Raw genomic sequence first — 144179 nt, 5'->3', positions numbered from 1 at the left:
CCATTTCCCGCACCTCTACCCTCACCCCTTCCCCTCCCTCCCAGAACCGCGACAGGGTTCCCCTTGTCCTCACTTTCCACCCCACCAGCCTCCATATCCAAAGGATCATCCTCCGCCATTTCCGCCACCTCCAGCGTGATGCCACTACTAAACGCATCCTCCCCTCATTTCCGCTGTCAGCATTCCGAAGGGATCATTCCCTCCGCGACACCCTGGTCCACTCCTCCATTACCCCCACCACCTCGTCCCCGTCCCATGGCACCTTCCCCTGCAATCGCAGGAGGTGTAATACCTGCCCATTTACCTCCTCTCTCCTCACTATCCCAGGCCCCAAACACTCCTTTCAGGTGACGCAGCGATTTACTTGTACTTCTTTCAATGCAGTATACTGTATTCGCTGCTCACAATGTGATCTCCTCTACACTGGGGAGACCAAACGCAGACTGGGTGAGCGCTTAGAGGAACACCTCCGCTCAGTCTGCAAGCATGACCCCAAGCTTCCGGTTGCTTGCCATTTCAACACTCCCCCCTGCTCTCATGCTCATCTCTGTCCTGGGATTGCTGCAGTGTTCCAGTGAACATCAATGCAAGCTCGAGGAACAGCATCTCATTTACCGATTAGGCACACTACAGTCTGCCGGACTGAACATTAAGTTCAATAATTTCAGAGCATGACAGCCCCCCACTTTACTTTCATTTTTAGTTTTTTTTTATTTTTCCTTTTTTTGATATATTTTTTTCTGTGTTTATTTTCTTTTATTTCATCTTAGTTTGTTCAGTTTGCTTCGCCCCGGTTTTTTTTCATGTTTGTTCTTGCGGCTGTTCAATATTCAGTCCATTAACACCCTATTTGTACTAATGCTTTGTCTTTCAACACACCATTAACATATTGTTTGCCTTTGCTCCATGACCTTCTGGTCAGCTATTCTGTGACCTTGTCCTATCTACACCTCCTTTGTTATCTCTTGCCCCACCCCCACTTTACTTGCTTACAACCTTTCACATTTCTAATATTTGCCAGTTCTGGAGAAGGGTCACTGACCTGAAACGTTAACTCTGCTTCTCTCTCCACAGATGCTGCCAGACCTGCTGAGTATTTCCAGCATTTCTTGTTTTTATTTCAGATTTCCAGCATCCGCAGTATTTTGCTTTTATATTATTGTCTTGTTCCTCTATAAGTTTACAGTTCAGTGTTAGAAGAGATAAAGCATCGCAGAAGCCCTGATTTGAAGTATTAAAATGCAAAACAAATAATCTAACAGCGATCAAATACAGTTATGTATTTATTGAACATCTTTCTTCCAACTCCTTGAGTACGTAAAATTAAAGATCCCAACTCTCGGAGCCGAACTAAGTTTTTGTAGGTATCTTTCAAATACGCACAGTATTTCTCCTTTCTGTCAGAAATATCAGCCTGTCTCTTCTGAGACTTTCAGACAAAGTCTTGACTCCCTCATGATTTTTAAGCAGTCTTTTCATGAGATTATCCATTTTCTCTCTACAAAGAAAGACCTGCTCTTCTCTAGCACCTTCCACAACCTCAGGGCATCTCAAACCACTTTCTACCCAATGAAGGTCTTCGTGAATTGTCATCGCTGTTGTAAAGAAGGAAACACAGCGGCCATTGCCCACAGCAAGCTCCCACAAACAGCACTGTGATAATAACCAGATAAAACAGAAACAAATCGCATCAAACCATAGATTAAAACGAAAACAAATAGCCTACTCCAACAAAGCACCCAATAGGCGGTAAGGTGAACATTTGATTTAGGAGACTCAGTTAAAGACATAGCAAGTAAATAGTCTCAGTTACAGACATGGCAAAACAAAGTACAAAAGGTCTTATAAGTTGTCATGTAAAAAAAGAATAGGGTCAACAGTGGAAGGCTTAAGGGCAGTCCTCCGCTGATCGATTGTCCTTCCAGCTACGCTGAAGTTCCTCTCACTGCCGCTACTGCTCACCGGAATGCAAAGTATACTTCTAGCTAGCCTGGCCAATTTAGAGCATGCAACATTGTGTTCCTTCCATCAGCCCAACAGATCACGCTCGCTTGCCATCGCCAACACAGCAGGCCTCTGTGCTGTGTACTGCTGCACTTCATCATTTGTGTCCACTTCTTCATGAACATTGTCCCATTCAGCAAATTCGGTCAGTGCCTTTTTGGCAGCTGTAGGTTCATCGTCAACCACTTTTGTTTCCTTCACAGGGTCTTCTGCTTTAAAGTTGTTGATACGTCTGCGCACTTCAGAACGAGATTTTTCCCTGTCATGGCTGGACAACATTTGCAGCTGATTAAATTTAGGCCAGAGAAATGTTGCTATCTTGTGCAGTTCATTTACTTCCACTTTCTTCAGAAGTCACTCTCTGCGCCATTACTTGACAACTGCTTGCACTGGAGTATCTGAAGAAAGTGGCATACAGAGTCGTTTAAGTTTCTCAAACCACGGAATTACCAGGTTCAATGTAGGATACTCCCTCGAATTCCCTCTGAGCTTCATAAAATGGTCAGAGGAGATCAACCAAAAACTGCAAGACATCGTGGACAATGGTTTCCAGCCTGTAATTTTCCCCACGCTGTTCCAGTTTCTCGTGCAGCTCATGATAAATATCCTGAATTGAATTCAGTGTCAGATACAAAGTACTCTACCTCATTTCTCCCATTAGATTTACAGTTTTAGACAACTGTGCAGCAAGACCAGACAGTTTAACGTATGTCACCAAGGTTTTAGCATGATGTATAGTTTCTACCACATCCGGAGCTTCGGAAGCTGATTCCTTTGGATCAAGTGAATGTCGAAGGACTGTGTTATATACCTGGTCCTGACAATCCAGACGTTGATATGGTCCAAGAGCAAGCATTATGTTAGCGCTTTGATGGGTCACCCAGACTAATTTATGTAAATTCCTGGGTCTAATCAAAAGTATTCATGAGCAGCTTTAAAATCTCACGCCTGATGTTTTCGCCAGTTTTGGCTTCCTCCAGTGGGAACATAGCTGCTGTTAAAACTTTGGCATTAAGTTTAAAATCTGCTGTGATGTAATGATAAGTTATCGACATATAATGGATTTTACGGTAGTTGTCCGTCCACATGTTAGTTGTCATTCACATCCTTCAGTATGCCAGTAATCTGAGAAATTAGTTGTTTTGTCTTTTCTTCAGCCACATCACAACACCTTCTTGAAACTGCAATTGGATTTGGTAACACACTTGATGCTGAAACTCGATCGTATTTTATTTTATTTTTTATTTTATTTAGTGATGCAGCACTGAAACAGGCCCTGCGGCTCACCGAGTCTGTGCCAACCATCAACCACCGATTTATACTAACCCTACATTAATCCCATTACCCTCTCACATCCTCACCTTCCCTCAATTCCCCTACCACCTACCTACACTAGGGGCAATTTTATAATGGCCAGTTTACCTATCAACCTGCAAGTCTTTGGCTGTGGGAGGAAACCGGAGTACCCGGCGGAAACCCACGCGGTCACAGGGAGAACTTGCAAACCCCGCACACAGGCAGTACCCAGAATTGAACCCGGGTCCCTGGAGCTGTGAGGCTGCGGTGCTAACCACTGCGCCACTGTGCCGCCCCATTGTAACACCTTGTGCGAGCTCAACAAACCCATCACCAGAGACAGCGTGGAAAGGTCGAATATCCTTGCAACAGAGGCTCATGCATTTGTCTGTAAATCTGTGATTTCCTGTGAGTGGGTATGGTTTTTTTTGCTCATCTGAACAAAAGGAGTCATATTTTAGTAGAAGTTTGCAAGATTTGCATTGTAGAAATCCACTTGAACTTTTACTATCACGGAAAATCTTTCCAAACAGGAGATTTACCTATTCCACCTACAGGACTTTCCACTTGACAACATTCTCCAGTTGACAGCATTCGTTTTACATCCATAGTGCAGTCACTGTACTTACTACTTTTGGATGGATCGATTGGAAGGAAGCTGCAGCACGAGCGCGATGACGTCATAGAGACGCTCACTCGCTCACTGCGTAGACTCAGAGTTTCCCTCCTTGACTCCCAGCTCAGGTAGGCTTTTGACACTTAATACTGTGTGTGCATGTCCCGGACCCGGCCCGACCCGCACCCGAGCCCGAAAGCCGGACCCGGAAGAGCGACCCGACCCGAACCCGACACATGTCGTCAGGTCCCGTCGGTTTCGGGGTCGGGTAGCAGGCCTTTAACTCCCAATGCCTCTGCCATCAAATCATGTTTTAACCAGTTGCAGTCTGGAGTGAGTTTGATTTCCTGCACCAGAGAAGAAGCACTTTTATTAGGATTGTACCATAACCTTGATGAGAATATTGTTTGATTCTTTTTAGCAGATTAGCACTGCACACATTGAGCAGAATGGGCCAAAAATCTCTGGAGTTTAGAACATTGAAAGGTGGTCTCATTGAAACACATAACATTTTTCGAGGGCTTGATGGGGTAGATGCTGAGAGGCCGTTTCCCCTTGGCTGTAGAGTCTAGAAGGAGGGGCTATTGTCTCAGAATAAGGGGTCGGCCATTTACGGCTCAGATGAGGAGAACATTTTCACTCAGAAGAATGTGAATCTACAGAATTCTGTACCCTGGAGAGCTGTGGATGCTCAGTTATTAATTATATCCAAGACAGAGATTTATACATTTTTGATCACTCAGGGAATCGAGGGATATGGAGGGGGTGGGGGGGCTGGTGGGAAAGTGGAGTTGATGTAGATCAGCCATGGCATGGTCTTATTGAATGGTGGAGCAGGCTCGAGGGGCCGAATGGCCTACCCCAGCCCCTATTTCTTATGTCCTTGTGTTCACCAGCTGGAAATAGGGTTGCCAACCCCTCCAAGGCATTGGGTACAAGAGTTGGGACGTCATGTTACAGTTGTACATAACGTTGGTTAGGCCGCATTTGGAGTACTGTGTACAGTTCTGGTCGCCGCACTACAGGAAAAATTAGATTAGAAGATTAGAAGATTAGAACATTTCAGCGCAGTACAGGCCCTTCGGCCCTCGATGTTGCGCCGACCTGTGAAACCATCTGACCTACACTATTCCATTTTCATCCATATGTCTATCCAATGACCACTTAAATGCCCTTAAAGTTGGTGAGTCTACTACTGTTGCAGGCAGGGCGTTCCACGCCCCTACTACTCTCTGAGTAAAGAAACTACCTCTAACATCTGTCCTATATCTATCACCCCTCAACTTAAAGCTATGTCCCCTCGTGTTTGCCATCACCATCCGAGGAAAAAGACTCTCACTATCCACCCTATCTAACCCTCTGATTATCTTATATGTCTCTATTAAGTCACCTCTCCTCCTCCTTCTCTCTAACGAAAACAACCTCAAGTCCCTCAGCCTTTCCTCGTAAGACCTTCCCTCCATACCAGGCAACATCCTAGTAAATCTCCTCTGCACCCTTTCCAAAGCTTCCACATCCTTCCTATAATGCGGTGACCAGAACTGCACGCAATACTCCAGGTGCGGTCTCACCAGAGTTTTGTACAGCTGCAGCATGACCTCGTGGCTCCGAAACTCGATCCCCCTACTAATAAAAGCTAACACAACATATGCCTTCTTAACAGCCCTATTAACCTGGGTAGCAACTTTCAGGGATTTATGTACCTGGACACCAAGATCTCTCTGTTCATCTACACTACCAAGAATCTTCCCATTAGCCCAGTACTCTGCATTCCTGTTACTCCTTCCAAAGTGAATCACCTCACACTTTTCCGCATTAAAATCCATTTGCCATCTCTCAGCCCAGCTCTGCAGCCTATCTATGTCCCTCTGTACCCTACAACATCCTTCAGCACTATCCACAACTCCACCGACCTTAGTGTCATCCGCATATTTACTAACCCACACTTCTACACCCTCTTCCAGGTCATTTATAAAAATGACAAACAGCAGTGGCCCCAAAACAGATCCTTGCGGTACACCACTAGTAACTAAACTCCAGGATGAACATTTGCCATCAACCACCACCCTCTGTCTTCTTTCAGCTAGCCAATTTCTGATCCAAAGCTCTAAATCACCTTCAACCCCATACTTCCATATTTTCTGCAATAGCCTACCGTGGGGAACCTTATCAAACGCCTTACTGAAATCCATATACACCACATCCACTGCTTTACCCTCATCCACCTGTTTGGTCACCTTCTCGAAAAACTCAATAAGGTTTGTGAGGCACAACCTACCCTTCACAAAACCGTGCTGACTATCGCTAATGAACTTATTCTTTTCAAGATGATTATAAATCCTGTCTCTTATAACCTTTTCCAACATTTTACCCACAACCGAAGTAAGGCTCACAGGTCTATAATTACCAGGGCTGTCTCTACTCCCCTTCTTGAACAAGGGGACAACATTTGCTATCCTCCAGTCTTCCGGCACTATTCCTGTCGACAATGACGACATAAAGATCAAGGACAAAGGCTCTGCAATCTCCTCCCTGGCTTCCCAGAGAATCCTAGGATAAATCCCATCTGGCCCAGGGGACTTATCTATTTTCACACTTTCCAAAATTGCTAACACCTCCTCCTTGTGACCCTCAATCCCATCTAACCTCGTAGTCTGAATCTCAGTATTCTCCTCGACAACATTTTCTTTCTCTACTGTAAATACTGATGAAAAATATTCATTTAATGCTTCCCCTATCTCCTCTGATTCCACACACAACTTCCCACTACTATCCTTGATTGGCCCTAATATAACTCTAGTCATTCTTTTATTCCTGATATACCTATAGAAAGCCTTAGGGTTTTCCTTGATCCTATCTGCAAATGACTTCTCGTGTCCTCTCCTTGCTCTTCTTAGCTCTCCCTTTAGATCCTTCCTGGCTAGCTTGTAACTCTCAAGCGCCCTAACTGAGCCTTCACGTCTCATCCTAACATAAGCCTTCTTCTTCCTCTTGACAAGCGCTTCAACTTCTTTAGTAAACCACGGCTCCCTTGCTCGACAACTTCCTCCCTGCCTGACAGGTATATACTTATCAAGGACACGCAGTAGCTGCTCCTTGAATAAGCTCCACATTTCGATTGTGCCCATCCCCTGCAGTTTCCTTCCCCATAATACGCATCCTAAATCTTGCCTAATCGCATCATAATTTCCTTTCCCCCAGCTATAATTCTTGCCCTGTGGTATATACCTGTCCCTGCCCATCGCTAAGGTAAACCTAACCGAATTGTGATCACTATCACCAAAGATGTGATTAAGCTGGAGAGGGTGCAGAAAAGATTCACAAGGATGTTGCCTAGTTTGGAGGGCTTGAGTTATAAAGATGAGATTGGACAGGCTGGGTCTGTTTTCTCTGGAGCGAAGGAGGCTGAGAGGGGACATGATAGAGGTATATAAAATTATGAGAGGCATAGATAGGGTAGATAGCCAGAGTCTGTTTCCCATGGTAGGGGTGACTAAAACTAGAGGGCATAGATTTAAGGTGAGAGGGAGGTGGTTTAAAGGGGATCAAAGGGGTAAATTTTTCACACAAAGGATAGTGGGTATCTGGAATGAGCTGCCTGAGGAGGTGGTGGAGGCAGGAACAGTAGCAAAATTTAAAAGGCATCTGGACAGGTACTTGAATGAGCAAGACTTCGAGGGATATAAAATTAATGGGATTAGTATAGCTCGGCATTATGGTCGGCATGGACGCGGTGGGCCGAAGGGCCTGTTTCTATGCTGTATGACTCGATGACTCTATGACTAAGATTGGCCCTGGAGCCTCCAGGAGCTAACAATTAATCTCCAGAACACTGGGGCGAGCAGATTCGAGAGAAAAATCAGAGGGGACATTAAAAACAAATTGAGAGTATTCTTCAAATGGTTTTAATTTATTAGTTGTAAAAAAATATTGGAGATAGGAAATACAGTGGGGATGGGGGAGGGGTATTCTGTGAGGAAAGCTCCAGGAACACGTCTAGGCAGAATTAGCCACCCTAACTGGAAAGCCTCATCATTTCATTTTCTGGGCGGGGGTGGAATTTAAAACTAACTCGTAGACTTGTTGTGCTTAGGAAGGTGAGGGACGCTGCTGCTGTGGATTGGAAGGCTTTTGATTTCAGCGTGGAGCACCAGGGCCTCCCAAGTCAGATGTTTAACTTTCTCCCTATCCCGAGGCATTCCTCATTCGCAGCCTGCAGAGCAGAGCTGTGTTCAGACAGGACTCCCCTGTCAATCACGCTGCCGGCGAGTTACTGGAAAGTTTGCCCTCCCCCTCTCGGAGTGAGGGAGTGACGCTGCGGCTCTCCAAATCCCAAAAATCGTAATCGCACAACAACTTTCATTCATATAGCACCTTTCAGGTCGTACAAAATGCTCCGTGGAGGTTCACAGCAGCAACACGAAACAGAGTTTGACATCGGGGCCAAATAACTAGATGCTAGGTCAGGTGACCAAAAACTTAGTCCAAAGAAGTAGGTTTTTTTTAATGCTTTTGTGGGTGAGGGCAGGATGGTGGAATTGAGTTAGAAGATCAGAAATGATCTTGTTTAATGTATAAAGCAGGCTTGAAGGGGCAAGTGGCCAACTCCAGCTCCCATTTCTTACATTCTAATCTTCTTTAAGCAGAATTTAAAGTTAGGAAAGTAAGAATTGGAGAGGTTTAGGAAGGGAATTCCAGAGCTGAGGCCCTCGGCAGATAAATGCACAGCTGCCAATGGTGGAGTGATAGAAAACAAGAGGCCAGAATTGGAAGAGCTCAGGTTTTATCTATTGGTTCATGGGATGTGGGCATCACTGGCAAGGCCAGCATTTGTTGCCCATCCCTAATTGCCCTTGAACTGAGTGGCTTGCTGGGCCATTTCAGAGGGCATTTAAGAGTCAACCGCATTACTGTGGGTCTGGAATCACATGTTGGCCAGATCAGGTAAGGATGACAGATTTCCTTTCCTAAAGGACATTAGTGAACCAGATGGGTTTTTACAACACAGTCACCATTGGACTAGCTTTTAATTCCAGATTTAATCAATTGAATTCAAATTCCACCATCTGCCCATGGTGGGATTCGAACCCATGTCCCCAGAGAACTAAGCTGGGCCTCTGGATTACTAGCCCAGCGACATTATCACTATGCCACCATTGGGAGGGAGGATTGGAGCAGGCTACAGTGATAGACAAGGGGCAAGGCCATGGAGGGATGTCCGAATCTACCAGACTCCAGCTAAAAAAAGGTTTGGAGGCAATGGTAAGGCCCAAGGCTGAGATCAGTTACCACAGGACAGACCACAGATGGCACATAGCGGATTCCTCCCTGCTCTACATGTCTCATTACCAGATTAACTGATCATTATGCAGCATCAAATCTTTAACGCACCCCTTTGTGGGCCGACAGGTCCTCGGTTCAACGTCTCTCCTGAAGACAGGCACCTCTAGCAATGCGCTGGTAATGCCAGCTTAGGCCTTGAGTTCAACTCCTGGTGTGGCACTTGAACCTACCAACTTCGAGACACAGCTGCGAGGGCACTGCCAGCTTGGCCAAACTAGCATGGCGGTCACTGCAGTTCATTTAATGCCACGTTCGAAGGAGAGAAAGAAAAGAAAAAAAGTGTCATCACCGTTGTAATGTAGGCAAACACAGCAGCCTATTCACACACAGCAAGATCCCACATGAAAATATAAGAAATCGGAGCAGGAGTAGGCCATTCGGCCCCTTGACCCTGCTCCGCCATTTAATAAGGGAATATGGTGGTGTTGGTGTTGGTGTTGTCCAGGAGAACTCCCTTACTCTCCTTCCACGAGTGCCAGGGGATTCTTTTACATCCATCTGAGGCCGCAGTCGGGGCCTTGTTTGGCCTCTCGCCCAAAAGAAATCGTGCAGTTCTCCTTCAGTGCTGTACTGAAGTGCCAGTCTAAATTACAGGCTGAAGTCTCTGGAGCAGGGGTCTGGACTCACAAACCCTCTGACCCACGGTGAGAGAGTTACCCACTGAGCTGCAGCTGACGCTTCAGTTGCGCGTTGATGGGCCGTGCCCATTGGGGATTGTGTTGAGACTCCCTAAGCTAATGTAAGACAGACGAGCCAGTCGTCCCACCAACCTGGGCTAAACTTGGACGTCGATCTGAGAGGTGAAAGGATAGCAATTACGTAGAATTACATTGAATTTTTACGGCACAGATACAGGCCCTCCAGCCGGTGTTTATGCTCTACATGAGCCTCCCCCTGCCCTACTTCATCTCTCCCAAAAAGACTTGCATTTATATAGCGCCTTTCACAAACTCAGGAGTCAATGAAGCACTTTTAAAGCGTAAGTCACTGTTGTAACGAAGGGAAAAGTGGGTTTTACCCAGTTCTTCAATTCTCCATCATTATTTTCAAGAATTGATTTTTTTCCCTTGGATTTCATTTCGGAAGATGCCACTGTTATGCTACTTTCCTACCTGAACCCTTCTTGAGTCTCCGACGCAAAGTATCGCCCCTGCTGGTAGGATGGTCCAAAACCAAAGCAGCAGTGCTTTGCTGAAACTGTCCACTGGGTGGTGTGTGGGGTTGGTTCCCATATTCATCACCCAGCATTCAGCTCTGTTCATTTCAGTAAAAGTAAGTATTAAGTGGGGCGCAAAACAGGCGGCCGGTTTGATACCGTCGAGACGAATTTCTACCTCAAAAGACCGTCCATGGGAGTGGGTCGTCACTGTACGGACACCAGAGGCGGAAAGGTTAAGAAAAGGTTAAGAGTGATATTATTGTTGATTAAAGGGAGCCAGACTTAAGCCCATTTTAACACGATATATCAGTGTGAGGTTCAGATTTTACACAGGTTCGCTGAACATCAATGTGTTATTGAGGAAAGGGGCTCCTGTCACTTCTTTCCTGGGCGCGATGGAATCATAGAACGATACAGCACAGAAGACGGCCATTCGGCCCATCGTGCCTGTGCTGGTTCTTTGAAAGAGCTATCCAGTTAGTCCCACTCCCCCCTGCTCTTTCCCCATAGCCCTCCAGATCTACACTTTCGAAAATTACGATTGAATCTGCTTCCACCAGCCTTTCAGGCAGCGCATTCAAAAATCACAACAACTCATTGTGCAAAACAAAAACCTCATCACCCCTCTTTTGTCAATCACCTTCACTCTGTGTCCTCTGGCTAGCCATTAACCTGCCAGTGGAAACAGTTTCTCCTTATTTCCTCTGTTAAAACCCCTCATCATTCTGAACACTTCGATGAACTCTCTCTTTGACCTTCCCTGCTCTAGGGGGAAAGAACCCCAGCTTAGAGTCATGGAGTCATAGAGTCATTTACGACACAGAAGGAGGTCATTTGGCCCATCGAGTCCATGCAGGTTCTTCACAGAGCAATCCAGTCAGTCCCACTCCCCGCCTTGATCCCTGTAGTCCTGCAAGTCTATTTCTCTCAGGTGACCACCCAACTTCCTTTAGAAGTCATTGATCGTCTCCGCTTCCACCACCCTTGTGGGCACTGAGTTACTACCTGCTGCGTAAAAAGGTTCTTCCTCATATTCCCCCTGCATCTCTTACCCAAAACATTCAATATGTGTCCCCTGGTCCTTGTACCATTTGTTAATGGTAACAGTTTTTCCTTGTCTAACTTATTTAAGCCTGTCATAATCTTGTAGACTTCTATTAAATCTCCCCTCAATCTCCTTTGCTCCAAGGAGAACAAACCCAGCTTTTCCAACCTAACCTTGCAACTAAAATCCTCCATCCCTGGAACCATTCTGGTAACTCTCCTCTGCACCCTCTCGACGACCCTCACATCCTTCCTGGAGTATGGTGACCAGCACTGGATGCAATACTCCAGTTGGGGCCTAACCAGAGCTTTTCCAGTCTCTCCACATAACTCAAATTCCTGGTACCATTCTGGGAATCTCTGCACCCTCAGCAAGAGTTATTCATCTAAAGGGTCCATGGGGCTAGAATTCCCTCTTCAGAACCTAAGCAGAAGAGGAAACATCGTATATGGCCTGAAATGTCACATAATGTTATTCTCATCAAAATGAATGCAGGAAAAATTACATGCCGTTTTATGCCCACATTTACAATATGTGCTGATGCCCTGCCAAAAGCTTACACTTTGACACTGAAGAGCGAAATCCACTCCCATGTTCTCTCCCTGAAATAAAAGCAAAATACTGCAGATGCTGGAAATATGAAATAAAAACAGACAGTGCGGGAAATGCTCAGCAGGTCTGGCAGCATGTGCGGAGAGAGAAGCAAAGTAAATGTCCTCTTTCTCCACAGATGCTGCCAGACCTGCTGAGTATTTCCAGCACTGTCTGTTTTTATTGCTTTTTTTTTTCCTGGGTGGGTTAGTAATACAAGGGGGTCCTGCAGTTCTTGCTATCAGAGTAGGCTATCGATATAATGGAATCAGACCTCTTATTATGAGTTGTTAATCCGAGGGACCTGCGTCTCTTGTTTTCTCGGTGGGTTATTGACGCAGTGGTAGTGTGGGGAGTCGTGGACACAGGGGATGGGGGTGGTGGTGGTTGCTGTTAAGTCTCTTGTTTCAGGTTGTTTCCTGGGTGCTTTCAATTCTCCAGGCAGGACTGTGCCTCTCATTTCCTTGTCGGGACATTGATCCCGGGCATCTATGTTCCATTTTAAGATGGAAAAAATTACACAAGAGCTCATGTAGACAGGCAAACACAGAAGCTTAATGAGACGATTAAACTTCCTCACAGGGAGCAGGTGATCTGTCATCATGTTTCTCAGTCATGTAGTAACAGACCCAGTCAGAGCCCGATCAGATAAATTCCAACCACAAGCAAATAAGCCACAGAAAATCTCAGCATGACTTACACCCACAAGTCAAATAAAACATCATTGCATCCTACTTGGAGATTTCACTGAGATTATTGCGATCCTGTCTCCCAGGAAAAATGAGATTTCATGTAATCTTTTCAACATTTTGTTTCCCTGCATTATGCTTGGGGAACTTCCATGCTTAATAAGATGAGACATTAGCCCGACAGCTGTTCCAGTACGGCTACAACACTGGCAGCTACCCGACAGTGCAAAGTTGTCCAGGTATGTCCTGTGCACAAAAAGAAGATCAAGTCCATTCTAGCCAATTGCCGCCCCATAAGTTAACTCTCGATCATCAGCAAAGTGATGGAAGGTGTCGTCAACAGGGCTATCAAGCAGCACTTGCTCAGCAATAACCTGCTCACTGATGCTCAGTTTGGGTTCCAACAGGGCAACTTGGCTCTCGATCTCATCACTGCCTTGGTCCAAATATGAACAAAAGAGCTGAAATCGAGCAGCGACGTGAGAGTGACTGCCCCGCACATCATGGCAGCATTTGAACGAGTGTGGAATCAAGGAGCCCTACCAAAACGGGAGGTAATGGGAATCAGAGATGTCCACCACCTACAGGACACAAGTGAGCGTGATGGAAGACTCTCCACTTGCCTGGATGGGTGCAGCTCCAACAACATTCAAAAAGCACAACATCGAGCACAAAGCAGCCCGCTTGATTGGCACCCCATCCACCGCCTTCAACATTCACTCCCTCCACCACCAACGCACAGTGGCAGCAGTGTGTATTATCTACAAGATGCACTGCAGCAACGCACCAAGGATCCTTAGGCAGTACCTTCCAAACCCGTGACCTCTACCAACTAGAAGGACAAGGGCAGCAAATGCATGGGAACACCACCACCTGCAAGTTCTCCTCCAAGTCACACATCATCCTGACTTGGAACTATATCGCCGTTCCTTCACTGTCGCTGGGTCAAAATCCTGGAACTCCCTTCCTAACAGCACTGTGGGTGTACCTACCCCAAATGGACTGCAGCGGTTCAAGACGGCAGCTCACCACCACCTTCTCAAGGGCAATTGGGGATGGGCAACAAATGCTGGCCTTGCCAGTGAAAAGAGATAAAGGAGCTCTGAGCTGGCCTCGCCTGCTGTTCAAGCAGGTGTATTTTTAACCATTATTGCTGCCTGACTTTCCCTCTGGCCAGACCAGAGGCATTGTGGCCAATGACAAACTTCACTCTGTCCCTAACCTGTTTTTTTTTCCTTTTATATTACATGGCCAAATAGCCAGCTGCCACTCACCATCCAAGCTCCAAGCTGTGGACAAATAGTGACAGCAATAGCTCAGACCTTAGCATTGATCTGGACTGGTACCTGTCCTGGGTGTGTTTGATGGGGACAGTGTAGAGGGAGCTTTACTCTGTATCTAACCCCGTCTTTTTTCTTTAGCTTTACTCTGTATCTAACCCCGTCTTTTTTCTTTAGCTTTACTCTGTATCTAACCACGATTTTTTTTTAGAGGGAGCTTTACTCTGTATCTAACCTGTTTTTTCTTTTTCTAACCCTTTTTACCTTTATACCCCAGGCCCCGTTAATATATATTATGTCGAGGGGGCCTTTATTCCTCAGGCCCCCTTTATATACATTTTAAAAATAAATTTATTAAAATCGAATAAATAAACCAAAAACACAAATTAAAATGCCATTCTCGGCATCGACGATGCACTCCAGTCTCTGCGGTGCCCACCGGTCGTGCAAGGTCTCAAGCATACCGGCGGACACCGCATGCACCTCCAGGGACACCCGGGCGCGAACGTAACCATGGAGGAGGGGCAGGCAATCAGGGAGGACGGACTCCCCGACGGCCCGCAGCCTGGACCTGTGAATTGCCACCTTGGCCAGGCCCAGGACCAGGCCGACGAGGAGATCCTCCTCCTGGCCCACGCCCCTCCGCCCCGGGTGCCCAAAGATCAGGAGCGTGGGACTGAAGTGCAGCCAAAACTTGAGGAGCAGCCCCTCCAAATACTCAAAGAGGGGCTGCAAACTCGCACACTCCATATACACATGGAACACGGACACATCCAGGCCGCAGAAATTACAGGCGGCCTGGGAGTCCGTGCACCTACTTAAAAGTCGATTGCACGGGACTGCCCTGTGCAGTACCCTCCACCCCGGGTCCCTGATGTAAAGGGGGAGGACTCCCGCATAGAGAGACCTCCATCAGGGTTTCTCCTCGCCGCCAGATGGCAACGCGGACTGCCAGGACGTGCCTGGCCGGCTGATGAGGGCAAGGATGTGGAGAGTGTGCAGGAGCAGCCCGTACAGGAAACCCCTCTGCGCTGATTGGAATGACACGGAGGGCATTTCCAAGAGGCGGTTCGAGTTGTGCAGGAGTGGCTCCCGAGGAGGTTTTCGGGGCCTGAGTCCGATGAACGGTTCCGGCCGAGTGGGGGTCAGCTCGGCTGGGAGCGCTCCGCACTCCTGAACCCCCTCGCCACCCACAGTGAGGGGCTTCAGCTACTCCTCTGCCCGCCGGTCTGTCCCCGGAGTCAGCCGCCCAGACAGCCGAGGCACTCTCCTCTGCCGGCGGGGGAGTGCCCTGACTGGAGGCGACCATGTTCCAGACTCGGAATAGATCCCGGTAAAAGACCGGTATCTCCCTCAGAGAGGCTCGGCTAACAGTCTCTGCCAGGAGCTGAGTGTCACCTTGAAGGCAGTGACACTGGCTGAAAAACTATGTCGCCAGCGCACCATCTGGGAGGACGCTCGACGTACAGGTATCTCTGCAGGGTCCGAAGGCGGAGAGTCGCAGCCTGGGTGCGGAAGCACACCAGCGATTGGTCACCCTCCTCGATCAGGAGACTCAGAACTGCGGCACAGACCCAGTGTTTCCTCTTGCCCCAGAAGAAATCGCCGAGTTTCTTCTGGATCTTGGTGGCGAATGCAGGGGGCGGGGCCAAAGTGACCAACCGGTACCACAGCCGCGAGGCCGCCAGTTGGTTAATGACCTGCCCTCGGCCTCTGTAGAAAAGTACTTGGGGCAGTCCTGTCCAGTGTCCCAGCTGAGCGATTACTTTTGCCTCCAATTCCTGCCAATTTGCCGGCCAGGCTTCCTCAGGGGGGCTAAGGTGGACTCCCAGGTAGAGGAGGTGCATGGTGCTCCATGCTAAAGGTGTTAACTCCTCCGGTAGGGAGTCCACCCACCACTGACCCACCAGGAGACCGGAACATTTCTCCCAATTGATCCTCGCGGAGGACGCGGCAGAAAAGGTCTGCTGGCAGTCGCGCATCCTCCGCAAGTCAACGGGATCTGTGACCGCGAGGAGCACGTCATTGGCACAAGCCGAGAGGACAACCTGCATAGCTGGCTCACGCAGAGCCAATCCCGTCATACTCCTGCGAAGCAGGCACAGGAAGGGCTCCACGCAGATGGTATACAATTGACAAGACATGGAGCATCCCTGACACACTCCTCTCCCAAAGCGAAGGGGCGCCGTCAAGGACCTGTTAACTTTGACTAGACACTCTGTGGCGGCGTATAAAAGTCGGACCTGGGCCACAAAATGTGGCGCAAGTCCGAAAGCACACAGAGTCCCGAAAAGGTATTCGTGATCCACCCTGTCAACCCACTTCTCCTGATCGAGGGAGAGAAAGGTGACCGACAGACCAGTCCTCCAGGAAAGATGGATCAGGTCCCGGACCAGGTGGATGTTGTCCTGGATGGACCGGCCTGGGACCATGTAGGACTTGTCGGGGTGGATCATGTGGGTCAGCACGGAGCCCAGGCGGGTTGACATAGCCCGAGCAAAGATCTTATAATCCATGCTGAGAAGGGAGACCGGACGCCAGATTTTAAGCAGGTGGAGATCGCCCCTCTTCGGCAGCAGGATGCGCCACGAGAGGGGCTTCTCCCTGGTCGCCAGGCTTTCCCCCAGGACCCGTGCATAAACGTCCCCCAGGACGTCCCAGAACACCCTGAGGAACTCCACGGTCAGCCCATCCAGCCCCGGGGATTTACCCCTCGGAAGCTGGTGGAGGGCACTGGTCAGCTTCGCCAACGTGAGTGGAGCCTCCAATCCTTCGGCGCCCTCGGGGCTGACCTTCGGCAGGTCCTCCCACAAAACTCTGCGCGCATCCTCGCTGGATGTATCCGGAGAGAACAACGCACTGTTATGGGTACGGACCAGGAGGCCCATTCCCTCCGGATCCGTGATGGAGGATCCGTCGTCGGCCAGCAGCTCAACAAGCTGCTTACGGACCCCCCGCCATTTTTCCAGCGAGTAGAAGAAGGGTGAGGCGCGGTCCAAATCTTCCAGGATCTGGATCCGCGACCTCACGTACGCGCCTCGAAACCCTATGAGCTGCAGGTCCCTCAGCGCGCCCTTCTTCTCTTTGTACGCCTGCCACAGGGCCGGGTCCACGACGGCATGACTGAGGCGGGACTCCAAGTCAAGCAACTCCCTCTCTCGGTGCCCGATCTCGGCTTCCTGCCTCTTGGTCGACCCCTTCGCATACTCCTGACGGAAGACGCAGATGTGAGTCTTGCCCACATTCCACCATAGCCTCAAGGAGCCCCTCCTTCCTTCTCCAGTCGGTCCAGAATCGACGGAACAAGTCCTGGAATCGCTTGTCCTCCAGCAGCCGGTTGTTAAAGTGCCAGCACGTGGACCCCGCCCGCGTGCAGAGCAGAGTGAACACTGCCCACATCAGGTGGTGGTCCAAGCACGGCACCAGCCGCATGGAGGCCGCCGAGAAGTGGGAGGCGTATGCCTGTGAAACGTGGAGGCGGTCGATTCGGGGCCCTCCTCCTCCAGACCTCCACGTGAAGGCGCTGGAGTCGGGATGGAGATTCCGCCAGACGTCCACCAAGTTGAGGGAGCTGATCAGTCCTCTCAACTTCTCCACCAACGCTTGGCCGCGCTGGGGACTGGAGCGATCCCCCACCTCGAGGGTACAGTTAAAATCCCCCACCCCCCCCCTACCGAGGCTGATGCACTCTCCGTTATCGATGGAGCTCAAGAGAGCAGGCACTTCTTCAAAGAAGTGCACTTGCAACACGCCAGGCCTGGGCGCGTACACGTTCACAAAGTGGAGCGGCACACTACCCAGGCGAACGGCGAGGTGGAGCAAGTGGGCCAGCACGAGCTCCTTGACCCCCAAGATCTCCTGCTGAAAAGTCGGGGCCAAAAAGATAGCCACCCCACTTGAAATAGGGGTGAGTTGACTCATGTAGACCCCACTCTGCCACTCCAGGAGCCAGGTGGCTTCGTCTCCCGGAACGGGGTGGGTTTCCTGCAGAAGGCTCACCGCATATCTCTCTTCCCTGAGGACTGAGAGATTGTGAAATCTGCGGTGAGACTCTTTGCTGCCATTGATGTTGAGGCTGGCTATGGTTATCATCATGTCGAAGGTACTTAAAAACCGTCACCAACACCTCACTGTGAGGAGGGAGTGGAAGTGCCCCTGGCCTTCCACTCCCCCAGCAACCCATTGAGGAACGCATTAAACCGGTGCTTCTCAACCAGCTTCACGCCCATTCACTTCCCCGCTTTCTTGAGGGCGGCACGGACGGACTGGATGATCAGCGCCAGATTTGACCAACGGCCAAGGGCTAGCTGAACTTTATTGCGGCAGCCCCTGCAATCCGCGAGGAAATCCCAGAGTTCCGCCATGGGGATGAGGGGAGACTCGGTGGGAGGCACGAGGGACTCCACCACCTCACTGGCGACGGAATCAAGACCATCCTCTGTGCCCCACAGAGTCCCCTTCCTCCTCCGAGTTGTCATCGCCAGCGACTGACACACCCACCACACACTGTGGGGCAGACATTCCGGCCACGCCAGGTGGTCCCGCCTCCGTCGCGATCCCACCCCCAGGATCAATGGCAGAGGAGTCCTCTCTGGGCTCTAGAATGGAACTGGATCCTCTGGGCACTAGCAGCTCAGGACCCCCCTCCACCTCCGTCCCCAGACCAATGAGCGGTTCAGAGGAGATGGAAGTGCCCGACTCCGGACATCCAGCCGGAGCCGGGACCTGAGGTGGAGAGTGGAGACTATCTCCTGCTCCGCCAGCACCCACAGACCCAGCAGATGGGACAAAATTGTAAATTATAACCGGGTCGGGTGTCTCCTGGTTGGTGGTGGACTCCGGCTGGGAGGGCCAACCCTTTGATGCCTCGCCCTCCCCTCCACTCAGGGCACCCGACCCAATGGCAGTGGCAGAATGGGCGGCGTCCCCAGGCTCCCCCACCACAAGCAGGCCTCCACTAACTCCTCCAGGAGGGGCCTCATGTACAGGGGCCTCCCCCGCCCCTCCATCCTGAGGGGTAGGGAGCTCCTACCCAGACTTTGCAGCCTTGATGTTGGTGGTGGCAGGGGAAACCTCCAAAACAGGAGACAGCTCCCCTCCAACAGATGGGCCCTGCACCTCAGGGCCCTGTGTTACCTCTGTGGAGAAGTGCCTTCTCCTCTTTTTCCCAGTTGGGCGCAGAGGCTCAGAGACCTGCATGTCATCAGAGGCCTCCACCTCCGCACTCTCCTTTTTTTTAGTCACCCTGGGCCTGAGCCCAGCCCTGGGGCAAGTGGGCTCCCCGTGATCGGGCAGTGGGCTGACCTCAGGCTCGGGTTGTGTCATGGTGTCCAGGGGACGCGCCTCTTGATGTTTATTTTTCCTCCGCGCCTTCCTTCCACCCAGATGGGCACTCCCCTCCCATGCGGGGAAATGTGAAATTTTTCATTTTGGCAAGAAGAATAGAAAAACAGAATATCTTTAAATTGTGAGAAATTAATAAATGAGGGATTTGTCCAAGAAACACAGAGAGTTAGCATGCAGGTAGAGCAAGAAATTAGGAAAGCATGTTAGTCTTTATTGCAAGGGGGTTGGAATATAAGAGTAAAGAAGTCTTTCTGCAATTGTACGGGGCTTTGGTGACACCACACCTGGAGGACTGTGCACAGTTCTGATTTCCGTACCTAAGCAATGATAGACCTGCCTTTGAGGGGGTGCAACAAAAATTGATTCCTGGGATGAGGGGATTGTCCTATGAGGAGAGATTGAGTAGAATGGGGTTTTGAAGAATGAGAGGTGATCTCATTGAAACATATCAGATTTTGAGAGGGCTTGACAGGCTGAGAGGCTATTTTTGCCTGGCTGGAAAGTCTAGAATGAAGGGGCATAGTCTCAGGATAAGATGTCAAGCATTTGGGACTGATTTGAGGAGGAATTGCATCATTCAGATGGTTGTGAATCTTTGGGATTATCTGAACAAGTTGAAAACCAGACTCCCAGACGCTAAAAGAATCAAGGGATATGAGGAGCAGGCAGGAAAGTGGAGTTGAGGTCGGAAGTCAGCTATCATCTTACTAAATGGAGGAGCAGGCTTGAGCGGCTGTGTGGCCTACTCTTGCTTCTATTTCTTATGTCCTTATGTTCATGCTGAAAATAATAAGGAAGATTCATTCAAATTAAGCACACAATTCTCAACTGACCAGAAATTGCTCCCTGGAGTGATTTTAGCCCGTAGAAAAAGCTGAAGGCTCCAATGGAGGAATTTCCAGGCAAGGCCCACAGTCCACCATCTCCCTCCATTTTTGTACAGAAAGATATGCATTTATACGGTGCCGTTCATGATCTCAGGACACCCCAAAGTCGCTTGACCAGCACCTAAGTCCATTTGAAGTGTTGTCACTGCTGCAATGTAGGAAACGCAACAGCCAATTTGCGCACAGCAAGCTCCTGCGAACAGCAATAATGATCTGATAACCTGCTGTAAGTGGTGTTGGTTGAGGAGTAAACATTGGCCAGGACACTGAGGATAACTCCCCTGCTCTTCTTTGAAATAGTGGCCATGAGATCTTTTACCTCCACCTGAGTGGGCAGACGGGACCTCATGTTAACATTATATCTGGAAGACAGCACCTCGGACAGTACGGCACTCCCTCAGTACTGCACTGGGTGCGTCAGCCTAGATTTTGGTGGTCGAGACTCTGGTGCAGGATTCAAACTCAGAACCATTTGACACAGAGGCAAGAGTCACGGTTGACAGGATAAATAAAGATGAAAAGTGGCCATGACAAACTTGGCCAATGAGGCCGGTTTTTAATGGATGGTCTGAAAGGGAGAAAAAAAGGTGGCAGGGTGGAGGGTTTTCATGAGGGAATGCCAGGATGCGGTGCCCTGGCAGTTGACAAAGTGTTGGAACAATGGACGGAATCATGGAACAGAATGCCCAAAACCATGGCAAAAGTCCCAGAAAATCCTCTAATCCAGTAAGGAAAATGGCATTTGATTTACTCAGTCACTATAAGCCACAGGCAGATAAACGATACAGTGAAATAATTGCACAAGCCCAATGATGCAAGAAAACACACGTTAGTCAGATGTTCCACCCATAGCTCATTGCAAAACCTCAACAGCAAACTATTTCAATTATTTCTTTCAAAGGTCCCCATTTTAACCATCTGTCCTTTGACCGTAGTGACGGGATCACCGCAGATTCCTCAAGCAGAAGTGCCACACGTTTTGAACACTCTGCCCACAGCCAGGCAGTCTCGGGATGCCAAGAACTCACTGAGCTCTACCTGGTGGTCCCACGGGGAGGGTTCAGCTACTGAAGTCTTGTTCAGTGTCTGGCTGCAATTTGGAAGTGTCTTGTTGCACGTGCATCAAGAGGAAGTATCTGACTCCTGCCGGAGAAGTGGGGGAAGGGCCTGACTCTTGCTGGAGTAGTGCGGAGTGGGTCTGACTCCAGCTGGAATAGTGGGGGATGGGTCTGACTCCTGCTCGAGTAGTGGGGAAGGGTCTGACTCCTGCTGGAGTGGTGGGGAAAGTTTTTGACTGCTGCTGGAGTAGTGGGGGAGGGGTCTGACACCTGCTGGAGTAGTGGGGAGTGGGGTTGACTCCTGCTGTGGTTGTGGGGGAAGGGTCTGACTCCTGCTGGAGTTGACGGGAATGACTCTGACTCCTGCTGGAGCAGACATGGATGGTGTAACTCCTGCTGGAGTAATGGATGGAGGAGTCTGACTCCTGCTGGAGTAACAGGGAGTGTGACTGACTCCTGCTGGAGCAATGGAGATGAGTCTAATTCCTGCTGAGTGGATGGAGTACTGGTGGAGGGTCTGGCTCCTGCTGTAGTGGCGGGGGGAGTCTGAATCCGATTGGAGTAGCAGAAGAGAGTCTAATACCTGATACAGTGGCATGGAGAGAGTTTAATTCCTGCTGGAAAAGCGGGGGGAGGATTTGAGTCAGACAGGTTGGAATTCTCCACGAGTCTCCAGGTATTTGAAGGGCAATATTAAAGTCTGACGAAGAATTTATTTCCAAGCACACAATCCTGGGAACAAGCCTGAACAGCTTCCACATCTGTCCCTGGCCCATAGATTTAACAAACCCACACCCAGTGCTGAAAGGGATATAGGTGGAGTCTCAAGTGGATTTTTGCCAGAATACAGGTAGCAAGCAACTGGCGAAGTGTCAATGAAGTTCTTTAGAAATGTACTCATTTGTAGTCATGTCAGAACCGTAGCAGACAATTTACAAAGAACAAACTCCCACACTGGGATCATAATTACATAGTCTGTTCCAGTGTTGATCATTTTTATTTATTCAGTGGTGGGACGTGGGCATCACTGGTAAGGCCAGCATTTGTTGCTCACTCTAATTGCCTATGAACTGAGTGGCTTGCTAGGCCATTTCAGAGGGCAGTTAAGAGTCAACCATGTTGCTGTGGGTCTGGAGTCACTCGTAGGCCAGACCAGGTGAGGACAGCAGATTTCCTTCCCTGAAGGGCATTAGTGAACCAGTTGGGTTTTTACGAAAATCTGTGATATTTTCATGGCACCATTACTGAGACTAGCTTTCAATTCAAGATTTTTATAATGAATTGAATTTAAATCCCACCATCTGCCATGGTGGGATTTGAACCAGTGTCCACAAGGCATTAGTCTGGGCCTCTGGATTACTAGCCCAGTGACATTACCACTACACCACCATCTATCCTGCTGGATGAACACTGGACAGAACAAACTCCTCAGCTCTTCTTTGAAACAGTGACACGGCATCTTTTAAATCCACCTCAGAGATTAGACATTGGTGTAACATCTCATTTGAAAGATGGCACCTCTGACAATGCAGCACTCTCTGAGGGCTGCACTGAGAGCATCCGTTTCCTTTTCCTGGAGTAAGATTTGAACCCATGGCCTTCTGACCGGCAGGTGAGAGTGCGATCCATTGATGCATGGCTGACATGAGTGAATAACCAACTCTGGTAGGAGTGTATCCTTGGAGATTTCATCATATGACCTCCCAGCTCCAGCCACCCTGCTTCATTTACCTGATGCATCAATCTACCCAGCATTCAGACAATAATGGTGGCTGCAATACCCACAATCCACTGCTCCCCAGAAATTGCTCTATACATTGGGTGGTTTTGGTTGGTCAGAAGTGCCAGGGCAACACTGCATTTTGGCATGTAATGAATCTGACCAGAGTGAATTTTCTTCCTGGGTCACTCTCAGCAGTGTCTGGAAGTTCAATCTGTAATCCAGGGAGAAACTAGTACAAGCCAGAAGGATCGGCAACCCACAACCTCTGTGGGACGAGCTCTCAATGTCAATGACATGGCAAATGCGCCTATGATTAAAAATGGAGAATTTCTGATAGCAAAGGCAGAGAGATCAAAAAAAAGATTTGGAACATTAAGCAAACAGCCAGTGCAGTAGTATGTAATGTTCTGACATCAACTACAGCATCCTGTTGTGCAAGTTTAAGGATAAGAGTCAGTTGGTGACCTGGAGGTCAAAAATGGGCCAGGCATTACTAAAATGCATGAAGGTGACTCAAACCTAACCACTTACTCCAGATTTAGTGCGGACCCACACGGTACTCTGTTAATAATGGTACAGTGATACATTAACATAATCTGAAAACATAACACTAAACCAGAACATAAACACTACACTACACACAGCACAAACACTACACGAACCCATCCCATAAACACTACACTATCCCATCCCATAAACACTACACGAACCCATCCCATAAACACTACACTATCCCATCCCATAAACACTACACGAACCCATCCCATAAACACTACACTATCCCATCCCATAAACACTACACTATCCCATCCCATCAACACTACACTATCCCATAAACACTACACTATTCCACACCATAAACAGTACCCCATCCCATAAGCACTACACTAACCCATCCCATAAACACGACACTAAACCATCCCATAAACACTACACTAAACCATCCCATAAACCCTACAATATCCCATCCCATAAACACACTATCCCATCCCATAAACACTACACTAACCCATCCCGTAAACACTACACTATCCCATCCCATAAACACTACACTATCCCATCCCATAAACACTACACTAACCCATCCCATAAACACTACACTAACCCATCCCATAAACACTACACTAACCCATCCCATAAACACTCCACTATCCCATCCCATAAACACGACACTATCCCATAAACACTTCACCACATCATCCCATAAACACGACACTATCCCATAAACAAAACACAATCCCATCCCATAAACACTACACTACCCCATAAACACTACACTAACCCCTCCCATAAACATGACACTAACCCCTCCCATAAACATGACACTACCCCATCCCATAAACACTACACTAACCCCTCCCATAAACATGACACTACCCCATCCCATAAACACTACACTAACCCCTCCCATAAACATGACACTACCCCATCCCATAAACACTACACTAACCCCATCCCATAAACACTACACTAACCCCTCCCATAAACATTACACTACCCCCATCCCATACACAGTACACTAACCCATCCCATAAACACTTCACGAACCCATCCCATAAACACGACACTATCCCATAAACACTACACTACCCCATCCCATACAAACTACACTAACCCCTCCCATAAACATGACACTACCCCATCCCATAAGCACTACACTATCCCGTGCCATTAACACTACACGATCCCATGCCATAAACACTAACTATCCCATCCCATAAACACTACACTACCCCATAAACTCTAGACTATCCCATCTCATAAACACTACACTAATCCATCCCATAGACACTACACTAACCCATCCCATACACAGGACACTATCCCATCCCATAAATATTACACTAAGCCATCCCATAAACACTACACTAAACCATCCCATAAACACTACACTAATCCATCCCATAGACACTAAACTAACCCATCCCATAAACACTACACTAATCCATCCCATAAACACTACACTAATCCATCCCATAGACACTAAACTAACCCATCCCATAAACACTACACTAATCCATCCCATAAACACTACACTAATCCATCCCATAGACACTAAACTAACCCATCCCATAAACACTACACTACCCCATAAACACTACACTAACCCCTCCCATAAACACTACACTAATCCATCCCATAGACACTAAACTAACCCATCCCATAAACACTACACTAATCCATCCCATAAACACTACACTAATCCATCCCATAGACACTAAACTAACCCATCCCATAAACACTACACTAATCCATCCCATAAACACTACACTAATCCATCCCATAGACACTAAACTAACCCATCCCATAAACACTACACTAATCCATCCCATAAACACTACACTAATCCATCCCATAGACACTAAACTAACCCATCCCATAAACACTACACTAATCCATCCCATAAACACTACACTAATCCATCCCATAGACACTAAACTAACCCATCCCATAAACACTACACTAACCCCTCCCATAAACACTACACTAATCCATCCCATAGACACTAAACTAACCCATCCCATAAACACTACACTAATCCATCCCATAAACACTACACTAATCCATCCCATAGACACTAAACTAACCCATCCCATAAACACTACACTAATCCATCCCATAAACACTACACTAATCCATCCCATAGACACTAAACTAACCCATCCCATAAACACTACACTACCCCATAAACACTACACTAACCCCATCCCATAAACACTACACTAACCCCTCCCATAAACATGACACTACCCCATCCCATAAACACTACACTAACCCCTCCCATAAACATTACACTACCCCCATCCCATACACAGTACACTAACCCATCCCATAAACACTTCACGAACCCATCCCATAAACACGACACTATCACATAAACACAACACTAACTCATCCCATAAACACTACACTAAACCATCCCATAAACACTACACGAACCCATCCCATAAACACTACACTAAACCATCCCATAAACACTACACTAATCCATCCCATAGACACTAAACTAACCCATCCCATAAACACTACACTAATCCATCCCATAAACACGACACTATCCCATCCCAAAATATTACAGTAAGCCATCCCATACACACTACACTATTCCATCCGATTATCATTACACTATCCCCTCCCATAAACACTACACTATCCCATCCCATAAACACGACACTAAACCATCTCATAAACACTACACTAATCCATCCCATAGACACTAAACTAACCCATCCCATAAACACTACACTAAACCATCCCATAAACACTACACGAACCCATCCCATAGACATGACACTATCTCATCCCTTAAACACTACACTATCCCATCCCATAGACACTACACTATCCCATAAACACTACACCACACCATCCCATAAACATGACACTATTCCATCCCATAATCACGACACTATCCCATAAACACAACACTGTCCCAACCCATAAACACTGCACAATCCCATCCCATAAACACCACACTGTCCCATCCCATAAACACTGCACTATCCCATCCCATAAACACCACACTGTCCCATCCCATAAACACGACATAATCCCAACCCATAAACACTGCACAATCCCATCCCATAAACACCACACTGTCCCATCCCATAAACACTGCACTATCCCATCCCATAAGCACTACACTATCCCCTGCCATTAACACTATACGATCCCATGCCATAAACACTACACTAACCAATCCCATAAACACGACACTACCCCATAAACACTACACTATCCCAGCGCATAAGAACACTAATCCATCCCATAAACATTACACTATCCCATCCCATAAACGCTACACTACCCCATCCCATAAGCACTACACTATCACATCCCATAAACACTACACTAACCCATCCCATAAGCACTACACTATCCCCTGCCATTAACACTATACGATCCCATCCCATAAACACTACACTGTCCCCTGCCATTAACACTATACGATCCCATCCCATAAACACTACACTATCCCATCCCATAAACACTACACTAAGCCATCCCATAGACACTACACTAACCTATCCCATACACACGACACTATCCCATCCCAAAATATTACAGTAAGCCATCCCATACACACTACACTATTCCATCCGATTATCATTACACTATCCCCTCCCATAAACACGACACTCGCCTATCACATAAACACTACACAACCCCATCCCATAAACACTACACAACCCCATCCCATAAACACTACTCTAACCCATCCCATACACACTACACTATTCCATCCGATTATCATTACACTATCCCCTCCCATAAACACGACACTCGCCTATCACACAAACACTACACAACCCCATCCCATAAACACTACTCTAACCCATCCCATAGACACGACACTATCCCATAAACACTACACCACCCCATCCCATAAACATGACCCTATTCCATCCCATAAACACTACACTATCCCGTCCCATAAACACTACACTATCCCCTCCCATAAACACGACACTATCCCATCCCACAAACACTACACTCGCCTATCCCATAAACACTACACAACCCCATCCCATAAACACTACTCTAACCCATCCCATAGACACGACACTATCCCATAAACACTACACCACCCCATCCCATAAACATGACCCTATTCCATCCCATAAACACTACACCACCCCATCCCATAAACATGACCCTATTCCATCCCATAAACATTACACTAACCCCTCCCATAAACACTACACTATCACATCCCATAAACACTACACAAACCCTCCGCGATACCCTGGTCCAATCCTCATCACCCCCGACACTTCGTCCCCTTTCTATGGCACCTTTTCGTGCAATGACAGGAGGTGTAATACCTGCCCTTTTACCTCATCTCTCCTCACCATCCAAGGCCCTAAACACTCCTTCCAGGTGAAGCAGGGATTTACTTGTACTTCCTTCAATGTAGTATACTGTATTCGCTGCTCACAATGTGGTCTCCTCTACATTGCGGAGATCAAACGCAGATTGGGTGACCGCTTTGCAGAACACCTCCACTCAGTCCGAGAACATGATCCTGAGCTTCGGGACACTTGCCATTTCAACACATCTGCCCCGCCCCCCACTCTCATGCCAACGTTTCTGTCTTTGGCCTGCTCCAGTTTTCCAGTGAACATCAACGCAAGCTCGAGGAGCAGCACCTTATCTTTTGATGAGGCACTCTACAGCCTTGCAGACTGAACATTGAGTTCAATAACCTCAGAGCATGACTGGCCTTTTTTTTCATATTTTTGTATTTTATTTTTTAACAACATGCCTGTTTTTCATGTAGACTCATTATTCTGCTATTAACTCTCTCTCTGCACTAATGCTTTGTCTTTCACCACAAGCATTAACACACTGTTTGCCTTTGTCCCTGGACAGCTTTGTTATTTAATCTCTCCGCCCTCTACCCTATCAGACACCTTCCCCATTGTTCTCTCCCCCACCCCCTCCCCTTCACTTGCTTAAAACCTAATTCTTTTCTAACCGTTGCCAGTTCTGATGAAAGGTCACAGACCTGAAACGTTAACTCTATCTCTCTCCGCAGATGCTGCCTGATCTGCTGAGTATTTCCAGAACTTTCTCTCTATATCCGATTTGTCTAACTGCCTCTCTTCTTTCACCATCACTCTGCAAATTTCTTCTGTTCCCTTGTGAAAGTTATTACTAAATCTGCTTCCTAATTTCAGCCCGACTCCTTTAATTTCTTTTCACGCCCGACCTGACCCAAAATATGTTATTGAAACAGCAAAAAATTGTAGATGACAAAGGGAACAATACCACCATCTAATGGGAATGACTGTTAGTGCAATTGGGAAATCTACATCATTAGTACTGTGTCAGAGAGCTCCCAAACTCTACTAGGGTGCCTGAGGTAGACAAGATAAGTTAGCAAGTGTGAGGATGAGCCACCCACCATTACTCTTGCATTAGCAGACAGTTCAGGAACCCAGACATGGCGCTGTCAAAGAGCATGACCAACTTTTGTCTGTTTTAGATCCTCAGCTACTTACTTCTTCGTCTACAATATTGAGGAAGGAGGTACTTGTAGCATTTGTTACATTCAGGTCCCTGTACAATTTGAGTAGACATAGAAGGAAATTTCTAGCTTACGAACTTATGGAAATGACGCAGGAAGACTAGCTGGCCCATCAAGACTGCCCCACACCAAGACAGCTGAACACTTCTTCCCTCTCCCTAACTCGCATCTAAATCTACTAGGAGTGGAAAAAAAACATAAAATGTCTGGGCCAATATGGGGCAAAAAAACTCAATAAATTTCCTCTCCAATGCCTTGCTGCCCTGGCAGTCGAAAACCAATCCAGGAGATTACATGGACCATGTAATGGACCTGTAAAGAAACTTACCTTCTTTCTATATGACGCAATCTTTCTCACAGTCAGGAACTGATCGAGCTCCCTCTTGAAGCCGCTGAGAAAGTCAGTACCCACCACATCAGCTGACAATGTAGTCCAGAGGCTCTACACTCTCTGGGAAACGAACCACCTAACATCCTATCTATTCCTATGCGTACGTGGCATGATATACTTTTTTATTAGTTACGCTGATAGGTGTTTTCTCTCTGCAATGTTGCTTGTCTGCTACTGTGAAACAATCAGTTAGCAAATAATGGGGCAAAGGTTTGCTTTTGAAAATCAATCAACATTACTTCTACAGCCATTATAGCTTGTTTGAAATGATCTACATTTGATGGGAAAATATTGCATTAATAATACTACACTGTTTAATGTCTTCAAACTGGTGTTGACATGAACCAAAGTTTCTAGAGATAGCCAAATCTTTATTCACTCCAATGGAACAGAAAACCAGCCCTTTAGGATGGGAGGAATACTTCATTCAAGGAACACAAGCTATTAGGTTGACTAATATAGATTGTGATGGCAGATTAATATACCAGGGTGTTTTGATTCATTACTGTGGAAGATTTAGAATTTATACTTGGATGGCCAGTAGTAATTATTCAACCCACCCACCCCCCCCCCTCCACCACCCAATATATACGGGGAAAAAAGTGTGCATAATGTCTAGATTAGATACAGTAAATATTGGTTCTATGCATTTTCATTTTTAATATTTGCATTTGAAACATTGGATTATCAAAACTAAGATAATTTGAGTAATATAAAAGCAAAATACTGCAGATGCTGGAAATCTGAAATAAAAACAAGAAATGCTGGAAATACTCAGCAGGTCTGGCAGCATCTGTGGAGACAGAAGCAGAGTTAACGATTCAGGTCAGCGACCCTTCTTCAGAACTAGCAAATATTAGAAATGTCAAAGGTTATAAGCAAGTAAAGCGGGGGTGGGGCAAAAAGGTGTAAATAGGACAAGGTCACAGAATAGCTGACCAGAAGGTCGTGGAGCAAAGGTAAACAATATGTTTTCCCCTCCCTTCCTCTGTCAGCATTCCGAAGGGATCGTTCCCTCCGTGACACTCTGGTCCACTCTTCCATTACCCCCACTACCTCGTCCCCTTCCCATGGCACCTTCCCCTGCAATCACAGGAGGTGTAATACCTGCCCATTTACCTCCTCTCTCCTCACTATCCCAGGCCCCAAACACTCCTTTCAGGTCAGTCAGCGATTTACTTGTACTTCTTTCAATGTGGCATACTATATTCGCTGCTCACAATGTGGTCTCCTCTACATTGGGGAGACCAAACGCAGACTGGGTGACTGCTTTGCGGAACACCGTCGCTCAGACTGCAAGCAGGACCCCGAGCTTCCGGTTGCTTGCCATTTCAACACTCCCCCCTGCTCTCATGCTTACATCTCTGTCCTGGGATTGCTGCAGTGTTCCAGTGAACATCAAAGCAAGCTTGAGGAACAGCATCTCATTTACTGATTAGGCACACTACAGCCTGCCGGACTGAACATTAAGTTCAATAATTTCAGAGCTTGACGGACCCTCCATTTTACTTATATTTTTATTTATTTTTTTATTTTTTATTTTTTAAATTTTTTTTTCTGTGTTTATTTTATTTTATTTCATCTTAGTTTGTTCAGTTTTCTTACCCGTTGTTTTTTTTCATGTTTGTACTTGCAGCTGTTCAATTTTCAGTCCGTTAACACCCTATCTGTACTAATGCTTTGTCTTTCAACACAGTATTAACATATTGTTTGCCTTTGCTCCACGACCTTCTGGTCAGCTATTCTGTCCTATTTACACCTTCTCCTTTGTTATCTCTTGCCCTACCCCCGCTTTACTTGCTTATAACCTTTGACATTTCTAATATTTGCTAGTTCTGAAGAAGGGTCACTGACCTGAAACGTTAACTCTGCTTCTCTCTCCACAGATGCTGCCAGACCTGCTAAGATAATTTGAGTATACGTTAGTTTCTCATCCACTCAGTAATGAGAATTAAGAACGTTGGATCCTGTGTTTTGGCTTAACTGATAATTCCTAGTGGATTTTGTCCACAAGATCAATTGATGTGATCAAGGGCACTCGCTTTCAATCATAATGTCGCAGCTTCCCAGATGTACATCACACAACAGCTGCAACGTGACTTTCTACATAAACAATCCCATCATGGAATTCCATGGTAGGCTATTTTTCTTGTCCTCTTTCAATAACCTAATTCTTGAAAAGTTTTTTTTAAGTTAAGACAAATCATCAACATGCTTACAACCAGAGTGGGCTGGGCAGGGCACGACAGCTATTTTTCCAAGTCTGCACTTGCAATGTTAAAAGAAAACAAGTTCATAAATTATGTTTTAAGCATGTGTTATGTATAAAATGAGACATTCGTATTCCTTTAGAGGCTAATTTTAACTCACATGACCGTTACTCAAATTATCCAGTGAATTTCATACCATTTTGGCAGCCACTACATGAATGGAACTTACATTTAACTCCTGAATTTCCTTTGGGCAGGGAAGGCAGCCTCTAATTTGTGTTATTGAATTTCATACTCTAAAGTCATTTTAAATACTTAGAAATGTAATTCACAAACATTTCCAGACTAAAAACCAGTTCCCACATTTTAAATTTTTTAAAAAACATAACAGTGAAAAGGTCGGTTTAAAAATGTCACACTTAAGTTTTAATACATCATATGTATTTATATTGGGGTTTTCACATAAATGGACATGACAAGTAGCACCAAGACTGCCAAAGCTAAATAGTACAGTCCAGCCCGACCCGACCTGAGCCCGAATGCTGGACGCAGAATATAGACCCGGTCCGACCCGAACCCGACACATGTAGTTGGGTTTGGTCGGGTTCGGGTTGGGTAGCATGGCTATAATCCCTTCTATCATCCCTTCTCATCTGCCTGCCTCAATCGTTTATCCTCTCGACTCAAGGGTTGAATCCCATTCTGGGGCACAGCTCTGCTGCAACGAAAGCAAAATTATGCGGAAGCTGGAAATCTGAAATAGGAACAGGAAAAACTCCGCATCTGTGGAGAAAGAAACACAGAGTAAACGTTTCATGTCAATGACCTTTCATCAGAATTACTTTTGGAAGTGTAGTCACTGTTGTAATGTAGGAAACAAAGCAGCCAATCTGCGGGCAGCAAGATCCCACAAAGAACAATGCGATCATGACCAGATAACCTGGGGAGTGTGGATTGAAGCCGTAGCTTTTCCCGACTCAGAGGCAAGACTATGACCCGCTGAGCAACAGCGGATGCTGATCTCAAGATCTGATAAGAACTTGTCGATGTCCATTGGAATTTGCCCTGGAACAAAGCCCCCCGTTTTCAAGTATAATATTGGGCCCTGTCTTGTTCACCATTTTGGTGAGGGAGGCCAACTTCTACTTTGACTCCAGCCATTTTAAAGTACTATATGCGATAAAGACTGAGGTCACCCCATCGCCACATACTTTTCTAGTTGGTGGGCACTGATGCCAACTCTTGGCTTGCCATGCTTGCCAGGCTGAGATCAGCTATTGCCATGCAGGCAGAGAGTGGGAGTTGGGCTCTCCCGGACTTTTTTCCTTTCATTCACGGGATAAGTGCGTCGCTGGTAAGGCCAGCATTTATTGTCCATCCCCAATTGCCCCTTGAAAAGGGAGGTGGTGATCTGCTTTCTTGAACCGCTGCAGTCTGCGGGGTGTCTACCTGTCGCAGGTGCACCTGTCCATGACAGTATTGGTAGGAGTGACCATCGCAACAGTCCTTGTGGAGACGAAATCCCATCTTCGCACTGAGGATATCCACCATCATGTTGCGTGGCACTACCACCGTGCTAAATGGAACTCCCTCCCTAACAGCACTGTGGGTGTACCTGCACCAGAAGGACTGCAGCGGTTCAAGAAGGCTGCTCACCACCACCTTCTCAAGAGCAATTAGGGATGGGCAATAAATGCTGGCCTAGCCAGCGATGCCCACATCCCAAGAACGAATAAAAAAGATGTACTCCTACAGTACTGTCAAGAAGGGAGTTTCAGGATTTTGACCCAGCGACAGTGATGGAATGGCGATATAGTTCCAAGTCAGGATGGTGTGCGGCTTGGAGGGGAACTTGCAGGTGGTGGTGTTCCCATACATCTGCTGCACTTGTCCTTCTAGGTGGTAGAGGTTGCGGGTTTGGAAGGTGCTGTCGAAGGAGCCTTGCTGAGTTGCTGCAGTGCATCTTGTAGATGGTACACACTGCTGCCACTGTGCGTTGGTGGTGGAAGGAGTGAATGTTGGTGGATGGGGTGCCAGTCAAACGGGCTGCTTTGTCCTGGATGGTGTCAGGCTTCTTGAGCGTTGTTGGAGCTGCACCCATCCAGGCAAGTGAAGAGTATTCCATCACACGCCTGGCTTGTGCCTTGTAGATGGTGGACAGGCTTTAGGGAGTCAGGAGGTGAGTTACTCTCTGCAGAATTCCCAGCGTCTGACCTACTCTTATAGCTACAGTATTTGCATGGCTGACCCAGCCAGGTTTCTGGTAAACTCCAGGATGTTGATGGTGGGAATGCCGTTGAATGCCAAGAGGAGGTGTTTATAGATTCTCTCATGTTGGAAATGGTCATTGCCTGCAAATGTTATTTGCCACCTATCAGGCAAAGCCTAAATGTTGTCCAGGTCTTGCTGCATTTCCACATGGACTGCTTCAGTATCTGGGGAGTGGCGAATGAAACTGAACATTGTGCAATCATCAGTGAACATCCCCACTCTGACCTTATGATGGAAGGAAGGTCATTGTAAAAGCAACTGAAGATGGTTGGGCCTCGGATACTAGAACACTACCCTGAGGACTGCGTGGCTTGTTGCCATGGTATGCAGTACAACAACAACTTATATTTATGTAGCACCTTTAAAGTAATCAAACATCCCAAAACACTACAAAGGAATGTTAAAAAGCAAAATTAGACACCGGGCCTCATAAGGAGATGTTAGATCAGCTGGCTAAAAGCTTGGTCAAAGAGATAGATTTTAAGGAGTGTCTTAAAGGAGGAAAGTGAAGTAGAGAGGGAGAGAGGTTTCGGGAGGGAATTCCAGAGCTTGGAGCCTCAGCAACTGAAGGTTCGGCCACCAATGGTGGAGTGATTAAAATCGGGGATGCTCAAGAGGCCAGCATTAGATATCTCAGAGGGTTGTGGGGCTGGAGGAGATTACAGAGATAGGGAGGGGCGAGGTCATGGAGGGATTTGAAAACAAGGATGAGAATTTTAAGATCGAGGTTTGCTTGTCCGGGAGCCAATGTAGGTCAGCGGCACAGGGGTGATAGGTGAACGAGACTTGATGTGAGTAAAGACATGGACAGAGTATTTTGGATGACCTCATGAGAGCAGCCAGGAGTGCGTTGGAATAGTCAAGTCAAAGGTAACAAAGGCATGAAGGAGGGTTTCAGCAGCAGATGAGCTGAAGCAGGGGTAAAATCGGGTGATATTACAGAGGTGGGCCCAGTGATGGCACGAATATGTGGTCAGAAACTCAACTCGGGGTCAGATATGACACCAAGGTTGTGAACAGTCTGGTTTAGTCTCAGGCAGTTGCCTGGGAGAGGGATGGAGTTGATAGCTAGGGAATGGTGTTTGGAACGGGGACCGAAAACGATGGCTTCAGTCTTCCCAGTAATTAATTGGAGGAAATTTCTGCTCATCTAGTACTGGATGTCGGATAAGCATTCTAATAATTTATCAACAGTGGAGGAGTTGAGAGAGGTGGTGGTGAGGGAGAGCTGGATGTTGTCACTGTACATGTGAAAATTAACAGTGTGTTTTCAGATGATGTGGCTGAGGGGCAGCATGTAGATGAGAAATAGGAGGGTCCAAGGATAGATCATTGGGGGGCACCAAAGGTAACAGTGTGGGAGCAGGAAGAGAAGCCATTGCAAGTGATTCTCTGACTATGATTAGATAGATAAGCAGGAACCAGGTGAGAGCAGTCCCACCCAGCTGGACGACTGTGCAGAGGCTTTGGAGGAGGATGGTGTGGTCAACCGTGTCAAAGGCTGCAGGCAGGTCGAGAAGGACGAGGAGGGAAAGTTTACCTTTGTCACAGTCACATAGGATGTCATTTGTGACTTTGATAAGAGTTGTTTCAGTACGGTGACAGGGGCAGAAACCTGGTGGGAATACCACTAAGAAGTCATCGGAAGCAAACTGGCTGGGTGGGAACATCATGGGATTGGATGAAACGCCGGTTTTACACATGGTTTTACACCCTGCCCAATATTACTCATGCCCTGGCCAATATTTATGCCTCAATCAACATCATTAAAACAGATCATCTGTTCATTATCCCATTGCTGTTTGTGGGAGCTTGCTGTGCACAAATTGGTTGTCACATTTCCTGAATTACAACAGTAACGGCACTTCAAAAATCACTTCCATTGGCTCTAAAGGTCGTGAAAGGCGCTACAGAAATGTTCTTTCATTTTTACGTGATTTCAGTGGAGAGTAAAGTCAGGCGCGGGGGGTGATAAAACCAATGTTGCATTAATTTCCCGAGGGACGTTTTGAGCTAAAATTGCATCCATTGATTCTAAACGGAGTCTGGCAGCTAGAGTTTGTGTGTGACAGATGATCTGGGAGCAGTGAAGATGTGAGTACAATGTTAGGAGGGAATATCGGACACAGATTTTGCCTTTCGCCATTTAATCTCTCCTGCCTTTCACCCTGTCACAGGCCTTCCCTTTCGTTCTTTCCTCCCCTCTGCCCCTTCCCCTGCCTCTGTACTTGCTTAAAACCTGTTTCATCCCGAACTATTTCCGGTCCTGAAGAACCGAAATGCTGGGGGGTGGGGTTGGGAAATTTTCCAAGGCCCTTGGAGTGGGGGCGGTTTTCTAAACAGTGGAGTGAGAAAAGCCGGAGTAAAACTCCTTGTGTCAGTTCCCTGACATCTTCCTGCCTTTCCCCGAGGCGGCGTCTGTGCAGTGACGAAACCCCGGCTGGCAGCAGCAAAAAGACAATTAATCTTGTTAAGTCAGAAATTAACAGCATGTTTCCAGGGGGCAGTGCAACTTTGATAGGGTCGCACGGAGCCCACGGTGGAGAAACTGGGCTACTCCGAGGAGGCGGCTAGACACCGGCAGGTCGGAGCTGCACGAAAATAAGCTGCAATCTGACTGTTTAAAGGAGCAAACAGCAAGCCTGAGGGGCACCAGCAGGTCTTGGCCTGCCAGAGTAATAGCAGCTCCTGGAGACTGCTCTCACAGACAGTGCTCGGGGCGCTCAGCTGCCTGGTTCCTTCAGCCTTTTCTCCCTGCCGCTTCGCTCCGGCCTCCTCCGAGGCTCCCGCACGCTGACACTCCAGGCCGCCGAGGCGCTGATTGGCCCTCCGCCCTCTTCAACCCGCCCCGCCATCCCGAATCGGACAGTGAACCCGGGCGGCCCGGTAATTGTTCGCCTTCCAGAACATTGGCCCGGAAGGCTGGCTGCTCCGACGGCCGGTTTACAGACCCGCAAACGGGTTCCGATGGCCAAAAATATTCCATGCCCGGAAAATTCAGCCCGTTAACTCTGTTTCTCTCTTGACAGAAGCTGCCGGCCCTGTGGAGAATTTCCACTATTTTCACTTTTTATTTTAGATTTCCAGCACCCACATTATTTTCCTTCTCTCCCTTTCTCTGTAACCTCCTCCAGCCCCACAACCTTCTGAAGATTATCTCATGATCATCTCGAACATCCCCGATTTTAATCACTCCACCACTGGGGACTGTGCCTTCGGTTGCCTGGGCCCCAAACGCTGGAATTCCCTCGCTAAAACTCTCCGCCTCGCTTTCCTCCTTTAAAATGCTCCTTAAAAATCAGCCTCTTTGGCTGAGCTTTTGGTTATCTGCCCTAATATCTCCTTATGTGGCTTGGTGTTATATTTTATTTCATAACACTCCTATGGAGCGTCTTGGCGTGTTTACATTAAAGGTGTTATATATATCTAAGTTGTTGTTGTATGGATTTAAGGCAATTGGCAAAAAAAGAGGAGAGATGAGAAAAATTTTTTCTACCAGGTGGGTTATGGTGATCGGGAATGCACTGCCTGAAAGGGCAGTGGAAGCAGATTCCATTTCTGGAAAACTATTTGGATAAATATTTGATAAGGAAAATTTGCAGGGCTGTGAGGAAAGAGCGGGGAGGGAGTGGGACTAATTGGACAGCTCTTTCAAAGAGCTGGCACAGGCACGATGGGCCGAATGGAGATCCTCTGTGCTGTAAGGTTCTGTGATTCCGGCCACAGCAGAGACCAATAAGTGTAACTGCCCAAACAGGTTTCCCGCCGCCTGCACAGGAATCCCAGCGATCCCAACTCACAGATAACATCCCCAAAATAATTCCAGGAAAATTCCTTCGCCTCTCTCTAAAAGAATATCGGGCTAAGTCGGCGGGGAACTTCAAAAACGGCGGGGGCGCACGGGTGGGATTTAATGCCCCCCTCCCCACCAGTGTCCCACGTCGAATCTCCAGTCGGAGATCCGAAGGCGTGGGAGTCCTGGCAACTGGGTGGAATTTGGCAGTGGGACGGCCAATGGCAGCAGGTGGGTCATGAATTCATTAATTAACATATTTAAATCCTGCTCCCGTCGCCGAGCAACGGGGGGGGGGGGGGGGGGCGGGGGGGGTGCAGCCGCCATGAGGCCTCACCACAGCTGGTAGTATGGGGCTGGGCCTTCCCGACATTGAGGCCTGTGGCCGATCTCTCCTGGAGGCTTTTTCCAGACCCCTCGCCATGACCCCTGACGTTGGGGGAGGGGCGGGGGGGGGGGGGCCGGTAAAATTCAGCCTATCATCTTTCAACATGCATGAAGTAAGAAAGCCAGAAATATCTGCATTTCTATAGCATGTTTCATGATCTCAGGGTGTTATAGCCAATGATGTACCTTTGAAAGTGTAGTTTCTGTTGCAATGTAGTGTGGGAGGAGGCTCCTGCGGTCAATAATTGCAACATGGACCAGTTGAGCCGAATGGTCTATTTCTGCACCATAAACTTGATGGAATTTTTTTTTTTATTCATTTACCGCTTCTTGGGAGGTTATGTTCCAGGGTTGTTTGCTCTGGAGAATGCCCACTGTTGCTGCTGTTCCCTCACCAGCCACTAGGAGGTGCAAGAGCCTGCCCCTGGCTCATTCATCCACTCAGTCCTGCCTCTGTCACCCTCCAGCTGAGGGACAATGACCTCGACACCTCCCTGATCCTGCTGGAATCCAGCACTCAGTGTGCCTGGGGATCAGGGGGGCCCCGTGCCACTCCCATTGGCACAGCCTGCAGGCAAAACAAACCACCAGTTATCCAGGCCCTCATGGGATGTGGTGGAATGGGAGGAATTACTTTATACCACCCTCTCAGAATTCAAAATCAGCAACTTCGAGACTAGAGAGATCGAGATAAGTATGTATAGAGAGAGAAAAACAAAGTGAGAGCAAGGGGATAAAGCGAGAGAGGCTGACACTGATACAGAAAGACAGAGAGAGAGAGAGCGAGAGAAAGGGAATAAAGAGAGAGAGGCTGACACAGATACAGAAAGACAGAGAGAGAGAAAGCGAGAGAAAGGGAATAAAGAGAGAAAGGCTGACACAGATACAGAAAGACACAGAGAGAGAGAGCGAGAGAAAGGGAATAAAGAGAGAGAGGCTGACACAGATACAGAAAGACAGAGAGAGAGAGAGAGAGAAAGCGAGAGAAAGGGAATAAAGAGAGAGAGGCTGACACAGATACAGAAAGACAGAGAGAGAGAGAGCGAGAGAAAGGGAATAAAGCAAGAGAGGCTGACACAGATACAGAAAGACAGACAGAGAGAGAGCGAGAGAAAGGGAATAAAGAGAGAGAGGCTGACACAGATACAGAAAGACAGAGAGAGAGAGAGAGTGAGAAAAAGGGATTAAAGAGAGAGAGGCTGACACAGATACAGAAAGACAGACAGAGAGAGAGCGAGAGAAAGGGAATAAAGAGAGAGAGGCTGACACAGATACAGAAAGACAGAGAGAGAGAGAGCGAGAGAAAGGGAATAAAGAGAGAGAGGCTGACACACATACAGAAAGACAGACAGAGAGAGAGCGAGAGAAAGGGAATAAAGAGAGAGAGGCTAACACAGATACAGAAAGACAGAGAGAGAGAGAGAGAGTGAGAAAAAGGGATTAAAGAGATAGAGGCTGACACAGATACAGAAAGACAGACAGAGAGAGAGCGAGAGAAAGGGAATAAAGAGAGAGAGGCTGACACAGATACAGAAAGACAGACAGAGAGAGAGCGAGAGAAAGGGAATAAAGAGAGAGAGGCTGACACAGATACAGAAAGACAGACAGAGAGAGAGCGAGAGAAAGGGAATAAAGAGAGAGAGGCTAACACAGATACAGAAAGACAGACAGAGAGAGAGAGAGAGTGAGAAAAAGGGATTAAAGAGAGAGAGGCTGACACAGATACAGAAAGACAGAGAGAGAGAGAGAGAGTGAGAAAAAGGGATTAAATAGAGAGAGGCTGACACAGATATAGAAAGAAAAAGAGAGAGAGAAAGAGAGTGAGAAAAAGGGATTAAAGAGAGAGAGGCTGACACAGATACAGAAAGACAGACAGAGAGAGAGAGAGTGAGAAAAAGGGATTAAAGAGAGAGAGGCTGACACAGATACAGAAAGACAGAGAGAGAGAGAGAGAGAGAGAGAGAGAGTGAGAAAAAGGGATTAAAGAGAGAGAGGCTGACACAGATACAGAAAGACAGACAGAGAGAGAGAGAGAGTGAGAAAAAGGGATTAAAGAGAGAGAGGCTGACACAGATACAGAAAGACAGAGAGAGAGAAAGCGAGGGAAAGGTAATAAAGGGAGAGGCTAACACAGATACAGAAAGACAGAGAGAGAGAGAGAGAGCGAGAGAAAGGGATTAAAGAGAGAGAGGCTAACAGATACAGAAAGACAGACAGAGAGAGAGAGAGAGAGCGAGAGAAAGGGATTAAAGAGAGAGAGGCTGCCACAGATACAGAAAGACAGATACAGAGAGATAGAGAGAAAGGGAATAGAGAGAGGCTGACACAGATACAGAAAGCCACAGAGAGAAATAGCGCGAGAGACAGGGATTAAAGAGAGAGAGGCTAACACAGATACAGAAAGACGGACAGAGAGAGAGAGAGCGAGAGAAAGGGATTAAAGAGAGAGAGGCTGACACAGATACAGAAAGACAGAGAGAGAGAGATAGAGAGAAAGGGAATAGAGAGAGGCTGACACAGATACAGAAAGACAGAGAGAGAGAGATAGAGAGAAAGGTAATAAAGAGAGAGGCTGACACAGATACAGAAAGACAGAGAGAGAGAGAGAGAGCGAGAGCAAGGGATTAAAGAGAGAGAGGCTGACACAGATACAGAAAGACAGAGAGAGAGAAAGCGAGAGCAAGGGATTAAAGAGAGAAAGGCTGACACTGATACAGAAAGACACAGAGAGAAATAGAGCGAGAGAAAGGGATTAAAGAGAGAGAGGCAAACACAGATACAGAAAGACACAGAGAGAAATAGAGCGAGAGAAAGGTAATAAAGAGAGAGGCTAACACAGATACAGAAAGACAGAGAGAGAGAGAGAGAGAGAGAGAAAGGGATTAAAGAGAGAAAGGCTGACACTGATACAGAAAGACACAGAGAGAAATAGAGCGAGAGAAAGGGATTAAAGAGAGAGAGGCTAACACAGATACAGAAAGACAGACAGAGAGAGAGAGAGAGCGAGAGAAAGGGATTAAAGAGAGAGAGGCTGACACAGATACAAAAAAACAGAGAGAGATAGAGCGAGAGAAAGGGAATAAAGAGAGAGGCTGACACAGATACAGAAAGACAGAGAGATAGAGCGAGAGAAAGGGATTAAAGAGAGAGAGAGGCTGACACAGATAGAAAAAGACAGACAGAGAGAGATAGAACGAGAAAAAGGGATTAAAGAGGGAGAGGCTGACACAGATACAGAAAGACAGAGAGAGACAGAGATAGAGCGAGAGAAAGGGAATAAAGAGAGGCTAACACAGATACAGAAAGACAGAGAGAGAGGGTGAGTGCAAGGGAATAAAGAGAGAAAGGCTGAGACAGATACAGAAAGACAGAGAGATAGAGCGAGAGAAAGGGATTAAAGAGAGAGAGGCTGACACAGATATAGAAAGACAGAGAGAGAGAGCGAGAGAAAGGGATTAAAGAGAGAGAGAGGCTGACACAGATACAAAAAGACAGACAGAGAGAGATAGAGCGAGAAAAAGGGATTAAAGAGGGAGGGGCTGACACAGATACAGAAAGACAGAGAGAGAGCGAGAGAAAGGGAATAAAGAGAGAGAGAGGCTGACACAGATACAAAAGGACAGACAGAGAGAGATAGAGCGAGAAAAAGGGATTAAAGAGGGAGAGGCTGACACAGATACAGAAAGACAGAGAGAGAGTGAGAGAAAGGGAATAAAGAGAGAGAGAGGCTGACACAGATACCGAAAGACAGACAGAGAGAGATAGAGCGAGAAAAAGGGATTAAAGAGGGAGAGAGAGAGATAGAGCGAGAGAAAGGGAATAAAGGAGAGGCTAACACAGATACAGTAAGACAGACAGAGAGAGAGATTGCAAGGGAATAAAGAGAGAGGCTGACACAGATACAGTAAGACAGAGAGAGTGAGATAGAGCGAGAGAAAGGGAATAAAGAGTGAGAGGCTGAAACATACAGAACGACAGAGAAAGAGAGCGAGAGAAAGGGATTAAAGAGAGAGAGGCTGACACAGATATAGAAAGACAGAGAGAGAGAGCGAGAGAAAGGGATTAAAGAGAGAGAGGCTAACACAGATACAGAAAGACAGACAGAGACAGACAGACAGAGCGAGAAAAAGGGATTAAAGAGGGAGAATATATGGATAGAGAGAGAGAGAGACAGGGCCTTGAATGACAGGGAGCCAATGTAGGTCAGCAAGGGCTGGGTGAGTGAGACTTGGTATAGCTTAGGATATTGGCAGAAGAGCTTTGGATAAGCTGAAGTTTACTTAGGGTACAGAATGGGAGGCGGGCCAGGTGAACAAGAGCACAGTCGAGCATGGGCATGAGAAAGGCATGGATTAATATTCAATAGTGCGTTTCAAAGTTCAGAAACACTGAGATTAATTTTCTTTACTTCTTCCGCAGTCCTGACGGGTCACTCAGTCCATTTGTCCGGTGCTTTCTGCCTGGGTATATTGTTACGACCGGCCACTCCAGTCAACACCCCCAGTCAAAATATACAATTCTGATTGTGGTGGGAGGAACGCACTGTTAATTCAATCCCGTCCCTCCATAGATCGCCTAACATATCATTTTAAACTTCCCAAATTAAAGAAAGACCCAGCCAAATTATACCATTTATGAACCCCTGAATGAGACTAACTAAACCAGGTGTCTTTAAATCAACAAATTAACATTTTAATTAGAAAAACTAAATTCTTAAACACTACTAAGATAAGCCTGGATAACGTATGTCAGCCAAGAGCGATGACTCAACTCATTCCATCTTCGCTGCCTCTGGAGAATCCTTGGCATCAGGTGGCAGGACCATATCTCCAACGCAGAGGTCCTCGAGGCGGCCAGCATCCCCAGCATATACACACTACTGTGGTTCAGATGGCTTGGCCATGTGAGCCGCATGGAAGATGGCAGGATACCTAAGGACACATTATACAGTGAGCTCATCACTGGTATCAGATCCATGTCTCCGCTTTAAAGACGTCTGAAAACGCGACATGAAGTCCTGTGACATTGACCACAAGTCGTGGGAGTCAGTTGCCAGCGATCACCAGAGCTGGCGGACAGCCATAAAGGTGGGACTAAAGAGTGGCGAGTGGAAGAGACTTAGCAGTTGGCAGGAAAAAAGACAGAAGTGCAAGGAGAGAGCCAACTGTGTAACAGCCCCGACAACCAATTTTATCTGCAGCGCCTGTGGAAGAGTCTGTCACTCTAGAATTGGCCTTTATAGCCACTCCAGGTGCTGCTTCACAAACCACTGACCACCTCCAGGCACTTACCCATTGTCTCCCGAGACAAGGAGGCCAAAGAAGAAGAAGAAGAAGAAGACTAAGATATAAACAACATTTAAAATAGAAAAAATTAGAGTCCTTGCAGATTTATGCTCCTGCGGGATGTGGAACAGTTCAAGGTTGCTTGAAGTCCTCACAGCCGTCCGATGGGGAAAAAAAGGTTCTTCAACAGTAGTAGTTTAACTCAGAAGTCGAAATAGTTGCTCCTTCTCCAGCGATGAATTTCAACGATTATCAACTTGCAAACACTTTTTAACAAATCAATTTGGCTTTAAAAAGATTGTCACAGTCTAACTCACAGGCACAAGTGCTACCCACTGAACCACAGCTTCCCATGCTAGCAGCACCACTGGCATGACCTCTAGTGATTTGAGCACACAAACTCAACCCATTGGCACTGGCTCTCTTCTCTCTGCCATTTCAATGAAGGCTGGGCCCAGTTTGAGAGAACCAGCTTCACATTCCCAGTGAAATAGTGCTCGGGGGAGCATCATAATGACATGGTTGAATAGCAGCAATAGGCATGTTTTCCCTGCTCCCTGACGGGAGCTATTGCAGCCAATACAGGAAAATTAGGTGGGGAGAAGGAAACATCCCTACCAGTCCACTCGGAGTTCCATTGAAATGGATATGAACTCAGGTTGGGGCTCCCTCACAGACGCTCTCTCCTTCTCCTTCTCATTCAATCAACTCTCGTCAACGTGGCTCAGTATTTCCAGAGTCACCAGAGGAAAATAGGCCCAACTTTGCTCTCTATCTCTCTTGCTTTCTCTCTTTGTCTATTTCTCTTTCCCTGTCTCTTTTTCTCTCTCTTTCTTCCACTTTCTCTTTATGTCTCTCCGTCTCTCTCTCTCTCTCTTTCTCCCTCTCTCTCTCTTTTTCCTACATTCCAACAGTGACCACGCTTCAAAAGTACTGAGGTTGTGAAAGGCTCTATAAAAATGTAAGTCTTTCTTGCTCCCCCTTTTTCTTTTGCCCATTCTTCCTCTTTCTCTCGCTTTTGCTTCCTCTATTCCTCTCTCCCTTTCTCTCCCTCTTGCTCCATTTCTTTCCAGTGGAAACAGTTCCTCCTTATTTACCCCATCAAAGCTTCTCATTTGAAACCTCTTCTGTATCTCCCCTTAACCATCTCCGCTCTAAGGAGCAGTATCTCCACGTAATGGAAGTCCTTCAAACCTGGAACCATTCTAGTACCCCTTCTGCACCCTCTCCAGGGCCTTGGCATCCTTCTTAAAGTGTGGTTCTCAGAACTGGACACAATACTCCAGCTGAAGTCTAACCAGTGTTTTATAAAAATTTAGCATAACTTTCTTGCTTTCGTACTCTATTCCTCTATTAATAATGCCAAGGATCCCATATGCTTTTTTAACAGTCCTCTCAACTTATTTTGCCACTTTGAAAGGGAAGGAGGAACGCAAGAAAATTAGAATCACCAGGGACGTGGTACTGAGCAAATTGTTGGAGCTGCGGGCTGACAAGTTCGCTGGTCCTGATGAACTTCATCCTTGGGTCCTAAAAGAAGAGGCGAGTGAGAAAGTTGATGCATTGGTTTTAATTTTCCAAAATCCTCTAGATTTGGGGAAGGTTTCATTAGATTGGAAAATAAAGAATGTAATTCATAGAAACATAGAAAATAGGAGCAGGAGTAGGCCATTCGGCCCTTCGAGCCTGCTCCACCATTCATTATGATTGTGGCTGATCATCCAACTCAGTAACCTGTTCCCGCTTTCTCCCCATACCCTTTGATCCCTTTAGACCCAAGAGCTATATCTAACTCCTTCTTGAAAACATACAATGTTTTGGCCTCAATTGCTTTCTGTGGTAGTGAATTCCACAGGCCCACCACTCGCTGGGTGAAGAAATTTCTCCTCATCTCAGTCCTGAAAGGTTTACCCCTCAGCCCCACCATCGGGAACATCCTTCCTGCATTGTCCCTGTCAAGTCCTGTTAGAATTTTCTAGGTTTTTTTTTATTTTTTTATTTTAGAGATACAGCACTAAAACAGGCCCTTCGGTCCACCAAGTCTGTACTGACCAAGAACCACCCAACTAACCCTACAGTAATCCCATATTCCCTACCACCTACCTACACTAGGGGAAATTTACAATGGCCAATTTACCTATCACCTGCAAGTCTTTGGCGGTGGGAGGAAACCGGAGCACCCGGCAAAAACCCACGCAGTCACAGGGAGAACTTGCAAACTTCGCACAGGCAGTACCCAGAATTGAACCCAGGTCCCTGGAGCTGTGAGGCTGCAGTGCTAACCACTGCGCCACTGTGCCACCCCTTGTGTTTCTATGAGATCCCCCCTCACTTTTCTGAACTCCAGCGAATATAATCCTAACCAACTCAATCTCTCCTCATATGTCAGTCCTGCCATCCCAGGAATCAGTCTGGTAAACCTTTGCTGCACTCCCTCTATAGCAAGAACATCCTTCCTCAGATAAGGAGACAAAAACTGCACACAATATTCCATGTGTGGCCTCACCAAGGCCCTGTATAATTGCAGCAAGACATCCCTGCTCCTGTACTCGAATCGTCTCGCACTGAAGGCCAACATACCATTTGCCTTTTTTACTGCCTGTTGCACCTGCATGCTTACCTTCAGTGACTGGTGTACAAGAACACCCAGATCTCGCTGCATATTCCCCTCTCTCAGTTTCTAGCCATTCAGATAATAATCTGCCTTCCTGTTTTTGCTACCAAAGTGGATAACCTCACATTTATCCACATTATACTACATCTGCCATGCATTAGCCCACTCACTCAACTTGTCCAAATCACCCTGAAGCCTCTCTGCATCCTCCTCACAACTCACCCTCCCAACCAGTTTTGTGTCATCTGCAAATTTGGAGATATTACATTTAGTTCCCTCATCTAAATTATTAACATATATTGTGAATAGCTGGGGTCCTAGCACCAATCCCTGCAGTACCCCGCTAGTCCCTGCCTGCCATTCAGAAAAAGACCCACTTATCTCTACTCTTTGTTTCCTGTCTGCCAACCAATTTTCTATCAACCGCAATACACCACCCCCAAACACATGCGCTTTAATTTTACACGCTAATCTCTTATGTGGAACTTTATTCTCTCCTTTATTTAAAAGGGGAAGGAGACAGAAAGCAGGAAACTACAGGCCAGTTAGCTTAACATCTGTCTTAGGGAAAATGTTAGAAGCTATTATTAAAGATGTTGTAGCTGGGCATTTAGAAATGTCCAAGGTAATCAGGCAGAGTCAACATGGTTTTGTGAAAGGGAAATCATGTTTAACCAATTTATTCGAGTTCTTTGAAGAAGTAACTTGTGCTGTGGATAAAGGGGGACCAGTGGATGTACTGTACTTAGATTTCCAGAAGGCATTTGGTAAAGTACCACATCAAAGGTCATTGCGGAAAATAAAAGCTCATGCGATGGGGATAACATATTGGCATGGATAGAAGATTAAGTAGCTAACAGGAAAGACAGAATAGGCATACATGGGTCATATTCTGGTGTGCAGGATGAAATGAGTGGTGTGCCACAGGTATCAGTGCTGGGGCCCCAACTTTTTACAGTTTATAGAAATGACTTGGATGAAGGGACCGAAGGTATGGATGCTAAATTTGCTGATGACACAAAGGTAGGTAGGAAAGTAAGTTCTGAAGAGGAAATAAGGAGGCTTTAGAGGGATGTAGATAGGTTAAGTGAGTGGGTAAAGATCTGGCAAATGGAGTATAATGTGGGAAGATGTGAAATTGTCCACTTTGGCAGGAAGAATAAAAAAGAAGCATATTATCTAAATGGTGAGAGATTGCAGAGCTCTGAGATGCCGAGGGATCTGGATATCCTAGTGCATGAATCACAAAAGGTTAGTATGCAGGTACAGCACATAATTAGGAAAGCTAATAGAATGTTATCATTTATTGTGAGGGGAATTCAATACAAAAGTAGGGAGAATAATTTACAGTTCTACAGGGCATTGGTGAGACCACATCTGGTGTACTGTGTACAGTATTTGGTCTCCTTATTTAAGGAAGGATGTCTGTGCTTTGGAAGCAGTTCAGAGAAGGCTTACTAGACTAATACCTGGAATGGGCAGGTTGTCATATGAGGAAAGGTTGGGCAGGCTAGGCTTGTATCTGCTGGGGTTTAGAGAGTAAGAGGTGACTTGATTGAGACATCTAAGATCCCGAGGGGTCTTGACAGGGTGGATGTGGAAAGGATGTTTCCCCCTGTGGGAGAACCTAGAACTAGGGGTCACTGTTTAAAAATAAGGGGTCTCCCATTTAAGACAGAGATGAGGTGAAATGTTTTCTCTCAGAGGGTCGTGAGTCTTTGGAACTCTCTTCCTCAAAAGGCTGTGGAAGCAGAGTCTTTTAAGGCAGTGGTAGATAGATTCTTGATAAGCAAGGGGGGGGTGAAAGGTTATCGGGGGTAGGCGGGAATGTGGAGTCGAGGTTACAATCAGATCAGCCATGATGTTATTGAATGACAGAGCAGGCTTGAGGGGCCGAGTGGCCTACTCCTGTTCCTAATTCGCATGTTCGAACGTATGTAAAGGCTTGTGCACATCAACCCCAGGTCTCTCTATTCCCGCAGCCCCCTTTAAAATTGTAGGATTTAGTTGATATTGTATCGCCACATTCTACTTTTCAAAATAGTTAACTGCACAGAATTACATTACATAGAACTTACAAGCACAGAAACAAGCCTTTTAGCCCAACTGGTCTATGCAATTGTTTATGCTCACACAAGGCTCCACCCACCTTAGATAAAAAACAAGAAATACTGGAACCACTCAGCAGGTCTGGCAGCATCTGTGGAAAGAGAAGCAGAGTTAACGTTTCGGGTCAGTGACCCTTCATCGGAACTGACAAATATTAGAAATATGAAAGGTTATAAGCAAGTGAGGTGGGGGTGGGGCAAGAGATAACAAAGGAGATCTAGATTGGACCAGGCCACATAGCTGACCAAAAGGTCACAGAGCAAAAGCAAACAATATGTTAATGGTGTGTTGAAAGACAAAGCATTAGTACAGATTAGGTGTAAATACACTGAATATTGAACAGCAGCAAGTGCAAACCTGAAAAAAAACAGTGGATAAGCAAACTGAACAAACAAAGATGAAATGAAATAAATGCAAAAAAAAAGATTGTAAAAAATGTAAAAAAGAATGTTAAAAAAAAGGAAGAAAAAATAACTAAAAATGAAAGTAAAATGGGGGGCTGTCATGCTCTGAAATTATTGAACTCAATGTTCAGTCCGGCAGGCTGTAGTGTGCCTAATCGGTAAATGAGATGCTGTTCCTCGAGCTTGCGTTGATGTTCACTGGAACATTGCAGCAATCCCAGGACAGAGATGTGAGCATGAGAGCAGGGGGGAGTGTTGAAATGGCAAGCAACCGGAAGCTCAGGGTCCTGCTTGCGGACTGAGCGCAGATGTTCCGCAAAGCGGTCACCCAGTCTGCGCTTAGTCTGCCCAATGTAGAGGAGACCACACTGTGAGCAGCGAATACAGTATACTACATTGAAAGAAGTACAAGTAAATCCTCCCACCTTATCTCATCTCAGTCCATCAACATAGCTTCTATTCCTTTCTCCCTTATGTGCTTATGCAGTTTGCCCTTAATGGAATGTAAACTATGCTGTTGCAAATGAAAATTAGGTTGTTTCTCTTGCCCATCTGCAACGCTAAAGTTATGCCTGAGTGTTAAATTTGGAAATCTACCCCATTTCTGTTTCCAGTTTGGGTTCAGGAGGCTTGAGGGGCTGTGGTTTCCACTGCTGACAGGGACTGCCAGTGATGGCAGACTCCATCACCAGTGAATCATTGCTTGTGCGTTTGCAGTATGTCACGCACTGGTGATTAACCTCTGGAATGAAACAATTAAAGGTCGCCAGCATCTGAATGGGCCACTCTGGGGCAATGTGGGACTGATTAATGTTGGGACACTGTAGTATTATTGGATTGTTGAGGGCTGTCCCATGGGGCTGTGGGAATAACATAGGCAACCACATCATATCGTAGGAAAACATTTGTTCCCCTCATCAGCTGATGTGACGCTATAATTTTATGGGATCGATAAGGCCATCCCCACGGCCTTGTGGGAAAACTGCTTGCAGTCTGCAGCACTGTGGGATGGATGTTGATATTGTGAGGCTGAGATGGAGATCATTATGATATTAAAGGACTGATAACAGGATCGCCTGAGCATTTTAATTTTAAAAAAAATCATGGGGCTAAAAGTTCAATGAGGCCCATTTGTGGGTCGGGGGGAATCATGATACACGATTTCCCCGTGCCTGGGTGAGGTGAAGCAGGAAATGGGCAACATGGGAAACCCCTCGAACTGTATCGGAGAAATTTTGTGTGCTGTAAATGTAAAAATGTATATGGCATGACAATGAAATGGAAGGGTTGTGAAGGGTTCATGATTGTATAGAAGGAAACTGATCACCTTTGCACTCTTTGTATTTTTTGACTTGATGCTGTTTTAAACTGTTTGGGAATGTAATTTTTACAGATTTTTATGAATAAAGTATATTTTGGGAAAAAAAATCTTAGTGATTTGGGTGTGCAGCCCAGTGTAAGATGTGCTGTTGACTAGCTGCACCCTCAGGGGTATGCATGATTTACAGCTAGCCTGCACTTCTTAAAGGCAAATTCCTCCTCTTAAAGGGGCAGTGCATTCAGGCTGCAGCAGCTGGTGGAACTACTCGCGAAAGTCTTTGAGGGAAGGGAGAAGACTGCCAATGGAGCAACAGGCCAGAGAGAGGGCTCCCAGGTTCTTTGATGGGGTGCTGGAGGCCTTAGTCCAGAAGTTTGAAAGGAGAGAAGCCACATTTCCGCAGGGGGCTAGAAGGCCCTCAAGGTAAAGCCTGGCTACGCCACCCAAACCCAACTAGACCCGACTATATGTGTCGGGTTCGGGTTGGGTCAGGTCGATATTCCGAGTCTAGCATTCGGACTCTGGTTGGGTCGGGATGGACAGTGCTACCTCTGTGAATTCATGGGAACAGGCTCACCCATGATTCCCCACAACTCCACCTGCAGGAATAGGCTGCTGCCCGAACGGATGAACAGGATCACTCGTACCCCCATTTGGACGAGGTAGAGCACAATAACATGTTTGATATCATTACATTTGTTGTGATATTCGTGTCGGGTCAGGTCGGGTCGGGCGTGAAAAAAATCAAAGGACTCGGGCCCACGTTGGGTTCGGGTCGGCTGTGTTCGGGTCGGGCCCGGGTCGGGTTTCAATTTTATACCCGAGCAGGCCTTTACCTCAAGGCACAGCCTGCGAAGGGAACAGGAGGTGAATTCCAGCCGTCTGGCCCCGAGGACCCGGCTGCAGTGCCAGAAAAAGTTCAATGACCTCACACAAGTGGTCAAGGTCAGCGAATGCAACTTCAAACGACATTGCATCAGCAAACTCATACTGCTAAACGCACCACGGCAACCTCCAGCAATCAGGGCTCAGGCCTAATACTCAGATGCTCCACCTCACCCTCACACACTTACCCACTGCTGCAAACCTCACACAATCCTCCTGCAGTTTCCATATACTTCCAGCTATTCAGCTAGGACAGGCACATCACCCAAACACATTGAAGCGCACTCAATGACATTCTTTCCTCTCTCTCTCTTGCAGGACCAGGTTGCACATAACTGCGAGAAGCAGCAGGGGATAGGCGTGTCTTCTTCTCCCGAGCCCTCTGGAGGAGAGGGTGCTCCACATTATAGGGCATTCAGCGTCACTGAGGACATCCAGGATGATGGTACGTACCTGCCTCATTCACCTTCTCAAATCCCCCTTCACCCTCATCCTGCCATCCGGCATGAAGTGCGAGCTGCAGAACAGTGTGACCACGGACCTCTTGCTTTCCCCACCATCTCCCTTCCCTCGTCCCAACCTTACCCCTTCTGAGTTTCTGCTTTCAGATGCCCAAGAGCTGCTGGCGGGCCTATCAGTGCAGCCTCGCCATGAAGGGTAAGCGCAAGAGCAGACGTCCGATGAAAGAAGCACCGTCACTTGATCTGACTGGCACTGTGCTTGCCATAGAGGGAAGTGTAGAGGTGACATCGGCACGTGATGGGCCACCGGGCACGAGTAGGCTGTAGCCGGGGCAGGGGCTGGGTACGGACAGCATGGGTGCCGGCTCCCCGGAGGGCGAGGTCGCGGACGGATTGGGCTGCCGAGGACTGAGATGAGGTGGGGTACAGGAGAATGCTGATGGGCAAGCACAGCGCGATGCTTGGTGCATTGGCAGGCCTGCCAGGCAGCCTGTTGTCACTGTCAAGGAGCATGGAGGAGTCTGGCTCTGACATTAACACAGGGCATCACACAGAGCTTGGAGCCCAACCTTTCCAGCCTGGGAGAGGTGGCCATGGTAACCGTGACACCGACAGCTCAGCAGCAACTGCACCCCAGGTCGAAGCCACCCAACGTCCGAGCGCTGCAGTAGGAGCTCAGGCTGAGGCCGTGATACCTCTGCTTGGTGCCATGCAGGTTCAGACTGCAGCGGATGCCGGTGCTCAAAGGGGGCTTGCAGGGGCTCTCACAGCAGTCCAGCAATCTAAGCTCCTGCAGATGACTAGGATTGCTGAGGTCCTGCCCTGAGGGTGTGCCAGTGGCCCCGTGGAGCACGAACCTGCTGTCCTCTCTCAGGATGACAGCATTCGCGCGCACTCACCACTGCCACTCCGCTGCTGCCTGCCCGCCAACGCAGACTGTTGCCGCCCACCGCAAGGTGGTCATTCCGAGGCCGGGCCCTCGAGTTCCAAAGCTGCCGCAGGACGCCCTCCAAGGCCATCTGCAGTCTCCCCCAGGGAAAGTCAGCAGTCTTCCGCTGACCATGCTGCAGCCACTTGGGTAGCACTGTGTAGGAGCATTCGGATAGGCACCCACAAGTCAGGCAGTAAGGGAATGCACGAGGGTGAGTAAATTGGTTTTCTATGTATAATTGTAAGTCTTGTGGATAAAGTTGTTTTGGAATGGGGGTTTTTTTGGTGGTGTCTTTAGCAGAGGGATGGAAAGTTGGGGAATTGTGGAGAAACAGTGATGTGGGAATGAGATCTTAGGGGAACGGGAGTCTGATCAGCTGCAAGGAGCGAAGGGGTCCCGGAACCCTCCTCTCTTTTCCACCTCTTCCTCCTCCTCCCGAGGTCCTCGCCGAAGGCTGTGCCCTGACGAGAACGAGGGGGTTGTGCGGGATGCAGGAGACCATCACGAATTTGGAGACGCACTCCAGCCCGTATTGGAGATGCTCCCTCCGAGCGGTGCTGGCAGTGAATCATTGTTTCAGGGTGCCGATGGTGTGCTCCATGGCATTGCTGGTGGCAGCATGGTTCCACCCGTGATCTGGAGGCAGAGGGGAAGTCATGACCCGTGTGTAGAGCCGGTCACCCTTGTCATCAAGCAGCCAGCCTCTGGTTCATCATGGTGACTCAAATACGGTGCCAACGGCCTACTGGCACAGGAGAAAAGCATCCTGCCTTCTGTGGGAATTACGAGCATTCACCAAAGTGATGTCCCGTGCATGGTCTCACACCAACTGCACGCTATGAGACTGGTACATCTCCCCATTAATAAGTAGGGCCTGCAGAGCCACGCAGGTGTTGTCGATGGCTCCCTGTGCCATTGAAAATCCTGCTAACCTGGCAAAGCCACGTTGTCAATCCTACTGCTTCCCTCTGGTAAGAGAGAAGACAGTGAAGTCCCATCTTCTTCTGTACAGGACCTCCGTCACCTCTCTGATGCAGGGATGCATGGCCAACTGTGAGATATTGGCAATGTGGCTGGCTCCAGCCTGCAAGGACCCACTGGCGTAGAAATTGAGTGCCATGGTTTCCTTTGTGCCCACTGTCAGCGCTGTCCTTGCCCTGCTCTGCGGCTGCAAGTCTGGGTGGAGGAGGTGGCACAGTTCAGTCAACACCTCCTTGGTGAATCTTAGCCACTTCAGACACTGCTCTGGCTAGGAGACATGCTCTCTGAAGACCCTAGGTGGGTAGGGCCTTCTATTGAGAGCCCTCCTCCCCTCTCTGCGCACAGCTTCCCCTCCCTGCTGCCTGTGCTCCACATCCCTGTCGTGCAGCAGTCCAAGAGGGACTTTTTTTTATTTGTTCATGGGGTTGTGGGCATCGCTGGCCAGGCCAGCATTTATTGCCCATCCCCTATTGCCCTTGAGAAGGTGGTGGCGGGTTGTCTTCTTGAATAGTTGCACTCCATGTGGGGCATTACACGCACAGTGCTATTAGGAAGGGAGTTCCAGGATTTTGACCCAGTGACAGTGAAGGAACAGTGATATAGTTCCAAGTCAGGATGGTGTGTGGCTTTGGAGGGGAACTTGCAGGAGGTGGTGTTCCCATGTATTTGCTGTCCTTGTCCTTCTAGGTGGTAGAGGTTGCGGGTTTGGAAGGTGCTGTTGAAGGAGGCGTGGTGAGTTGCAAGTACAGCCCCCAGTTGTGCGAGCTGGCTTTCCGCCGATGGGTCTTTCAGGTCCTCCTCGCACTCCTTGTAAAGGTCCAGCACCGCCCCCTTCAGATTCCAACAACTTTTCAGAGCTCCTCCAACTCGAACCTGACGGAACCCGACAACGTGTCGGGTTCGGGTTGGGTCGGGTCGCTCTTCCGGGTCCGGCATTCAGGCTTGGATCGGGTTGGGCCAGGTCGGACACACTCTATCACCACCTCCAGTACGTGGCTCCAACGTTAATGTACTTTTTAAACAACCTTTCAAGTCCAGTTACAGTTTTTTTAAGCATGAGCAGAGAAGCCACAAAGTGAAAAATGGAAGCTAGGTTAACTGATGGTCAGGCTCGGGTTGGGTTGGGCGCGGGAAAAAATGAAAGGATTCGGGCCGGGTCGGGCTCGGGTTGAATGTGGTTCTGTTGGGCCCGGGTCGGGTTTCATTTGCAGACCCGAGCCGGCCTTTACCTCCAGCAACACAGCACACAGTACTTCCACTTGCTCTGCATCGACAAAAGCAACTCACCTGAAAGTCCCAGGCTGATGCTGTTGAATAACGCAGTGGAAGGGTGAGGGGTTATTGTGGGAGGTCCCTCATGCAGCTGAATGCACGTTCAGCTGGGAGGCTTTAAGAGAGGGTGTTAACAGGCACTGCGAGAACCAAAATGACAGATCGGGTGCCAAATAAGCATTTGATACCGAGTGACGTCACAATCTGCCCACTCTGATGCTTCCGGCCTGCGTACAGCACGCCGCCCTGGCAAAAGTGGCTGGAAGCGTTACAGACTTCCATAGCGCCAACACCACCGGCGCTACAGAGCCGGATTCTGCCGCCACTGTCTTTATCCCTTTTCCCCTTGTACTCAGTGAGCTTTCCATCATTCCACGGCTAACAAACCTGACAGGTAACCCGGTATTCAATCAAATTCTGGAAGGGAAAATCAAGGAACATTCCAACCGTGTCCCTCGGAAGAGTTTGTGGAATACTACAGCACAGAAGGAGGCCATTCGGCCCATCGTACCTGTGCCAGCTCTTTGAAAGAGCTATCCAGCTAGTTCCAACTTCCCCCCACCACCACCCCCTTCACTTTCCCCATAGCCCTGCAGGTTTTTCCTTTTCATAAAAGTCTAGAATTATAGCTCAGAACAGCACAGAAGGAGGCCATTCGGCCCATCGAGTCTGTGCTAGCTCCTTCGAGGAAAACTCCAATTGGTCTCACTCCCCCGATCTTTCCCCATAGCCCTGCAATTTTTTCCTCATTTAAGTATTTATCCAATTCCGTTCTTAAGGTTACCACTGAATCTGTATCCACCACCCTATCAAGCAGTGCTTTCCACTCATTGTATAGACAAGTATTTCCTCATGTCGCCTCTGGTCAAATACTTCTCCGATTGCCTTTTGAAAGTTATTATTCAACCTCCGCCCTTTAAGGCCGCGCATTCCAGATCACAACAACTCACTGCGTTTAAAAAAAAATTCTCCTCATCTCCCCTCTGGTTCTTTTGCCGATTAACTTAAATTTGTGCTTCCCGGACCTTCTTGGAAAGAGTTTCTCTTTATTTATTCTATCAAAACACTTTATAGTTTTGAACAGCTCTATTAAATTTCCAGGCCGTAATCTCTTTTTTGGCTTGCAAGACATATTAGCAGCTGGGAGCTCAATTCATGGGACGTTGTTTGTGGATTGAACGGCGATGAAAGGGTTAACCATGCAGACGGGATCCGCTGTCAATTTTTTAACGTAAACTCCGCCCAATGGAATTGCTGGGTCTGCTTCACTGAAAGGAGGTCCCTGCATCCAAAGGGTTTACTGGAACTTGCACATTTCCCATCCTCCCGGCATCACTTACCATTTCCTGTTGGCAGGCTCTCTCCCCCTGAGACAACCCCACACCCCACCCCCCCCGCACCCCCACCCCTCACTATCATCAATCTGATCCACTTCATTTGGCAAACAGCGTCCACGCTAATCCCAGTGAAAAACCAGACTAAATGCTGACAGACTTTTCTGCCGTCTTTGCACCCTCTAGCCTCTGTCATTCTTTACCACCACGTGCAGCTTGTTTAATTTTTTTTTTGACAACTTTAGTTTAGTTTAGAGATACAGCACTGAAACAGGCCCTTCGGCCCACCGAGTCTGTGCCGACCATCAACCACCCGTTTACACTAATCCTACACTAATCCCATATTCCTATCACATCCCCACCTATCCCTCTTTATATTTCCCTACCACCTACCTATACTAAGGGCAATTTCTAATGGCCAATTTACCTATCAACCTGCAAGTCTTTGGCATGTGGGAGGAAACCGGAGCACCCGGAGGAAACCCACGCAGACACAGGGAGAACTTGCAAACTCCACACAGGCAGTACCCGGAATTGAACCCGGGTCGCTGGAGCTGTGAGGCTGCGGTGCTAACCACTGCGCCACTGTGTTGTTGTTTTCTGTCTAAAATTGCTTTTTTTGCAGACTTAAAACTGCACCAGCTTTTTATGGAAGCAAGGATCTGCTTCACATTACTGATTTTTTTCTCTCCTTTTGTTTCCCCCACCCCCTCATTTTTCACTTGTTTCACTGACTGCAGTTGGTATCTGAGGCATCTCGGAACTATAGGGGTTAAATTTATGCTCTCCCTCGTGGCGGGTTTGGAGGCGGGGACAGCATAAAACCGTCTCCACTAAAATTAACTGCAGGGTGGGAAGGCCTGTGAACAGCCTTCCTGCCCCGCCGTCAATTGAGGCCCTTAACTGGGAAATTACTGCCCAATTCAGGGTCTCAACCCACCACCGCCGCAATTAACCTTGCAGGCGGGCGGCCTGTCACCGCACGGGACGCACAGCACGATAAACCGTGCGGACAGCTGCCTGGCTCCAGTGGGAGCGGGGCGGGGAGGTGGGCAGGCCCTCATTAAAAGGCACTTAGTCCCTGAACGAGGGACCCGGCATCGGGAAGAGTGGGTGGGGCCGCTGAAAGCCACCCTCCCTGCCCTTGCTACCGATCCCCACTACACGCCCCGCCCTGTGACCTCCACCCCGTGATACCCCTCCCGCCCTGACCTACCTGTGGCCTGGGTCCAGTGATGCTCCTAGGCCTTGAGTAGGTGCTCCACCAGCCTCTGTGGTAGTCCTGCTCAGTGAAAGAGCTGCCAGCCTCTGATTGGCCGACAGCTCTCCAAGGGCAGGACTTCTGTCGCCGGGGTCCTTAATCCCGTGGAAGGCCGGCCGCCGTCCACTTAAGTGCCTGATTGGCACTAGATTCGGTGGGCCTTCCAGAGAAGAGGCGACGCGGGGTTCTCAATGTTAGCCTAGCGTCAGTAGTAGGGAAAATGCTAGAATCTATTATTAGGGACATAGTACCAGGGCACTTAGAATCATATGGTTCGGCAGAGTCAACACAGATTTATGAAAGGGAAATCGTGCTTGACAAACCTATTAGAGCTTTTTGAGGGTGTAACTAGCAGGGTAGATAAAGGGTAACCAGTGAATGAGGTGTATTTGGATTTTCAAAATACATTCAATTAGATGCCAAACAAGAGGTTGTTATACAACGTTAGGGCTCACGGGGTTCAGGATTGTTTAACAAGCAGAAAACATTTTCGGGTTAGCAGGTTGTAACTCGTGGAGTGCTGCAAGGTTCAGCGCTGGATCCTCAGCTATTTACAATCTGTACCAATGACTTGGATGAGGGGACAGAGTATAATGTATCAAAGTTTGCTGATGATACAAAGCTCGGTGGGACAGTAAGCTGTAAGGAGGGCGCAAAGAGGCTGCAAAGGGATATGGACAGGTTAAGTGAGAGGGCAAGCAGGCGACAGATGGAGAATAATGGGTGGAAATGTAAAATTACCCACTTTGCTCGGAAGAATAGAAATACAGGATATTTTTTAAAAAGTGAGGGACTAGCAAATGTTGGTATGCTGAGGAATTTGCGTGTCATAATGACAGAAAGTTACCATGCAGGTAGAGCAAGCAATTAGGAAGGCAAATAGTATTTCAAGGGGATTGTAATATAAAAGAAAGGAAGTCTTGCCTTTTGGATAGGGCATTGGTGAGACCACACCTGGAGTACTGTGTATGGTTTTAGACACCTTAGCTATGGAAGGATATACTTGCCTTCAAGTGGGGTGGGGGCTGTGGGAGTGAGGTGCAACAAAGGTTCGTAGAAGGATTCCTGAGATGAGAGGGCTGTCTTCTGAGGAGAGATTAAGTGGAATGGGTTTATATTCGCTGGGGTTTAAAAGAGTGACAGGTGATCTCATGGAAATGTATAAAGGTCTACAAGGGCTTGACAGGGTTGGTGCTGAGAGATAGTTTCTACTGGCTGAAGAGTCTCAGACTCGGGGATTACAGACCCAGGATACGGATTCAGCCAATTAGGACTGAGATGAGAAGAAATCTCTTCAGTCGGAGGATTGTGAATCTTTGGAATTCTCTATCCCAAAGAGCTGTGGATGCTCAGTCATTGAGTCGTCAAGAATGAGATTGACAAGCTTATGGACATGAAAGGAATCAATTGATATGGGGATAGGGCGCAAAATAGTATTCAGTTAGAAGATCAAGAATGATCATATTGAATGGCAGGGCAGGCTAGAGGGGCCGAATGGCCTGAGTGTCCTTGTTCATGAGTCACTAAAAGCTAATATGCAGGTGCAGTAAGCAATTAGGAAGGCAAATGGTATGTTGGCCTTCATTGCAAGGGAATTTGAGTACAGGAGTGAAGATGCCTTGCTTCAATTGTATAAAGCCTTGGTGAGACCACGCCTGGAGTATTGTGTACAGTTTTGGTCGCCTTATGTAAGGAAGGATATACTTGCCATAAAGGGAGTGCAACGGAGGTTCACCAGACTGATCCCTGGGATGACGGGATTGTCTGATGAGGAGAGATTGCAGAAACTGGGCCTGGATTCTCTAGAGTTTCGAAGAATGAGAGGTGATCTCATTGCAACTTACAAAATTCTTACAGGGCGTGACAGGGTGGATGTGGATAGGATGTTTCCTCTGGCTCGTGAGTCTAGAACAAGGGGACACAGCCCGGAATTTTTCTTTGGGCAGGAGGCACTGAAAAGTGGGTGGCAAGCCAGCTTCAGCTGGGCCTGGAGAGCCAGACCAGATTTTAAAGTCCCTGGGCCTTTAATTGGTCTTGGGTGGGACTTCCATCTCCTTGAGGGAAGGAGTCCTGCCTAATGGAGCTTCCGGCCAATCAGAGGGTCGGCAGCCCTTAGTCCCAGCAGCGCCACCAGGAGTGGTGGCCACTGCTGGGACTGCAACCCAGCTGCAGGAGGAAGATGAAGGATGGCCCTGGAAAAATGGTAGGTTTTTCGGGCCACACTGGGTCAATCAGTTGGGCCCCGGCGAGACAAGGGCAGTCGGTTAGGGGAGCAGGGGGAGTGTTGTGTGTTGGAGAAGGTTGGAGCTTTGGGGGCAGCCCTCCGTGGGGCACAGGAGGGCGCCCCACCAGCCTGCAGGAAGACTACCTGGTTTCACAAGGCGGGCTTTTTGAGGCCTCAGCCGCCCACCAGCCAAGGGTAAAATACCCGCGGCGGCAGGAGGAGGCCCTTAAGTGCCAGTGAATTGACCACTTAAGAGCCTTAATTGGCCTGGGGTGGGCGGGCTGTTTCTCGCCTCAAGGGAGGGGGCAGGGAGCAGGTCGGGATAAAATTCCGTCCACGGTCTCAGAATAAGGGGCTGGCCATTTAGGACTGAGATGAGGAGGGATTTCTTCGTTCAGAGGGTGGTGAATCTTTGGAATTCTCTCCCCCAGAGGGCTGTGGAAGCTCAATCATTGAGTATGTTCAAGACAGAAATCAATAGATATCTGGATAGTAGTGACATCAAAGGATATGGGGATAGTGGGAAAAAATGGCGTAGAGGTAGATGATCAGCCATGATCTGTCTGAATAGCAGAGCCGGCTCGATGGGCCGAATGGCCAATCCTGCTCCTTTTCCTTATGACCTTAAAAGTTTCAAACTCACACCCGTGATGAGGTACTTCTCGCTTGCCCGTTCAGATATATATTTATAATTTCACAATAGATTCTGTTATGTAGCGGTTGAGTGTGAGGCCTAGCTGAGAGTGCAAGACCTCCAGATACTTGACGCAATGGTTATCCTTGCCCGAGTTCTCGTTCTTCCTGAGGTAGTCTGCATAGTTAAACCTCCGTTGTAACCTCACCCACCCTCAGGCAACTGAGGCAGTTTTGGGTAGAACACCCAGACTCCGACCCCTGGAGTGAGGCACCTCATGGTGCGCACCCTTAGTTGGGCTTTTTTCCTGCACCCTTCAGCCTGAAAATGTCTTGCCCTGTAACTTGTTGGAAGTGCTCGCGTGGAGAGGGCAACAGGGCATCCGGGACCTCAGTGAACGACAAGTCCGTCAGTCGATCTCCTTAACCAATGAGATTTAAGGATTGAGAAAGAAACGGAGAAGGAAGAGAGCAAATTAGAGTCAAAATCAGGGAGAGAAATAGAGAGAGGGAAAGAAAGGTTGGATGAAGAGAGGGAGGAAAGAGACAGCATGGAAAAGTAGGAAAAATATGAAAACAAGTAAAACGTCACATTTGTTTAAATCTCTAACAACAATTGCACACAGGAATGAGTCTGAACAGTTTAAATTGCTCCCTTTCTGGGCCGGAAAAGGTTCATTAGCATCGCATGGCAGAGCAGTGTAAATCGACCAGCAGGTTCCGGAGATACACAACTTGTGGTGTATCTCTCCATCCTCTGAACAAGCTGACCCACTTCATCTGCCACTTCTTCACTCACTGACACCTCTGATATCCAGAATAAGATTATAAGCATTTTTTTTTTAAAAAAGAGTCATGATAACATCTTAATTTTATCTATTGATCTCATTTTTGTATTTTAGTAGCTCCGACAAAGGTTTTCCTTTTAGGCCGCAGGCTCCCCAAAAGGCCTGGGCTTAGATTTGATATTGTTGCCCAGAACGGTGGGCCTATCAGCTGAAGGCATATCCTGCCCTCTTAACGGAAATGGGACAGATCCCAGAGTGTTAGGTTTTGCCCCAGTGTGCAGCTGCCTCACCACAAGCCGACTGTAATTCTGGTCTCTTGCGTGTCCCCAATTTTAATCACTTCACCATTGGTGGCCGCGCCTTCGGCTGCCTGGGCCCAAAGCTCTGGAATTCCCTCCCTAAATCGAAAGGCGCTATATAAATGCATGTTGTTGAGTAAACATCCCCTGAAAAATAAGCCTGATTACTTAGGGGAAAGGGAGCGGGTTCTTGATTGCCCCTCACCCCCCAGTGTGTGGAGCTCAGTCGGAACAGACCAGCAAGATCCCAGGGTAAGTGCCTGTGGTGCACTGAGCCATCTCACCACAGTCACAGCAGTAGAAGGTGCCACTGTTGGCCTCAGTGCCTTAGGGCTAGGTGAGGCTTCCTGTGGGGGAAGGGTGTAGGTGCCCAGGCGTGCTGGGGCGAGGCCATGACTTCCTACGTGCACACTTGCGCCACTGGCTGAATCCCGCGCTGGCACTCCTGGCCAAATAGGCCACCTCTACATTGGTAGTGCGGAGATTCGTTCACTGGGCATGCATAACCAGCAGAGCTCTTCACTTTCCCACTGCCACACTCCTATTGGGCAGTGGGAAATGAAAATTCGTCCATTAGTGCTTGGGCTGTCATGTTGAGGGGGTTGTGGGGGGGGGGGGGGGGGAGATCTGCAGAAATCTAGAGATAGAGAGAGAGAGAAAACTATAAATGGAAGAGAAGAAAATGCTCCAGGATAGGGCGGGGTGTGTGTGCAATTTTAACTCAACACGGGATTGGGTGGAGCCCCAGTCTTGCACTCCTGCTCCTACATCGCTCTCTCTTAGCCAATGCCAATGCTGGGCTATGTGAAAGAGCAGGGACTTGAGACGAATTGGATAGCTCATTCAAAGAGCTGGCATAGGTACGATGAGCCGAACGGTCTCCTTCCTTTTTTAATCATTCATGGGATGTGGGCATCGCTGGCTGGGTCAGCATTTATTTCCCATCCCTAATTGCCCTTGAGAAGGTGGTGTTGAGCTGCTTTCTTGAACCGCTGCAGTCCATGGGAGGTAGGTACACCCACAGTGCTGTCAGAGAGTTCCAGAATTTTGACCCAGCGACAGTGAAGGAATGGCGATATAGTTCCAAGTCAGGATGGTGTGTGACTTGGAGGGGAACCTGCAGGTGGTGGTGTTCCCATGTATCTGCTGCCCTTGTCCTCTAGGTGGTAGAGGTCACGGGATTGGAGTGTGCTGTCTAAGGAGCCTTGGTGCGTTGCTGCAGTGCATCTTGTAGATGGTACACACTGCTGCCACTGTGCGTTGGTGGTGGAGAGAATGAATGTTTGTAGATGGGGTGCCATTCAAGCGGACTGCTTTGTCCTGGATGGTGTCGAGCTTCTTGAGTGTTGTTGGAGCTGCACCCATCCGGGCAAGTGGTGAATGTTCCACCACACTCTTGACTTGTGCCTTGTAGATGTTGGACAGGCTTTGGGGAGTCAGGAGGTGAGTTCCTTGCCACATGATTCCTAACCTCTGACCTGCTGTTGTAGCCACAGTATTTATATGGCTACTCCGTTTAATTTCTGGTCAATGGTAGCTCCTAGGATGTTGATAGCGATAGTAATGCCTTTGAATGTCAAGGGGAGATGGTTAGATTCTCTCTTGTTGGTGATGGTCATTGCCTGGCACTTGTGTGGCACGAATATTACTTGCCACTTATCAGCCCAAGCCTGGATATTGTCCAGGTCTTGCCACATTTCTACACGGACTGCTTCAGTATCTGAGGAGTTGCGAATGGTGCTGAACATTGTGCAGTCATCAGCGAACATCCCCACTTCTGACCTTGTGATTGAAGGAAGGTCATTGATGAAGCAGCTGAAGATGGTTGGGCCTCGGACACTACCCTGAGGAACTCCTGCAGTGATGTTCGGAGCTCAGACGATTGACCTCCAACAACCACAACCATCTTCCTTTGCGCTAGGTATGACTCCAACCAGCGGAGAGTTTCCCCCCTGATTCCCATCGACTCCAGTTTTGCTCGGGCTCCTTGATGCCATACCCGGTCAAATGCTGCCTTGATGTCAAGGGCCATCACTCTCACCTCACCTCTGGAGTTCAACTCTTTTGTCCATGTTTGAACCAAGGCTGTAATGAGGTCAGGAGCTGAGCGGAACCCAAACTGAGCGTCACTGAGCAGGTTATTGCTAACCAAGTGCCACTTTATGGCACTGTTGATGACACCTTCCATCACTTTACTGATGATTGCAAGTAGTCTGATGGGGTGGTAATTGGCCGGGTTGGATTTGTCCTGCTTTTTGTGTACAGGACATACCTGTGCAATTTTCCACATTGCCGGGTAGATGCCAGTGTTGTAGCTGTACTGGAACAGCTTGGCTAGGGGCGCGGCAAGTTCTGGAGCACTGGTCTTCAGTATTATGGCAGGAATATTGTCAGGGCCCATAGCCTTTGCAGTATCCAGTGCCTTCAGTCGTTTCTTAATATCACGCGGAGTGAATCGAATTGGCTGAAGTCTGGCATCTGTGATGCTGGGGACTTCAGGAGGAGACTTCTGTGCCGAACGATTTGACAAGAGTAAAATCGGGTGGGTGGCACCCGGTGCAGTGGGTTAAAATTGCCCCCTCCCTAACCGCCTGCCCTTCCTCATTATGTTTGTGCTAGATTTTGAGAAAGGAGAAATCCAGAAGGAAAGGGTTAAAGACAGCTCACATCTGGTCATGCTCAAGGTTCCTGTGGCTTAGTCACGCTGCCTGTTCGTATCCAGGGGATTACACAGGAACTGCTCAGCACGCAAGGCTGGGTCAGTTCACCGCAGATCTCTGCCGAGTTAGCAATGCCTGGGTTAACTTTGTGGTTTCAACGAGTCATCGAGCTGTCCCTTGGGCCCCACAAGGTCACGACCCTGTCAGGTGATGCAGGCCTGACGAGTGCAACTCCACACGCAAGGCTGCAGCTCTCTCTGGCTAGAAACAGCCCCACACTGAGGTCACAAATAAAGCTTCAGTTTGAACCCAAACAAAAACATTGCTGATGCTTGGAACCTGAAGTGAAAATAACACAGAAAAATGGAACCCCTTTTGGCGGGTCTGGCAACATCTCCGGAGAGCGAGAGAGAGGAAGAAAACAGAGTGAGAATTTCAAGACGCTGGAAGGAGTTGGAGATTTAACAACTTTTAAGCAAATGCGGAGGCAGGGACGGGGAGACGGGAGGAAAGAGCGAAAAGGGAAGGTCTCTGGTGGGGTGGAGGGCAGGGGAGATTAAATGGCAAGAGGGATGATGGTGCAAAGACAAAAGGAGATGGTAATGGGACAAGATAAGAAAAAAAATGAGTCTAAGGTGTAAATGGAAACAGCAGAAACATTCCCAGCAACTGCTGTCTGAAAAAAAAATGGGAGCAGTGGCTCCAATCCGAAATTGTTGAACTCAGCGTTGAGTCCAGAAGGCCGTAGAGTGGCTAATTGAATAATGAGGGGAGCTTCGGTTAAGTTTCATTGGAACAGTGTCGGAGGCCGAGGACAGAGAGGTCAGAGTGGGGGGGGAGAGGGAGTTGGGGGGGGCAGAGAATTAAAATGGCAGGCGAGAGGGAGCTCGGGGTCACACTTGCGGACCAAACAGAGGTGGAAATCTTAAATTTACCTTGGAACTCTTGCCGTTACCCTGAAGAGTTTATGTCCTTCTCCGATTTAAGTTGTTTTATTTGTTCCTGGGATGTGAGCGTCGCTGGCTGGGCCAATTGCCCTTGAGAAGGTGGTGGTGAGTGACAAATTGTGGGCAGCATCTTTGAGCCCATGCTTACAGTCAGGGCCTCCCTAATAGCAGTGGTGGTGGGGGATGGGAGGTCGTAAAATTCTTGCAGGGGTTTCCAACACTCCAGGATTACCCTGAAGTCTCAAGGGTTGGACAGTGACCCTCTGCTACGAGACAGCACCCAGGCAGAAAAATCACAGGGGCGTTAAAAATAAATTGTCTCAGTTTCTCTTCAAAGATGTTCACTTCCTTATAAACAGTACTATCGATGGGCAAAAATGTGCTGCTGGACTGAAAAGAGGTGGGAGGTCATGTGACAAAATCTCTGGTTAATACGGCCAACCAGAGTTGGCCAAACTACATTCTCGGGGCGTTGCCCAGGTACGGTTCTGCACATTGACGATAATAAGTCCAGGCAATTTTCTAATGCCAGTGACTGCAAGCTCCATTTCTCCCCAAACCCCACCCTTCCCCTTCACCCTGACACTGGACAGGAGCACAAGGATTTCCCACCCCAGGGCCTTCCTCCTGTCAGGGCCTAGTGCTGGTGGAATGAGACAGGAAACTCTCAGGCTTTGTTTTGGGCCTTCTAGCTGAAGGCTTCTTCGGCTGCTCATGAAGATCAGCAGCTAGAAGATGCTTTGATACTCATCAACATGCTCGGATGGTGGGCAAAGACAATATAGACAAAGACGTTTCAAAAAAGGACTTTCATTTATATAGCGCCTTTTGCAACCATCAGACAGCTCAAAGCATTTTACAGTCAATGAAGTCCTTTCTGAAGTACAGTCACTGTTGTAATGGAGGAAACGCAGCAGCTAATTTGCACACAGCAAGATCCCACAAACTGCAATGTGATAGTGAACAGATTATCTGTTTTTGTGGTGTTGATTGAGGGATAAATATTGGCCAGGAGAGCCAGGGGAGAACTCCAGTGCTCTTCTTCAAAATAGTGCCATGGGATCTTTTATGTCCACCTGAGAGAGCAGACGGGGCCTTGGTTTTAATATCACATCCAAAAAACAGCACCTCCAACAGTGCAACACTCCCTCAGTACCACACTGGAGTGGTAACCTTGTGACTCAGAGGCCAGAGTGTTACCAACGGAGCAATGGCTGACAGCCTGCTCCCAGGACCTCTGGAGGTGATCCAATTGGTGAAAGTTTGGCAACAGTTGAGAGGCTTCACTGGGCAGACTGGGACTGGGCACGTAACAGTAGGAAAATGAGGAAGGAAGTCAAGACATGTGTCCTTGCCATCTCATCTACATCAGTGTGGTGGGCCTGTGGCCTACTGCAGCTCCAGGTGAACTTGGCGGGGTCAGAGTTCACCAGGGGTTGCGATCTTAACTGCTACAGAAATCCCAGGGTAACGGAGAATCTAACGCCTCCCCTTTTCTGTTAGGCTTTGATGCCCAGATAATCCCCAGTGGGGTGGAGGGGGCATCTGTACCAGTTACTACATCACGATGGCACCTGCCGATGAACTCTGACCCTGACCAACGTTCACGGGGTCATAGGGAGGATCGCATCAGGAGCGGGTCTTTGGTGGTTTGGGGTCAGTGGGGGTGGTGGGGGTTGTATTTGGGATCACAAATAAGAAAAGAGGACTTGAGTGAGATATTGGGTTGGACAAGGGGCATTGGCCCCCATGGAACTGCACCCCTGCAAAGGTTACTAGGGAAGATTTTTCAAACCCTGCCCCCAGGGCCTAACACAGGAACAGGAATTGGCCATTCAGCCCCTGGAGCCATCATGGATGATCTATACCTTAACTCTATCTACCCACCTTGGCTCCATATCCTGTAATACCCTCACCCAATAGAAATCTATTGCCCTCCGCTTGAAATGTTTTGATTGAGCTAGCATCTATGGGTTTTTGTGGGAGGGACCTCCACACTAAAGTGTCAGCTGGGGGTCAGTTGGTAGCACTCTCCCCCTGAGGCAGGAGGTTGTGGGTTCAAGTTGGGGATTTGAGCACATAATCCAGGCTGACACAGTGCAGTGCTGAAGGAGTGCTGCATTGTTGGAGGGTCAGTACTGAAGGAGTGCTGCATTGTCAGTGGGTCAGTACTGGGGGAGTGCTGCATTGTTGGAGGGTCAGTACTGAAGGAGTGCTGCATTGTCAGTGGGTCAGTACTGGGGGAGTGCTGCGTTGTTGGAGGGTCAGTACTGAAGGAGTGCTGCATTGTCAGTGGGTCAGTACTGGGGGAGTGCTGCATTGTTGGAGGGTCAGTACTGAAGGAGTGCTGCATTGTCAGAGGGTCAGTACTGGGGGAGTGCTGCATTGTTGGAGGGTCAGTACTGAAGGAGTGCTGCATTGTCAGAAGGTCAGTACTGAAGGAGTGCTGCATTGTCGGAGGGTCAGTACTGAGGGAGTGCTGCAATGTCGAAGGGTCGGTACTGAGGGAGTGCTGCACTGTCGGTGGTGCCTTCTCTCGAATGAGACTTTAAACTGAGGTCCCGTCTGCCTTCCCAGGTGGACCCATGGCATTATTTCGAAGAGCAGGGGAAGTCCTCCCCGGTGTCCTGGGCTAATATTCATCCCTCAAACAACATCACAAAAGTCAGGTGGTCTGGCCATTAGCACATTGCTGTTCGTGTGAACTTGCTGTGAACAAATTGGCTGCCCTGTTTTCCTACATGACAACAGTGACCACACTTCAAAAGAAAGGTGCTATAGAAATGCAAATTCTTTCTTTCCTGGTCATGCCCCTTGTCCTAGACTGCCCATCCAGATAAGGGTTGACCTGAGCAAAGCGAACACACTGATATGGGATTGGATGGGGAAGATGTTACATTGAGCAGGCTGCCTGGTCTCCTTTCCCACTGGATTCAAACAAAAACTCGAACAGGGTGTAAGACAGGTTGTTGATGTGCGATTACACATTCTGTGCTGTCACTCGAGGCGAACGTCCCCCGTCCCGGCCAATGTGTCTTCAAATCCCACCCGGGTAAGTTGGGAATCGAAACTCAGTCAACATGGTAACCCGGGCAAAAAGAAATATGGATTATGATTCTCCAGATGTCCTTTTAAAAGGAAATTGTCACCTTTACCCAGTCCGGCCTAAACAGGACTCCAGTCATAGGCTAGGTGGCTCTTAATGCCCCTGGGGGGAAAAGAAATGCTGTCCACCTCGAGAGTCCAAACCAAACCAACAACAGCAACTTGCATTTATCTAGCACCTTTTTAACGTCGCAAAACATCTGAAGGGGCTTCACAGGAGAATCAGGAATCAACGTTTGGCACCGAGCCACAGAAGGGGACGTCAGGACAGGTGACCAAAGGCTTGGTCAGAGAGGTCGGTTTTAAGAAGGGACTTGAGGAGGAAAGAGAAGTAGAGGTTTTTAGGGAGGGAATTCCAGAGCTCAAGACCGAGGCAACGGAAGGCACGGCCGCCCAATTGCGGAGCGATTAAAATCGGGGAATGCACATGAGGCCGAAATTAGAGGAATATCTCAGAGGGTTTTAAAGCTGGAGGAGATTACCGAGATGAGGTTGGGAGTGAAGACATGAGGGATTTGAAAAGGATGAGAATTTTAAAACCGAGGTGCTGCCGGACTGGGAGCCAGTGTCGGTCAGCGGGCACAGGGGGTGCTGGGTGAATGGGACTGGGTGTGAATTAGGATACTGGTGGCCGAGTTTTAGATGAGCTGACATTACTGGTAATTAGAAGGTGATGTCACGCCCATGAAACAGGAAAAGATAAAATTACAGGTTTCACTCACTGTCCTCAGGTGATGTGATCAGTCTAAGAACTAAGCTGCTTGCTCCTCCTTTATCTTCAGTGGATCAATTTCATGAGTCATTGATCAATCTCCAAGCATTGCTCCAGGACAGACAAGACAGACAACGCCTTGATTTTCAAATTCTCCTCCATGGCCTCTCCCCTCCCTATCTCTGTAACTTCCGCCAGCCCCACAACCCACTGAGATATCTGTACTCGTCTAATTCCGGCGTCTTCTACATCCCAGATTTTAATCACTCCACCACTGGTGGCCGTGCCTTCAGCTGCCTGGACCGTCTCTCTGGAATTCCCTCCCTACACCTCTCCGCCTCTCTACCTCACTTTCCTTCTTTAAGACGCCCCTTAAAACTCGCCCCTCTGGCCAAGATTTTGGCCATCGGCCCTAATGTCTCCTTATGTGTCTTGGCGTCTAATTTTCCTTTTATAGCACTCCTGTGAAGTGCCTGCGTACATTTTGTTTTGCTAAAAGTATTTAGATGAGCACTTGAAATGCCGTAGCATACAAGGCTACGGGCCAAGTGCTGGAAAATTAGGATTGGAATAGATGGGTGCTTGATGGCCAGCACGGACACGATGAGCCGAAGGGCCTGTTGCTGTGCTGTATAACTCTGACTCCATATAAGTATAAGTTATTGCTGTTAAAGCGTCCAACTAATATTTTCCCTTTGATCTGCCCAAACTAAACCAAATGAAACTTCCTGGTAGTTACATTGCGGGAGTTCTCTTGGAGTGCTGAGTCCAGTTCTGGCCTCCATATGGTGAGTTAGGGTCCGGGCAACAGAGTTTTGGATGAGCAAGAGAGTTTGGAGGATGACGAGGAGAACATTGGAATGGCGGAGTCTCGAAGTAACAGCGGCATGGATGAGGGCTTCAGCAGCAGATGAGCTGAGGCAGGGGGCAGAGATGGGCAGAATTGCAGAGGTGCGAGTAAAAACCAGTGGGAACCAGGGTTGCCAACTCTGTTTGGACCTATTCCTGGAGTTCAATCTTTAATTCCTGGAGTTTCTGGGGTGATGCTGGAGGGGTTGGCAAGCCCTAGTGGGCAGCAACAGATAAATCTGCCTCATTTTGTCCTTGAAAGAAAGAGGAAGAATGTAATTCCCTCAAGGTACTCAATATAGAGAATAGACCTCAGCCTCAAATAATTACTTGTGGGTTCATTTGAAACTATTGGCGATAGTGTAATAGAGGCTTATATCAGCTAGGCTCGCTCATAATACATCTCTCCCAATTTAATTTCCCATTCTAAAGAAAATGTTGCAATATTAAAGGCAGTACAGGAACAAAGAATCCTGGGTGTGTGCAGCTACACAAACCTTTGAAGGTGGCAGGACCAGTTAAGAACAACACGTATATTTATACAATGCCTTGAACATAATAAAACATCCAAAGGTGCTTCTCCGAGGCATTATAAAGTAAAATTTGGCACATAAGGCAAGATTAGGTCAGACGACCGAACGCTCGGTCAAAGAGGAAGGTTTTAAAGGGGGAAAGAGAGATAGAGAGGTGTAGGGAAGGAATTCCAGAGCTTGGGGCCGAGGCAGCTGAAGGCACGGCTGCCAGTGGTGGAGCAATTCACATCGGGGATGCTCAAGAGGCCGGAATTAGAGGAAGGCAGGTCTGTAGCTCGAGAGGGGATTTCGGGGCTATGGAAGGGTGAGGCCGTGGAGGAATTTGAAAACAAGAGTGAGAAGGCGGAGAAATGTCAATGTCCAGCAAGTTGTTCCGATCGGGAATGCACCCGCCTGAAAGGACAGTGGAGGCAGGCTGGCCAGTAGGTTCCAGAGGGGAGCTGGATAAACACTTGGAGAGGAAAAATCTACGAGGGCGACGGGGGAAACAGCAGGGGAGTGGGACTAATTGGCTAGCCCTTTCAAAGAGCTGGCACAGGCACGATGGGCCGAATGGTCTCCTTCTCTGCTGTACTGCTTCTGTGAATCTATTCAAGATGTGAAACGGACTTGGACCTCAAGCAATTGCTCGGGGGCTCAGTTTAAGCTCCCTGCCACTGTGTTACAAACAGGCGACATCAAATCGGCTGTCCTTGATAGGCCTCTCCTGATTTTCTTGCAGATCTTTTAACCCTTTGACACCCCCTTGAGTGTTGTTTCAAGTCCCCTTAATGAGGAGCAGGCTGCAAAGCAGCTTGAAGGCCGAGGGAAGATCGACTGTTAAATCACGCAATATGCTGTGGCTGGAAGTGGTTCAAGTACTGATGGGTCATGGAAATTTCCCTATCGGTGGAATGCAGCCCAGTCAGAACTGGATACGTTGACTATCCCACGCATGGACAGCTTCAGCCCTGGAAGAAGGCCAGGAATCAATTTCAGACACTTCACTCCCTAATGGTCTACCCTGCAGACCCTCACGTTCCTCAGAGGTTAAGTCAGGACAGTCTACCGCAGCTTAGCATTCAACACGAGAGAAAGTCTACACTTTGGGAAACTGAAAGCACTTATCGAGGGATAGAGCACAGAAGGAGGCCATTCGGCCCATCGTGCATGTTCTTTGAAAGAGCTATCCAATTAGCCCCACTCTCTCCCCCGCTCTTTCCCCATAGCCCCTGCAAACTTTTCTCTCGACAAGTATTTATTCAATTTCCTTTTTTTTGTCAGTTACTATTGAATCTTCTTCCTCACCCTTTTCGGGCAGTGCATTCCAGATCATAACAGCTCGTGGAAAATGTTTTTTCTCCCTTCTGGTCCTCTTGTCAATCGTCTTAAATCTGTGCCCGTCAGTTGCTGACCCTCCTGTCAATGGAAACAGCTTCTCCCTATTTACTCTGTCAACAGCCTTCACAATGAACACTTTGATTAAATCTCCCCCAAATGGGCTGCTTTGTAATGAGCTGTTGCACTGCAGGCAAATGGAGCAGCCATTTTGTGCAGGGTGAGATCCCACACCTTTCCCTGAGGTGCTGGTATTACTTTGAATTGGTAATAACATCCGAGACTGTAATGGAACACTTCCGGCTCTCCTTTGGGTTTGAAAAGGCTATCTCAACTGTTGTGACAAGCAGGGCCTCAGCTTAAGGAGCCATTGAAAAGCCTGCTTGTTAATAACGGAAATAAAGACTAGGAATTATCCACCTTTCATGACCTCAGGATGTCCCAAAGTGCTTTACAGCCAATGAAGTACTTTTGAAGTGTAGTCAGTACAGTAATGTAGGACACACAGTAGCCAATTTGAGCAAACAAACTCCCACAAAAAGCAATGTGATAATGAACAGATATCGGTGATGTTGATTGAGGGAGAAATGTTGGCCCCCGGACCCCGAGGCGGACTCCCCTCTGCTTCAACATCGTGCCATGGAATCTTTTACATCGGGGTTGTCCTTTTGTATGGGGGCCACATTACAATTTAAGCTTACATAAAGGAACCGGTCAGGTATCGAAAATGTATCTTACTATTAATCAAAACAACAACAAATGTGCATTTTTGTGAAGAAGCTTTAAATGAGAAGATTAATTTATTGATTTACTTTCTCATGTTGGACATTGATTTAGTGAGACACCTGGGATTTTCTTGCGTGCACAAGTAGTTAATGTTTGCCCGCACACTTATTGTAGTGATGTCCATCTGTCAGGAGTGATCTTGATCACTCTCGCTCCTCCTCTCTCTCTCTCTGTCTCTGTCCCCCCACTTTGTGTTGTTCCCCCCTTTTGAAATGTTCTCTCTCTCTGTCCCCCCTCTCTCTGTCCGCCTCTTTCTCTCTCTGTCCTCTCTCTCTCTCTGTCCTCTCTCTCTCTCTCTGTCCCCCCTCTCTTTCTCTCTGCCCACCCTCTCTCTCTCTGTCCTCTCTCTCTCTCTGTTCCCCCTCTCTCTCTGTCCCCCCACTTTGTGTTGTTCCCGCCTTTTGAAATGTTCTCTCTCTCTGTCCCCCCTCTCTCTGTCTGCCTCTTTCTCTCTCTGTCCTCTCTCTCTCTCTGTCCTCTCTCTCTCTCTCTCTGTCCCCCCTCTCTTTCTCTCTGCCCACCCTCTCTCTCTCTGTCCCCCTTTCTCTCCACCCCCCCCTCTCTCTCTCTGCACCCCTCTCTGTCCCCCTGTCTCTCTCCACTCCTCTCTCCCTCTCTGTCCCCTCCCTCCCTCTCTGTGTGCCCCCCTCTCTCTGTCCCCCCCCCCCACTCCCTGTCCTCTCTCTCCCTCTGTCCCCACCTCTCTGTCCCTCTCTCTCTCTCTCTCTCGCTTTCCCCCCTCTCCCTCTTCCCCCCTCTCTTTTTCCTACCCTTCTCTTTCCTCCCTCTGTCTTTCCCCCCCCTGTCCATCTTCCCCTCCTCTCTTTCTGACAGTTGCAGGGGGTGGGAGCGCTCCGCACAGAAACTTTGTGGTTTGTCAGTTTTTTTTTAAATTGCGCTCGAGCAACTGTTTCCGAACTGTTTCGGACAGCTTCGGAGTTTTTCGGCAAGCTTTCAAAAAAAAAAGTCATGAAGCTGCCAGCTGTGAAACGCAGCATGATTTTCTTTTTAAAAAGCTGGCCTGAAAGAAGACAACAATGGAAAATTTCTCATCTCTGAAATACATCCACCGACCAGATGGAAACCTTTGGCAGGCTGGATCCTGTCCCACAGGCCCTATATTGGACCACCCTGTTTTATATCCGTCTGAGAGGGCAGACAGAACCTCAGTTTAACATCGACATCTGAACAACAACACCTCCAACAGTGCAGCACTCCCTCAATACTGCACAGGGAGCATCCACCTGGATTTTGTACACAAGTCTCTTGAGTGGGGTTTAAACACATGATCTACTGTTTGAGAGGGAAGCATGCTCGCCACTGAGCCACAGGAGACATTGCAAAGGAAGCAGGTTTGAAGGGCCACATTTTATGGCTTGATTGAGCAGTTTGGGGGGAGGTGCGAGGCTCATGGTAGGGAACGGCTGGAGAAAAGGTGAGCTGAATCAAAACGCATCGACGTTTGGGTTTCAAGAAACCTGGAAGTTGTAGGCGGAAGGATAGATGGAAGAAGTAAGCAGTTCCACTGTTTTGAGCTTCTGGGAAAGAATGAATTGGACTGGGAGGCAGTGGGCCAAACCCTGACCACAGTACAGTGAGAAGGTGCGGAGAAAAGGAGCCCGTGCTTTGGCATGATAGGCCACATCGCAATGCTTCGGCAGTCTGGCAGTCGGGTTAGGAAGCAGTACTTATGATGAATGTGTTTGAGCAAGATCAAGTCTGAGCAATTTCCCCAAATCCAGTCCAAAAAGCAGGGTGCAGGGTCATACAGTCGTAGGAATGTGGCAACATAGCAATGCAGGAATATAGGAACAGGAGGAGACCATTCAGCCACCCCCCCCCCCCCACCCCCGCAAGCCTGTGCTGCCGTTCAATTAGAGAGCTGATTTGCGCATCCGTAACTTTTTATACCCTTACCTCACACAAAAAAAATCGATCAGTCACAATTTGCAATTCTCAACTGACTTCCTCATCCTCAGCAGCTTTTTGTGGGAGGTGGGTGGAGGAGAGTTCCAGACTTCCACTTCCCCTTTGTGTGAGCCATCCCTTATGTAGCCTCAGCACTGAACCTAACAGAAAAAAGAACTTGCATTTCTAAAGCACCTTGCATGACCTCGGGACGACCCCGTCGATGAAGTGCCCTCACCGCAGGAATGTTGGAAAGTGTGGCCTCCTTCTGCGCTTTGAGGTTAGGGGCGACTTTAGCCTAAAATCTCTGTATGTGGCGCAGTCTCTCCTGCTCACACCTGTGGATTGTCTTGGCACAATCTGCTGTGTTTGAGGCACTACATAAATGCAAGTTGTTGTTGTTGCGGGTGTAAATCCGGTGCTGCATCTGATCCTGGGGATTCCCGCCAGGTGAGTTAAGTTGAAAATACTCCTGAGCTCAAGATTCTACCGTTGGCCCTTAAGCTCTTCACTCTCTCACTCAGGCTTGGATTAGAATGATTCACAGAATGGTTACAGCACAGGAGGAAGCCATTCGGTCCATCGAGCTTGTGTCGGCTCTCTGCAAAAGCAATTTAGTTAGACCCTCCCCTCCCCCATGAATCCGCAAGCAAGTTTCATCTGGGATTAGCGTTGGCATTGGTCATGAGTATCTGTGCAATCATACAGAAAGTATGGTGTCTAAGTCGGAACCATTGGAGATGCAATGCCTGTCAAATTAATGTCAAGCAAAAACCCTGATGAATCAGCCACTTTTGAATCTGTAAGAGAGAATCCGAAGGTTCAGCCAAACCAGCGAATGGAATTAACCTTTCAAAATTTCCGAGACAGTGACTATGCTGCATATTTCACCGTCTGTTTGATTCCTGGGAAATGAATAATCAGGAAAAATACATTTCTTGATCAGGAGGTTATCTCAAATTGAAGATGCCTTGCGTGTAACATTTGCATAGTGCCATTTGAAGAGGCCATTTAGCCCCTCAAACCGCTTCCGCCATCTAGTTAGATCATGGCTGATCTGTATCCTAACTCTATCTACCAGCCTTGGTTCACGAACCCTTAATACCTTTGTTCTGTTAAATTCTCCCGTAGATTTTTCATATTCAATGGCATTGCTGTTGCTCAATTCCCCACCACAACATCCTGGGAGTTACTATTGACCAAAAATCTAATTAGACCATCCATATAAATACCGTGGCTACAAGAGTAGGTCAAAAGCTGGGAATTCAGCGGGGAGTAACTCACCTCCTGACTCGTCAAAGCCTGTCCACCATCTACAAGGCACAAGTCACGAGTGTGATGGAATACTCTCCACTTGCCTGGATGGATGCAGCTCCGACAACACTCAAGAAGCTCGACACCATCCAGGACAAAGCAGCCCACTTGATTGGCACCCCATCTACAAATATTCACTCCCTCCACCACCGACGCACAGTGGCAGCAGTGTGTACCATCTACAAGATGCACTGCAGCAACGCACCAAGGATCCTTAGACAGCACCTTCCAAACCTGTGACCTCTACCAATTAGAAGGACAAGGGCAGCAAATGCATAGGAACATCACCACCTGCAAGTTCCCCTCCAAGTCACACACCATTCTGACTTGGAACTATATCACCGGTCCTTCACTGTCGCTGGGTCAAAATCCTGGAACTCCCTTCCTAACAGCACTGTGGGTGTCCCTACCCCAGATGGACTGCAGTGGTTCAAGAAGTCAGCTCACCACCACCTTCTCAAGGGCAATTAGGGATGGGCAATAAATGCTGGCCCAGCCAGTGACGCCCACATCCCATGAATGAATAAAAAAATATAAAAATGAGTTCGAATTCTTGATTTAACTTTGGCGGAAAAATAAATGAAGGAGCATCAAAGGAAAGTAGATAAAAAGATGTGCAATTACATAGTTAATTTTCTTTGCTCCACCATTGGTCGTCATGCCTTCAGCTGCCTAGGCCCCAAGGTCTGGAATTCCCTCCCTAAACTTCTCTGAGTCTTTACCTTTCTCTCTTCCTTTCAATCCTCTTTGACCCAGCATTTGGCCACCTCCCCCACCCCCGCACTGTGCTAACATATCTTTATGTGACTCAGTGTCAAATTTGGTTTGATAAATCAGTCCTGTGAAAGTGCCTTGGGAAGTTATGCTATGTTTCAAGTGCTAGATAATTGCTATTCTTTTTGTTGCATGTCTCTTGGGAACATCTCAAAGTGCACCATCAACAATGAGTTACTTTGAAATAAAAACAAGAAATGCTGGAACCACTCAGCAGGTCTGGCAGCATCTGTGGAAAGAGAAGCAGAGTTAACGTTTCGGGTCAGTGACCCTTCTTCGGAACTGACAAATATTAAAAATGTCACAGGTTATAAGCAAGTGAGATGGGGGTGGGGCAAGAGATAACAAAGAAGAAGGTGTAGATTGGACAAGGCCACACAGCTGACCAACCACCTCCTCTTCACTATGGACGTCAATCTCTCTACGCTTCCATCCCCAACAGGATGGTTTGAGGGAGAATTATGTAGAATTACACAGAATCTACAGCAGAGAGGCAGACCATTTATCCCAACTGGTCCATGCCAGTGTTTCTGCTCCACGGTAGTCTCCTCACATTCGACCACTCTATCATCATATCCTTCTATTCCTTTCTTGTGGCAGTGAGTTCCACATTCTCACCACTCTCAGGGTAAAGAAGCTTCTCCTGAGTTCCCCATTGGATTTATTAGGGACTTGCTTATATTTATGGCCCCAAGTTTTTCTCTTCTTCCACTAGTGGAAACATCTTCTCTACATCTACCCTATTCAACTCTTTCATAACTTTTGTCAAGAAAACAAGTTATGCTGAATGAGGACTTTTTAATTCATCGGTTGGAAACCTGCATTAAACTTTTAAAAACAGAAACTGTGACCCTACATTTAATTTATAAAAAACAGGCAGCCAAGACGGCCACAAGAATTTGCACTGAAATACCTCACATTCCAGGACATCGAATCGGAGATGTGTGTTTAAAGGCTCCCATCCAGGAACAGTGGCTTGGAAAGCTGAGCAGATTAGCCAGTATCACCTTCATTAGCGGGACATTCCAAGCCATTGTGGAGCATTCACTGACACAATACAACCTGAGAGAGATTTGGTTTGTGGACTTTGGACCTCATGAAGAAAAAGGTTTTGAGAGAACCATGTGACAGTCTCCCCCAGTCTGTGTAAAGCTTAGAGTTTTGTTACACATGGCAGAAAAAACTTCAGGAGCTAACCATGCAAGGTGCTTCAGGAGCTAACCATGCAAGGTGCTTCAGGAGCTAACCGTGCAAGGTGCGGCTGTCTCTCTCTCTCTCTTTCTCCAGATATGCTGCAAGCTTCAAATCCTGCCTAAGCCTATCATCACTACAGGCAGAGACCTCGGGGAAGAAAGCAGCCTACATCACTGCAATGTGCACTTCTACCAGCCAGAGACTTCAGGATCACAACTTCAGCTGGAAGACAACTGAATTACCAGACTCCACAGATTGTATATTATTTTTATTTGTTCTGGACACTAATCCAACCCAAACTATTCCTCACCACTCTGTAACCTATTTGTGTGTGTTTGTGAGATTCTCGTGTGTGTTTGTGTGTGTGAAAGTGGACGTAGTTTTATTATTTTTACTTGGATTGGGTTTAGATCTTAAGTACAATAAACTAACCTCTTTCTTGTTTAAACTCAGGGAAACCTGTCTGATTGGTTCTTTTATGATCATAACACATAAAGGGTTAAACACTCACTGAATTGGTAAGCACAATCACTGTTTAAAAGGAACAAACCCTGTTGCGGTCAAACAAGGAGAGGGACAAAAGGGGAGACTTTTGACCCCCCCTCACCTGACTGTAACACTTTAAAGACCTCTATCAGGTCAGGCCTCACTCCTCTCTTTACCAGAAAAAGGAGCCCCAGCCTGTTCAATCTTTCCTGATGGCTGTAACCTCTCAGTCCTGGAATCATCCATGTGAATATACTCCCACTAGTTTACTTTCAGTGTTGATATTTTCAGCTTGTGGGTGAAACTGTGAGAAACGTCTTTCCTATGGTACGTGAGTTAATCCAAAGGGAGTAGTCCTAAATTGCCGTGTGCCGCAATTAGAAACCAATTAGCAAGGCCAAGTGAGCTGATGGTGCAGCAGATTTTCTGCAGATTTGGGAATCGCTTGCTTCAGTCTGCAGTAGCCTTTTTTTGCCGCACTGAAGGAGCTCCGCACTGTCTCAGGTACCGTCTTTCAGATGCGATGTTAAACCAAGGCCCCCTGTCTGTCCTCCCAGGTGATGTAAAACATCCCATAGCACTATTTTGAAGATCAGGGAAGTTATCCATAGGGTCCTGGCCAATATTTATCCCTCAGTTAACGTCACCGAAAAACAGATTATCTGCTCATTATCACGTTGCTGTTTGTGGGAGCTTGCTGTGCATAAATTGGCTGCCGTGTTTCCTACATTCCAACAGCGACTGCACTTCGAGGCTATTTCATTGGCTGTTAACGAGCTATGGGACGTCCTGAGGTTGTGAAAGGTGCTGTAGAAATGCACCTCTTCCATTATCTTTGCAACTTGTGGGATCTTGCTGTGCACATCCTGGCTGCCATGTTTCCTACATTACAACGGTCACTGCACTTCAAAAAAAAATGCTTCACTGGCCGCAAAGCACCTTGGGATGTCCTGAGATAGTGAAAGGCGGGTTATTTTAGACAAAACGTTAAAACCTAAGCCCCGTCTGTCCTCTCGGTTGGAAGTAAAAGATTTCACGGCCAATATTTCGACAAAAAGCAGGTGTCCTGTGGCCAACATGTAGCGTCAACATCAGTAAACAAAAAGATGATCCGGTAAAGCAACACCCCCAGTGCAGTATGAAGGGAGTGCTGCTCTGTCAGAGGTGCCATCTTTCAGATGGGATGTTAAACCAAGGCCACTCTGCTTCCTCATGTGGATGGAAAAGATCCCATTACATTACTTCGAAGACAAGCAGGCAAGTTATCCCTAGCGTGCTCCCATTCTTGCTCACTTGCATTTATATAGCGCCTTTTATTGCCTTGGGGTATCCCAAAGCGCTTTACAGCCAGTGAATTACAGTAAAAGCTTTGTTATCCGGCATGTGCTGGGCCTGGGAGGTGCTGGATAATCAAAAATTCCAGTTAGTCAAGAGTTGTACTTGCCAAGGTAGGTGAAGATCCGAGGTTCCGTTCCGAAGTTATTGCCAGAAAGGTTGACCAGCTTGGTCCTGTATCCGTTGGAGTTTAGAAGGAGGAGAGGCGATCTTATTGAAACATATAAGATCCTGAGGGGACTTGACAGGGTAGATGCTGAGAGGATATTTCCCCTTGTGGGAGAGGCCAGAACCGGGCACACAGTTTAAAAATAAGGGCTCTCCCATTTAAGACAGAGATGAGGAGAAATTATTTCTCTCGGAGAGTCGTTGGTCTGTGGAATTCTCTTCCCCAGAGAGCGGTGGGGGCTGGATCATGGAATATTTTTAAGGCCGAGTTAGATTCTCGATTGACAAGGGCGTTAAAGGTTATAGCAGGTCGACAGGAAAGGAAAGTTGAGGCCACAATCAGATCAAACGGCGGAGCAGGCTCGAGGAGCTGAATGGCCCACTCCTGCTTCGAATTCGTACGTTTGCATGTGCGTGCGTTTGTATGGATACCCAGGGTATTGGGAAAGCCATTTTTTAATCCTCCTTTAATCCTTCAGTGCATCAATATACCTGTGGCACGTGTGAGAGTCAGCCCTTTCCAACGAGCATCCCTAACTAATGCTGAGAACAATCAGCTGCACTCGGGAAAACTCGGCCCAGGAGAGCTTTGGGAGATTTTGGAAATTCTGAATTGCCAGTTGGTAAGGTTTCGGATAACAAAGCTTTTACTGTACTTTCGCTGTTGAGGCGCACTCACTGATGTGATGTCAGGAAAGGCGGAGGTCAATTTACACATATTGGCCTCGGAAGGAGTGCAGTGTGGATTCACCAGAAATGCTACCAGACTCCAAGGGGTAGATAGTGAGGAGAAATTACACAAACTAGGCTTGTATTCCCTATAATGTAGAAGGTTAAGGAACAATTTTATTGAAGTTTTTAACATTTTCAAAGGAATTGATAGAGTAGATAGAAACTTTTTCAGCTGGTGAGCGTGTCTAGGACAAGGGGACCGAACAGTAGATGCAAGCTCAGTTCATTTCAATCTGAGTTCAGTGGATTTTTGTTGGGTAAGGGTATTAAGGGGAGTGGAGCCAAGGATGGTGGATGGATTTAAAATGCACATTAGCCATGATCTCAGTGAATGGCGGAACAGGCATGAGGGGCTGAATGGCCTGCTCCTGTTCCTATGTGCACAGCAAGAACCCTCAAAGAGTAATGAGATAAATGACTGGATCTGTTTTATAGCGATGTTGTTGGGGGGTTAAGGAATGACCCAGGTCAGCGGGGAAAATTTGCTGCTCTTCTTTGAAATAATGTCGTGAGATCTTTCACATCCAACTATGGGGGGAGGGGGGGGGGGGTCTCAGTTTAACGGCAGGTTAGAGAGAGGCAGACAGAGAGAGAGGTAAACAAAGGGAATGAGAGCGAATGAGTGAGATAAGACGATTTCTGCTGTAACCGAGGTTTGTATCCAGCTGGTTATTGGCACATTCTGACGTTGCAAGACTTTCATAAACGTTTATGTAACTCTACAGGAAATAGGCCCCAGGGGAGCAAGAATGAGGCAATCCTTAAAATTAAAAGATGATGTTGACATCAAGCTCAATGCTGGAATGAGCAGGAAATTCAACTATTGCAGTGCCCCTGAAGGATCTTACCAAATACACTCAGTAGTCACACTGTATACTGAGCTTGTGGAAAATCCGAACCTTTAACCCAGAGAGCTCGCTGAGTACAAAGGCTCCACTCAGATTTATCTGGTCCTGTGTTCAACGGAGACTATGAGGAAACGAATATCCTCATATCAAGCACTCTAGCAATTTGACATTTGATTATGCGGGGGGGTCTCTGGAGTGACCCAAGGTTCAATATTATGTGAGGTGTTTAAGACACTTAAAGGAGTTGATAGGGTAGAGAAAGAGAAAAGATTTCCTCTGGTGGGGGTGGGGGAGTGCAGAACAATTAGAGCTCGGCTGTTCAGGGATGATGTCAGGAAGCACTTCTTCGCACAAAGGGTAGTGGAAATCTGAAACTCTCTCCCCCAAGAAAGCTGTCATTCTGGGGGTCAATTGGATATTTCAACAGATTTTTGCAGGGTTATTAAGGGCAATGGAACTAAGGCGAGTAGATGAAGTTAAGTCAGAGATCGGGCATGATCTTGTTTTTTTTTAATTCATTCACGGGATGTGGGCATCGCTGGCCGGGCCAGCATTTATTGCCCTTGAGAAGGTGGTGGTGAGCTGCCTTCTTGAACCGCTGCAGTCCATGTGGGTTAGGTACACCCACAGTGCTAGTGGTTAGATACAACTGAGTGGCTTGCTAGGCCATTTCAGAGGGCAGTTAAGAGTCAACCACATTGCTGTGGGTCTGGAGTCACATGTAGGCCAGACCAGGTAAGGACAGCAGATTTCCTTCCCTAAAGGAGATTAGTGAATCAGATGGGTTTTTACAACAATCGACAATGGTTTCATGGCCATCATTAGACTAGCTTTTTAATTCCAGATTTATTAATTGAATTCAAATTCCACCTTCTGCTGTGGTGGAATTTGAACCCATGTCGCCAGAGCAATACCCTGGGTTACTAGTCCAGTGACAATACCACTACGCCACTGCCTCCCCTAAATTGTTGAATGGCCAAACTGGCTCAAGGAGCTAAATGGACCTCTTTCTGTTCCAATGTTCTGTATTCCTCTGTTTCTATGTAACAATTGGAGTAACAGACAAGTACAGGAACTGGCACTGAAACACAAGTCACAAGCCATTGATTGTTGCTTGGCTGAAATGTTAAACTGAGGCCCCACCTGTCTACTTGGATAGAGAGAAAAAATCCCATAGCATTATTTTGAAGGAGAGCAGGGGAAAACAGATTATCTAGTCATTATCACATTGTTGTTTGTCCGCGCACATTGGCTGCAGCATTTCCTATATGACAACAGCGACTACACTTCAAAGTGTCCATAGAATCGCAGAATGTTTACAGCACAAAAGGAGGCCATTTGGCCCATCGTGTCTGTGCTGGCTCTCTGAAGGCGCAGTTCACCGGCTGCCATTCCCCCACCTTCTCCCTGCAGCTTTGCGCATTCTTCCTTTTCAGATAACAATCCAATTCCCTCTTGAAGGCCTCGATTGAATCTGCCTCCATCACACTCTCAGGCAGTGCATTCCAGATCCTAAGCGCTCGCTGCGTGAAAAAGTTTTTCCTCTTGCTTCTCCAACCAATGACGTTCTTCATCCCTGGAAACATTCTCGTGAATCTTTTCTGCACCCTCACAGATGCCTTCACATCCTTCCTAAAGTGTGGTGCCCAGACCTGGATACAATACTCCAGCTGAGGCTGAACCAATGTTTTGTACAAGTTTAACAGAGATTCTTTGCTTTTATGCTCTATTACCCTATTTATAAAGCCTAGGATACTGTATGCTTTATTAACCGCTCTCTCAACTTGTCCTGCCACCTTCAATGATTTATGTATAAATGCACCCAGGTTCCTCTTCCCCTGCATCCCTTTCAGAATTTTACTCTTTATTTTGGATTGTCTCTCTGTGTTCTTTCTACCAAAATGAATCACTTCACATTTCTCTGCATTAAGTGGTCATGAAAAGCGTTATATAAATGCAAGACTCTCTTTGTTTCTTTATATCACTTACAGTGGCTTCTCTTCCTGGTCCCACACCGATACCTCTGGTGTTCCCCCAAGGATCTATCCTTGGCCTCCTCCGATTTCTCATCTACATGCTGCCCCTTGGTGACATCATCGGAATGCACAGCTTTAGTTTTCATATGTGCACTGACGACCCCCAGCTCTACCTCACCACCACCTCTCTCAACTCCTCCACTGTTACTAAATTATCAGAATGCTTATCTGACATCCAGTACTGGATGAGCAGAAATTTCCTCCAATTAAATATTGGGAAGACTGACGCCATTGTTTTTGTTCCCCGTTCCCTAGCTATCGACTTCATCCCGCTCACTGGCAACTGCCTGAGACTAAGACATGGTGTTTGCAACCTTGGTGTCACATTTGACTGAGAGATGAACATCTGACCACATATTTGTGCAATCACTAAAACCACCTACTTCACCCTTGTCTCAGCTCATCTGCTGCTGAAAACCTCATCCTTGCTTTTTTTACCACTGGACTTACTATTCCAATGCACTCCTGGCTGGTCTCCCACATTCTACCCTTCGTATACTTGAGGTCATCCAAAACTCTGCTGCCCGTGTCTTAACTTGCACCAAGTCCTGTTCACCTATTACTGCTGTGCTTGCTGATGCACATAGGCTCCCAGTGAAGCAACGCCTTGATTTTAAAATTCTTATCCTGGTTTTCAAATCCCTCCATGGTCTCGCCCCTCCCTACCTCTGTAATCTCCTCCAGTCCCACAACCCTCTGTGATATCTGAGCTCCTCTAATTCTGACCTCTTGAGCATCCCCGATTTTAATCATTCCACCATTGGTGGCCGTGCCTTCAGTTGCTGAGACCCTAAGCTCTGGAATTCCCTCCCTACACCTCTCTGCATCTCTTTCCTCCTTGACGACACTCCTTAAAACCTGCCTCTTTGATCAAGCATTGGAATCAAAGAATGGCATGCAAAGCTGTAACGGGCTGCCTTTAAAGGGGAAATAATTTAGGTACGGTTAAGGTACATTCCCACAAGGAGGGAAGGTAGGGCAACCAAAGCCAGATCTCCCTGGACGAAGAAAGAGATAGAGAGTAAGATGAAGCAGAAAAAGGGTGCATATAACAAATGTCAGGTGGAAAATACAATTCAGAACCAGGCTGAATATAGAAAGTTCAAAGGGGAAGTGAAAAAGAAAATAAGAGATGCAAAGAGGGAGTATGAGGAGAGACTGGTAGCTAGCATAAAAGGGAATCCAAAAGTCTTCTATGGGCATATAAAAGGAGGAGTGGGGCCTACTGGGGACCAAAAAGGGGATTTACACATGGAAGCAGAGAGTGTGGCTAAGGTACAATGAATACTTTGCATCTGTCTTTACCAAGGAAGAAGATACTGCCAAAGTCATGGTGAAAGAGGAGGTAGTTGAGACACTGGATGGGCTACAAACGATAAAGAGGAGTTATTAATATGACAGACGCACAGTTGCAGCAGTGTGTACCATCTACAAGATGCACTGCAGCAACTCACCAAGGCTCCTTAAACAGTACCTTCCAAACCCACGACCTCTATCACCCAGAAGGACAAGGGCAGCAGATGCATGGGAACACTACCACCTGCAAGTTCCCCTTGAAGCTACACACCATCCTGACTTGGAACTATATCACCGTTCCTTCACTGTCACTGGGTCAAAATCCTGGAACTCCCTTCCTAACAGCACTATGTGTGTACCTACACCCCAAAGACTGCCGCGGTTCAAGAAGGCAGCTCACCATCATCTTCTCAAGGACAATTAATGCTGGCCTAGCCTGCGACATCCATATCCAATGTACAAATAAAAAAATTAGAAAGGATGGTTGTCCTTAAAGTTGATAAGTCACCAGGACCAGAGGGATGCATCAGTTTGGGTCCCACCAGGGCCACTCAGCTCCTGACCTCATCATAGCCTTGGTCTAAACATGGACAAAAGAGCTGAACTCAAGAATGACATGAAAGTGACTGCCCTTGACACCAAGGTAGCATTTGACTGAGTATGGCATCAAAGAGCCACAACAAAACTGGAGTCACTGGGAATCAGGCGGAAAATGCTCCGCTGGCTGGAGCCATATCTAGCATAAAGGAAGATGGTTGTGGTTGTTGGAGTTCAATCGTCTCAGTCCCAGGACATCACTGCAGGAGTTCCCCAGGGTAGTGTCCTAGGCCCAACCATCTTCAGCTGCTTCATCAATGACCTCCTTCAATCATAAGGTCAGAAGTGGGAATGTTTGCTGATGATTGCACAATGTTCAGCACCATTTGCGACTCCTCAGATACTGAAGCAGTCCGTGTAGAAATGCAGCAAGACCTGGACAATATCCAGGCTTGAGCTGATAAGTGGCAAGTAACATTCGCGCCACACATGTGCCAGGCAATGACCATCTCCAACAAGAGAGAACCTAATCATCTCCCCTTGACGTTCAATAGCATTACCATCACTGAATCCCCCACTATCAACATCCTGAGGGTCACCATTGACCAGAAACGGAACTGGACGAGCCACATAAATGCTGTGGCTACAAGAGCAGGTCAGAGGCTGGGAATTCTGCAGTGAGCAACTCACCTCCTGACTCCCTAATGCCTGTCCACCACCGACAAGGCAGAAATCAGGAGTGTGATGGAATACTCTCCACTTGCCTCGCTGGGTGCAGCTCCAACAACACTCAAGAAGCTTGACACCATCCAGGACAAAGCAGCTCACATGATTGGCACACCATCCACAACCTTCAACATTCACTCCCTCCACTACAGATGCACAGTGGCAGCAGTGTGTACCATCTACAAGATGCACTGCAGCAACTCACTAAGGCTCCTTAAACAGCACCTTCCAAACCTGCGACCTCTATCACCTAGAAAGACAAGGACAGCAGATGCATGGGAACACCACCATCTGCAAGTTCCCTTCCAAGCCACACACCATCCTGATTTGGAACTATATCGCTGTTCCTTCACTGTCACTGGGTCAAAATCCTGGAACTCCCTTCCTAACAGCGCTGTGGGTGTACCTACACCCCTAGGGCTGCCGCGGTTCAATAAGGCAGCTCACCACCACCTTCGCAAGGGCAATTAGGGATGGGCAATAAATGTTGGCCTAGCCAGCGACGCCCGCATCCAAAAATGAATTTAAAATAATAGAAAGGCTGGCTGTAATTAAAGTTGATAAGTCATCAGGGCTGGAAGGGATGCATCCTAGATTACTTTTTTTTTATTTGTTCGTGGGATATGGGCATTGCTGGCTGGGCCAGCAATGAGCTGCCTTCTTGAACTATCGCAGTCCTTGGGGTGTAGGTACGTACACCCACAGTACAACAATTCCTTCTTTCCTTTTGGCCTCCTTATCTCGAGAGACAATGGGTAAGCGCCTAGAGGTGGTCAGTGGTTTGTGGAGCAGTGCCTGGAGTGGCTATAAAGGCCAATTCTAGTGTGACAGACTCTTCCACAGGCACTGCAGGTGAAGTTAGTTGTCGGGGCTGTTACACAGTCGGCTCTCTCCTTACACTTCTGTCTCTTTTCCTGCCAACTGCAGAGTCTCTTCGACTCATCACTCTTTAGCCCCACCTTTTTAGCTGTCCACCAGCTCTGGCAATCGCTGGCAACTGGCTCCCACGACTTGTGGTTAGTGTCGCAAGATTTCATGTCGCGTTTGCAAATGTCTTTAAATCCGAGATGTGGACGGCCGGTGGGTCTGATACCAGTGATGAGCTCACTGTACAATGCGTCCTTGGGATCCTGCCATCTTCCATGTGGCTCACATGGCCAAGCCATCTCAACCCCGCTGGCTCAGTAGGGCGTATATGCTGGGGATGTTGGCTGCCTCGACAACTTCGGTGTTGGAGATAAGGACCTGCCACTTGATGCCAAGGATTCTCCGGAGACTGTGAAGATGGAATGTCTTGAGATGCCACTCTTGGCTGACGTGCGTTGTCCAGGCCTCGCTGCCATAGAGCAAGGTATTGAGGACACAAGCTTGAAACACACGGACTTTTGTGTTCCGTGTCAGTGCGCCATTTTCCCACACTCTCTTGGCCAGTCTGGACATAGTAGCAGACGCCTTTCCCATGCGCTTGTTGATTTCTGCATCGAGAGACATGTTGCTGGTAATGGTTGAGCCCCAGGTAGGTGAACTCTTGAACCACTTCCAGAGTGTGGTCACCGATATTGATGGATGGAGCATTTCTGACGTCCTGTCCCATGATGTTCGTTTTCTTGAAACTGATGGTTAGGCCAAATTCGTTGCAGGCAGCTGCAATCCTTTTGATGAGTCTCTTCAGTGTGAGATGTTAATGCAGCATCGTCAGCAAAGAGGAGTTCCCTGATGAGGACTTTCCGTACTTTGGTCTTCACTCTAAGACGGGCAAGGTTGAACAACCTGCCATCTGATCTTGAGTGGAGGAAAATTCCTTCTTCTGAAGACTTGAACGCATGTGAGAGCAGCAGTGAGAAGAAGATCCCAAACAGTGTAGGTGTGAGAACACAGCCCTGTTTCACGCCACTCAGGATAGGAAAGGGGTCTGATGAGGCACCGCTATGTTGAATTGTGCATTTCATATTGTCATGGAACGAGGTTATGATGCCGAGTAGCTTTGGTGGACATCCGATCTTTGCTAGTATCCTGAAGAGACCACGTCTGCTGACGAGGTCAAAGGCTTTGGTGAGATCAATGAAAGCAACGTAGAGGGGCATCTATTGTTCGCAGCATTTCTCCTGTAGCTGGCGAAGGGAGAACAGCATGTCAATCTCTCTGCTCAAAAGCCGCACTGTGCCTCTGGTAGACATGCTCAGCCAGCTTCTGGAGCCTGTTTAAAATGACTCGAGCGAAGACTTTCCCCGCTATGCTGAGCAGGGTGATCCCACGGTAGTCACAACAATTACTGATGGAAGTAAGGGTGGGAATTGTGGAGCACTGTCCATAAGCTTCCAATCCTCCTTGGATACAGGGGTGGGGGCCAGAGGACTAGAGAATTGCAAATGTTACAACCTTGTTCAAAAAGGGAGTAAGGATAAGCCCAGCAACTAAAGGCCATTCAGTTTAACCTCAGTAGTGGGAAAGCTTTTAGGAACGTTAATCCGGGACAAAATTAACAGTCACTTCGACAATGTGGATTAATTAAGGAATGCCAGCACAGATTTGTTAAGGTAAAATCATGTTCAACCAACTTGATTGAGTTTTTTGATGAGGTAACAGAGAGGGTTCATGAGGGTAATGCAGTTGATGCGGTATACATGGACTTCCAAAAAGCATTTGATAAAATGCCATATAACAGGTTTGCCAGCAAAGTTGAAGCCCATGAAATAAAAGAGACAGTGGCAACATGGATACAAAGTTGGCTGAGTGAGTGGAAACACAGAATATTGGTGAATGGTTGTTTTTCAGACTGGACGTTGTTATATCGTGGGGTTTCCCATGGGTCAGTATTAGGACTACTGCTTTTCTTTATATATATTTTAATGGAACAATGGGGTAGGCGGTGGCATAGTGGTATTATCACTGGACTAGTAACCCAGAGATCCAGGGTATTCCTCTGGGGACATGGGTTCGAATCCCACCACAGCAGAAGGTGGAATTTGAACTTAATAAAAATCTGGAATTAAAAACTGGTCTAATGATGGTCATGAAACCATTGTCGATTGTTGTAAAAACCCATCTGGTTCACTAATGTCCTTTAGGGAAGGAAATCTGATGTCCTTACCTGGTCTGGCCTACATGTGACTCCAGACCCACAGCAATGTGGTTAACTCTTACATGCCCTCTGAAATGGCCTAGCAAGCCACTCAGTTGTCTAACCACTACGAAGTCTATAAAAAGGAATGAAACCAGATGGACCACCTGGCATCAACCTAAGCACCGGAAACGACAATGGCAAACCCAGCCCTGTCGACCCTGCAAAGTCCCCCTTACTAACATCTGGGGGCTTGTGCCAAAGTTGGGAGAGCTGTCCCACAGACTAGTCAAGCAACAGCCTGACATAGTCATACTCACGGAATCAGACCTAACAGACAATGTCCCAGACACTGCCATCACCATCCCCGGGTACGTCCTATCCCAGGAGAGACAGGGTCAAGACAGACCCAGCAGAGGTGGTGGCACAGTGGTATACAGTAGGGAGGGAGTTGCCCTGGGAGTCCTCAACATCGACTCTGGACCTCATGAAGTCTCATGGCATCAGGTTAAATATGGGCAAGGTAACCTCCTACTGATTACCACCTACCGCCCTCCCTCAGCTGATGACTCAGTCCTCCTCCAGGTTGAACACCACTTGGAGGAAGCACTGAGGGTGGCAAGGGCACAAAATGTACTCTGGGTGGGGGACTTCAATGTCCATCACCATGAGTGGCTCGGTAGCACCACTACTGACCGAGCTGGCCGAGTCCTAAAGGACATGGCTGCTAGACTGGGTCTGCGGCAGGTGGTGGGGGAACCAACACGAGGGGAAAACATACTCGACCTCGTCCTCACCAATCTGCCTGCCGCGGATGCATCTGTCCATGACAGTATTGGTAGGAGTGACCACGGCACAGTCCTTGTGGAGACGAAGTCCCGCCTTTACATTGAGGATACCGTCAATCGTGTTGTGTGGCACGATCACCGTGCTGAATGGGATAGATTTCGAATGGATCTAGCAATGCAAAACTGGGCATCCATGAGGCGCTGTGGGCCATCAGCAGCAGCAGAATTGTACTCAACCACAATCTGTAACCTCACGGCCCGGCATATCCCCCACTCTACCATTACCATCAAGCCCGGAGACCAACCCTGGTTCAATGAAGAGTGCAGGAGGGCATGCCAGGAGCAGCACCAGGCATACCTCAAAATGAGGTGCCAACCTGGAGAAGCTACAACACAGGACTATCTGCGTGCCAAACTGCGTAAGCAGCATGCGGTAGACAGAACTAAGCGATCCCATAACCAACGGATCAGATCTAAGCTCTGCAGTCCTGCCACATCCAGCCGTGAATGGTGGTGGACAATTAAACAACTAACTGGAGGAGGTGGCTCCACAAATTTCCCCATCCTCAATGATGGGGCAGCCCAGCACATCAGTGCGAAAGATAAGGCTGAAGCATTTGCAACAATCTTCAGCCAGAAGTGCTGAGTTGATGATCCATCTCGGCCTCCTCCTGAAGTCCCCAGCATCACAGATGCCAAACTTCAGCCAATTCGATTCACTCCACGTGATATCAAGAAACGACTGAAGGCACTGGATACTGCAAAAGCTATGGGCCCTGACAATATTCCGGCAATAGTACTGAAGACCTGTGCTCCAGACCTTGCCGCGCCCCTAGCCAAGCTGTTCCAGTACAGCTACAACACTGGCATCTACCCTGCAATGTGGAAAATTGCCCAGGTATGTCCTGTATACAAAAAGCAGGACAAATCCAACCCGGCCAACTACTGCCCCATTAGCCTACTCTCAATCATCAGTAAAGTGATGGAAGGTGTCATCAACAGTGCCATCAAGCGGCACTTGCTTCGCAACAACCTGCTCAGTGATGCTCAGTTTGGGTTCCACCAGGGCCACTCAGCTCCTGACCTCATTACAGCCTTGGTTCAAACATGGACAAAAGAGCTGAACTCAAGAGGTGAGGTGAGAGTGACTGCCCTTGACATCAAGGCAGCATTTGACCGAGTATGGCATCAAGGAGCCCTAGCAAAACTGAGGTCAATGGGAATCAGGGGGAAAACCCTCCACTGGCTGGAGTCATACCTAGCGCAAAGGAAGATGGTTGTGGTTGTTGGAGGTCAATCATCTGAGCTCCAGGACATCACTGCAGGAGTACCTCAGGGTAGTGTCCTAGGCCCAACCACCTTCAGCTGCTTCATCAATGACCTTCCTTCAATCATAAGGTCAGAAGTGGGGATGTTCGCTGATGATTGCACAATGTTCAGCACCATTCGCAACTCCTCAGATACTGAAGCAGTCTGTGCAGAAATGCAGCAAGACCTGGACAATATCCAGGCTTGGGCCGATAAGTGGCAAGTAACATTCGCGCCACACAAGTGCCAGGCAATGACCATCTCCAACAAAAGAGAATCTAACCATCTCCCCTTGACATTCAACGGCACTACCATCGCTGAATCCCCCACTATCAACATCCTAGGGGCTACCATTGACCGAAAACTGAACTGGAGTAGCCATATAAATACCGTGGCTACAAGAGCAGGTCAGAGGCTAGGAATCCTGAGGCGAGTAACTCACCTCCTGACTCCCCAAAGTCTGTCCACAATCTACAAGGCACAAGTCAGGAGTGTGATGGAATACTCTCCACTTGCCTGGATGGGTGCAGCTCCAACAACACTCAAGAAGCTCGACACCATCCAGGACAAAGCGGCCCACTTGATTGGCACCCCATCTACAAACATTCACTCCCTCCACCACCGACGCACAGTGGCAGCAGTGTGTACCATCTACAAGATGCACTGCAGCAATGCACCAAGGCTCCTTCGACAGCACCTTCCAAACCCGCAACCTCTACCAACTAGAAGGACAAGGACAGCAAATACATGGGAACACCACCACCTGCAAGTTCCCCTCCAAGTCACACACCACCCTGACATGGAACTATATTGCCGTTTCTTCACTGTCGCTGGGTCAAAATCCTAGAACTCCCTTCCTAACAGCACTGTGGGTGTACCTACCCCACATGGACTGCAGCGGTTCAAGAAGGCAGCTCACCACCACCTTCTCAAGGGCAATTAGGGATGGGCAATAAATGCTGGCCTGGCCAGCGATGCCCACATCCCGTGAATGAATAAAAATAATGACCTGGGCTTGGGTATGCACTGCACAATTTCAAAATTTGCAGGTGACACAAAACTTGGAAGTATTGTGAACTGTGGGGAGGTACGTAATAGACTACAAGAGGGCATAGACAGGCTGGTGGAATGGGCGGACACATGGCAGATGAAATTTGATGCAGAGAAGTGTGAAGTGATACATTTTGGTAGGAAGAAAAAGGAGAGGCAATACACAATAAAGGGTATAATTCTAAAGAGGATGCAGGAACAGAGAGACCTGGAGGTATATGTCCACAAATCACAGAAGGTGGCAGGACAGGTTGAGAAAGTGGTTAAAAAGGCATACGAGATCCTGGGTTTTATACATAGAGGTATAGAGTATAACAGCAAGGAAGTTACGGTGTCATATTTTGTTTTATGATGCTCCTGTGAAACGCCTTGGGATGTTTTATTACGTTAAAGGCGCTGTTCAAATATAAGTTGCTGTTGTACCTTTTCTTCAAAGAAATCTGGTTAATGGATACTTACGATGATTTATCAGTGAAATAGAATGCAGAGAAAGTGGCAGGTTTTCATTTTTAAGACCTGGTCACTAAACATTGCCTGCTGAAAGGAAAATTTCGGAGCTTTTCAGCTTGGTAACAGCTGCATTAAATGGTTGGAAATTCCCTCATTTTATGTAAAAAGGCGTTTGATCTTTCCTTTCTGATCCTCCCAGGTGATACTACACACCCAGGCAGTACCGTTCAAAGTCTATCCCAATGTTTGTTTAATACAAAGCCTTTTCTTTCTCCTCCCTGCCCTTAATCCCTGGGTGTATCCCATTGTTCTATGCATGATTTATGTTGTGCCAACCCACATTGGCTCCTGTTCCAACAACACCTCGAATTTAAAATTCTCATCCTTGCATTCAAATCCCTCCATGGCCTTGCCCCCCGTATCTTTATAACCTCCTCCAGCCCTACATCCCTCTGGGATCTCTGTTCTCCTCCAATTCTGCCCTCTTCTATGCTCCCCAATATCCTTTGCTCCACAGTTGATAGCCATGTCTTCAGCTGTCTCAGGCCTAAGCTCTGCAATTCCCTCCTTAAATCTCTTGGCCTCCCTACCTCTATCTTTCCTCCTTTAATACGCTCATTAACAAGTACTTCTTTGACCAAGCTTTTGGTCACCTGCCCTAATGCCTGCTTCTTTGGCTGAGTGCCAATGATTTTGCTTCTGTAAAGTACCTTGGGCCATTTCCCTATGTTAAACGTGCTGCTTAACTGGAAATTGAGTGAATTAATTCTCTAAATCCCCAGGTCTCTCGGTTCATCGATTGAGTTTGTTCTCTCAGAATCGACTCCCTCAAAAATACCCATGTTAAATTGCATCTGCCATCCATGTGCCCATTCCAGGAACCTGTGCTTTCCTCAATACTCCTCAATACTGTTTGCCAAACCCTCGATTCTTACATTGTCAGAAAATCTGAAGGTTGTGTGTCTGAGTTATCCATGTGTACTGAGAACAGCTGGCTAAAGCAAACTCATACACATCACTGCAGTGTCAGCTGTGGCTTGGTGGGTAGTACTGTTCTCTCTGACTTAGAATGTTTGTGGGTTCTTATCCCACTCCAGATCTTAAACACAAAAATCGAGACTGACATTGCAGTTTGGTGCTGCCTTTCAAATAAGGTACAAAGCTGAGGCCTCACCTGCCCTCAGAGGTGGATGTAAAATGTCCCCTAATATTACTTCAAAGAAGAGCAGGACTGTTGGTCCTGGTTGATATTTATCCTTTAATCAATATACCATCAAAAAAAAATCACAGAATTGTTACAGCACAGAAGGACGCCATTCGACCCTTTGTGTCTACACCAGCTCTCCGAATGCACAATTCGCCGAGAGCCCTTCTCCCTGTACACTCTTCCTTTACAGATAACAGTCTAATTCCCTTTTGGAAACCTCGATTGAACCTGCCTCCACCACACTTTCTGGCAGTGCATTCCAGATCCTAAACACTCGCTGCGTGAACATTTTTTTTGCATGTCGCCATTGCTTCTTTTGCCAATTACTTTAAATCTGTGCCCTCTCATTCTTGATCCTTCCACCAATGGGAACAGTTTCTTTCTATCTACTCTGTCCAGACCCCTTATGATTTTGAATACCTCTATCAAATCTCCTCTCAGCCTTCTCTTCTCCAAGGAGAACAGTCCCAACTTCTCCAATCTATCTTCATAAGTGAAATTCCTCACCCCTGGAATCAGTCCCGCGAATCTTTTCTGCACTCTCTCCAATGCCTTCACATCGTTCCTAAAATGCAGTGCCCAGAACTATTCACAACACTCCAGGTGAGGCCGAACGAGTGTTTTATACATATGTAACATAACCTCCTGTATAGATGATCTGGTCATTATTACATTGCGGCTTGTGGGAGCTTGCTGTGTGAAAATTGGCTGCCCTGTTCCCTACATTGCAACAGTGACTACACTTTTAAAAAGTACTTCATTGGCTGTAAACTGCTTTGAGATGTGCTGAGGTACAACAGCTGCTATAGAAATGCAACTCTGTCTTTATCTCATGTCCAGAAACTCTGGGGGTGATTTTAACTCTCAGTGATAGTGGAAAATGGAAAATGCCCGTTATATACTTCACCTGATGTTCCTTTCTTATTTTGATGGAAATGTGAATCGGGACAGGCAACTGATTCAATATGGCCCCATTTTACACCATCATCAGAAGTTAATATTAACCAGATTTCTCCACAGCTCTTCATTGAATCATAGGACCTTACAGCATACAAGGAGGCCATTCAGCCCATCATGTCTGTACTGGCTCTTTGAAAGAGCTATCCATGTATTCCCATTCCCACTTCACCGCCCCCCCCCCCGCCCTACACCCCGCCCACACCTCCCCCAAAGGCCTGCATCTTTCTCCTTTCAATTATATATCCAATTTCCTTTTAGAAAGTTACTATTGAATCTGCTTCCTTCACCCTTTCAGGCAGTACATTCCCGATCAGAAAAATTCTCTTCATCTCCCCACCACCACCCCCTCCCCACCCCCCACGACTCTTTTGCCAATTACTTTAAATCTGTATCCTCTGGTTACTGATCCTTCTGCCAGAGAAAACAGTTTCTCCCTACTTACTCTATCAAAGCCCCTCATGATTCTGAACGCCTCTATCATACCTCCCCTTAACCTTATCTGCTCTAAGGAGAACAACCCCACTTCTCCAGTTTCTTCACATAATAGAAGTCCTTCATGTCTGGTACCATTCTGGTGAATCTCATCTCCAAGGGGAATATTTAAGCTTTGAAAGGACTGGAGAGCATGTTCCAGCCTGGTTCGGTGCTTGGAGCCAGTGAGGTTGGTTCAAATCCTTTTTGCTCCTCAGTTTCTTGGTGCTTCCAATTTTCGTCCTTCTTCTCCTGAAGGGATTGATTTTTTAGAATTCCTCCATGGGATGTGGGCGTCACCGACAAGGCCAGCATTTGTTGCCCATCCCTAATTACCCTTGACAACTAAGTGGCTTGCTAGGCCATTTCAGAGGGCAGTTGAGAGTCAACCACATTGCTGTGGGTCTGGAGTCACATGTAGGCCAGACCAGGTAAGGATGGCAGATTTCCTTCCCTAAAGGACATTATTGAACCAGATGGGTTTTTATGTCAATCGATGATAGTTTCATGGCACCATTATTGAGACTAGCTTTCAATTCCAGGTTTTTATTAATTAGTTGAATTTTCATTCCGCAGTTTGGTTGCGTGACATCAGGAAACCCCTATCCCTCCGTAACCTCACTCAACTTTGAGAACAGATAGAGTTCGGGATAGTCATACATGTGGTGGAGCCGCAGGAAGTGATCCTGCTCCCATCTTCATCTGATGAACTTTCCACACAGTGTCCAGAATCACAGAATTGTTACAACACAGAAGGAGGCCATTCGGCCCATCATGTCCGCACCGGCTCTCTGAATGAGCAATTCACTTAGTGCCACTTCCCTGCCTTCTCCCTGTAACCCTGCATATTATTCCTTTTCAGATAACTGTCTAATTCCCTTTTGAATACTTCAGTTGAACCTACCTCCACCACACTCTCAGGCAGTGCATTCCAGACCTTAACCACTCGCTGTGTGAAAAAGTTTTTCCTCATGTCACTTTTGCTTCTTTTACCAAATACTTTAAATCTGTGCCCACTCGATCTCGATCCTTTCACAAGTGGGAATGGTTTCTCTCTATCTACTCTGTCCAGATCCCTCATGATTTTGAATACCTCTATCAAATCACCTCTCAGCCTTCTCTTCTCCAAGGAAAACAGTCCTAACTTCTCCAATCTATCTTCATAACTGAAATTCCTCATCCCTGGAACTATTCTCGTGATCCTTTTCTGTACTCTCTCCAATGTTCTCAAAGTGCAGCACCCAGAACTGGATGCAATACTCCAGCTGAGGCCGAACTAGTGTCTTATACAAGTTCAACATAACCTCATTGCTCTTGTACTCTATGCCTCTATTAATAAAGCCCAGGATACTGTATGCTTTATTGACCGTTCTCTCAATCTGTCCTGCCACCTTCAATGACTTATATACATATACACCCAGGTGCCTCTGCTCCTGCACCCTCTTCAGAATTGTACCCTTTATTTTATATAAAACAGGAACACAAACCAGGGCTGAATTAACAATATAGATTACAAATACAGATCACCAATGATTTCCCACAGGGGTCGGTATTAGAGCCGCTAAAAGTTACTTCTTTCGTTAATTGACATAAATATCGGGGAAATAATTTGCAGGTTGTGGATGATACCAAGATAAGTGTGAGAGTCAGGACTGTAGAGAATGCTTGATTACTACAAAGACATCGAGATGTGTTGGGGACGGGCCTTGACTGGCAAATGATGTTCAACTTAGCAAAGTGCAGTGTTGTGCATGTAGGCAGGCTCAATGCTCAATATACACACACCTTTCAAGGAAAAGAACTGGAGAAGGTTGTGAAAGAGAAAGAATTCTAGTGCATAGGTCTCTAAAGGTTCATAATGTTATACTCCAGAAAGCTTGTTGTTGAAGGATGATGCTGGAGCCAATCTTTACTCAGTCTTGCATTTATTTGACAAAGTAAAAAGATTACAAACATGCAGCTGCTCACTCAAAGCTTCACCCAATTCCAGTAAGTGTCTCCTTATATATACTCAAATAAGACCCTAATAGATACCCTCCACCTGCATATGATTAAACACAATTAGCACATAAGCAACGTCGTGAAGGTAGAACTAGACTGAATAGGGCACTAGGGTGTAATTACAGGACAATTCACTATTAAATGTGCTATTTTCTCCTTGTACAAGACCTTGGTTAGGCCTCAGTTCAAATACTGTGCCCAGTTCCGCTCTCTTCACATGGTGGGTGATATTGAGGCTTTGGACAGAGTCCGGAGGCTAGACTAGTTTCAAGTAAGCATATTCGTTACCCAGATAGGCTCAAAGAGTTGGATCTCTACACTTTAGAGAAACGTAGACGAAGGGATGATTTGATTGAGGTTTATAAGATGATGAAGGAACTAGACTATGTTTATGTAAACAGTTTGTTTGGACAAAGTAGGTTAGGGAAGACCGGCAGTCACAATTTTAAGTCGTATAAGGCCAGATCTAGGTTCAATGTTAGGATATGATGCTTTCCCAGAGAACAGTGGGCCTGTGGAGTCCATTCACTGAATTCCTTTAACCTGGAGCTGGACATGTTTCTGTCTGGAGCAGACATCATCGCTTACAAAAGGTTGATATTGCATGGAGTTATCAGGGCGGGAATAGTCTCTGGGTCTAGCTTCGATCTCCTAAGGGGTTAAAAGTGAGATTTCCCAGATTTTCTTCCCCCTAACTGACCTGGGCTTTGATCTGATTCTTCGCCTCTCCCAGGAGAATCACACGGCTGGGCTGGGGAGATCCTGTATTATGATGCACAAGACATCCCAAATGTGTGGGATGTGTAGGGTTACCAACTCCCCAGGATTTGCCCTGGAGTCTGCAGGAATGAAAGGTTAATCTGCGGGGGACTTAATCAAAAAAAACAATTGCTTGTTTCCTTCATTTCCTTTAAACACTTTCGCCCCTTAGTGACAAACCTTTTGGACATGGGGACAAAATGCTCCTGACCCGAACGGGGTGGTTGGAGGCCGGAAGGCATGTGCTGAAACCTCCAGGAATACATCCAACCAGAGCTGGCAGCTCCCAGGACACGGCAGGATAGACCAGTAAGGATTTTCCTGTCCGTCATTTTTCAATTGTTGGTCACTTCTTTAAGCTGCATTATTAACAAGACCAAGAACAAAACGAAACATCAAAGATGTGACAAGTGGCAGCTTCAGGCAAGTTGGTTTTAAACCACACACTGTGTCAGATGTGAACTGCCCGAAAGTTCTCCTGAAAATAAATCCATAGGCAAATAAGTAAATTCATGTTAAAAATATATCGCCATGGATAAAAATGACCTTGAGTCATGAGGAATAGGTCGGAGCAGGTTTGACAAGCATTGCTGGATACAGGCATTGTTAATCTCGGACTGAGACTTTCCCACTGGAATGAAAACTGCGTTCCATCGAATCCTGACAGTTTCCCCTTGGATGGATTAAGTTAAAATTGTCCTTTTATGTAGGGCAAAGGGTTGCCAATTCTACAGGATTGTCCTGGTGTCTCCAGGAATTCAAGGTTCATCTATTTTTGTTAGGCGAGGGTGTTAAAGGATATGGAAACCAGGTAAATGAGGCTATGATACAGATCAGGCATGCTCTAGTTGAATAGTGGGAAAAGGTGAAGGGGCCACATAGTTTCCTTCCTGTACCCAGAAGATAACTAGCAGGGGAAATAAAAAAGAAAGAACCTATCGTTTTCATTTTCTTAAAACACTTTCGCTTATTAGTCAAAATCTATTTGTGGTGAAATAAAAGGATGCTTGACTGCATGTGGCAGGCGGTCATGTGTTGGAACCTCCTGGAATTCAGCCAGCCAAAGTTGGCCAGCCTAACTCTCAGCACATTTAATCTCTGGGCAGAGTGGTGCCGCATGATCGTCATTGCAAACCCAAGGATGAATCAGGCTGCCAGGGTTATCGCAAAGAGAGCGTCTCAGATGTCGGGTGGGAAGCGCTGCGCACACTGAGGTACAGAAACGCCCCACCGACGCATCATGGTAGGGCCGTGTGGGAGGGAGAGTCAGCAAGTTGGTCTCCGCAAAGGGGAGATAACCTTCTACCAGTTACGCACGAAGCACAGTGAATGGGTCGGGAAGCGTTCAGTGCTGATAACAGCAGGGCTATCGTCGGCTGTCCGATTGGCTGGGGAGGCTTCCCACAGGTCGGCAGGCGACCTCAGCAGGCTCTGTTACCTTTCTCAGGTGGGGTGACGTGGGAGGGAAGGGGCCCTGGCCTCTTAGAAGGGTCCACATACATAGAGCAATCTGGGGTGGAAGGTACAGTCTCATTCTGTCTGTCTGTCTCTCTCTCTCGCTCTCTGTGCCAGAAAGGCAGGGTGTGGGGGTGGGGTGGGGGTGGATTCATTTAACCTTGCAGCTGGTGTAAGTTGCAGAGGAGAGACCAGCAAGGAATGTGTGGATTCCTGCCAACAAGCACAAATCCTTGCACTGCTCTGCTGGCTGTACGTTGTCCAGGACACGTCCACTTGCCCAGTTCCCTCCTGCGTTGTTGGGACTGTCGCGTTGCATTGTACCAACCCCTGGGAATTCTGCCGGCTCGTCACAGCCACATCTTAGGGAGAAAGCTTCCTCCAACCGCTGTGTGATAGTGACACACAACAACAACAACCACAAAAACTTGCATTTATAAAGTGCCTTCAATATAGTAACATATCCCAATGCACTTCACAGGGGCGATTAACAAACAAAATTTGACACCAAGCCACATGAGGTGATAATAGTGCAGGTGACCCAAAGGTTTGGTCAAAGAGGTAGGTTCTGGGGAGGAGGTGAGAGAGGGAAAATCAGGTGGAAAGGTTTCAGGAGGGAATTCCAGAGCTTGGGGCCCAGGCAGCTGAAGGCACAGCCGCCAGTGGTGGAGTGATTAAAATTGGGGACGCTCGAGAGGTCAGAATTGGAGGAGTGCAGAGATCTCATGAGGATGGATGTCACTTGATCACCATCACTATCAATATTGTAAGAATGTTCTGAAAGAACAGGTTAGCAATTTCATTTTTAAAAGCTTTCTTATTAGTGCACCTGCAAGCCTGCAGAGACATGCTGTCTTGTCCTGTTGGAATGGCTAGTAGCATCCTTTTAGCCACATGCTGTAACTCTAGCAGAAAATGTCTTTCACACCCACTCAATAACATGTGCACATTTACTTAACAAATGTTACCTCCCTCCTTACACCCGCTGTAAACTTACACTCACCCTTTTGTTCTGAGACTAAACCAGTCATCAGCTGCAACAAAGGAGAGGACTTTATCATTCTTTCCTCTCCTGTTTCATGGGCATTGCATCACCGCCTAATTAGTAATAATGTGAATTCATTCATAATTCATCGCCCATATCCTCACTCACACTCACTCTAGTTCACCCTTCATCTCCTGTGCTCACTGACCTACATTGGTTCCCAGTCTGCCAACAGCTCAATTTTAAAATTCTCTCCCTATCTCTGTAACATCTCTCCACCCGACAAACCTCGGGGATATCTGCGCTCCTCCAATTCCAGCCTCTTGCGCAGCCCTGGTTTTCAACGCTCCACCATTGGTGGCCGTGCCTTCATCAGCCTGGACCCAAAGCTCTAGAATTTGCTCCCTGAACCTCTTCTTAAAAGTGAGCCCTGTGACCAAGCTTTCGGTCACTTATCCTAATATCGCCTATTTTTTATGTAACCAGGACTATGTAACTTGAGCTTTCCATGAGTCCATTCGTATGTGTATTTTGGCCATCACTCTGGATCTGAGCCCATCAGTTCCATTTCCACTTTTTTTTATTCACTTCTTTTCTGTTTACCCCTCCCTTCTATCATCATGTCATAGTCATAGAGAGATACAGCACTGAAACAGGCCCTTCGGCCCACCGAGTCTGTGCCGACCAACAACCACCCATTTATACTAATCCTACATTAATCCCATATTCCCTACCACATCCCCACCATTCTCCTACCTACACTAGGTGCAATTTACAATGACCAATTTACCCTGCAAGTCTTTAGGTGTGGGAAGAAACCAGATCACCTGGCAGAAACCCACACGGACACAAGGAGAACTTGCAAACTCCACACAGGCAGTACCCAGAACCGAACCCAGGTCGCTGGAGCTGTGAGGCTGCGGTGCTAACCACTGCACCGCCCTCAATGTCTCCTTTTATTTCTCCATTCTCAGGTATTCTGCCCTCCCAATCCTTCAGCATTCTTCAACATTCCTACTCTCTTGCCACATTCGCTCTGAGATAACTCTGCAACTTCCCTCGGTGCCTCTCTTGGCATCCTCCGAAGGGCTCATTACGCACAGCAACTCCAATTGCCCCGTCCTACTCTCTCGCCGACCTTCCTGCCCGGCACGTCTGCTGGGGGCTGGTTTTGCTAATCTCCTCCCTGTACACCTCACAGTGCTGATCCTGTGGTCTGTGGCCAGTGGATCAGCTCTCACCGTCCATCTACGCATCTCCCTGTAGAATGTCTGTTCACTTGTGAAGAAGGCCCTTGCCATCATGGCCTTAATGGAAACCTGGCTGAGGGGTGATGACACCTTTCCCCTTAATGAAGCTCCCCCTTCCACCACTTATCCCGTTAAGACTGCTGCTCTCATCACCAGATCACACCTTGGCCTGACCATCTACTCTCCTGGCACTTTCTCCTCCTTTAAGCATCTCACCTTGTTCCATCCCTCTCACATCTTATTCAAAATCTTCATCGTCTGCTGCCCACCCAAGTGCAATAAAAATGTTCTCACTGTGATATCTTTATGGCTTTCCTCCCTTAGCCTCTGCACTGAATGATTTCTCATTCCCAGTGATTTCGACCTCCATCTCAACTCCTCATGCTCTTGCTCCTCTGTGTTCACTGCCCTCTTAACCTCCCGAAATCTCTCCCTCCATACAAACTGCCAACATATTCATGGCCACCCCCTTGACCTTGCCATTTCATGTGGTCTTACTAGTCCCATTGTATCACTGACAGATCACTTCCTTGTATCACTCCTCACTCACATCTACCTTCCCCACCCTAACCCTACCTCCTTCTGTATCCATCCCTAGAAAAAAACTACCCCCAATTCATTTACAACCGCACTTTCAAAAGCCCAAATCTTTGGCCCTCCATTCACCATGACATTTCTGAAGCTACTGATTTGTTCAACTGCAACCTCACCTCTACCTTTGATGCCCTAGATCCCAATAAAACTCCATGTCTGAATCCCTCCGATCAGTTTTCTGCTCCTGCCACAGTACCGATACAGCACTGATTAAAGTGACATCCTATGTGACTGTGACAAAGGTAAACTTTCCCTTCTCGTCCTGTCTCCAGCCTTTGACACGGTTGACCACACCATCCTCCTCCTACGCCTCTGCACTGTCGTCCAGCTGAGTGGGACTGCTCTCGCCTGGTTCCACGCTTATCTATCTAATCGTAGTCAGAGAATCACTTGCAATGGCTTCTCTTCCTGCTCCCACACCGTTACCTCTGGTGTCCCCCAAGGATCTATCCTTGGCTCCCTCCTATTTCTAATCTATATGCTGCCCCTTGATGACATCATCCAAAAGCACAGTGTTAGTTTTCACATGTACTTGACGACACTCAGCTCTACCTCACCACCACCTCACTCGACTCTTCCACTGTTGCTAAATTATCAGACTGCTTGTCCGACATCCAGTACTGGATGAGCAGAAATTTCCTCATTGGGAAGACTGAAGCCATTGTTTTCAGTCCCTGCTCCGAACCCCATTCCATAGCCACCTACTCACCTCTCCCTGGCAACATTCTGAGACTAAACCAGTCTGTTCACAACCTTGATGTCTTATTTGACCCCAGCTGAGCTTCTGACCACATATTCGAGTCATCACTATGACCACCTATTTCCATCTCCTTAACATCGCCCAACATTCCCCATGTCTCAGCTCTTCTGCTGTTGAACCCCTCAGTCATGCCTTCATTCCCTCAGACTTGACTATTCTAATGCATTCCTGGCTGGTCTCCCACATTCTACCCTCCGTAAACTTGAGGTCATCCAAAATTCTGCTGCCCATGTCTTAACTCGCACCAAGTCCTGTTCACCTATCACCCTTGTGCTCACTAACCTTTGTTGGTGCCAATCAAGCAGTGTCCTGATTTTAAAAATTCCCATTCTTGTTTTCAAATCCCTCCATGGCCTCGCCCCCTCCCTATCTCCATAATATTCTCCAGCCTCACAACCCTCCGAAATATCTGTGCACACCTAATTCTGGCCTTTTGAGCATCCCCTATATTAATCACACCACCATTAGCGGCCGTGCCTTCAGTTGACCAGGCCCTAAGCACTGGAATTTCCTTCCTAATCTCTCTACCTCGCTCTCCTTCTTTAAGACACTCATTAAAATCTACCTGTTTGACCAAGCCTTTGGTCACCTGACCTAAAATCTCCTACTGTGGCTCGGTGTCATATTTTGTTTCATAATGTTCCTGTGGAGCACCTTGGGATATTTTATGATGTCGAAGGTGCTATATAAATGCAAATTGTTGTTGTTGTTAATAACCAAGGGGGCAAAGCAATCAACTGTCAGGAAATAATCACTCACTCTCATTTCCCTTTTATCATTTTACCAACATTGTTCAAAAGGTTAAAGTGCGGGTGCATTCTTCATGCAGATATGAGTATTGAGATCACATACACAGCCATGGTGGATTATTGATGATTTGCGAATCAGAAATGCATATGACTAACATATGGGAAAACATCTGTCCTGTTCTAGTACTGTACTGATACTCTCTTCTGTTCTAGTACTGTAGTGATACTCTGTTCTGTTCTAGTACCAGAGGGGATACTCTGTTCTGTTCTAGTACCAGAGGGGATACTCTGTTCTGTTCTAGTACCAGAGGGCATACTCTGTTCTGTTCTAATCATGTAGTAATACTCTCTCTTTTAGCTTTTAGAGGTACAAAGAACAACAGCAGCAAAGGTATCAGAGCGTTGTTTGAGTGCATCTGTGTGTATATGTATCGTTGCATGTGTATGATATTTTTGTTCATTCATGGGATGTGGACTGTGCTTGCAAGGCCAGTATTTAATGCCCTTCTGAAGGTGGTGGTGACTTGCCTTCTTGAACGATTGCAATCCGTGTGATATAGGTACACCCACAGTGCTGTTGGAGAATTCAAGGATTTTGACCAAGCGACAGTGAAGGAACGGAGATATAGTTCCAAATCAGGATGGTGTGTGACTTGGAGGGAACACACATATATCTTTGTGAGCATGCATATCTTTGTAAGTGTGTATGTATATCTTTGCTTGTGTGTATCTCTGAGTGTGTACCTTGTAAGTACGTGTGTATATTTATATGTGTGCTCATGTGCCTTTATGTGTGTGTTGGTGTCTTTGTGTGTGTATCTTTGTGGATATGTATGTATATCTTTCCATGCATACATGTATGTGTGCATCTTTGTAAGTACATGTGTGTATATTTATGTGTGTGCATGTGCCTTTATATGCGTGCGAGAGTGTATTTTCACATGGGTGTGTATCTTTATATATGTGTGTACCTTTATGCCTATGCGTGTATCTTTATATGTGTGTATCCTTACGTGTGTGTGTGTATCATTATATATGTGTGTGTATGGTATATGTGTATCTTTGTATGTGTATATATATATAAATATGCGCATGTGTGTATCTTTATATGTGTGTATGAGCATATGTGTATATATATGTGTGTATGTGTATCTTTATATATTTGTGTGTGTTGTCATGAAAACTTTATATGCCAAAGGGGAAATATTAATTTAATTGGTTGGAACCTTGCATTAGACTTTTAATGGAGAGTTCCTACTAGTAACTTTGTAAAAAAACCGGCAGCCAAGATGGCCACTGCAATTTATATTTGCAACACTAAAAGATCAAACTAGAGACGACAAGTCTCATCCAGCCTAGCCAGAACAATGGGGTGCTCTCAGTGATTAAATTACCTAGAATGGCCTTATCAATATGGTCGTCAAAGCCATCTACCACCCATTAACTTTGAAAGAGCCAACCCCCTTCAAGTGTGACTGGACATCGTGAAGCATATAGCACCTTGAATCTCAGAGAAGATTCCAGAAAAACCTCATTTAAAAAAAGGGGCTTGATAGAGTCATGTGACTGCCTGTGCAGCTCTGGAGAAACTGTAAGCTTTGTCACACAGAAAGCAGACAGGAGTAACTGAAAAGCCATCAATGAAGCAGGTCTCTCTCTTCCCAGAAGTATCAAGAGAAGATCCAATTGTGGCTCGGGAACCCCCTCAAGCCTATAGACTGCCACAGCCAGCAACCAGGGGACAAGAATCAACCCCTCTTCTGCCTTCAGGAGCCCTGAGCGAAGCAAGTCCACCACTGTGCACGTGGCCCAGTGAGGGCTTTAGGAATACAATTTCAGCTGAGGACTATTAAACTCACAAACTGTATTTAAATTCCATTTACACCGGACTTTAATCCAACCACTAAATCTGTTTTCCTTCTGTAATCTATCTGTGTGTATGTGACTCTCATGTGAATGTGTAGCGTATTTTCAGTATTTTTAACCAGGTTAGAGTGTTAAGAGTAATAAAAATTACATCTTTCTTGGTTAAACTCAAGAAAACCTGTCTGATTGGTTCTTTTGCAATCACATTTGAGGAACATGAGCAGGCGCTCACTGAGGTGCTGAGTTCAACCATTCTGTGAAAAAAAAGGATAAACCCTGTTGCCGTCTAACTAGAGAAGAGGCAAAAGGGGAGCCTGAGACCACCCCCCCCCCTCCTCACCTGGCCGTAACAGTGTGTTCCTTTATATGTGTTTCTGTGTGTTTGTGTATCTTTATATGTGTTTGTGTGTGCATCTTTATATGTGTGTATCTTTATATGTGCTTGTGTGCGTATCATTATATGTGTGTTTGTGGATCTAAATAATGGTGTGTGTGTGTGTGTGTGTATTTTTGTGTGTCTGAGAAATTTCAAATTCGGTGCTGTCCATTTAGAGGCCCTGGGTGAGGGGGGGAGGAGGGAGGAAGAGAACCTGGGGCTGGGACAGGAGTGGCAGGACACGGGGCAGGGGTGCTCAGGTTGTACAGCGAAGGGTCGCACTATACCCCAGTTGGCTGCGGGAACCCTGACCGATTATATTATTTCCCCAAGCCCAGCCAGTGCCACAGAGACTGATTGCAATTCATATATCTGGGCCTGTCACTGATCAACTTCTTTTGTAAGCAAATTCCAATGTGCTGAACAAGCACCCAACATGTTTGCGAGAGCAGTTGCATCACCGCAGCTGGAGCCTTCCAGTTTTGTTGCATGCGGAGGTGAAGAAAAAAGCTTTGGAGACTCTCCGGGGGTTTGCTTCTTCAATGAAACTGTTTCATTTCAACTCCTGATAACTGGGACTCAATATAATTTTGCAGTATATGTCCATGCCTGCAGCCATACACACATTTAAAGACACAAACACAAATATATAAAGAGACACACAGAGGCAGTGCAGTGGTTAGCACTGCAGCCTCACAGCTCCAGCGACCCGGGTTCGATTCTGGGTACTGCCTGTGCAGTTTACAAGTTCTCCCTGTGACCGTGTGGGTTTTCTCCGGGTGCTCCGGTTTCCTCCCACATGCCAAAGACTTGCAGGTTGATAGGTAAATTGCCCCTAGTATAGGCAGGTGGTAGGGGAATTGAGGGAAGGTGGGGATGTGGTAGGAATATGGGATTAATATAGGATTAGTATAAATGGGTAGTTGATGGTCGGCACAGACTCGGTGGGCTGAAGGGCCTGTTTCAGTGCTGTATCTCTAAATAATAAAATACACACACAAATATATTAAGTTACACTCACAGACACATCTATAAACACACACAAATATATGCAGTTACACACATAGATATAAAGATTCACACACACAAATATATTAAGGTACACGCACACACATATAAAGAAAGATATACACACAAAGATAAAGATACACACACAAATATATAAAGATATACATATATATTATATATATATATATATAAAGATGCACACATACAAATATATAAAGATACATACACACAAAGAGGGCATGAGTTTCACTAGAGAGTGAAATGGAAAATCTGCCAGGGATCCGGTTGCGAACCCTCCAGGAATACCTCCAACCGGAGCTGGCAATCCTTGCCGGGGAGAATTGCATGCTCCTTTCAAGATCTGACGGATTTTCCTTCTATTAATCTCAATGGAACCAATTCTGTTACTGGTCCGCGATCCTTCCCAACAGACCTACCTCTCTGTACTCAGCCAAACAATGCTTAAACCCCAGGTGATTTAAAAAACTATCCCATCATCTATTTGCACTGGTGGAATGTTGCCCTTTATCTGAAAGGGGAGAATGTTATGGGGGCTGGAATACAAAGGGGTGGAAGTTATGTTCCAGGTGTACAGAGCTCTGGCTAGACTCCACCTTGGGTAACTGCATTCAGTTCAGGACACTGCACCTTAGGAAGGATATATTGGCCTTGGAGGGAGTGCAGCGCAGATCGAACAGAATGATGCTGTGTCTAATAGGGTTAAATTATGAGGACAGGTGGTGTAGACTAGGCTTGTATTCCGTCGAGTGTAGAAAATTAAGGGGTGATCAAATTGAGGTGTATAAGATGATTAAAGGAGTTGATAGGGTAGACAAGAGAGAAACTATTTCCTCTGGTTGGGGAAATCCAGAAGAAGGACGCACAACATACATTTACAGAATCAGCTCGGCTGTTCAGGGGTGATATCAGGAAGCATTTCTTCACACAAAGAACAGTGGGAATCTGGAACTCTCTCCCCCAAAAAGCTGCTGAAAATGTCAAAACTGGGATTGATAGATTTTTATTAGGCAAGGGCTAAGGCGCTGATAAGCCTTGATCCTAATGGAAAGATGGAACAGATTCAAGGGGCTGAATGGTCTTCCCTTGTTCCTATGTGATTGACAGACGAACCCTGCTGAAAAGCAAGCACTGCACTACAACAACAACAACAACTTGCATTTATATGGCGCCTTATGTAAAAAGAAAAGTCGCAAGGTGATTCACAAGGAGTGACGATCAAACAAATCTGACACTGAGCTACATAAGGAAATATTAGAAAAAGCTTGGTGAAAGAGGTAGGTTCGAAGTGGAGTCTTAAAGAAGGAGAGAGAGTAGTGGTACAGGAACGTTTAGGGAATGAATGCCTCAGCTTACGGCTAAGGCAGCTAAGGAGCCTCAGAAATGAGAGAAGCGCGAGTGGCCAGAGTTAGATGAGCGCAGAGATCTCGGGGGGTTGTAGGCCTGGAGGAGGTTACAGAACTCGGGAAGTGGGGGAGGCCATGGAGGGATTGATAGACAAAATGAGAACTTTAAAATTGAGGCATTGTCGGACCGGGAGCCAATGTACATCAGCGAGTAAGGGACGGGGAATGGCGGGGGAGGGTGATGGGTGAATGGGACATTGTGAGAGTTAGGATATGGAGCATCAGAGTTTTGGGTGAGCTGAAGTTTTCCGAGGCTGGAAGATGGGAGGCCAGCCAGGATAGCATTGAAATAGTCAAGTCTAGAGGTAACAAAGGCATGGATGAGGGTTTTGACAGCAGGTGTGCTGAGAAAGGGACAGAAAGGGCAGTCCAACATCTAGCTTTGTTGATTTCTGCTCTGTATTGGTTGTGCACACTAAGTCTACTAAGATTTTGAGACCAATTTCATCCTTAGCTATTCCAACACCATTCATGAAGCATGCATGGTGTCCATTTTTTTTTCCAGCTTGTAACACTTTACACACATATTAACTTTCATCTCTCATTTTCTGCCTACATTTTAAGGGGTGGGTAGAATCATAGAATGCTAGAGCATGGAGAAAAGCCAATTCGGCCCATCGAGTCTGCGCTGGCTCTCTCCTGTGTCTTTTTCGTCACCCTTTATCAATAGGAACACTAAATTAATCCTGTTTTCAATCAACAGGTCCCTCACAATGATGATCGCTGCTTCACAGACCTAATAGACCGAATGTCCAACACATCCCTTCATCTGACTTCTATTCCATGTAAAGAAATGGAATTGATTATCCTGCTTTTTCTCCTAAATGGCCTAGATCTAATTCTTGACTCCCCCATCAGAGGAAAATTGCATCTCTGTATCCAGCCCATTGATTTTTTTAAACATTTTTAAATACCTCAATCAGATCACCTCTCAACCTTCCATACTCAAGGAAATATAAGCTTCAGAATGATCTGAAATACAATAACCAAGTTAACAACAGTCAGCATGAATTCAAAAGAAGATTCTGCCTGAAAGACACCTCCTCAACTTATTTCAGGACTGGCACCACAAGTGGACTTTGATGTGATGCATCTCACCTTCCAAATGCTTTTTTTTTTTGACAAAATTTCCACATGAAATTTTAGCCAGCTAATAATATGGAGACTAGAACTGAGCAAAGTACTCAAAATGTGGTCTAGCTAAGGTTCTATGCAAGTTTAACATAACTTCCCTGGCTTTGAATTCTGTTCCTCTACAAATGAACCCCAGTGCTTAGTTTGCAATTTCTATGCCTTTGTTAACCTGGGTCATTAGCTTTGATGGGTTGTGTATATGTACCCCTAAATCCCTTTGCTTCTCCAATCCATTTAGACTCTCAATTTCTCTCATTCCTTCTGCCAAAATGCACCACCTTATCTGTATTGAAACGCATTTGCCATTTACACACCCATTCTTCAAGTTTGTTAATGACTAATTGCATTAAATCAGAGTCTTCCTCAGTATTAACTATACTCCTACCAACCACCTCCCTCCCAAATTTGGCTCACCCACCAATGTTGATAATGTACTTCCGATTTCCAAGCCCAAATTATTTATGTAAAGGATGAGCAACAGTGGTTCCATCCCTGTGGAACACCATGACCCACGGGGAGGTGGTAGTGAAGTGGTAATGTCACTGGACTAGTAATCCAGAGGCCTCGGCTAATGCTCTGGGGACGTGGGTTCAAATCCCACCACAGCAGATAGTGAAATTTGAATTCAATTAATAAATCTGGAATGAAAAGCTAGTCTAATGATGATCATGAAACCATTGTCGATTGTTGCAAAAATACATCCGATTCATTCATATCCTTTAGGGAAGGAAATCTGCCATCCTTACGTGGTCTCTCCTCCATGTGACTTCAGAACAACAGCAATGTGATTAACTCTTAAATGCCCTAGCAAGCCACTCAGTTGTACAAGGGCAATTAGGGATGGACAATAAATGTTGACCTAGCCAGTGATGTCCACTTCCCATGAATGAATGAAAACTTGCTGCCTATTCCCTATCACATCCCAAAAAAACTGTAGTCTGTGTAACTACATTTAACCCCTATTCTCTCTTTTCCATTTCGTAGCCAGTTTACTATCGATTCTGCTACTTTTCCCTTGACTCTACAAACTCTGGCCTTAGGCATGTGTCTATTGTGCAATACCTTATCAAAGGCCTTTTAATAGTTCAGGTATATTACTGCATGGCCCTTATCTACTCTTACTGCTACTTCCTTAATGAATTTGATAAGGATGGTCAAGCATGGCCTTCCCATTTTGAGTCCATACTAACTGCTCCTATTTTCAGCTTCCAGATGTTTCTCTTTTACATCTTTTAGTGAGGATTCCATTTTCTTCCCTACCACTGACATTCAACTAACTGGACTATAGTTCCCCTTGATTCGTGCCACCTCCCTTTTAAAATATATGCATAACATTAACTGTCCATCCATCCTTTATTTGTTCATGGGATGTGGGCATCGCTGGCTAGGCCAGCATTTATTGCCCATCCCTAATTGCCCTTGAGAAGGTACTGGTGAGCTGTCTTCTTGAACTGCTGCAGTCAATGTGGGGTAGGTACACCCACAGTGCTGTTAGGAAGGGAGCTCCAGGATTTTGACCCAGCGACAGTGAAGGCGATATTGTTCCATGTCAGGATAGTGTGTAGCTTGATGGGGAACTTGCAGGTGGTGGTGTTCCCATGCATCTGCTGCCCTTGTCTTACTAGGTGGTAGAGGTTGCAGTTTTGGAAGGTGCTGTCAAAGGAGCCTTAGTGATTTGCTGCAGTGCATCTTGTAGATGGTACACACTGCTGCCACTGTGCGTCGGTGGTGGAGGGAGTGAATGTTTGTGGATGGGGTGCCAATTAAGTGGACTGCTTTGTCCTGGATGGTCATAGAGAGAGAGATACAGCACTGAAACAGGCCCTTCGGCCCACCGAGTCTGTGCCGCCCAACAACCACCCATTTATATTAATCCTACATTAATCCCATATTCCCTACCACATCCCAACCATTTTCTTACCACCTACCTACACTAGGGGCAATTTACAATGGCCAATTTACCTATCAACCTGCAAGTCTTTGGCTGTGGGAGGAAACTGGAGCACCCGGCGGAAACCCACGCGCTCACAGGGAGAACATGCAAACTCTGCACAGGCAGTCCCCAGAACCAAACCTGGGTCACTGGAGTTGTGAGGCTGCGGTGCTAACCACTGCGTCACTGCGCCACCCTTTGGTGGTGTCGAGCTTCTTGAGTGTTTTTGGACCTGCACCCATCCAGGCAAATGGAGAGTATCCCATCACACTCCTGAAATGTGCCTTGTAGATGTTGGACAGGGTTTGGGGAGTCAGAGAGGCGAGTTACTCACCACAGAATTCCCAGCCTCTGAGCTGCTCTTGTAGCCACAATATTTATATGGCTGGTCCTGTAGCATCTGTGGAGAGAGAAGCAGAGTTAATGTTTCAGGTCAGTGATCCTTCATCAGAACAGTTCTGCTGTAGGGTCACTGACCCAAAACGTTAACTCTGCCTCTCTCTCCCCAGATGCTGCCAGACCTGCTGAGTATTTCCAGCATTTCTTGTTTTTATTTCAGATTTCCAGCATCTGCAGTATTTTATTTTTATTTATATGGCTGGTCCAGATCAGTTTCTGGTCAATGGTAACCCCCAAGATGTCAACACTATTCCCTTTTCTCATAATTTTTTATAAACATTTATAGCGTCTCTGTTATCTCTTCCCTTGCTTATGTAAATATACAGACCCCTCCCCAAGAGATTCTAAGTTTGACTAGCTTATCAATTATCTCTCCTCTTTCCATCTTAATTATTTCCTGCAGTTTCTTCATCCAACTTTTATTTGTATGTATTTCCCATCGAATATTTCATTTTCACAGCAGCTTTACTTCGGTACTTGCCCTAAGAATAAAAGAGTTGGTATTTTTCCCTTCTCTCTCTCTCCCTCCTCCGCAGTGACCGCAAACAATCTGGAAATTTACCAGCCGCACCCTCCGTTTCCATTTCATTCATTAGAGTATAATGAGCGGTCGGACACTGAGCCAATCACAGCGCAGCAGCTCCTTCTGACCAATTGCAAGCAGAGAGAGGAATGTGAAGACAAGACCTTGGGCATTGTGACGCATTAAAGATATCCAATCAAATTCGGGGGCGGGGCAGAGATGGGCAATAAAAGCGAGGGTGGCGGGCTAATTGATATTCATTCACAAATTTGACAAACCATGCAAGTTATTTACACTACAAGGAGCATGTCTCTCCCTCGGCGTTGTGAATTGAGCCAGCAGGCTAGCTCGGAGCGGCAGACCATGGGATTCACCGGCCGCAAGCCTACAATGCCCCAGGTCTTTACTTTCGAGCCCATCCGGGAAAACCAGAAACCCAATCGACGCAAGAGACGATCCTTGAAAGTTCTCTACCCACCTCGCCAGGTACCAATCTTGTCAATACGACTATAAAAGTACCCAGTCCGCATTATGTTTTCAACGTTCAGTCATATAAAGCATTGTATCTAACAGGCTGTAACTTTCTTCTATCTTCCCTAGGTGAGGAGGTCGCTTCCTACAGAAAAGGACATAACCAAGAGGCTACTCCTGTTTTTCGTCTCCATCGTCCTCTTTCAAGTGTACACCGCGACTGAAGACGAGCTGAGCCTCTCCACTCCGGACCTGAGCGCTGCAGAGCAAGTCTCAACTTCTGTCCCGTCCCCTTCCCCCGCCGCCTCCTCCTCCTCCTCCTCCTCCTCAGACTCTGCTGTGCTCTCTGTCGTGTTCCTCGCCGCATCCCCGGAAGCTGAAACCAACTGCAGCCAACCAACTGCAGGAGGACATTTGCTGCAGCCTATAAGAGTCGTCCGCTCCTGCAGGATCTGAAGTGTGAAATGAAGGATCAGAACAGGCTCTAGCATTAAACTGGCCAGAGCTCGAGGCACTGTTAACTAACTGTACTGTAACAAGTGGGTGCAATGTAAAGGACACGCATGTTTCCCACTAGAGACTTGAGGGTTGGGGGGTCGACTTTACGTCTTCCTGTCGTAATATTTAAAACCCCAATAACTTATTTTGTAGTGGTTACCTCGATTATTTTAAACACAATGTTATTGTTAGATGCCAGTGGTTAATAGTTTGAAAATTTGTTATTTATCATATTTATGACTTATTTATGGCAATTTTAAATTAATACTATTTAATAAGTAAAGGACAATTTTTAAATTAATACTATTTAAGTAGAGGACTTGTTTTATAAGTGTCTCTTACTGAAATGGTTTTGTTGATCTCACCTGGCAGTGGGACCAGAAACTTCACTTTTGTAACGAAGTCTGAGATTGTTAATGGATCAGAGTGTTTTGTATATCCAATAGGTCTTTTCCATTTTGATGCTGGTATGTTCTATGAACAATTATTTGTTGTAATAAAACTTGTGTTTTAAAAAAAGTCTTAAATTGCGTAAAGTGTTTTTTTATATCTTGGCAACCAAATTACTGTACTTTCTAGATAAGGTTTGCTGTTTCTTTTAAAGAAAATATTTTACATTTTTGATCAGTAAAGGTTGGATGTAAAATTGGGCTTAAAATGAGGTGGCTTTGATTTACTAGCCCATGATACCACATGCTTTTTTTTAATATAGGCTCCTTCTGTCTTGTATCATTTTTAGCTCGCCATACCTGTGCTGACCCTTTCAAAAAGAGCTACCAATTATTCCCACTCCCCCTACTCCCCCATTAGCCCTACAATGACCGTTCCTTCAAATATTTCATCATTCCCTTTTTGTTTGTTTGTTTTATTTACAGATACAGCACTGAAACTGGCCCTTCGGCACACTGAGTCTGTGCTGACCAAGAACCATCCATTTATACTAATCCTACAGTAATCCCATATTCCCTACCACCTACCTACGCTAGGGGCAATTTACAATGGTCAATTTACCTATCAACCTGCAAGTCTTTGGTGGTTGGAGGAAACCGGAGCACCCGGCACAAACCCACACGGTCACAGGGAGAGCTTGCAAACTCCACACAGGCAGTACCCAGAATCGAATTGAGGTCGCTGGAGCTGTGAGGCTGCAGTGCTAACCGCTGTGCCACCCAAGTTACTCCTGAACCTGCTGCTACTGTCCTTTCAGGCAGAGCATTCCAAATCCCAGCACCTCACTTTTTTTTTTTCCCTGCCTTCCTGTTGTTTTGGTATAAGTTTCTCCTTATTTATAGGTGAAATATCAAAACTGTTCATGATTTCACCCCAATCAGGTAGATTTATAACTTGCTGTCTGGGCTTCAATATCATTGCAGATTGGCTGCCCATCCCACAAAGAGCACTTTGCTATTCGGTTTCGTAATAGCAATGGCAAGTTTATACTGGGGCTGGAGTTTGAGAAATCTAGTGTGTTTGCTCTATCAATATTCAGCCAAATAAATGCAATTCCCATCAACTTTATTCTTGATAGATCTTTGTGCCCATATTTATAATAGTACCATGCCAATAGTACCATACCCCCTTCCTCCTCCCACTGGCATCCACCTATCCCTGAGCAGGGGCCCTAACAACCCCAGTGCCTTGTGGGCGGCTTGGGAGAGACCAAGGCTCAGGGAGTAAACCCGAACAGAAAATCTGGAGCAGAACCGCGAAGGCAGCCATTTGGCATGTTTCCGGCAGTTCCTGCAGCCATACCAGTGCCAAACGTCGTGCTCTGCACTCCTTTGGACCCCACCAGCAAGGCCGAGAGGGGGGTTTTGACGCTTGGGCAACTCACAACCTCCATACCTCTGCCCAGGTATGCGCCATGGAGCGGTCACTCCATAGTCGCCTCACAGCGACCCAAAACAGCACGGAAGGCAGCAGTTACGGGTTATCAGCCCAGCTCAATTGGCAGAGAGAATGGGTGCCACGGGTTGCCTTTGTCGGTGGGAGAGGTCATCGCATCTCACTGGACAGCTACCGCCCACCGCAAAACCGGGCAGCCCCCATTCAGTAAGGTTCTGTCCCGCCACAGTCCACCTGCTTCAATGGGTGCTTGGAGCTCAGGGTCACTGCCCGACAAGTGGACTGTAACACCGCACCAAACAGCATGACAACAAAAGGAAAGAAGGTACCAGCCCTTTGTTTTACAAGCTGGAACGTCAGATCTACGTGCCCTGGCCTGTCGGAAGACCTTACACAAATCAAAGATTCTCGGAAGACCACCATCATTAACAACGAGCTCAGTAGACTCAGTATGGACATCGCAGCACTTCGGGAGACACGCCTCCCTGCGAGTGGATCTCTAAGAGAGCAAGACTACACCTTCTTCTGGCAGGGTAGGGATCCTGAAGAGCCAAGACAGCATGGAGTGGGCCTCGCCATCAGAAACTCTTTACTCAGTATGATAGAGCCACCCTCAAATGGCTCGGAACGCTTACTGTCCATCCGACTGCTCACCGTCTTTGATCCAGTACACCTACTCAGCATCTATGCTCCAACACTCTGCTCCCCACTTGAAGTTAAAGACCAGTTCTACGAGGAACTCCATGATATCATTAGTAGCATCGCCAATACCAAACATCTGTTCCTGCTGGGGGACTTTAATGCCAGGGTTGGGGCCGACCATGACTCATGGCCCTCCTGCCTTGGGCGCTATGGCATTGGAAGGATGAATGAGAATGGACAGAGACTGCTTGAGTTATGTACCTATCATAACCTCTGCATCACCAACTCGTTCTTTCATACTAAACCCTGTCACCAGGTTTCTTGGAGGCACCGAAGATCACGTCGTTGGCACCAGCTGGCCCTCATCATCACAAGGCGAGCCTCTTTCAAACCACACGCAGCTTCCACAGTGCGGACTGTGACACCGACCACTCCCTGGTGTGCAGCAAGGTTAGACGCAAACCAAAGAAGCTGCATCACTCCAAGCAGAAGGGCCACCCGCGCATCAACACTAGCAGAATTTCTTATCCACAGCTGTTGCATAAGTTTCTAAATTCACTTGAAAAAGCCCTTCAAAACACTCCTACAGGGGATGCAGAGACCAAGTGGTCCCACATCAGAGACATCATCTATGACTCAGCAATGACCACTTATGGCAAATGTGTGAAGCAGAATGCAGACTGGTTTCAATCTCACTTTGAAGAGCTGGAACCTGTCATAGCCACTAAGCGCATTGCACTGCTGAACTACAAGAAAGTCCTCAGCGAGTTAACATCTGTAACACTTAAAGCAGCCAGAAGCGCTGCACAATGAACAGCCAGGCGCTGCACAAAAGACTACTGGCAACACCTATGCAGTCGTATGCAGATGGCCTCCGACGCCGGAAACATCAGAGGAATGTATAATGGCATTAAGAGAGCTTTTGGGCCAAACATCAAGAAGATCGCCCCCCTCAAATCTAAATCAGGGGACACAATCACTGACCAACGCAAGCAAATGGACCGCTGGGTGGAGCACTACCTAGAACTGTACTCCAGGGAGAATGTTGTCACTGAGACTGCCCTCAATGCAGCCCAGTCTCTGCCAGTCATGGATGAGCTGGACGTACAGCCAACAAAATCGGAACTCAGTGATGCTATTGATTCTCTAGCCAGTGAAAAAGCCCCTGGGAAGGACGGCATTACCCCTGAAATCATCAAGAGTGCTAAGCCTGCTATACTTTCAGCACTCTACGAACTGCTTTGCCTGTGCTGGGATGAGGGAGCAGTACGACAGGACATGCGCGATGCCAATATCATCACCCTCTATAAGAACAAGGGTGACCGCAGTGACTGCAACAACTACCATGGAATCTCCCTGCTTAGCATAGTGGGGAAAGTGTTCGTTCGAGTCGCTTTAAACAGGCTACAGAAGCTGGTTGAGCGTGTCTACCCTGAAGCACAGTGTGGCTTTTGAGCAGAGAGATACACCATTGACATGCTGTTCTCCCTTCGGCAGCTATAGGAGAAATGCCGTGAACAACAGATGCCCCTCCACATTGCTTTCATTGATCTCACCAAAGCCTTTGACCTCGTCAGCAGACGTGATCTCTTCAGACTACTAGAAAAGATCGGATGTCCACCAAAGCTACTAAGTATCATCACCTCATTCCATGACAATATGAAAGGCACAATTCAGCAAAGCGGTGCCTCATCAGACCTGTTTCCTATCCTGAGTGGCGTGAAACAGGGCTGTGTTCTCGCACCCACACTGTTTGGGATCTTCTTCTCACTGCTGCTCTCACATGCGTTCAAGTCTTCAGAAGAAAGAATTTTCCTCCACACAAGATCAAGTAGCAGGTTGTTCAACCTTGCCCGTCTTAGAGCGAAGACCAAAGTACGGAAAGTCCTCATCAGGGAACTCCTCGTTGCTGACGATGCTGCATTAACATCTCACACTGAAGAGTGTCTACAAAGACTCATCGACAGGATTGTGGCTGCCTGCAACAAATTTGGCCTAACCATCAGCCTCAAGAAAACGAACATCATGGGACAGGACGTCAGAAATGCTCCATCCATCAAGATCGGCAACCACACTCTGGAAGTGGTTCAAGAGTTCACCTACCTAGGCTCAACTATCACCAGTAACCTGTCTCTAGATGCAGAAATCAACAAGCGCATGGGAAAGGCATCCGCTGCTATGTCCAGACTGGCCAAGAGAGTGTGGGAAAATGGCACACTGACACGGAACACAAAAGTCCGAGTGTATCAAGCCTGTGTCCTCAGTACCTTGCACTATGGCAGCGAGGCCTGGACAACGTATGTCAGCCGAGAGCGATGTTTCAATTCATTCCATCTTCGCTGCCTCGGGAGAATCCTTGGCATCAGGTGGCAGGACCGTATCTCCAACACAGAAGTCCTCGAGGCTGCCAACATCCCCAGCATATACACCCTACTGAGCCAACGGCGCTTGAGATGGCTTGGCCATGTGAGCCACATGGAAGATGGCAGGATCCCCAAGGACACATTGTACAGTGAGCTCGTCACTGGTATCAGACCCACCGGCCGTCCATGTCTCCGCTTTAAAGGCATCTGCAAATGCAACATGAAGTCCTGTGACATTGATCACAAGTCGTGGGAGTCAGTTGCCAGCGATTGCCAGAGCTGGCGGGCAGCCATAAAGGTGGGGCTAAAGTGTGGCGAGTCGAAGAGACTTAGCTGTTGGCAGGAAAAAAGACAGAAGCGCAAGGCGAGAGCCAACTGTGTAACAGCCCCGACAACCAATTTTATCTGCAGTGCCTGTAGAAGAGTCTGTCACTCTAGAATTGGCCTTTATAGCCACTCCAGGCGCTGCTTCACAAACCACTGACCACCTCCAGGCGGTTACCCATTGTCTCTCGAGACAAGGAGGCCAAAGAAGAAGAAGACCATGCCAATAGCTTGCCCTCTACTCTTTTTTCTTTTCCCCCTCGATGCAGGAGAGATGAGCATGACTCAGACAGGGAGTATATTAGGTGGTTTCCTATTGCTTTCCTCTGAGCAGGAATGGAACCCATGCTGGGTGATAGTGTCCTAAACTAGCTATCTAGCTAACTGGGCTACCCAGATTTATCTTGGGTACCTTTCTCTGTAAATGTGTAGTTGCACCGCTCCTTGTAAAGCTGCAGCACTGCTGCCTGGAGAGTGTAACTGCAGCTTATTTGGGCAGAGCAGGCTAGCAATGTGCTGATGGGTTTTTGGAATAGATATCAGGGGAATTGTTTGTCTTTGCCATTGGGGTACTGCCATCAGGCAGAGTCGATCACTTGTCCTTTATAGAACCTGCCCAATCTTCATGTCCTGCTTTAGTAACCCCCCTGCCCTCTAATCCTGATTCACTTTTACATAGAAATTACAGCACACAAGCAGGTCTTTTGGCACAACTGGTCCACACCAGTGTTTATGCCCCACCCCTCATCATCTCACCCTGTCAGCATATCCTTCTCTTCCTTTCTTCCCCGTACAGTTATCTAGCTGCTTCTTGAATGCCTCAACCACTCCATGTGGTAGTGAGTTCAACATTCTCACCGCTCTCTGGTGTTTTACCTGAATTCTGCATTGGCTTTATTCGTGATTGTCTTATATTTGTAGCCCCCCAGCTTTGAATTCTCCCACAAGTGAAAATATCTTCTCTACATCTACCCTTTCGAACTCTTTCATAATCGTAAAGACTCCTATTCGGTAAAAAGACTTGCATAATTCCCTGTGTCCATACTTATAATAGAAAACTGTAAATATGTAATTACACCATCCCCAGGAAGCCGTAAACAGAGATGGGGTGGGGTAGCGGTAATGTCACTGAACTAATAATCTAGTCGCCTATGTAAATTCCCTGGGGATGTGGGTTCATATCCCATGACAGCAGCTGGTAAAATTTAAATTAATTTAATTATTTTTTTTAAAATCTGGTGTTAAAAGCTAGTCTCAGTAATGATACCATGCAACTGTCATTGATCTGGTTCACTAATATCCTTAAGGGAAGGAAATCTGCTGTTCTTGCCTGGTCTGGCCTACATATGACTCCAAAGCCACAGCAATACGGTTGACTATTAATTGCCCTCTGAAATGGCCGAGCAAGCCACTCAGTTCCAGGGTAATTGGGGACGGGCAACATATGCTGGCCTTGCCAGTGACACCCACATCCCATGAAAGAATTTTTTTTTTTTAAATTGCAGTGTGACAAGTTTATCTGGCAGATCAGGTTAGCAAAGTGGACATGGGCATTTAGAATAGAAATTGGTGTAGTTGTTTGCTTTCACCATTGGGGTGTTAATCAGGCAGACTCACCTCATCCCTTTGTTTTCTATAGAAAAGAGCCCCAGCTTGTTCAGTCTTTCCAGATAATTATAACCTCCACACATAGTCTTGACTTCCCTGTACTATGCCTCAGGAGAAGCAAAACACTGTATATCCTCAGATACTGAAGCAGTCCATGTAGAAATGCAGCAAGACCTGGACAATATACAGGCTTGGACTGATAAGTGGCAAGTAACATTCGTGCCACACAAGTGCCAGGCAATGAACATCTTCAACAAGAGAGAATCTAACCATCTCCCCTTGACTTTCAATGGCATTACCATCACTGAATCCCCCACTATCAACATCCTAAGGGCTACCATTCACCAGAAACTGAACTGGAGTAGCCATATAAATACCATGGTTATAACAGCAGGTCAGAGACTAGGAATCCTGCGAGGAGTAACTCATCTCCTGACTCCCCAAAGCCTGTCCACCATCTACAAGGCACAAGTCAGGAGTGTGATGGAATACTCTCCACTTTCCTGGATGGGTGCAGCTCCAACAACATTCAAGAAACTCAACACCATCCAGGACAAAGCAGCCCGCTTGATTGGCACCCCATCCACAAACATTCACTCCCTCCATCACCGACGCACAGTGGCAGCAGTGTGTACCATCTACAAGATGCACTGCAGCAACGCACCAAGGCTCCTTAGACAGTACCTTCCAAACCCACGACTTCTACTACCTAGAAGGACAATGGCAGCAAATACATGGGAACACCACCACCTGCAAGTTCCCCTCCAAGTCACACACCATCCTGACTTGGAACTATATCTCCATTCCTTCACTGTCGCTGGGTCAAAATCCTGGAACTCCCTTCCTAACAGCACTGTGGGTGTACCTACCCCACATGGACTGCAGTGGTTCAAGAAGGCAGCTCACCACCACCTTCTCAAGGACAATTAGGGATGGGCAATAAATGCTGGCCTAACCAACAACGCCCACATCCCATGAATGAATAAGAAAAAAATGCTGGAAATCTGAAATAAAAACAGAAAATGCTGGAAATATCCAACAGATCAGGCAGCATTTGTGGAGAGAGAAACTGAGTTAACACTTCAGGTCTGTGACCTTTCATCAAAGTCACCCTACCCACCAACATCACCTCACCACTACCACCCGCCCACTCTGCTAATCGCCAGTGAGCTGCAGATTCTTAATTGTCTTGCATTTCTCAGTTCAGCTGGAAGTAAATTGTGAACTCAGGGGACATGAAGGAGGTGTTTTTCAAAGGAGATTAATGTTATCAATCTCACCTGCAATCAGGGCACCAAGTACAGATTCTAATGCATTTACAATGGATAAAAGAATGTCAGGGAACTGATTGCAGGGGAGAAATTCCCAATGATTCGTGTGGCTTTGGAAGCTTGAGTCACGAACGGAGATATAGGTCCTCAAATATCCTGGCTCTGAGGGAATTGGCAGGCTGGAATTTTGCAGTGGGAATTAATTTATAGAATCATAAAATGATGCAGAACCGAAAGTGACTATTCGGCCCATCATGCCCATGCTAGGTCTTCGTAAGAGCTATCTAATTACTCCCACTCCCCTCCCCTTTCCACACAGCCCTACAATTCTTTCCCTTTCAAGTATTTCTCCAATTCCAGTTTGAAAGTTATTATTCAATCTGCTTCCACCGCACCTTCAAGCAGTGCACTCTAGATCATGACAAATTGCTGCGTAATTTCTTTTCTCCCCTCATGTCGTCTCTAGTTCTTTTGCTGACCTACACACCAGGTTTACATTGGGGATGGAAGTTGAAAAATCTATCGCATTGTCACATCAAGGAAGAAGCAAAATATTCCCAAATTGATGGAAAATGTTGAACGAAATGCTAATATATCTACAGCCTCCAGGGTGATGGGTTATTCTAGCTCTACCAATTATCTGCCGAATATATTTTAAAAATATTACATATTGATGCACTTCCCATCAACTTTATTCATAATAAATCCTAATAAATGGAAAACTGTGTAAGTATGTGATTGCACACACCAGCTCAGTAAAACTACAGCACCAATACTGGTCGGAGGGTGTAATTGCAAGTTATTTCGGCAGATGAGGCTCGCAATGTCGACATGGGGTTTTCCAATAGACATTGGTTTGTCTTCACCATTGGGGTGCTAATCAGGCAGTGTTGATTGCCCACTGTTTATAGAACCTGTCCTGCCCTCTAATCCTGACTCATCTTTACATGGAATTACATAGGAATTCCAGCACAGAAAGAGGCCATTCAACCCAATTGGACTGGCTACTGTTTACAGTTGGCTCCTCTCTGCATAGATGTCACCACAAGAGTTGTTACTGGCAGCCTGACTTCATCCCACCAGTGCCCCAGTACTGAGTGCATCTGCATCATGTAGGTAGTTACCTCTAGTCTTAACTATTCTGATGCTGTCCCAACCAGCCTCCCATCTTCCACCCTGCAGAAACTGGAGCTCATCCAAAACTCTGCTGTCTGTATCCCAATTTGCACAAAGTCCCATTCTCCCATCTCCCTTGTGCTTGCTAAACCACCTTGGCTCCTAATCTGTCAATACCTCAGTTTTAAACGTTTCATTCTTGTTTTCAAATCCCTCCATGACCTCGCCCCTCCAAATCTCTGTAATCTCTTCAGCCCCACAACCCTCCGAGATATCTGTGCTCCTCCTATTCTGGCCTCCCCAATTTTGATCGGTCCATTATTGGTTGCCATGCCCGCAGCTGCCTAGGCCCTAAGCTCGGGAACTCCTTCCCTAAACCTCTCCACCTCTCTCTCTCTTTCACTTCCTTGAAAACGCCCCTTAACACCCACCACTTTTGCCAAGTTTTTGTTTGTTCATCTGTCCTACTGTCTGCTGATGGCTCAATGTCAAATTTGGTCCCATAATATTCCTGTGAAGCACCTTGGAACGTTTTGCAACATTAAAGGAGCTTTAGAAATGTATGTTCTTGTTCTTTTCAGCCTTGTTCAGTGGGTTGGACTCTCATCTCTGAGTCAGATGGTTCAAGACCTTTTCCAGAGACTTGAGCACATCATTTAGGCTGACACTGCCAGTGCAGTACTGAAGGAGTGCCGCACTGTTAGAGGTGCCGTCTTTCAGATCCGATGTTAAACTAAGGTCCTGCCTGCTCTCTCAGGTAGATGTGAAAGATCCCACAGTACTATTCAAAGAGCAGGGGAGTTCTCCCCATTATCCTGGCCAACAGCTTGTCCTCAACCAACATTATTAAATGGAAAACATTAGGTCAGTTATCTCAATGTTTTGTGTGGGACCGCACTGTGCATACATTGGCTGCCACATTTCCTGCATTATAACAGTGTCTACACTTCAAAATACTTTATTGGCTGTAAAGTGCTTTGCAATGTCCTGAGGTCATGAAAGATGCGATATTCATTCCTTCATTCATTCATTCACACACTCATTCATTCATTCACGCATTGATCCATTCATTAATTCTTTTCTTTTTCTCTCACTTGGAACTATCTCCAGCTATTCACAAATGAATGGGACATTTCAATCCCAAATGTCCAAATGCTTGCCGGAATGTACCTCAACAATCTTCCTTAGAAAGGAGAAGGCTAAAAGGTGACTTGATAGAGGTATTCAAAATCATGAGGTGTCTGGACAGAGTAGATAGTGTTACAGTCAGGTGAGGAGGAATTGAAGGGCTTCCCTCTTTTCCGTCTCCTTGTTTTCCCACAACTGGTTTAATTCTTTCTTGAAGTGAATGTACTGGCAAATTCAATAGTTGTTTGATTACTTACTTGCTATGATCATAACAGAACCAATTGGACAGGTCTTCTTGAGTTCAGCAAAGAAAGAGGTTAACTTTATGGTCCTTAAACTGAACTAATTAAAATAATAAACCACATGCCAACTTTTACATTCACGCACACACTAGAGGTTCACACACACACAAATAGGTTACAGAGTGGGGAAGGGTAGATTGGTCGAATTAGAGTCCATAGGAAAAAAAGGGTATACAATCTGTGGAATTTGGTGATTCAGCTGGCTTCTGGCTGAATTCGGTGGTCCTGAGGCTTTAGTTTGAAGAGATAGATGACTGATTCAGTAGGTCTCTTGGAAACAGCAATGTGGGTGATCTCCTCCAAAGGGGTTTCTGATTGTAGCTGGAGTATGCAGAGGTGGTCAGCCAGCAGCCAGAGTTTGGACCTTGCAAGCTGAAACAGAGAGAGAGAGAGAGGGGACCCCCACTTGGGTCTGCATGTGTCAGAGTCCAGATGCTTCTCAACCTGCTGTAGAGAAACACCAGCTTAAAACCACAGAGTGGGAGGGGGGGGGAGGGGAGGCTTGTCACATGGCAGTCACCGATTGATTCAAGTATGATGGTTAGCAGTGTATTTCTCCTTGCCAAAAAGAACAGGCAGTTCCCTTAAATTTCCTGGGTCTTTGTTCTTGCTGGGATGAGCAGTCATTTTGTCTCCACCTCACTGGCTTTGCAATGTAGGATACAGTGTTGCAAATTAGGTGGCCATCCTAAGCTCCTAGAAAAGTCACCTTTTATCTGTTCCTTTATAAATTTCTTTAAAAAAATAAATGCAGTGCTCCAGTCAGTGGATTAAAGAAAATTATCATTCAACAAAGCACATTGGAGTGACAATAGGGAGAAACTGTTCCAACTCGTGAAAGGATCGAGAACGAAAGAGCATAGTTTTAAAGTAATTGGCAAAAGAAGCAAAAGTGACATGAGGGAAAGCTTTTTCATGCAGTGAGTGGTTAGGGTCTGGAATGCACTGCCTGAGATTGTGGTGGAGGCAGCTTCAATCAAGGCATTCAAAAAGGAGTTAGACTGTTATCTGAAAAGGAAGGGGCAAAGGCGGGGGAACTGCTCATTCGGAGAGCTGGTGCAGGCACGATGGGCTGAATGGCCTCCGTCTGCGCTGTAACAATTCTGTGATTCTGTGTTGTTGCTTTAACACCTATCCTGCTGCCTCATTTTAGGCTGCCGTGGAAAAATTTCAATCCTGTGGGGGCCAAATTTAGTAGTGATATAATAATTTCAATCATACTAAGATTCTGACATGGCGAAATAGTCAGGAATTCCTGAAACATGACAAAGCATAAGATCAGCGCTGAGATTGTCGGGTGTGATCTCACCTATGACAACCAAATTTTTGCGGTGGGCAAAGGAAAAGTAGCTACAGTGAGCTGAAAGCATTGACAGAGACGTCTTGCTATGTCAAAGCCAGTGACAAACCCTTCACTTTGGTCGGACCAGTGTGGCTGCATTCTTCAGGAGATCCAAAGTGATGGGGGCAAATGCTGCAGGGATGGTGAAGCAAAGGTTCATACCAAATAAGGACACTGGCTAACATAGCCCACAGGCTTCCCGTGCGCAGTTCATTGATACACCTGTATGCTATTTGAGATATTTCAAGAAATTTTTAAAAATAAAATGAATACAATTGACTCACATTCAGGACCAAGATGTGCAGCAATACAGCTGACACCTGTGTGAATTATGTGACACCGCTGCGCAAGAGAGCAAAAAATGGCTGTGGGAGCGGCAGGTGAGTCAGCTCGAAAAAAGTGCACTGTCTGAGCATATTCAAAGTCAGTCAACCGTGTTAAGTACAACAATGTTAAAGTGTGTATTTCCTGAATGATGCAGGTTTGAGATATACTAAATGCATTTTTAAAATGCCAGGTAATTGACAATTGCCTGCCCCGTGAAAAAATAATCTGTTCCAAGTGAAACAAAAAGGACTCTGTTTTAATGTTGCACCTTATCATGTCTCTTATAGGAACGTGGAAACTGGTCATTCAGCTGCTCAAACCTGTTCTGCCATTCAATTAGATAGGTCATGCCCAATTGGTATCAACTCCATCTACCCATCTTGATTCCCTAACTGGTGGCATAGTGGCATTGTCACTGGCTTAGTAACTATAGATTCAGGCTGATGGTCAGGGGATGTGGGTTCAAATCCCAGCAGGGGCAGATGGTGAAATTTGAATTCAATTAATAAATGTGAAATAAAAAAGGTAGTCTAATGGTGACCATGAAACCATCATCAATTGTTGTAAAAACCCATCTGGTTCACTAATGTCCTTTAGGGAAGGAAATCTGCTGTCCTTCCCTGGTCTGGCTTACATGTAACTCCAGAACCACAGCAATGTTGTTGATCCTGAAATGGCCACTCAGTTCAAGGGCAATTAGGGACGGCAATAAATGCTGGCCTGGTCAGTGATGCCCACATCCCATGAATAAATTTAAAAAGATACCCTTACCTAACAAAGATCCATCAATCTCAGTTTCATAATTTTCAATTGATCCCCAGCCTCGAAAGATTTTTGCAGAGTTAGCTCCAAATTTTCACTGTGCTTTGTCTGAAGTGCTTTCTCATGTCACCCCTGAGCAACCTAGCTCTAACTGTAAGGTTTCATACAACAACAACTTTTATTTATGTAGCATCCTTAACGTAAGCATTAGAAAACAAAATATGACACCGATCACAAAAGGAGACATTAGGTCAGATGACCGAAAGCTTGGTCAAAGAGGTTAGCTTTAAGGAGTGTCTTAAAGGAGGAAAGCGGGGTGGAGAGGCGGAGAGGTTTAGGGAGGGTATTACAGAGCTTGGGGCCTAGAAAATTGAACTCACAGCCGCCAATGGTGGAGCGATTAAAATCAGGAATGCACTAGAGGCCAGAACTAGAGGAGCACAGATATCTTGGAGGTTGTGGGGCTGGAGAAGATTACAGAGATAGGGAGAGGCAAGGCCTTTGAAAACTAGGAAGACAATTTTAAAATCAAGATATTGCTTGACTGGGAGCCAATGTAGGTCAGCGAACACGGGTGATAGGGGAACGGGAGTTGGTGCGAGTTAAGACATCCTTTGTTCTGTACTCCCCTCCAACTAGGGGAAATAGTTTCTCTTTATCTACCCTATCAAATTATTTAATCATCTTAAACACCTCAATTAGATCAGCCCTTAATCTTCTATATTCTCAAATAAGTTTAAAGCAATTCACATCAAAAATTTACTTTGAAGAGTGATAGCTGTGGTTACATGGATGAAAGTGGCAGCCATATTAGAGACAGGAAGATCCCATAGAATGGATGAATGACCAATCAATTTGTTTTTAGTATTTAGAATCATAGGATAATGGAGCAGAGGCCATTCAGACCATTGCTCTGTGCCTATAGCCCTGCAAATTTTTCCTCTTCAAGTATTTAACTAATTCACGTTTGGATGTTATCATTGTATTTGCTTCTAACTTCCTTTCAGACAGTGCATTCCAGATTGTGGAGAGACCATTGGGCAGGACACTGGAACAATTCTCTGCTCTTCCTCCACGGGTACCACAGAGCCTTTAACAGCCACCCAACGGGAAAGTGAGGCCTTGGTTAGACATCTCACCAGTTAAAAATGAAAGGCTTCCATTTATATAGCACCTTTCATGTCTCAGGATGTCCCAAAGTACTTTTGAAGTGTAGTCACTGTTGAATTTAATGTAGAATTCACAACGACCAATTTGCGCACAGCAAGCTCCCAAAATCAGCAACGTGATAATGACAGATAATATGTATTTGTGATGGTAATTGAGGGGTAAATACTGGCCCAGGACACCCAGGGTAACTCCCCTGCTCTTCTTCAAAATAGTGCCATGGGATCTTTTATGTCCACTTGAGAGGGCAGCTGGGGCCTTGGTTTAACAACTCATCCAAAAGGCAGCACCTTTAACAGTGCAGACTCTACTGCAGTGGTAGCATGGACTTTTGCGCTTACGTCTCCAAAGTGGGACCTTTGTTACGCAGAGGCAAGAGTGCTACCAACTGAGCCACAGCTGATACTCTTAAAGATAAAGAGACTGCCTCCAGCAATGCAGCACTCTTAAATTCCACACTGGAGTGTTAGTCAAGGTTCAGTGATCGGAGACAAATATGCTACTAACTTTGTCAAGTTGACACTGGCTGGAACACCATCCCACTGTTCTGTGGAATAAGTTGAACACAAGGGGTTAGAAATTAATATTGGGTTGAAGCGCAAAACAAGTGGTAACATTCACGCCACACAAGTGCCAAGCAATGACCATCTCAAACAAGAGAGAATGTAACTCTCTCTCCTTGGCGTTCAATGGCATTACCATTGAATGCCCCACTATCGACATCCTGGGAGTTGCCATTGATGAAAAACTAAACCTTGAGGGGCTTTGGGCAGAAGCCAACAGTTCCAAGCGATGATTAGTCAATGGATCTCTCTGGGCAATCCCCCAAATCCTAAGACCCCACTGACTGGCTGTACTATCCTCTTATTTTCCCTAAGTTTTGTGTTGAAGGATGTGAGGACTGAGGAATGGAACACTTTCCATCTCAGACAGCAGTGTAAGCATCAAAACACCCTGGGGTCAGGAGCAGTATGTGCTGATGTGCTGGGGGTAAAGATCCCGAGAGACAGAGAAACTATTTCCTCTGGTGCTGGTGTGGCGGTGGGGGTGGCAGGGGGGAATCAAGAATAAGAGAATAGGATCTTAAATTTAGAAGGCAAGCCATTCAGGAGCAAAATCAGGAAGCAGCTTTTCACACAAAGGGTAGCAGAAATCTGGCACTCTCTTACAGGGCTGTGGATGTTCGGACAATTGGAGCTTTCAAGGTTGAGATCGCTCTATTTTTTTGTTGGGTAAGGGCATCAATGAAAGTGGAAAAAAGACAGATGAATGGAGTTAAGGTATAGATAAGCAGTAGTCTAGCTGAATGGCAAAGCAGGCTCGAGGGGCTGAATGGACTTTCTAATATTTGCACATTTCGACAGTATTAGATGCAGAGTAATGCACTATTGCACCATTACAAGATGCGTTCGGTTTCGATTACATTCCTTTCTTACCAGAGAGTCAAATGAAAAACGCAGGCTTTAAATGAACAATGACCTACACCCCACAGCGAGACAGACCTCACCGACCGTGAGTTACACAAGCTTGGTGTCGACATTGCCGCTCTGCAAGAAATCGGATTAGCCGACACAGGCTCTATTCAAGAGGCTAATTACACCTTCTACTGGCATGGACAGTGTGCTGGGGATCACCATGAGCATGGTGTAGGCTTCACAGTGAGCAATCAGCTGACACAGTCAATTAAGTCACCGGTGGCGACCTCACAGTGCCTCGTCTCCCTGCGGTTATCATCCGATGGAGGCACAGTCAACATCATATGCGTTTACGCGCCAACTCTGAACGCCAGCATCTCAGATAAAGAGCAATTCTATGACTCCCTAGGTGATGTTCTGATGAACATCCCAAATGGTGAGAGGCTATTCATCCGGGGTGACTTCAATGCATGTGTTGGGGCAGACAGTGGAAGAAGGTATTGGTGATGCAGAGTTCATTCAGAGCACAAAGCTCAAAAAGGCGTTGTCCATTATTGTCTATAGATGAGCACTTGAAACGACATAGCATACAAGACTACGGGCCAAGTGCAGGAATATGGGATGAGAATAGTTGGGTGCTGGATGGCCAGCACAGACACGATGGGCCGAAGGGCCTGTTTCTGTGCTGTATAACTCTATGACTCTATTATCGTTGACCTTGCCCACCCCATGAAGACCGAGGCACGTTGGCCAATTACCACCCGATCGCTCTACTCTCAATCATCAGCAAAGTGATGGAAGGGGTCATTGACAGTGCTATCAAGGATAACTTGCTCAGCAATAACCTGCTAAGTCTGTGTTCCGCCAAAGCCACTCAGCTCCTGACCTTATTACAGCTTTGGTCCAAACATGGAGAAAAGAGCTGAACTACAGAGGTTAGGAGTGACTGACTGCCCTTGACAACAAGGCAGCATTTGCCCAAGTATGGTATCAAGGAGCCCTAGCAAAACTGGAGTAAATGGGAATTGGGGAAAATGCTCCACTAGTTGGAGTCATACCTAGTGCAAAGGAGGATTGTTGCGGCTGTTGGAGGTCAATCATCTCAGCTCCAGGATATCACTGCAGGAGTTCCTCAGGGTAGTGTCCTAGGCCCAACCATCTTCAGCTGCTTCATCAATGACCTTCACTCCATCATAAGGTCAAACGTGGAGATGTTCATTGATGATTGCACCATGTTCAGCACCATTCACGACTCCTCAGATACTGAAGCTGCCTGCGTCCAGATGCAGAAAGACCCGGACAACATCCAGGCTTGGGCTGATATGTGACAAGTAACATTCGCGCCATATAAGTGCCAGGCAATGACCATCTCAAACAAAAGAGAATCCAACCATCTTCCCTTGATATTCAATGGCATTAACATCACTGAATCCTCCAATATCAACATCCTGGGGGTTACCTTTGACCAGAAACTGAACTGGACCAGCCACATAAATATTGTGGCTACAAGAGCAGGTCAGAGGCTGGGAATTCTGCGGTGAGTGAATTCTTGGGGTGCAAGTACGTAGTTCCCTGAAAGTGGCATCACAGGTAGACAGGGTGGTGAAGAAGGTGTATGGCATGCTTGCCTTCATCGGCCGAGGCATTGAGTACAAGAGTTGGAACGTCATGTTACAGTTGTACATAACGTTGGTTAGGCCGCATTTGGAGTACTGTGTGCAGTTCTGGTCGTCGCACTACAGGAAAGATGTGATTAAGCTTCAGAGGGTACAGAAAAGATTCACAAGGATGTTGCCTGGTTTGGAGGGCTTGAGTTATAAAGAGAGATTGGATAGGCTGGGTCTGTTTTCCCTGGAACGAAGGAGGCTGAGAGGGGACATGATAGAGGTATATAAAATTATGAGAGGCATAGATAGGGTAGATAGCCAGAGTCTGTTTCCCATGGTAGGGGTGACGAAAACTAGACGGCATAGATTTAAGGTGAGAGGGAGAAGGTTTAAAGGGGATCAAAGGGGTAAACTTTTCACACAAAGAATAGTGGGTATCTGGAATGAGCTGCCTGAGGAGGTGGTGGAGGCAGGAATAGTAGCAACATTTAAGAGGCATCTGGACAGGTACTTGAATGAGCAAGGTATAGAGGGATATGGAATTAATGCAGGCAGGCGGGATTAGTATAGATAGGCATTATGGTCAGCATGGATGTGGTGGGCCGAAGGGCCTGTTTCTATGCTGTACGGCTCTATGACTCTATGACTGAGTAACTCACCTCCTGACTCCTCAAAGCCTGTCCATCATCTACAAGGCACAAGTCAGGAGTGTGATGGAATACTCTCCACTTGCCTGAATGAGTGCAGCTTCAACAACACTCAAGTAGCTCGACAGCATCCAGGACACAACAGTCCACTTGATTGGCACCCCATTCACAAATATTCACTCCCTCCACCACCGACGCACAGTGGCAGCAGTGTGTACCATCTATAAGATGCATTGAAGCAACACACCAAGGCTTCTTAGACAGCACCTTCCAAACCCGCAACCTCTACGAACTAGAAGGACATGGGCAGCAGATACATGGGAACACCACCACCTGCAAGTTCCCCTCCAAGTCACACACCATCCTGACTTGGAACTATATCGCCGTTCCTTCACTGTCGCTGGGTCAAAATCCTGGAACTCCTTTCCTAATAGCACTGTGGGTATACCTACCTCCCATGGACTGCAGCGGTTCAAGAAGGCAGCTCACCACCACCTTCTCAAAGGCAATTAGGGATGGGCAATAAATGCTGGCCTGACCAGTGACGCCCACATCCCATGAATGAATAAAAAAACAAAATTCCTTCCCTTTTGTTTTTCCTCCCCCCACTCTCTACTTTCACTTGCTCAAAGCCCATTACATTTATAACCTTTGCCAGTTCTGATGAAAGGTTAACTCTGTTTCTCTCTCCACAGATGCTGCCAGACCTGCTGTGTATTTCCAGAGCTTTCTGTTCTTATAATTATTGAAATAAACTGAGCTGTGTTGTACTTTATGTAATGTCAAATTTGAACTGTTGTGTAATGTATTTTTAACAAATTTTATGAATAAAGTATATTTTGGGGGAAAAAATTAAATTAAAACACAACAGAAATGAGAAATAACAGAACCACAAATTGAGGCAGCTACGTTCTCATGGGAACATTAATTGCAATGTAATAAGGAGTAAAAGGAGGACAGTGCCTCGGTTCAGGACAGAATAAGGGGGCGGGGGGGGGGGGGGGTTGTAGGGGAGGGTTGCCTCTAACCGGTATTATTTGACCATCAAGGACAATATCTAATCTCCTGCCCCTGTGTGCTGCCACAGCTGCACTGATAACAGCTCCAACATTGGGAAAACAAGTGATAAACGAAAATCTGAGCAAAGTCAGTGCCTTGTGTGCATGGCATTTCTCTGATTGGGCAATAACATAATGGGTGTAATTCAACGATTGATTGAGAGCAATTTGGTGGGTTTGAATTATAGAAAGGGGTATAAGAAGTGGGTGCAAAAATACAGAAGGTGTAAAAGACTTCAAGAGACATCGGAGGACGAACCAAGGATCAAGCCAGTGGGTGCAGGGACTTGTACTATGACTTTTACCCAAGGCATAAATGGGTTAATACAATTCCTAACTGTACCTTGTAAGCTACTGCTCATATATTGTAATATATGAAGTCCCACTCGTGCTGAATGAATTTTAATCACTGCCACCAAAACGGGTTGGCGTTGAATCATTGGCTATTAAGATTTATCAAAAAGAAAACCGAACAATTGCATGTACTCGAATATTACCCTGTGCTCTGAAATACTTTTAATCTTTTTTGCACTTACTGCTTGTTTCTTTCGCTTCGTTAATGTTTAATGTGTGAAGAAATATCACGCGCATTTCAACCCGATTTGTCTGGTCATGCATGTGGTATTTCCTCCTTCCAAATTAGATTAAAGGCGTGGTGGGAATCCTCGGTAAAGTACCAGCTCAGCTCGTTTGTTAACCCTCTCACCTCTGACTCAGAACATTATGGGTCCAATCCCTCCTTGCAGGATATAATCCACGGTGAGACATCAATGCAGCACTCCCTCAGCCTACATTATGCGCTTAAGCCTGGGAGTAGGGCTCGAACCCACATCCTTCTGACTCAGGGGTGGGTGTGAGTGCTGAGGAATGCATAGAATGTAAAGCCCAGGGGCAGGCCATTCAGCCCAGCTAGTCCATGCTCCACAGATGTCGCCTCCCAATCCTACTACCAAAAGGCTGTGGAGACTAGGTCAATTTGAGGCTTCAAGATTGAGGCCAATAGATTTTTATTAGGTAAGGGTATCAGAGGATATGGAATAAAGGTGAGTAAATGGTGTTGAGGTACAGCTGAGCTGCAATCTAATTGAATGGTGGAGCAGGCTTGAAGGGCTGAATGGCTTTCTTGCTGCTACGAATGGTCCTGCAATTATTGCTTCAGATGAAGAGTGTGTTAAGTGTGTTTTAATTGTATCAAGTCGTGAAGTAGTATATACACTAGAAAGTATATAGAGATTATGCCTCTATACACTGCTAGAGAGAAATTACTTATATCCAATTTAAAAAATTCCAACTACACATCTGATACAGAGGTGACACCTGTGCTAGGGCGGGTAACATGCAATTGAATCCAACTCATACAGTCCCTTACCTCCCTCTTCTGCACGTTGTGAAGGGTGCAGCCAAAGTAAGTTTCAAAGGAAACATCAGTACTACTGCAACAACAAATTGCATTTATAAAGCTCCTATAATGTAGTTAAAAATGTCTCAAGGCACATCGCAGGAGTGTTATCCACAAAGGTTTGGCACAGAGCCACATCAGCTGATCAGGGCAGGTGCCCATAAGCTCAGTCAAAGAGGTAGATTTTAAGGAGTGCCTTAAAGGAGGAGAGAGAGGTAGAAGAGGTGGAGAGGTTTATGGAGGGAATTCCAGAGCTTAGGGTCCAGTCAGCTAAAGGCACGGCCTCCAATTGTGGAGTCATGAATATTAGGGAATGCACAAGATGCTGGAATTGGAGGAGTTCAGAGACCTCAGAGGGTTGTACGATTGCAGGAGGAGGCCGAGATAGAGAGGGATGAGGCCGTGGATAGAGTTATAAACAAGGATAAGAATTTTAAAATCGGAGTCGCCGAACTGTAGGTTAGCAAGGAAAGGGTGTTCTGGGTGAATGGAACTTGGTGTGTGTCCTAGGCCCAACCATCTTCAGCTGCTTCATCAATGACCTTCCTTCAAACATAAGGTCACAAGTGGGGATGTTCGCTGATGATTGCACAATGTTCAGCACCATTCACGACTCCTCAGATACTGAAGCAGTCCATGTCCATATGCAACAAGACTTGGACAATACCCAGGTTTGGCTGATAAGTGGCAAGTAACAATTGCACCACACAAGTGCCAGGCAATGACCATCTCCTACAAGAGAGAATCTAACCACCTCCACATGATATTCAATGGCATTACGATTATTGAATCCCCCCACTATAAATATCCTGGCGGTTACCATTGACCAGAAACTGAACTGGAGTAGCCATATAAATACTGTGGCTGCAAGAGCAGATCAGAGGCTAGGAATCCTGTGGCGATTAACAGACCTCCTGACTCCCCAAAGCCTGTCCAACATCTACAAGGCACAAGTCAGGAGTGTGATGGAACATTCGTCACTTGCCTGGATGGGTGCAGCTCCAACAACACTCAAGAAGCTCGACACCATCCGGGACAAAGCAGCCCGCTTGATTGACACCCCATTCACAAACATTCACTCACTCCACCACCGACGCACAGTGGCAGCAGTGTGTACCATCTACAAGATGCACTGCAGCAACAACACAACAAGGCTCCTAAGACAGCACCTTCCAAACCCGTGATCTCTACCAACTAGAAGAATAAGGGCAGCAGTTGCATGGGAACACCACCACCTGCAAGTTCCCCTCCAAGCCACACACCATCCTGACTTGGAACTATATCACTGTCACTGGGTCAAAATCCTGCAACTCCCTCCCTTACAGCACTGTGGGTGTACCTGCACCCCAAGGACTGCAGTGGTTCAAGAAGGCAGCTCACCACCACCTTCTCAAGGGCAATTACGGATGGGCAATGAATGCTGGCCTAGCCAGTGACGCTCACATCCCATGAACGAATATTTAAAAAGTTAGGGTACGTGCGGCAGAGTTTTGGATGAGCTGACATTATTGGTAATTAGAAGGTGATGTCACGCCCATGAAACAAGAAAAGATAGAATTACAGGTTTCGCTCACTGGCCTCAGGTGATGTGATCAGTCTAAGAACAAAGCTGCTTGCTCCTCCTTTATCTTCCGTGGAATTAGTGGGATTAAATGTTGTGTCACCAATGAATCTCCAAGCACTGTACTCTCCTTTCCAGAGAGAGCAACTAATAATTTCCAATTGACCTGCCCAAATGAAATAAAATAACTTCATGGCACTACTTATATGGCAAGAATTGTCCTGGAGTACACTTGGAGTACGATGCACAGCTCTGGTCTCCAGATTATAAAAAGGAAATAGAGGCACCAGAGAAGGTGGGAAAAAGGATTTATTATAATGGTACCAAAACTGAGAGATTATATCTATCAGGAAAGATTGACCAGGCTGGGGCTCTTTTGTCTAGAAAAGAGAAGGCGGCACGGTAGCACAGTGGTTAGCACCGCAGCCTCACAACTCCAGCCTCCTGGGTTCAATTCTGGGTACTGCCTGTGTGGAGTTTGCAAGTTATCCCTGTGACTGTGTGGGATTTTGCCGGGTGCTCTGGTTTCCTCCCACAGCCAAAGACTTGCAGGTTGATAGGTAAATTGGCCATTATAAATTGTCCCTAGTATAGGTAGGTGGTAGGGGAATGTGGGGATGTGGTAGGAATATGGGATTAGTGTAGGATTAGTATAAATGGGTGGTTGATGGTCGGCACAGACTCGGTGGGCCGAAGGGCCTGTTTCAGTGCTGCATCTCTAAAAAAAAAATGAATAAGGTTGAGGAAGGTGTTTAAAATTATGAAAGTGTTTGATAGGGTAGACATAAAGCCGATATTTCCATGTGTGGGTGAGACCAGAATTATGGGCCATAAATATAAATTGTTGCTAATAAATTGAATAGGGAATTCAGGAAGAACTTCTTTACCCAGAGAGTGGTGAGAATATGGCACTTGCTACCACTAAGAGTAATTGAGACCATATTTAAGGGGACGCTAGATAAATATGAGTGGAGTGGGAGGGGAGGCTCATGTGGAGTATAAACATCAGCAGGGACTTGCTAGGCTAAATAGCCTGTTCCTATGCTGTAAAATACTATGTTAAGTATAAAACTTTAAAACCGGACATCAAAATGCAAACTTACTTGTTCTACAAATAAAAACTTCAGTGAAGAAAGTAGAAGAAAGTTAAGGCTGCAGAACACTTTGCTCAGAACCTCCTGACCCACAGATGTTGCCTGGACCTGCTGAGTGTTTCCAGCAATAGGACCTAACAGCACCAATAAAGGCCATTCAGCCCATCACGTCTGTGCCGGCTCCTTGAAAGAGCAATCCAATTGGTCCCACTCCCCTACTCTTTCCCAAACAGTCTTTGCATGCTCTGCTTTTATTTCAACAACAGCATGCCTTTATCTAACACCTTCAACATAGAGAAAGCATCCCAAGGTGCTTCACCGGAGCGTTATCAAATAATATTTAGCACTGAGGAGATAAGGGGCTGAAATTTATGGTGCGGCGGCAGACGCACGGACCGCATGTGGCAGGGCCGCTAAGGGCCGCAGTGGCTCATTTAAATGGCCGGGGCAGACTGCCCACACCAACGACAGTGTCAGCAGCGTTTGCGCAGAAACTCACGCTATTTTTAAAGGCTTACGAGCCCAAACTTTCAATTTAAATATTTAAAGGTAAGTTTCATGTAAAAAATTTAATCCATTTAAATTGCCCCTCTTCCACACCCCAATAACTATAAAATTCAGTACTTGCCATCTCCCCACAAAACACTTCCCCTGCCCACCTGACCTTCCCCCCGCCCCAAAATTCATAAAATGTGCACTTTAACCCTTCCCACCAACCCCTACACCAAACAGATGAGTTTGACCCCCACACCACCCCGCCTCCCGCACTGGAAAATTTACCTGCCCCGCCCCCCCCTTACTCACAGTGACAGTCTACTAACCTCACAGTGACAGTCCACCAGCCTCACAGTGACAGTCCACCAACCTCACAGTGACAGTCCACTAACCTCACAGTGACAGTCCACCAGCCTCACAGTGACAGTCCACTAACCTCACAGTGACAGTCCACCAGCCTCACAGTGACAATCCACCAACCTCACAGTGACAGTCCACTAACCTCACAGTGACAGTCTACTAACCTCACAGTGACAGTCCACCAGCCTCACAGTGACAGTCTACTAACCTCACAGTGACAGTCCACCAGCCTCACAGTGACAGTCCACTAACCTCACAGTGACAGTCCACCAGCCTCACAGTGACAATCCACCAACCTCACAGTGACAGTCTACTAACCTCACAGTGACAGTCCACCAGCCTCACAGTGACAGTCTACTAACCTCACAGTGACAGTCCACCAGCCTCACAGTGACAGTCCACCAGCCTCACAGTGACAATCCACCAACCTCACAGTGACAGTCCACTAACCTCACAGTGACAGTCTACTAACCTCACAGTGACAGTCCACCAGCCTCACAGTGACAGTCTACTAACCTCACAGTGACAGTCCACCAGCCTCACAGTGACAGTCCACCAACCTCACAGTGACAGTCCACTAACCTCACAGTGATAGTCCACTAACCTCACAGTGACAGTCCACCAGCCTCACAGTGACAGTCTACTAACCTCACAGTGACAGTCCACCAGCCTCACAGTGACAGTCCACCAACCTCACAGTGACAGTCCACCAGCCTCACAGTTACAGTCCACCAACCTCACAGTGACAGTCCACCAACCTCACAGTGACAGTCTACCAGCTTCACAATGACAGTCTACTAACTTCACAGTGACAGTCGAGCAGCCTCACAAGGACAGTCCACCAGCCTCACAATGACAGTCTACTAAACTCACAGTGACAGTCTACCAGCCGCACAGTGACAGTCCACTAACCTCACAGTGACAGTCTACCAACCTCACAGTGACAGTCCACGATCTCACAGTGACAGTAACCAGCCTCACAGTGACAGTCCACTAAACTCACAGTGACAGTCTACCAGCCGCACAGTGACAGTCCACTAACCTCACAGTGACAGTCTACTAGCCTCACAATGACAGTCTACCAGCCTCACAGTGACAGTCCACTAAACTCACAGTGACAGTCCATTAACCTCACAGTGACAGTCTACTAGCCTCACAATGACAGTCTACTAACCTTACAGTGACAGTCCACTAACCTCACAGTGACAGTCTACTAACATCACTGTGACGATCCACTAACCTCACAGTGACAGTCCACCAGCCTCACAGAGACAGTCCACAACCTCACAGTAACAGTCCACAATCTCAAAGTGACAGTCTACCAACCTCACAGTGACAGTCCACCAGGCTCACAGAGACAGTCTACCAACCTCATAGAGACAGTCTACCAGCCTTACAGTGACAGTCCACAACCTCACAGTGACAGTCCACCAGCCTCACAGTGACAGTGCACTAAACTCACAGTGACAGTCTACTAACCTCACAGTTACAGTCTACTAGCCTCAGAGTGACAGTCCACCAGCCTCACAGTGACAGTCCACAACCTCACAGTGACAGTCTACCATCCTCACAGTGACAGTCCACAACCTCACAGTGACAGTCCACAATCTCACAGTGACAGTCTACCAACCTCACAGTGACAGTCCACAACCTCACAGTGACAGTCCACCAGCTTCACAGAGACAGACCACAACCTCACAGTGACAGTCTACTAACATCACAGAGACAGTCTACTAGCCTCACAGTGACAGTCCTCCAGCCTCACAGTAACAGTGCACCAAACTCACAGTGGCAGTCCACAACCTCACAGTGGCAGTCCACAACCTCACAGTGACAGTCCACAGCCTCACAGTGACAGTCCACAACCTCACAGTGACAGTCCACCGGCCTCGCAGAGACAGTCTACTAACCTCACAGTGACTGTCCACAACCTCACAGTGACAGTCCACAACCTCACAGAGACAGTCCACAACCCCACAGTGACAGTCTACCAACCTCACAGAGACAGTCCACAACCTCACAGTGACAGTCTACCAGCCTCACATAGACAGTCCACAACCTCACAGTGACAGTCCACAATCTCAAAGTGACAGTCTACCAACCTCACAGTGACAGTCCACCAGGCTCACAGAGACAGTCTACCAACCTCATAGAGACAGTCTACCAGCCTTACAGTGACAGTCCACAACCTCACAGTGACAGTCGACCAACCTCACAGTGAAAGTGCACCAACCTCACAGTGGCAGTCCACAATCTCACAGTGACAGTCCACAGCCTCACAGTGACAGTCCACAACCTCACAGTGACAGTTGACCAACCTCACAGTGACAGTGCACCAACCTCTCAGTGGCTGTCCACAACTTCACAGTGACCGTCCACAGCCTCACAGTGACAGTCCACCAGCCTCGCAGAGACAGTCTACTAACCTCACAGTGACAGTCCACCAGCCTCGCAGAGACAGTCTACCAACCTCACAGTGACAGTCCACAACCTCACAGAGACAGTCCACTAACCTCACAGTGACAGTCCACAATCTCACAGTGACAGTCCACAACCTCACAGTGACAGTCCACCAGCCTCGCAGAGACAGTCTACTAACCTCACAGTGACAGTCCACAACCTCACAGTGACAGTCTACCAACCTCACAGAGACAGTCTACCAACCTCACATAGACAGTCCACAACCCCACAGTGACAGTCCACAACCTCACAGTGACAGTCCACAACCTCACAGTGACAGTCCACAACCTCACAGAGACAGTCCACAACCTCACAGTGACAGTACACCAGGCTCACAGAGACAGTCTACCAACCTCACAGAGACAGTCTACCAACCTCACATAGACAGTCCACAATCTCACAGTGACAGTCTACCAACCTCACAGTGACAGCCCACGATCTCACAGTGACTGTCTACCAACCTCACAGAGACAGTCCACAACCTCACAGTGACAGTCCACCAGGCTCACAGAGACAGTCTACTAACCTCACAGTGACAGTATACCAGCCTCACACAGACAGTCCACAATCTCACAGTGACAGTATACCAGCCTCACAGAGACAGTCCACAACCTCACAGTGACAGTCCACCAGCCTCACAGAGACAGTCTACCAACCTCACACTGACAGTCTACCAGCCTCACAGAGACAGTCTACAACCTCACAGTGACAGTCTACCAGCCTCACAGAGACAGTCTACCAACCTCACAGTGACAGTCTACCAACCTTACAGTGACAGTCCACAACCTCACAGTGACAGTCAACCAACCTCATAGAGACAGTCTACCAGCCTCACAGAGACAGTCCACAACCTCACAGTGACAGTCCACAACCTCACAGTGACAGTCTACCAACCTCACAGCGACAGTCTACCAACTTCACAGTGACAGTCTACCAACCTCACAGTGACAGTCCACAACCTCACAGTGACTGTCCACAGCCTCACAGTGACAGTCCACAACTTCACAGTGACAGGGGGAGGGAGGGGGAGTGAGGGGGGAGGGGGGGGAGAGGGGGAGGGAGGGGGTGGAGGGAGGGGGAGAGAGAGGGAGGGGGGGAGGGGGGAGGGGAGGGGGAGGGGGAGGGGGAGGGAGGGGGGAGGGAGCTTTCAGATTGCGTTTGGTCTCCCCAATGTAGAGGCGACTGCATTGTGAGCAGCTAATACAGTATATCAAATTGAAGGAAGTACAAGTCAATTGCTGCTTCACCTGGAAAAGGTGTTTGTGGATTTGGATGGAGAGGAGGTAAGTGGGAAGTGGACGAGGTATCAGGAGTAATGGGGAAGCGCACCAGGGTGTCGTGGAGGAAAATCCCTTTGGAATGCCTACAGGGGAGGGGAAGATACATTTGGTGGCATCATGTTGGAGGTGGCAGATGTAGTGGGGGATGATCCTTTGGATATGTGGGGTGGAAAGTGAGGACAAGGGGAGCCCTGTCATGGTTCTGGGAGTATTTTGCTTTCATTATTTTGCTACCTGATCCTGTCAGGTCATGGGCTGGGTTAGGTTAAAATTAACCTGATAGTTTGTTGATTTGGTATAACAAACTGTGTGGAAACCTAGCATCAGCTAGATGTTCCTGCTTGCATTTTGCTGGGATTTGTAGATTGTTCCCAAGGATTGTTCCATTAACCAGATGTTCACCCTGTTTGTCTCCACAGCCTCGGAGATCCCTCCCTGCTGAGAAGGACCTGGCCAAGAGGCTCTTCCTGCTTCTGCTCTCCATTGTTATCTTCCAGGGGTACAGCGTGACGGAGCCACAGGAAGAGAAGCTGAGCCTGGTCTCTGAGGGACTGCAGCTGGAAGCCAGGAGTGAGCCTGCCCTCCCTATTGAGACATTCTTGAAGTCAGATTCCGCTGCCCTCTTTGTGACTTCCTCCCCGAGAGGAGCTGGAGCAAATACCACAGTTCTTTCTATTCAACATCCATGTCACGCAGGCTCTTGAGGGACAGTGGATCGCAACCCACAACAGCTCCCCTTTATGCAAGTGGGTTTGTTCCTGCTCGAATGATGAAGGCAGACTGGCACCCATTGGCCTCACGACTACTCTGTTTCCACAGAAGCTGCCAGATGTGGAGCATTGACAGTATTTTCTGTTTTTAATTGTATAAAGCATTAGTTAGGCCACAATTAGAGAACTGTGTACAGTTCTGGTCACCACATTATGGGAAGGATGTGATTGCATGAGAGGGTACAGAGGAGATTTACAAAGGATGTTGCCAGGAATGGAGAAGTTTAGCTATGAGGAAAGATTGAACAGGCTGGGGCGGTTTTCTTTGCAACAGAGGAAGCTGAGGGGAGATTTATTGGAGGTGTATAAAATTACGAAGGGCCTAGATAGAGTGGATAGGAAGGACCTATTTCCCTTAATGGAGATAACCAGGGAGCATAGATTTAATGTAGTTGCTGGGAGGATTAGTTGGAAGTTGAGTGTTAATTTTCTTCCACCAAAGGGTGGTGGGGGTCTTTCTTACAGAATCAAGGAGAAACTGTACATCTCATTGTGGTTTTAAAAAAAAAATTAAATATTACAGGGAGTCCACACAAACTGGCCAGGCACAACTACATTTGAAAGAACATTGGAGACAGCTGTGGTTCAGTGGGTAGCAGTCTTGTCTCTGAGTTATAAGGAGGGTTAGGTGGGGGGAAATCCCTCACCATGTTTAATAGTGGGGGAAATGAGGTTCTGTTTAACTCTTTTGAATGTTGTCAGCAGAAAGTGCCAGGAGACCCTGAGACACTTCAGAAGCAGGGGAATGGGGAGACAGGGTGTGAGGGGAGCTTGACAGAACCTCAGCAACAATTCCCATTCTCTGCCCAGTTCTTTGGGGGTTTAGTGAGTGTTTTGGGGGCGAGTGTTGGATCAGTGTTTAATTTCAAACTGCAGTGACATTCCCAACGAGGGCAAGAGTTAAAGGTTTAAAATTAACCAAGAAAATTTACCAAGGATGAAGATGCAAGCCAAGCAATGCTGAAAGAGGAGATAATGTTGACAGTGCAAGGGTTTAAAATTGATAAGGAGGTATTGGGTAGACTGTCTATTCTTAAAGTGGATAAGGCACTAGGACCAGATAAGATGCATCCAAGGATACTGAGGGAAGTGAGAGTGGAAATTGTGGAGGCACTGGCCATAATTTTTCAGTCTTAAACTCGGGGGTGGTGCCAGAGGACTGGAGATTTGCATATGTTATACCCTTGTTCAAAATAAGGTGTAAAGATAAGCCCAGCAACTACAGGCCAGTCTGTTTAACTTTGGTGGGAAAACTCCGAGAAAAATAATTTGGAACAAAATTAATAGTCACATGGACTAATGCAGGTTAATTGAAGAAAGCCAGCATGGATTTCCTGAGGGAAAATCAAGTTTAAATAACTTGCTGAAGTTTTTGAGGTAAGAGTTGAAGAGGACAATGCTGTTGTGGTTTACATGGACTTTCAAAAGGTATTTGATACAGTGCCATACAGCAGACTTGTGAGCAAAGTTATAGCTCATGGAATAAACAGGACAGTTGCAACATAGGTACAGAATTGGCTGAGTGACAGGAAACAGTCATGGTTAATGGATGTTTTTTGTTTCATTTTAGTAGGAAGAACATGGAGACAATATAAAATAAAGGGTACAATTCTAAAAAAGGTGCAGGAGCAGAGAGACCTAAGGATATATGTGCATAAGTCATCGAAGGTTGAACAAGTTGTGAGTGGTTCATAAAGCATACAGTAACCTGGGCTTTATTAATAGGGGTATGGAGTACAAGAGCAATGAGGTTATGTTGAACTTGTATAAGACACTAACTCAGCCTCAGCTGGAGTGTTGTGTCCAATTCTGGGCACTGCACTTTAGGGAGGATGTCAAGGTGTTGGAGAGGGTGCAGAAAAGTTTCACAAGAATGGTTCCAGGGATGAAGCACTTCGGTTCTGAAGAGATTGGAGAAGATGGGACTCCTTCCCTTGGAGAAGAGAAGACTGAGGAGATTTGATAAAGGTTTTGAAAATCATGGGTCTGGGCAGAGTAGCTAGGGAGAAACTGTTCCACTCATGAAAGGATGAAGAATGAGAGGGCACAGATTTAAAGTATTTGATAAAAGAAGCAAAATGACATGAAACTTTTACACGCAGCAAGTGGTTAAGGTTTGTAATGTACTGCCTGTGTGGTGGAGGCAGGTTCAATTGAAGCCTTCAAAAGGGAATTAGATAATTACTTGAAAAGAGAATGTGCAGGGTTATGGGGAGAAGGCAGGGGAATGGCACTAGGTGCAGACATGATGGGCTGAATGACCTCCTTTTGGCGCTGTAATAATTGTGATTCTGACACTTGGAGGAACTGAGTTTATTACTCTGATTTTCTAGAGATCCGCAAAATAATGTGAACGGGACCTGTTACAGCGGTGTTGCAGGTCGATCGTGCACTGTTGGCCTTCCCAGTTACTGGCCGTGTCCCAGTAGCAGAAATGCCGCACGCCGGGCAGTGTCATCAATATTCCGGCACAGCTAAGCCTGTAAACAGCAGAGCGGGAGGAAATAGCGCCGAAACGCTCTGCAGCGAGTCGGCAAGCAGTGGAGGGTTACACCTGAAACAGTGACCACGTCCTCGACAAGAGCCACTGAATGGAAAGTCATGTGGTGCAGTATTCAACAAGCAGAACCTGTAGAGTTACCTTTCAGCTGAAGGGAAGATGACAGTTTTCACATCACCAATCAAATCAGTGGTTCACTATCAGACAACGCTAGCCACATTTCATGCAACACCCTTTAACAGGACACAACTTTCTTATCCGAAATGAAAAGCTAACTTAGATGGGGAGGGTCCATGATTACCAATCCATTTGGTCCTTCGACCAAGCAACTTTGAGAACTGTTGCTCGAAAGCTGTATGTAGGAGTTGTAAATGATCTGAAACATAGTGGAATGTAATCTCATCTGATGAAATTAACGTCGAGTTGCCAACAAATCTACATTATAATGAAGAATGCCATTGAATGGAAGTTGCTAAATATTTGAGTTCTGATGGCTAGCAAATGTAGGATATTTATTTTCTTTGTATTTGGAATATCTTTGAATTGAAATTTTTGTTTGTTCTTGTGACGTGTAATATTTTCTCCAATTTTATTTGAGAAGGGAGCATTTTTCAAGAATTCCAGTTTCAAGGGATGAGAACAGCCCTCTGGAAATAATCCTATTTCAGTTTATA

General features: G+C 46.9%; 1 protein-coding gene and 1 long non-coding RNA gene across 2 annotated transcripts; one reads left to right on the top strand and one right to left on the bottom strand.

The window, feature by feature from the left end:
- Positions 1-32126: 32126 nt before the first annotated feature.
- On the bottom strand, positions 32127-111173 carry LOC137345986 (uncharacterized). Its single transcript, XR_010968623.1, has 3 exons — positions 111106-111173; positions 108619-108676; positions 32127-32452 (listed from the first exon to the last, which is right to left on the bottom strand). It is a non-coding gene; the product is annotated as an uncharacterized lncRNA (long non-coding RNA).
- Positions 111174-111962: 789 nt separating this feature from the next.
- Positions 111963-113181, top strand: LOC137345985 (radiation-inducible immediate-early gene IEX-1-like). The gene is made up of 2 exons (XM_068009257.1): positions 111963-112179; positions 112294-113181. The coding sequence occupies exons 1-2, from the start codon at positions 111973-111975 to the stop codon at positions 112618-112620; spliced, it is 534 nt and encodes a 177-aa protein (XP_067865358.1). The 5' UTR covers positions 111963-111972; the 3' UTR covers positions 112621-113181.
- Positions 113182-144179: the final 30998 nt, after the last annotated feature.

The sequence above is a fragment of the Heterodontus francisci genome, chromosome 29, assembly GCF_036365525.1.
Source record: "Heterodontus francisci isolate sHetFra1 chromosome 29, sHetFra1.hap1, whole genome shotgun sequence".
NCBI lineage: Eukaryota > Metazoa > Chordata > Chondrichthyes > Heterodontiformes > Heterodontidae > Heterodontus > Heterodontus francisci.
This window is presented reverse-complemented; position numbering and strand designations above follow the sequence as displayed.

Coding starts and splice junctions, on each gene's coding strand:
- LOC137345985 (XM_068009257.1), top strand. CDS start 111,973: ATGCAAGTTATTTACACTACAAGGAGCATGTCTCTCCCTCGGCGTTGT. Junction 112,180..112,293: donor TTCTCTACCCACCTCGCCAG/GTACCAATCTTG, acceptor TATCTTCCCTAG/GTGAGGAGGTCGCTTCCTAC.